The sequence below is a fragment of the Motacilla alba genome, chromosome 2, assembly GCF_015832195.1.
Source record: "Motacilla alba alba isolate MOTALB_02 chromosome 2, Motacilla_alba_V1.0_pri, whole genome shotgun sequence".
Classification (NCBI taxonomy): Eukaryota; Metazoa; Chordata; class Aves; order Passeriformes; family Motacillidae; genus Motacilla; species Motacilla alba.
Window position 1 is genome coordinate 39,531,486 of NC_052017.1, and position 140,913 is coordinate 39,672,398.

The following is a 140,913-nucleotide window of genomic DNA, read 5'->3' on the forward strand; positions in this document are numbered from 1 at the left end:
AGATTTTTCCTTTTTTGATCTCGATTCATGGTGGGACCCAGCCATCACCTCTGTGCATGCCCTGCTCTTCTGCCATGGGCAGTGGGACAGACCCTGCCTGACAAGGTCCTTGTTCTCCTGGCCTGCAGTGCCCTGGTCACTGCTGCACTCTGGTACCTGGAATGTGGTGTCAATAAAATTTTAAATCCATGATAAAGTTAATGAATAAGTAGTTAATAAGAACATTTAATTTCTGATTCAGTAGACCAGAGGCAGTATTTCTTGATAAATTCTAAGGAGGGAAAAAGAGCCAGTTCTGGGCTCTTCAATACAAGAAGGACATGGAGTTCCTGGAGTGGGTCTAGGAAAGGGTGACAAATTTGATTATGGGACTGGAGCACCTCTCTTAGGAGGAAAGGCTGAGGGAGCTGGGTCTGATCAGTCTCAAGAAGAGATGGCTGGGAGAGGACCTCATCAATATTTGCCAGTATCTAAAGGGGGAAGGTGCCAAGAGGATGGAGCCAGGCTCTTCTTGGTGGTGCCAAGCAATAGCACAAGAAGCGATGAGCAGAAACTGATGAATAAGAAGTTCCTTCTGATCATGAGGAAGAACATCTTTACTCTGCAGATAACCAAGCACTGGAAGAGATTGCCCTGAGAGGGTGTGGGTGTCCCTCACTAGGGATATTCACGAACCCTTTGGACACAATCCTGGGCCATGTGCTCTAGCATGGCCCTGGTCGAGCAGGGAGGTTGGAACAGATGATCCACTGTGGTCCTTTCCAACCTGACCTGTTCTGTGATCCTGTGAAAAGAGCAGCCACACACACACAAAAAAAGTTTTACTCAAGATGGCTTCTGTTCACACACTTTTAATTTGGAAAACAAAATTTGTCAATGAGGCAATTTATGAGCTACCACAAAGAGGTACTTTCTGCTGTAATATTAAAATACTCTTCTACACATTAGGCATTCAAAATTAATGACTTACATCCTTGCAAAAGATAGTAGGGTTCCTCATTCTAACTGGAGAGTGTACATTCTGCTATCAGTGGTGGAATTGTACCCAAGTCATATCCTTGTTTAGCATCCTTTCGTTTCAAAGATGATAATTAGCACACTTCTTATTGTTCCTAAAATCCCACCAATATGGTCTCTGAAAGACAATTAGACACAATCAGAAAGCAAATTTTCAAATCAGTGCATCATATGCATATTGAAATTAGCCATGTAAATAAAGGTCAAGCATGACTCAAACTTAGCAATAGATATTATATGGCCAGTGTATGGAATTGATTTTATAATTGAAGATTTTTATGGTTCTAAATGTGTATGTTTGATTCCAATATGAATACTGGAGTGACTGTCAGTCAAGAAAATACACTAAATGTATAGATCAGACTGATCCAAACAAACAGTCAGTAGCTTAGAATCATGAATGTTCATGAGTATCTTGGACTTATGCTATTGCTTGGACTAATTTACCCATTTATTCACTCTTCTACATTATGTAAAAAGAACACTTGGATGTAAGTTCAAATAGAAGACGCTACTTAAAAATTCTCTTCCATATCAACTGAGTTTTTTATATATCAGAAAGACTAATGAATATGGAAAGCTTAGTTTTGACAACCTGGAAAAAAACAAGGTTAAACGCAACCCCAAATATGGCTTAGCAGGGAAGTTTATGACAATTGTAAAAAATATGCTTTTAAAAGAAAAAATACTGAATATTTAATACTGCAAATACATAGTATGTAGAATTATGCCTGAGGGCTCTTTTGCTATGGTGAGTGGATTTAATTTAATTTTAGAAGGGCTGAAAAAATAGTATACAGTACACACTTTTCCAATCTGCCAAGTTTTTGTTATTGTTGTAGAAAAGCAGAGAGGAGATTGCACAACTAATGAGAAAAACCTCAAAAATAATTTCAATAGGAGAACCATAATACAATGTCCACTTTGCAAGCAGCACAGCAGAGAGAATTGCTGCACTGACAGTAGAAGGCATTTCATTCACACGATTATTTTTACTTACACAAGAGAGAAAATCATTATCATCAAGCCTGCTTTTACTGAGGTACCTGTGAAAAAAATATTAAACTAACTTTTCATTTAACACTATAAATAAATCTTAAATACTTTGCTATATTAGAAATGAAAAAAAAAACCAAAAACAACCCCCAAACCAAACATACAAGGAATCAACCAAAACAAAAACTCAAGACCCCTCAATGAAGAAGCTTTGCTGAAGTCATGTGTTTTGGTCAAAGTTTGTCATTTTTAGTGGTCTAGTAATTGAACTTGCACCAATGTTGTAATGTTATCTCCATGTGAGTTAAGTATTTTAAAAAACTTAATAGGCTATAGAAAGCTGGAAACAATTTAGTGAATACTTTCTGTAAACTTCAGCACTAAAAAAAAAAGTACCTTATTTATACTCTGTAGATTATTGCTTATACAATAATACCTTCTATTAATATAAAATATTATGCTTGTACAAACACAAGAGGTAGATCAATTGATTTGTTTGGAATATTAAAAAAGTGAAACTCTTCTCAGAGCTGTACCCTTTGCATTCTGTCATGAGTGTCTGCAGCCAATCTTAGTAGCTGAACTGCATTACCACTAATGCCTGGTTTTACTGAGACTTACTCTGTATAATTTATATGCTGCTAAATACATTCAATAAATACTGGCTGGCCACCCAGTTAACATGCATTTGCCTTACTCCTGCAACAGAACTGGAATGACTGGACATACCCCAAATGATATTGTGCAGTATAAAACCTACAGGAGTTTGGAAATACACAAATCTTTGTACTCCATAGAATACCAAGATTTACCAGTGCATTCAGTCAACCCTTTGGAATCTATGCAAATATTTACATATTATATTTGTTTCACCATGAAACCACATAAAGAAGGATATTGATTACCCTCTCTTTTTATCCTAGCACTCTCAACAAGGTAATAGCACCATTTCTCTTCAGCATGCTTCTAAAGTCCAATATTTTGACACTTTAGAATTTTAAAATTATCTGTTATGAAGGTATTCATTAGTTCACTGCTTCATCAAACATAACTAGCTATTTGTACAAGCCTAGATAAACATCTAATTCTGTATTCATAAATAAAAGGATTATATATATGTCAGTGAAGTGCTGTATGTAACCTGCTATTGTGTCATGTAACCCTTGGGGCATTTTCCTTTACGTTCACAGTCAGATTTTGATGCAGAAGTGAACTGCATATATGATTCAAATGGGCTCCAGGCAGATGCTCAGATTTTTTCTGAAAACATATAAAGGCTTCAGGGAAACATCTTCCTTTGGTGATCATAAAAGCACCACTTGCATATTTCCATATGGAATATCCTCAGAACCTTGTTCACAAACATAGGGAGAACTGAGAAGCAAACCTGAGTGGTTCTGGCACCCTAAGGATTTCGGAGATAATAACTGTGAGGAGAAGGTACTTTTATACATACCAATGTGCTACAAATAGTGGAAGATATCTTACTATTCTTAAATGTTTGGCAGTGCTCTGCTCTGGTATTTATAAAGCTAGATATTAATTTTGGACTTGATAGATATTTCCATAATTGACAATCATCTGTAATTAAAAGTTATAAATGCTTCGGTCTAAAGCATTTATTTAGAAACAAAATACTGCATATATATTTATAAAATAATAGTATTATTAGTAGTAAGGTAATGGATGGTAGCACTTATTAATTTGAAACTGTTGGTGGTTTCATAGCTGTTTTATGAGAAAATTGCTACCCTTTACAAAATTGTATTAGGAAGTCAATCTTATCATCACATCATAACCACTACTAAATAAAAACTGGTTATGTTCATCTAAATTTTCATTTAAGTAATAGTGGTGGTGGGCTAAGGGTGGGAAAAAGTCCCTTTTAAACCAGCATCCAAAACCATTGGTAAATGGAGCTGCAGATCTTTTTCCACCTAGATCCAGGGTCAGTATAAATGGAAGTGACACATTTCTTTGTTTGTATTGCTGAAATTCAATTTTTTTTCAGTTTTGCAGGGTCTCTCTCCTATATAATTTGGTTATATACAGTGTATATATCTTTTTCTGTGCATCCCCTGACTTATCACTTCCAAGGTGGTTTGCATTTCAGATTTTGTGATGGGATATTGCTTTGTTTTCTTTCTGTTTCCTTTTTCTCCCTCCCTGCTATTCTCTTCAGAGACAGAGAATCCATCATACATTCATGCACAGGTAAGGTATTTTACTTGTCAGTAAATTCTAGTTTAGAGGCCTAATTGAAGTCTTCATTGGACTTTCTATCATGTTGTATCCTATGTAGCAAAGCAATTTCAATGTCTGTAAATACATTCTATTACATGCATCCACCACATGATGCTTAGGACAGCTCTTCCCTTGGAACCTTACTACTTTTAAAAATTTACTTTCTTTGTCAAATCTTTTATGTGTGTTGTTGAATAATGACTTTTCTATGCCTCCTAATTGTACTGCAACACCAATTCTCTCTTCTGATTTTCTCGCTTAACCTTTTCTCTAGGTGCGCTACATATTTCAACCCTTAACATTATTTCCCCTTGTCTACCCATCTGCTTATTTTAGCTGCTTCTTCCTCTCTGCTGGATTCTGTACAGACTTCCCATCCCCCTTGTCCACTCCTTTAAACTCTCCCCCATAGCTCTGTCTATCCTCTCAGTTGGTGCATTTGTGACCCTTCTGTTCAGATGGAACCCGTCCCACCTATATAGGCTCCATCTGTTCGAAAATGTCCCACAAACCTAAAAGGGGACAGAGGAAGTTCTCCTCTACAGAATTGACGTCACTAGGTGGAATTCTCCTGGGGTTCTGGCCCCTGAGCATCGGTAGCATCTACGAACAATAAAAAGGCTTCTTGCTGAAAGGAATTCCTAGGAACAATGATACATTACCTACCTATTGCACATATACTTCTCAGGACCCGATCCAAAGTCTAAGTCACTGGGGATTTTCCACTGATCTCAGTGGATTTTGGATCAAGCCTTCGTTCCAAAAATACATGCGTTCAAAGGATAGGTTTAAAAAATAGCAACTTCTGCCAAGACAAGGGTGTTTAACAACTCCAAATCAATTCTCTTTACTCAAAAGACTATGGCAACTAAGAAAATAAAATATTACAGAGATACTTGTTTTGGAAACTATTTTACCAATATTTCTATGCATATTGAGACTTAGTGATTAATCTCATAGATACGATGCGACCTTTTGTTGGTGAAGTGATTCTTTTGGTCATTCTCCAAATGTTGCTCAATATCTGCAGTATGTAAAATATTAAAATCTCCTTGCGATCTGCTTCAAGGGACAAGAAAAGCTGGAAACAGATAAAAGCAAAAAACTCCCTAAAATGGAACCTGCTTTCAGCACTGATAAAATCTGTGATGATTTTTTTCTTTATAGCCTAAGGAGAAAAGTTGTATAAGTCTATTGTGTGACGCAAATATTTTGCTGTTCAAAACAAATAAGAACTGAAATCTGAAAATTTAAACGTGCCAATGAACAAAAGTTAAAATGTGGAGGGAAGATTAAAATTATTTCTTGGTAATTATTACTTTACTCAGTTGCTGAAGTGCATTTAAACATGGTTAAAAGACAAGAACAAGAACTGCTCTATATTTTTGAATAAGGTTCCTTGCAATGATGGTCTCTCCCAGCTTTTTGCAAGGTACAGTAGCTGCAGCTTTGTTTATCTGGCCCCTACACAATATTGTCAGGATGCATTTCCATTTTCCAAGTGACTGCTGCCACTGTGCCACAATCTGTGCTCATTTCTCGAGCAGCTAAACCCTTTGACACTGTGGTTTTTAATTAAAATTACATTAAACTTAATCAGCCAGAAAGAGGCTGCTGTAGAAGGCAGGTTTGATTGCAACCTGCAAAGGGCGCTGGGGCTGCCAACTCGCTAAAGATGTGCCGGCAGATGCCAAGCTGCTCGTGTGAGCCCCATGGTCACAAAAATGCTATGAGAGGTCAGTTCTGTCTTCACTTTTTTCTAGCACTGTCACCAAACTATAACGCGTGACAACTCTTGATAAAGCTCAAGGAAGAGAAAGAAATACATTGCTCATGCAGACAATGTACCCTATTCTTTTCTCAAAGAATTGAGGGTCACAGAAAACATATATTTGAAAAATGTTATTTGGTAAATCCTGCAAATGACAGCCCTGTAGGTCTACTTGCACTTTTAGGAATCACAATATATGCAAGGGGTTATGAGATTGGGCCTTGTGATACAAATAGTCCCTCATTCCCTCAAGATTTTTCCCAGAGTTTCTTTATTTTTTTGTTCTTGTTTGGCTTTGAAGGGAGTAATAAATGAATGAGCAGGCCTAAGAGTGCTAGATAACAATCAATTTCTTTGTAGAACTAAGACTGATATGATTGCACAAATTAATAGTTTTTACCTGAAAATAAATTAAAGGTTAAAGTAGAGTTTTGGAATATCATTCATAACATTTTTAGATGTTGTTCAGCAGCAGCCCAGAGCAACTATAGAATTTCTTGTGTTGATCACTGAATGAGAGTTGCATATAAGGATATTGTAATTTATATTATTTTAATACATACAAAACTTAAACCAGCTGTCTCTATTATCCCCTCCTCCTCTGCTTCTCCCTCCACTATGTCCATTGTTTAGATCTGAACAAATGCACAATGAACAGGAAAGGTCCCAATGACAGGATTAAGAAGTCTCTGAAACCTATTCCCATCTTCTTGAGTTCTGGATTTCATACTCATAATCTAGAGGGTCATGGTGGTTACAACAACCATGTTTCATGTTTGAAACTGTCCAATTTTCAAAAACTGCATTGCTTTGAAATTTTGTACAGGAAGAGTTTAAAAATGTCCAGGAGCCTTTTGGCTTCTATTACATGGTATTAGACCCACTAACAAGGCTTCTGAAAGCTTCTAGACAAGATTTTAGTGTTTAACTCTATTTTGTATTTCCTTATGCAGACTATTTCAGCTTTCTACCTACAACTAGCTATTCAGGAATCACTTGATTTTTGCTGAGAGAATTTGATTCATTTTATGTGTTCAAGGGAACACATAGCTACTGTGATCTCATGATTATACAAACTAACCAGAATGTGATGTTTCACACAGTTTTCACCTGTGTATGCCTGGAAGTGCGTTTACAGAAAACCTGGAAAATCAGGAACAAACTGGTGAAATTAATGAGAGAAACAGGGAACAGCCAGATGAGAAATGTGATGAAATCTGAGTCTAACATTTAAAATTAGCAGGGGGAGACATCTGAAAAGACAAAGAAAGAGCAGGAAGGAAGGTTTCCCAGTGAATTAAGTGGTAGGATAGCAAAGTTATTTTCTTACTTCATAATCAGACATATTAAATACAGTGAATGGCATTTACTGTGCTAAGATCTATTATAAACTACCAGAAAATAAATACATTAACATTCTTATAAGTTAGGAATAACACTAATTAAGACAATGAAATCAGACAGTTCTAGGAGATACAGGAATGCTTTTTTTTCAACTGTTCACTCAATGAGAAAAAAAGACCAAAGCACATCATCATGCTTGGTAATTACATTTGGTAGAGGAAGCAATAAAATATATCAGAAAAATTAAACTCATCTTGTGTGACACAAAAGCATAAAACAGAAATGATGGAAGAATCAATTTTTTAAGTCTGGACTTAATTTTTTGGGGGCAGTATAGGGATTTGTGGACAAGCAAAAAAATAAACTGTGATAGTTCCATCATATTATGTCTCAAGCGGCAGGGAAACATTTTTTTCCCCTTATTCTCGCAATCTCCACTGCAATTTCCTCAGGTTTTTTGCCATATCATGCATACAGTTCTTATAATTGTGTTTGTTTTGTTTTGTGCCTTGGGACTATTCCTGTAACTCCAGCTTTTCTAACCATTTGCTATGACTAAGCTTTAACCCTGAAATGAAAAGATGAAATGTAGAAAGAACTGTAACAGCAAATCCCTCTTAATTGTTTGGGTTAAATAGGCATTAGCAGCAAACATGAACCAGTTTTACACCTTACTAAATGGTGTTTATTTCATTGTATCAACTAGACTTGATAATGCATCAAGTGTGCCCAGTTTAGAGCAAGATGCATGGCAAGAAACACTGCTATTCTGCACGTGGAGCTTGGCCAGTTGCTTAAAAGGATTACACAGTGGGATCTCTACTGTTTGCAGGGACTGGACCCAGTAGTCAAACATTTCCTTCTACTATAATGTTCTTAGCAAGCAAGGATTAAAAAGCAGACAAAATACTCATTCACATTTTAAGTCATCTTTTAAGCTACTTTCTATGTAATGAAATCTGCCGTAAAGCTGGGGATAATACTCTTTACTGATCACCCACACAGCTTTATTTGGAATAGTAAAATATCTTATTTATAAAAAAAGAAAAAAAGGGTAGTTCCAGGAAAAGTAGAACTGATGACTCCTGGTTTGTCTTTGCACACTATCAGCAATTAAAGCTTCTTTTGTGATAGGTCTTACTAAATAACATCATATTTGTGGATTCTCTGGGATCTAATCTTAGCTGAATTTACACTGCAGTCTTTGTCTGGCTGATCATGGCCTATCACAACTCACAGATGCCTGGTTTCAGGCAACTTGCTGAATTTATAGGTTGTCTACCCTCTTCTTGATTTGAGTTTCTGTTAATGAATTGCAAAGTAGCGATGGACAAAGAGCTCTACAGTTAGTGCAAGGCATAGTACATGCACATAAATTCTGCAGGCCCATGGAATGGCACAAGCCACACTTCCCCCAGGAGAAACAGGGGAGTCCAGAATGATGTGTACTACGTGATGGGATAAAGATGGCATACTCGGCAATGGGCAATTTGATATGGGGAATTTCTACCTCTTGTATAATTGGGGAAACCATAGAGGTGTGATTGAATGAAGGCAAGGGTGATGGTTACAAAAAATGATGGCTTCTTAAACTAATGTGTAGAGAACCCTGCCAGGAATGGTTCATGTCTAGACCTCGTTAACCAGTTATCAGGCAGTAGGAGCAAATTAGAATTGAGCCCCTGGGCGTCAAGTGACTGCAATCTAATTAAATTTATTATAATTCAGAAACCAAACCCAATTAATACAAATATAAAAAGTATGACTTCTGACTGGCCTGCTCTGATGCTTCATGAAGAGGATCTTGGTAGTACTTGTACACTGGAGAAGGCAGCTCTTGTGCAGCTCTGGAGCTCAGGTTATGGAAGACAAATCTAGAACTGGTTCTGTCTAAAGCTTGACATTCCAAAAGGAGAATAATTTTTTTCCTCCTAGAAAATGACCTCCTACCAGTTGCACTAGTTACTTGAAGTGAGGATTCCTCCCTAATCAGAAAAAGTACACTAAAGACAGGATTAACATGAACATTATTAGCTCTCCAGACACAAGACACATCTTTTTAAGAGACTGCACTTTACAGGGACATCTCACATGGATATTAATGTTATTATATCATTCATTTGCATTATCAGCACATCTCCAACCACTGCAAACAGCTGTATGGCTGGGAAATACAAATCTCATGGACCTGCACTTGTTAGGCAGGGTCTTGTAAGCAAAACAGACAGTGAAACACAAGCACAATTATTCTGTTGAGGTGGGCTACCTAGTTTTTATTTGGTACCAGCACGGCATTTTGTAAGGGATGGGCACACATCTATATAATGTGGCAACTGACCTGCAGCTGGTGAGAACTCAAGTGGGGATTCCCAGCTGCCTCAGCTGTTACAGGAAGGATAAAACTTTTTACAAGCGTGTATATAAAATTTGTAATACACCAGAAAAGATCACAGACAGAAAACTGGGCAGTATAGCTCCCCCAAACACTCATGTCTAAACTTGTCCACTGTCCACACAGAAGAAAAATCCAGATTCATGCTGCCTTTTAGTTTGAGTCCAAGCACATATAAGCCTGACATATATGCAGGTAGCACATGCCAGAGGAACCTCTCCTAGAACATCCCCCACCAGACTGGCAACTAGTGTTTGTAGGAAGCCACAGCTCAGGTTATAGTTAGAGTGTGGATGCTGGAAGCAGTGTGGGTGCACAGACTCAGCTTGAAGAACAGCCTCTTCCAGCCAAAGTGAATGTAGTCCCACGTGATCAATAAAGGAATGATTGGTGCTTTGAAAGAAGGATTTCTAAAATGAAAACGTTAAAAAGGTTCCCATGCTATAGAACTGTGGATGTGCATTGCTGTGTAATGCACAGCATGAGTCTCTCTCCTCCCTACAATTTGCAATGTCCCTCTTTAAAAGGCAATGCCATATCCGTTAATGTACCAGCGCATGATCAAAAGCAACACTCAAAACCTACAATGTCTTGTAGTCATATCTCAGGAGGACTTTTGCCTTCTAGCACTGTTCTCTGGCCTGAAAAATCAGCACTTGGCTCTTTTAATTGTTCCAATGGGAAGTGTTACTTTTGATTAAGCCTGTGTAACACATTAACATCCAAGAGTCAACAATATAGCTTATGAGTTACTGATTTCTAAGTTTATCAGACTTGATGCTAAACCATGAAAAAAAAAAGGACACAAATTATGAAATGGCAAATGTAATTTTTCATCCATGAATGCAGCAATGTGAGGTGCCTCAAGGCAATGGAGATGGTTTCTGGTGGCCAAATATAAGTATTTTTTAAGATACCCACAATAAACGAAAGAATTAGTCACCACATTGAAAAATATGGATAAATACCTCTGTGCCAGTAAAGACAAAATCTTTGTTAAGTAACTACAGCTTCCACATGGCTGAGTCTGCCATTGATATATCTTCTGACTGTTACCATATTAAATGAGTAACCCCACTAATTTCAGTGAAATCAGGCAAGAGGTAAAGTCCTGCATAATGTAAGCACAAAGAAGATCCCAGTATCTACTAAACTAGAAGGGCATTAATAACTTCCCATAATGGACAATTTCACTTTAAACATCTTTGAAGACAACAGAAGTGAAGTCTGGACTGTCATTTTCTGTATACATAAATGGATACAGAACTTAACTCTTTTTACTACAGAGAAACATTCATTTAGAAGACACTATCTTAACAATAGAGATATTCTACCTGGAAATTAAATGAAAAATGCCACAGGGAAAAAAAAAAGTAAAGAAAACATATCTTGCAGAACTGGATATAGAACATATCTTATAGAAAGCCTTCTTTTATGAAGTGTAACTTACTGTTCATAAATTCACTTGTTATAATAGCTTTGATATTTTTCAATGAAATTTAGTAATGTTCATGACCTGAGAATAAGTGCAGGAAGGAACTAAGCTGAAGAAAACTAAGCACATTCATTCTTCAGAACTTATCTAGAGAAAAAACTAAAAATCCAATAAAACAAATTAAAAAAAAAATCAACAACTCAATTCCAAAGCAAAATTACTTAGATTATGTTTTTCATTTTATATTGTTCTATTCTCACTCCTGACTGCTCTTTTGCTTTACAATTTTAATGTGTTTTTAAGCCACTGTAGCTGTGAACTTTAAATTTTGTGTTTAACCTTTAGCAAGTCTAGAGACATCTTTCCATCCAACAAAGGGAGACGTGTAGGACTCATCTGGACCTATGACACTACTTGATACATCACCACTGATTAGGAGGGTAAGGGTCTATCATACCAGGAGTGTCCCTGGCAGCACTGGGTCATTGCACTCAAGGGGTTAACTGATGGCATTTAATATACTTATCTGGGGGCAGCGGTTCAAGGCTGGAAAATACTTCCCCTCGTATTACCATTTGGTCAATTAGCAACCTTTAGGCCAGAGCTATGTGTTCATATTCTCTCTTAATCCTGTCAGGACTCCTTACGCATTCACCAGTAATGGAGTCCTGTGATTAAAACCTTTCCTGGCCAGGGTAGCTGAAAGACCAGCCTCTGATTCCTCACAGAAACTCTCCTATAGGCAATAAAACAGCAGTTATATCACAACTGCTCAAATGGCAAATGTGAAGTGACTGCTCCAGTATAAGATGCTGCCTGAAAAAAAGGAGATGGGGGTAGCTCATTTGACAGAGCTGTTCACACTTTTTCTGCACAGCTGAGAGACATTAGCTTGATTTCCCAAGATCGGTGTGTTTTCCAGCGCGGCGAGTTAGAAAACCCAGCAGCCTCACAGATAAGCTGGGTCCGATCATACATGTTTCAAAGCTCAGGCACCAAAACCCATCTCAACAACAACAAAAAAAAAACAACAAAAAAAAACCAACTCACAGAAAGCTGAATATTTTCACAAGGTCAATAGTTCAAATGAAGTAAAAAGAAAAATAAAAAGAAAAAGAAAAAAGGCTTTAGTGACCTGTCTCTAGTCCTTCTTTCTCACAATGATACCCTATCCAGCTCACAATTCCATAGGGAGTTTTTTGGTAGATCTTTGGGCAAAATTCACTTGTTTTAGTCAAAAAGAATAAATTGTCTATGCTCACACAGACTGGAGATGACTGGTAGCACCTATCCAGTTTAGTGAATTTGGGAATTAAGCAAAGCAGGATATAGTTGGTGCTAAACAAGGAAACAAGAGAGGTTATTTTTTTAGTTTTGATTCCTCTCTGCAGCTAAACACCTGTATTTTATACTGAAAGACTTAGTCAGAAAGATTCATAATTAGCACTGCTGGTTACCCATTTACCTTGCCCAAAGTAATTATTACTTCTAAAATATCAAATAAGTTTTTGAATGCCTACGTATAGATTGAGATTTTTATTTTGGGTAGCTGCTTTTTCAAACTTGCAGAAAAAATATATTTTCCCAGCTTCGTTCTATCATAGTGACTAATAATCAACATTCCTGTAGAAAAAGATATATAAAACATTATATTTTTGGTAGTATCAGAACTATTTAAAAATGTGTGCTGTATTACAATACAGTTACTCTGTGTATTATATGGAATTATAATAGCTCCACCTCTGTCAAAGAGAGTAAAAACAGTGGAGACTATTTATCTAGAAAAGATGGAAATCTGTTGATTTCAACAGATTTTGGAATGTGAAAATATGGAAACCTATTCTTTTGACTCATGGTATGCAGTGAAGGGTCAATCTAAGCTAAGCTTCTGTTGCCACTGAAATAAATTATAGTGGGATACTATTATCATTAGAGCTTAATTATTATATGGGTAAAAATATAATAAATATAGTATTTTTACCTTCCCTAGCTAGCTTTGATATCAGTACATCCCAGTTACTGGATTTTTTTTTTTCAAAATTAATATAAATAATTTCAATTCTATTGATTACAGGGGATCTTAACATCTCACTCATCTCACAGCAGAAAAAGAATGGAGAAAACAGAAATGAAACAGAACAACTTGGCGGTACCTTCTAGTTGCGAACACTCCTCTTCATCTCCATCAATGCTTCTAGTTTTATGTTGCTTTAACTACAGTAACTACCATCCAATTTTCTAATATCTAAACTTCTAAACTATCTAAACAATAATATAAAGGTGCATTTGTTTTAAACTACTAGGCATACTTCTCATTTTAGTTATAATCACAAAACAGAAATTCTACAAGAAGAAAACAATCAAATTAATACATGAGAGAGGTAGATCACAGCTATACATATTTATGCTTCAGCATGCTCAATAAAATTAAAGAGACTGTGCAGGTAAAATGTTCCTCTTTACTATAAAATAAAAGACAAAGCAACCAGCAGAAAAGCTTTTCCCTGTCCCCTAAAGCTGCAGGCAAGATATTTTTCTGAAAAGCATTTCCCTTTTTTCTGCTGAGATACACTTGGTTACTCAGTATATTTATAAAGTGATACATTGCCTCCATCAAAATGCCAAGATCAGTCCATTCTAATTCAGGATGTCCCACTGTTTTACTCATATTTGTTTAAATCTCCATTAAACACAATTTATAGTAATTGATCCCTGCTTATTTCAATTCAGACTTTGAAAACCTGGCTTTTTACTTCAATTAAAATACATTACCATTATGTTCTACATTAGTTTACAAGTAAGATGCATTTTTGAGGCAGACTTTCCTCAAAAGTCCTCACCAACAAGTCTTCCAAACTTTTTCAAAGGAAAACAGAAGGTAATTAGATGCAAAACCTGGATATCTTACTGGGATGTTCTAAAAGATGGGTGTGCAAGATGGGCAACAAACCTCCACATGGAGTCAATATGAGACTCATACTTTGATACATTTCAGGTGCCTGTTTAAAATTAGCGTTTGTCACGGTGAGAAATTCTGTGGTGAATGTTGAGACAAAAATCAGAATAACAGCGGTGATCACAGCTGGGAGTAAGTTTGAAAAAGAAGCAAAGATGAACAATCCACTCTCTAAATCGATATCACTGATAATGTAGACCTATACTTTTTTCATATTGACTGAAAGCTGGGAGTATGTTGACCTAGGTCTGAACCCACTGCCATGCCATCTATATGTATCATGTGCTCTGAAAACTAATTGGTTGATGGACTTGCGCATGGAGGCGTGAAAAACTTTGTAATGCTCAGTCACAGCAGGATAAGACCAGAAGAAGACATTAACAGGGACTAAGGAGGGAGATGACATGGTAACAAGAGTGAAGAAATGCATGTCCTTGTAGACAAAAAAGACAAGAGAGTTTAAGTAAGCAAGAACCATTTTTCCTTTTTCACTGTTAAGAAACAATCCTCACAGACATTTTGTTAACTTTTGTCAAAACCAGGCTCTATTTTTAAAATTTATTACATGGAATAGAGAACACAGCAATAGTTTCATATGATAGAGATCAATGCAGTACAAATGCCTGAAGTGTAGTCGCTTTTCCTTTCCTATTGGTTTCAAATTTTCTTTTAGAACAGCGGAAGATGGAAGAGAGATTTTTGCTGCTGTTTTCATGAGCCCAAAGTCTCTCAAAAATATCTTTTTGTTAAGATTTCATAGCTATAGTACAGATTGCAGCTCTTAGTGCTACTTCTTCCACTACCAGAATTCCTCTTATTCAGTTGGGGCATTCAGTGGCCCACTGAACGAGAGGAATTCTAGTAATGGAAGAAGTAGCAATAAGATCTGCAAACCGTGCAATAGTTATGAAAGACAAAGTAGAACACTTCTGTAGTTAATCCATTAAAGAATGAGAAGCATTTTATAAACATTTCTATCATAAAGAAACCACTATCTGTACAACCACATAATTCATTACTTGGATTCTACAGCTGACAGGCTTGGTTTGTAGTTTAGCAAGCTAAAGCTAACTTTTTGCCTACCAATCCTTTGAACATTATCTTCAACCTGGTAGGTGACTTCTCCATCCTGTTGAACCATCATGAACTGCTACCCAAAATTGCAATAATCATGTGGTTGTTAGATTGCTCTAGCAATATTATAAAATCATGTATGATATCAGCAATACAAAATACTGCAACATTTCTTCCCAGCAACTGTATACCAGACACATAAAACCTTCACTATTCTTCACTTTTTGTTCTAGTTTGCCACTGAATATCAAAAGTGAGGGCATTCATTTGCTCACACAAAGATTATCAATATGAAAGCTGACCTAATGCCCATGCATGAAGATGACAATTGACAACAATTTTCTGCTTGGTTCAGTGGAGCTTTCAACTATCAGGATTATTTTATTTCCACAGAAAATGCAGATTATGAAGTGCTTCTTCATTTCACCACTTCTTAGGGAGCTACAGACCATCACAAACCTCATGTCTGCCTATTCAAGTTAGAGCAGACACTTCTGAGCTTCCAGCTGTCTCAAAATAAAGGCCCTTTACCAAACACACTGCTGCCTCTCTGGAGTACACGAGCAAACACAACATATATTAGTCAGCTTAACACACTGGTGGAAAGCACAGGGATAAAATGGTAAAACCTAAGGAGAAGAGAATACTTCAGTACATATACAGTTGACTGCAAGAGCATTAGCATAGCAAAATGTAAGAAGAGAAAAATCTCTGTTAACTGTGAAGTATTACCTGTCACGGAAATTAAAAGCACTCATAGCTTGAGTACAGCCTGTAGTCTGACTATTGAACCATGACTAATACCCCAGTACAATACACTCTACTTCTGCAAACCAAAAGTGAAGTACTTTGGAAACTATTCAAATGCTTAAAATTACTTAAAATTAATATAGATTAAAAAAAACAAATGAGAACTATGAGCTAGAAGATGCTATAAAATCTGGAAAATAGATCGCTAAGAATGACATTTATGGGTGTTTTCTGATGAATTCTGAGGTCTCCTATAAGAATAGTGGATATAAGGGGCTGAATATGGGCAGCACAAACCAGAGAACTCCAAACACGGGCAGCAGTGAAAAGAAAACACCAAGGCACACAGATGTTCTAGCCAATGTTTGCACATATTGTAAGAACTGCTATTCCCACCTTAAATTTTTTCTTGCTAAGATAAATGCCATTGCTCTTACATTTTGATAAATTGCAATGTTGAGTCCATTAGATAATCTTATGTAAAACTGATTTGAGATGGGCTGCAGGAATGCAAATCCTTAACTACAACATGCACCAGCACAGATGAGAATGTTTACCCAGGCTTTGGATGGATCATCTTGCACTGTGCAGCAGTGGATCCTAGGACTTTGAGAAATTCCTATCCAGATTCCCCTACAATGGACAATCAGGATACTATACCAGTATTAAAAAGGACATGTACTTTTTAAGTCCTTAAAAACCCAGGGGTGTTAGGAGAAAATCTTCCTCAGATGTTATTGGTAAATTGGCTGGTTAATACTCATGAACCTCACACTTGAGGAGACAGGCACCCAAGTGGGTAGGACAGGAGGAATGTCAAAAGATTTGTGACTGGTTCAACCATTCCCCATTTGTACGATATTTTTTGGTTGGTTTTGTTGGTTTTCTTTTAACGCCAGAATTTTGCTGGCAGCCATTTCAACAGCTTGTCTTTGGTTGTGAGAAAGACAGTTTCTCTTTCCATGTGCTCAAAAGATATAAAAATACAACCAAACATACAGTAAAAATACAGCTAATACCATATGTAACATCCAACATACTGTAAAATAGAGCATTATTAAATTAAAAAAAAAAACCCACAACTGGTCCCCAGAATGCTGGGAATCCTTCTCCTATGTGAATTTTTGTAGCTAAGATTACTACTAGAGAAAGATATCCTCCCAAAGAAGTGGAAAAACAAATAAAATATTTACACACATCATATGATCCTCAATAAGCTTTTCCCTTATTTTGTTGAATGAGAAGGAGGTTGCTAAGCTTTTTTTTTTTTTTTTGTGAGGGGAGTTGAAATGCATTTCAGTATTTCTATCATCATTTTATTAGCTCCAGAATAAGTTATAAAAAGATATTTTATTTATTGTTCCTCTTTGCAGTGTTGCCACAAATATAAATTACATTTCTTTTCACCCAACTACTTCAGTATCGTCATTTTAAAAGAATATGGTACCACCATCCAAACACAGTACCTTAATTTCACAACATCAAACATAGCTTCCCAAACTAGCAAATACATCTAGGCTACCAATACCTGTGCAATTTGATATGCTGACACATTTTTTTCTGTCTCATTTTAGTAACTCATTGCCATAGGCTACAAACAACTCTCACTCCCTGAAATGTCATACATAATTAATACGCAGTCAATTTTAAAAGAGGAAGTTCTTCAGACCCCTTGAACAGAGCATTCCTTTCACTTTCTGTCCTACCATAAGGGCTAATGTTAATGCAAATTCTACTTTCAAAGTAGCCATATTTTGATGGTCAGTGAAAAACTCTTACATCATGATATTCTCAACCTTTGGTTGAATATACATAAGCATTGAAGCTCAGCTAAATGTGTTAGCCTACCTAAGCAGTGATTCACTGACTGCAAGTGCAGCCTACATAATTTATAAATGTACATATGCTTTTGGCCTATAGGGCTTGTTTGGCTTGTGCATAAACAAAAAAACTACTCTATATATTCTGTATGCATTTTGAGTATCTGTAAACAAATACAGTACTACATACTTAAAAGATATTTTTTCATTATGAAGTGCTGTACCTAAGGCCTGTGACTCCTGGACTGTTCAAGCCAAATGCCATTCAGGAAGCAGTTTCTGTCCCCCTGGTTCCTGGTTTCAGTTACTACAAGAGCTGTGTAGTTATCCATGTGATACCACTGGTACAACAGCATGTGTACACAGTTTGCTTCCACAAATGATGTTTGCCCACATAACTATTTGAACATTTAGCTGCACAGTCAGTTAAAAAAAGTAAAGCAGCCCTAGGTCTCAATACCTCATCACAATCAACTTCTTTGAGATGCAAAGACTCAACTGCAATGGCAACTGAAGCTTTGCAGTACATGTGGAAAGCCTTTGTCTTTGTTTCATTTTGCCACCCAGACTTAGCCTTGTTCCTTCATTTTTGCTTTCCTGTTGCCATTTTAGCCATCAGTCTTAATGCAGGTAAGGCAGTATTTCTTGCAGTCCTTTAACAGCAAATAAAATGTGAAATTTACACTTAAAAATTCTGCTTACATTAGACTGGGCAATAAACCTGCAAGTGTCTTACCAGATAGGTGCTAATAATATTATATAGGCCATACAATTTAGATCCTCTTAGTAAGAAAAACTAGAATGCAGTAGACTCATTTTTAAATGCAACTTTATGATCATAACACACAATTTACTTAGATTTTCTTTATGCCTGGACACAAGGAACCTGTACCAGTATACTGTTGTAAATCTGTTGCACTACCAAGAAAGAGGTGGCTAATATTACATTTTTTGGAGCATTTTATGGGTGTGTCTATGTGCTCTTGGTTGCCAGGTTTAAGGTCCCAAAGACAGACAGCTAAAGCCATTTGTGTCCCCACTGTTATCCAACATTCACTCACAACTGATGCCCATTGCATTCAACTCACTTTAAGAGGTTTGTTGGGCTCATTTGCTTTTACACTCAGCAATGAGAGGCCTTCTCAATATTAAACGAGAAGTGATTCCTGTGCATTTCACACATCATCTCCCACCACGCTCTGTGAGAATCTCACTGGCTCAGGCAGGATTGAACTCCCTGCACAAGAAAACTGCATATGCATTTCTGAGCTGATAAAGTCTGAGATGTAAGTGGCTCCCTTGCCTTGAAGCCAACATCCCTGAAGTTACAGGACATGGAATTTCTTTGCTTTTTACTCTCATCTTGATAGGCCTAAGTACAGTCCCAGCCAGGAGAGTTCCATATTTCTAGATCTAGGCAGACTCCTGAGGCTTGCATGAGTCTTCAGAGTGCCTATGACAGATTTAGTGACCTGCCCTTTCAAGCCTTAAGAAAACCACAAAGGTCTGGGCAACTCCTCCATATGTTTTGCATTTCCAGTTGAAGCTTTCTTGTTGGGAACCAGTTGTTTTGCACAAAAGAGATTGAATGTGAGCCAACAGTGGGTACTTAGGGGCTCTGAAATCAAATATGTGAGCTTGTCATCTGAGTTACCATGAAAGCACAAAGTGCAGCACTAACCACAGTTTAGGTTCTTATTCTCAGAGAACTTCTGTTTGTTTCCACAACTATGTTCCATTAACCAGGCAGGCTACAGCTAAGAATCAAACCAGGCTTCTAGCAAGGCCACTTTTGCCACTCATTCATTCAACCTCATATGAGAATCACAGAACAGTCTGAGTTGGAAGGGACCCAGAAGAATCATAGAGTCCAACTCTTATGTGAGTTGCTCATACCATCATTTTTCCTTGTGAACAAATCGAAGAAATTTGCATTCTGATTTAAACAACAGCTTCAGTGTACATTTTAATATCATATGTCCTGCACATTTCCCACATATTTTTACAGAAGTGATATATTTTGGAAAATTATTCATTTTCTGTGATCAATTTTTTCTGCAGACACATACCTAACATGCTCTATTATGTTGCTAGAAGCTTGTTTCCAGTTACAGAACCCCTTCCTTGGCATTTTCATTAAAAAGCTATTTTTCTGCATTGAGCTAGCTAAACTTGCTCTGGTTTTGACCTGGGTAAGGATAACAATTTATAGTCCAGCTTGCTTATATGAAAGATTAATAAAAAGATAATTTTTCCCTTCCTATAATAAAATGTTTACTCTCTAATAATTTATCTTCTGTGAATTGTCTAAAAACAGCTGGCATTTTGATACAGGGGAGAAAGGAGGGCTCTATCACAAGTCTGAAATTTCTCAGTGTGGGAATACACTATTCACTGACACCAAGTTCCAGCAATGCATTTATTATTACATCTAGCCAGATTTCTATTTTTTCAAGATACTCCATGTATCAAAGACACTATTTTATATAATCTATGAAGTCTGCAGTTTGTGGGAATTGTGGTTATTTAGCTAATTGAACACAAGCATGTGAGAAAACTGCAAAATGTCAATAAGAGGGCATTTATAAAAATATTCTCTGCTGCAATCAGAATTATTTTTCTTAAAATGTGATAAAGAAAACTCAAGTGTCCTCTGAAGAGTTACAGCATTATTCAGAGACCAAACTCAGTCTTTAATGTGTGAAACAGAAGGATTATAATTTTGCTTTTCAAGCAAGTATCAATAGAATTTAATTATAGAATTATGTCTGATGCTTCACTGATACTGAGTGTGCCTTGTAAAAGACTGTCTCACAAGAAAACAACATTATTATCTCTCTAGCTTGAATCTAGCACAAAATAACCTCTTACCTATCTCGTCTGCAGCTGTAGCTGGTTTATTAATCTTTATGCAGAAGATATTATCATAATATCTAGACTATCAAAAACTCATAAAACATCAGTTTTATGAGTGATGGTTCAGAAAATCCCTGACCAAAAAGGAAAATCATTGATATAAAGAAAACCACCCAATATATTAGTTCAGCTTCACTACACAGTAAGTCAAATTGTGAACCATAATAAATAAAACTGGATAATTGCAGGACATCTACCAAACCAGTTGGAACTATCCTGCTATATTTGTTCATCATTCACACAGAATCTAGGACAGGCTGCAGCAAGTGACATAAAATGGCCAATGGCTACCAACCACACAGGTAACCTGCTGTGAAAAGTTAGTGCCAAAAAATTACTCTCCTGTGCATAGGACACCTGTGGGTGAATCCTCTATAACACCAAAAGCTGCTAGCTGGCAATCAAGTTCAAACACCTGATCACTAGATACATGTATATTTACTTGGTCCATCTGTAGCACAGAACATGTGCCAGAAGTGTGACTTAAAGTGAGTTAGAAAGGAGCAATATAGTGTACCACATGTTTAAGAAACAGTTAATAAATGTGCACTAAATATTTTATTACTTTTTAAATTCACAATCAAAATGCTCTAAAGAAAGTGTAAACATCAGATTTTTAGTCATGGGATTTACAAGTTGTATAATTATAATTATAATTATAATTATTATAATTATTATTATTATTATTATATTTTGGGGACTACTGCTGTTGTACTGAAACCTGTTTTTCAAAGCCCTTAAAATTTCATATTAAGAGACATTTCTGAAAAACCCCATAGCTAAATCAAATAATTTCCCAACTGATTTCATTCGTTTGTCAGAATATGCTCAAAATCAGATCACTGGTACTAAATGCAAACTTTCTGGTACACATGGGTGAAAGGAGATCTAATGCATGATGGGATAAAGAACTGCCAGTCTTGTTAAAAACCAAGATTAATCTAAACCTCACTGAAGCTAATGGGACTTTCCATTAACTTCTACAGTCTTTGGATCAGGTCCTATAGTTTATTTTTCTCTGTCCTTTTATCTTCTCTCCCTTTCAGATTTGTTTTTCTCCTTTATGTGTTACAAGAGCAGCAGTGAGAGCTGAAATGGACAATGCTTAGCTGGCAGTCATTCTCTGGTAATTAGACCGAGCCTCAAACACCTGACCTGCACATCTATGGATATCAAGCACGTCTGAGTGCCCAATTACCCAGGAGTATTAAGAAATAGGTTTGGAGGATGGGCAAATGATTTGATTCTTAAACTCTTCTGTAGTTGATGCTGTGCATGCTTCATCTTCAGCACAGACTGGAAGACCCAAAGAGAGACTGGAGGTCAAACCCTGTCTGAACCATGATATGCTGTGAACAATCTCTTCATAGCGTTTAGGATCTTTGACCTTTAGAAAATCTACAGCATTCATAATTATATCTAAAGCAGCTTCGATGGTGTCTTCCCCTATAATGGATTCACAGACGTGAATAATACTCCCTAATTTTCAAGTATATCTTTTTCAAATTAATATTTCAAAGAGAAAAACCCTTATCTTGTTAAGAAGAAGAGTTTTAGGGTAGTAGCTCTTGCATAGGATGATACAGTTTGGTGGCCTCTCTTGTTAAAAATGTTCTAGTACCCATCTAATGCCCACTTATTTATGGATTTTAGACTAAAAGCCCTTTTTTGCCAGTTTTCTTCACAAGCACTTATCTCAGCATCCTCATTAGATGGTTTTTCTCTTTTCTTTTTTTTCAAGGCCTATCCATGCCCTTGGTACTTTCTTTTGTTCCATTCTGCAAAAGGAATGGCTTTAAAGGATCTCTCTCTACCAGTTTCAACTTTTTTTCCTTTGTAATTAGCCTTATTTGAGGAGCAGAAAAGTAGAAGACCAGAGAGAAATAATAATAATAAAACCCCCTGGTGAACAAAGCAGATGATGTTCTTTACTTCAATCATATGCTGTATAGTCTGAGTCAAAGAACTTGCACATCTTCCTTTTTTTTAAAAATCTGACTCATACAGTACATGCAAGCTAGCTGAGAGACAGTTTTGAAGCTAAAGAACAGGAATGCTTTATTTAGCTGGTTATTGTTATTATCAAGAGCTTATTTAAAAGCTATAATTAAAGAAACCTTTTGCAGATTGTAATTTGAAAACGAATCATATGTTTGCCATCATCTGCTGAGAAGGAATATATTGATAGTGTTAATACATAAGTGTGTGAATAAGAAAGAATATAGTCTATTATATTAATTGGCAAGTGTATGAATCTTTGAAAAATAAGCAGTGAAATAAGATATGGGAACTAAAATGGAACCTGATAATGAATTAATGTAGAATAAAGTCTAGAACTGCTCTTATCATAGCTAAATCTAGTGTCAGCCTTTATTCAAATAATCAAGGAGGTAAATTTCTTTGCTAATTCTCTTTCAAACTTAAAAAATATCCAATACATATTGGCAGTTCTGACAAATCTTTAAACTCTAGAAAGCATTTCAGCATGCATAACACTGGTGGAAACACGGAAATATGAATTTATAGTGATTCTGAAATTCACTTGTGAATGGTTCAGAAGAGCCAAGGAAAAAAAAAGGGTCCCTTTACTAACAGAGGGAATTGATTTTTTTTCTTTTTCCAAACTTTAAAAAAAAAACCCAAAATCCAAAAAAAATATTTGTACCTTCAATATCAATTTCTGACTTCCTACAATTTGTTTGCATTTTTCTGTCTTTTTTCCTTCTTGGTATGTAGTTCTTGCTAGATTAGCTATCTAAATGAATGAACATTTACCACCTGGAACAAAAGCATATTTGAATTTTTAAAAAGCAGAACTCTCCCCTAAAAGTACTTCCAAGGACTTTCATTAACAAGATGTACAGAAGATATTTTACTACTGGAAACCTACAGCTGTGAAATCATGAGCCTTTTATGTTTTTTATGTTTTTTTAATCTGTGAATTACATAAGCATTTTTATTATTCATATCACTTTGAATAAGTACATAAAATTTATTTTGACTGCTACCAGTAAGTCAGTTAGCTTTTGGGTATTTGAAGATTACTACATTTGTGTCTTGTGTTGACCATCTTGATTTTATGCTGAGCCTATAATAAGTTCACCCAAGCCGACAGTAATTTCCACAGATGTTATAAGGTTACTGATATTTACCATAAAAGAAGCAACATGCATGCAAAGCTTTAATCTTTTAATTTTTGCTTATATGTCTAACTTTAAATAATTTTAGAATTATCCAAGTTAAACTAATTTTGATGGGTATCCAGTTCAGTTAAATATTTCTACTACTGTGCATTTTACTCACACTACAAGATCTTTTTGAATCTGCAAAACTGTCTGGAAAGAGTAATTCCAGTAAGATGATTGCCATTTGTTCCACTGCTTTTGTCAGAACAACCACCATTTTTGCCATTCATTCTTTTTAATTTTAGGCAGAAGTCTAGTGAAAATAAAGCAGTGTGTATCATTTCAGAATGAACACTGTATGCAATTGAACCTTAATAAATAAGATCTGAATTTTGGACAGAAAGTTCAGACATTTTTTATCTAGATAGGAACACTCTTCCTCATCTTGCATATCCTGAACCCAGTCAATCTACCAGCACTCTCTGTACCAAGATATGTAGGTTCACACTTGCAAAATGGGGGATAATACATCAGTTTGTTGATGCTAAAACCTGCAAGTCTGAGGTGGTTAAATCAGTATTTTATCTCTGTACCTACTCAGATATTTTCCTGTGGTCCCTGCTCATTTACAAAATTGTCTCAGATAATGCAAATACATTATGCAATCCATGCTTGCAACAGAACGATCAAATTTAGTTTGTGGCCTGCATTGTTTAAAGAATTACATCTGTTTCTGTTAGTATTTTTAAGATACTCAGATATACTACATTTTATCAGATAAAGGACTTTCTTTTTTTGGAAAGGGAAGTTTACCTCCTCCTTTAATTTCATATTTTGTGTACTTTCTTTTATATTTTAAGTTACAAGCTGACATTTTTAATTGATCCTCTATCTGAACGCAGCTATGGCCTCAATATGCACAGGAAAGGCAGACAAACATCATAGACTTTGCAAAACCTATGAATGTGTAAACACCTGTGCTGCTTCACCTGCATGAAGTTAGGCACAGAAAACATCGGTGGGAAAATTAGAAACTGACTCTTGCTGAGGCTAAGGGAAGGTGAAGAGATTTATAGAAGAGATTTCTATTTCCGTCTCTCCTTAATAATCCCAACCTAACACACTGAGAAGAATATAGAATGAATGAAATAATTTTAACTGCATCCTGCTAGAATAAGCATAATTGGATGCAACACATATTTTCAAAATCTTTTCAGTTACATTGTACAATTAAATTTCATTTAGCAGGATGTTGCATAGATTAATGATCTTGAATATTAAGTATTTTTTTCCTTTTCATTTGTAGGAACTTACCTACCTATTAGTGGTAATTCACTTTGTCTGGCAGTAGGTATTTTAAGTGACTATTTCATACAGGAAATTACTCCTCCCTATGTTTTAAAGAAATTAAACAGAAATGAAAAGCCTGAGAGTCAGTTTTCTCAATTTAAACTTGTACCTACACTCTCAATCTATTTTTTGGCCAGCCTGTGTTTATGCTCAGGGTTGCCCCGACCCAGGTGCAGGCCCTTGCTCCTGGCCTTGTTGACCTTCATGAGGTTAGCATGGGCCCACCTCTCAAGCCTATCAAAGTCCCTCTGGATGGCATTTCTTCTCTCCAGTGGGCTGACTGCACCAAACAGCCTGGTGTTGACAGCAAACTTCCTGAGAGTGCACTCAATGACACTGACAGGGTTGCAAAAAAAGATGTCAGTCTGTGCTGGTCCCAGTATAGGCCCCTGAGGAACACCATTCATCTCTGGGCTCCACTTCAAGCCATTGACCACAACACTTAAAATACGACCATCCCACTTATTCCTTATCCACAACATGGATATCCATGCATCAAACCCATCTCTCCAGTTTACTGACAAGGATGTCATGCAGGAAAGTGTCAAACACCGGTCAAACACATCCCACTTTGAGCAAGAGGCTGGAGTAGGTGACGTCCATAGGTTCCTTCCAAACAACTTTCCTATCATCCTCTGACTAAAGTGAATGAATAAATACTTTAATTAGGCACATTAAACTTTTCACTTTGTTACTCATTCACAAAAGAGCGATGTTACTGAAACCCCCTATTTTTCATAAAATCTTTCTTCAAATACTGGAAGCAGAAGCATCAGATGGTTCTGAATGCCTTTAATACAGAATGACTATCTGTGGTTCCATGGCCAAATACTCTTACAGATGAGCCTACCCCTTGATTATGGATTTTCATACTCAGCAGAGAAAGAAAGCTGCTCTGTGTTGACAGACGTGAGGACCATAGAATTGCTCTGATCCTGCTGTGCAGAACTTGTTCCTTTGTGAAAATGCATTTATATACAGATCACAAATGTTGTGAGTCTAGCATGTTGTCAGCTCAGTTAAAATGGTATCCCAAAGCAGAAGATTTGGAAGAAAACAGATGAGGCAGAATCAGAACTATAATGACTGGTAGCACACATCTCAAAAGTGTCTTTCTATGTTACTCATGACTGATGTCAGACTCCTGCTGCTAAAGGCAGCTGGGCACTCTAACCCTGTTCATGAACTGATGAAATGTCCTCTTTAAATCAACCCCGTTTGTTCTCTCCATTGCTATTTTAAAGAGGCTGTTCCAGGGCTCATTCTTAAAAACATTTTAATTTTCAATGACATGCATGACCAGATCAAATCTTCTTTCTTGCGCCAACTCAGATCTTTTTTCATAAAGAGATCTACCTGCTACCAAGGGTTGAGCACTGGTAAGAAAATTTGTTTCTTGATTGAAAATTAAAGCAAATTTACTTTTGTTTGCAAATAAACAAGAAGTGTTTTGCCATGAGTTCCAAAAGTCAAAACCACATTATTTGTGTTTTTTCCAGCACCTCTTTTTCTTTAGATTTAGTAAGTAAAACAAGACTCTAGGGAACCACAGAGCAGCAGGAAAGAAGGACAGAAACTTACTTCTGAGTTTTGGGTGGATCAGCCTCTACAGGACTTGGCCTCAGCCATGCATATGAGCTCCCATATCATCAACACTAATGCTGCAATGGCACTCTTAATGCCCCAAGTATTGCCAATAGCCTGAAACCATACACAGCAAACCTTTCTCAGTACAGTCTGAGCTGAAGGCATCCATGGCCAGTCTGTTCTCACCAGACTTTACAAATCTTGCAGGCACCTAAAAGGGTTATCTCAAGTCCTCCTCACAGTAAATAAAATATTCTTTAAAAGGCTTTTGGGGATCCTCAGGGCATTCCAGTATTGCCAGGAAGATGCTTTACCCTACCTAGTAGAGAAATACATAACAATGTGCTTTAAAAATTAAAAATTTAAAAGAATCTGAATAATGCTTCCTGTCAATTTTCTAGGTTGGCATCATGTAATTCAAGAGTGAACCATCTCAACAAACTCATTTGGAAATGCCTGTCTAGCCTGTGGAAAAGCTATGTAAAGCTGTGTACACAGCACAATACATAATGAGGTTTACACTTGCTTTGGGTTTGTCCTGAGGAATGTACAGCAATTCTGACACAGTTTCTGTCAGTGTTACCAGCTCAACATGCAGCTCAGTAGCACAGGAATCTATTTCCTGTTCAAAAGGGAAAAAAAGACTTTAATATTTACAGGTTAATTGTCTCAAAATATTATCAGTTGGTTTTCCTTAAAAATAATTAAGTGCCTCTTTAGCAGAATTAATGAAAAAGAATATTATTAAGTAGATGTTAAAACTACAGGGCCGGACAAAAAATTCATAAAGAAACCAGTGTTTTTCTATCTGCTTCCTTAGATTTGCACAGGTTATAGTCTCAGACCACTCCCTTTTGACCTGAACATAAGAATGAACCAAAATGAAACTGATCAGGGTCTTGTACTCTGATTTGCCAAAATAATTGCATTTTTTTTCCCGACATGAACCAAAGGGAGCTGTGTGCTCAATTGGGGGGATATATCCTACCAGCAGAAAAACTATGGTTTACTTACATATTTTTCTGAATCTTGAAAATAGAAAAAGTGAAATGATAAGACATATTTGGTTATAGCATACATACACAAACTAAAGGGCCATCAAACTCGAACAGATTTGTACACAGAAAAATCTCTGAAAATTGCAAAGAGCTGCTTGAAAACTCCAAAGCAACAGAATTTCTCAGGAAAGCAGTAGTCAAGCAAACAAACATACAGTGAAAAAACCAGTTTTTTCAGTAGGATTCTAGGGGAGGGTAGGTTTTTTTTCTGTTTGAGTTTCTGTTTGTTTGGGTTGACTGGGGTTTGTTGTTGTTATTTGTTTTGTAGTTATTTTTATTTTGGTTTTGTTTGTTTGTATGTTGGTGTTTCTGTTTGCTTGTTTATTTTTGTTTCTTTCCCCAGAAAACAGATTGATTTGCTTGTTTTGATTTGATTATTTGATTGTTTTGCTGCTTTTAGAAAAACCAGGTTAGACTCAAAGCAGACTCAGACCATGAAGAATTTCAAACTGTATGTCTTCCTGTGTCTCAAAGCTAAAGGCATTCACACTGTGACCAGATCAGTGCACACAGCACAATGAAACTTCTGCTATGACTGTAATATATATAACTTTTGCATTACATTGGATGCGTGTTAAAGACTAAAGAAAGAATATTGTTCTTAAATACAAGGCAGAAAAGTGTAAAAATACAGATTTGAGATAGGAGTAAAATCAGATATTCTCAAGAGTTAAGCCTTCTTACAGATTTGCTACTGCTTCAACTAGTCTTACCAAGGTGTCTTGATTTACCTGAGCAATGACTCTATTACAGCTATACACCTATTCCACTACTTTCATGTTTTTATATACATACTTCGAAGGAATCATTCTTACTACTGTGGCTGACTTACTGAGTAAAGAGACTACAGTTCAAAGAGAAGACTAAAGTTCCCAATTGAGCTACAGAACTACACAGCAAAGAAAAAACCCAACCAACCAACCAACCAACCAACCAACAAAACAACATCAAAAACCCAAAAAAACCAAAACCCAAAAAAAAAAACCAAAACAGAAACAAATCACAAAACCAGAACATTTTGGTTGGAAAAATAGCTGATACTGAATCTGTTATCTCACTTGTTAAAAATTGGACCATGCTGCTCATTTTCATTTGTTTTGCTTTCATTTCTAGGCTCAGAATTTCCCCACAGATATCCACACACAATCTGGCTGTATAAATGTATGCCTCACATCAAAACAAAACTTTTTAGACTACAGTAAGCTTCTTAACATGCTTTGACCTGAAAATTCAGAAACAACACTTGTGAATCAGTATGAGGATTACAAAGAGTTTAAAACATATTATAAAAATTCTTAAAAGGGTAAAAGGTTTAGAATAAGTTGCATTTTTAGAGCAATATTCAATTCTTAACTTTGGTATCTTGGATACCACTATTTACAAGATAAGGAGCAATTTCAGAAAATAAAAATTCAGATTAAAAGAAAGAAAACACAGAGGAAGAGAACTACTCTTCACTGACCGCACTGACTGGCAATAACCCTCTTAGTTATATCAAAAGCTGTGTGATACCCAGGTGAACTTAGAAGTAATTTATTGCTCTTCTTCATTACTTGAAGAAGAGCTTCCTGTTCTTCTCTTGTCCTCTAAACACCCACTGACCAAACAAATTTCTCTCAATCTGCAGGAAAAGGGTAGTGAAAGTTTGCCTTTAGGGGCCCACAGAGGCAAAACCTTGTTTTCACCTTTCCCCATTGCTCTCTCAGGGCATAGCACTCCTGACTTCAAGGCAACATCAGCAGTATTCATTCACAAGCCTAGCCAGAACACCCATTAGTTATACTCAAGACAGTATCATTGTGCCCTTTCTCTAAATTCTATGTACTAACTCAACATAAAATCACAGTTTTGGGTATTGATCAAATAAAACATTTCCACTCGAGCAGTCCTGACAGAAAGCCAGGAGATTTGCTGCACAGCAGCACAGTCCTTTCATACATGTAGCCCATATACTGAGGTTTCCTCTGAAGTTTTGTATCCTGACAGCTCCGCCCCTGGAGTGCTGTGGGATATGCCTGAAATACTTCTTTGCCCTCTCTCTGATCTTTATTGGCTCTTCACCCCAACAGGAGACACCAGCCTCACACTGATCCTGTTGTTTGCCAGAGAGCTCCCCAGCTGCAAGGTGCCATGAACAGGTCTTGAGATAATGGTCCACGTTTGCAGAAAATGCTTCAGAGAAATCACGGGGGACCTAAATTTATTATTTTCCCCTCATTACCTGAACCCCAACTTTAGCCAAGTTTAATGACAAAATTCCCCCCATCCCCAAATTAGTAAGCGAGTATTAAATTTAGACTGAGTTCAATAATGGAAATCCTGAACTCCCACTTATACCCCAAGCCTGGTTGCTCAATCAGTAAGACTCTAATTTTTATATCTGTAATCTCTATTTTTTTTTTGGCTATATTTTGCTGTTAGTTTTAGGACACAAAGGCAAATATCTGAAGTGCCCCAGCACAGTAAGAATAATTGTAAAAGTGGCAGTTACAATCATACTTATTTAGTGAAGCTCATGGAGTGCTTTTTAAACTGGAGACTACATCCACCAGCAGCAATGCCAAAACTTGATGAACTGAAATAAAGAAAGAGGTAAATTTATGCAAAATTTACTTTTGTGGAAAAACAAAATGAAGCACAGGCTTAAGCATCCTGTTTGAATCACCTGAGACCCACTTCTTTAACTTACTCCACATTTGGAATTGCACACAGAAAAGAAAGGGCATGAGGTGATTCTTCTTCCTAAGCTAACATAACATAAAGTTGTTAATGTCTAATTTTGAACTCTACCTTTGTGCTTTCGCAGACCAGAAGGCAGAGCTTGACAAACTGGAGTATTTATCCAGACAAAAATAGCCACTCAGCTGTGCTTTAGTGCCATTTTCTGTCACACCAGCATGACAGCACTAAGTGTTTAGTTCAAATAAGTGGTTCCACGTCCTCTGATAATACAACATGGTTCCAGCATTCTGTTCACTACAATTTCAGCTCCATCAGGGGTGGCACAAGACAGCTCAGTATTCCCAGAGATTTTCAAACTGTGGTGCATGTGTTCTATTATGCACTCAACCCGTCTGGTCCATTTGGACTGGATTCACCAGGGAATACAATTAGCTGGCCATTTTATTTACACAACCCAGCCTGCCAATTTGTCTGGAGCTTCAGTTATTTTTTATTTTTCTCTTTCTTGCAGTTTTGAATTATTTTGGATGTGGCAACTATCTGTAGCACAGATTCTTCTTCCACTGGGCAGTGTGTAGGACAACCAACTGTTGCGGGACTCACCTTGGGGCAGTCAAGATCTTCATATTTGAAACAGTAGTTATTTCCTCAACAAACTCAAGTACATTGTTCTTTTAAATGAACCACTAAATAAGACTTGTTCTTAAAGTGCTGCAAAACAAATAATGGAGAATACGAATGAACAGCAACAGACAACAGCACACAAACACAGAGCAATGAATTAACTCTGCTCCCTATTGCACAACTGATCACTGCTCCCAAAGCAGGGCACTATTGCTGCCCTGAAGACCAGAATTTGACATAGGCTATTTAGTGTTTTAGGAAAGCAGGCAAATATTCAAAGAAATGAGACATGAAGTGATCTTATCCAAAGGACAGAGAACTTAAATAATCTCATGAAGCCTCACAGAACCACCATTGTCACTGTATTTGAGATATACTTTCCAAAGTTCTGTTAGCACATACAACACAAATATTTGATGTCAAAAAATAAGACCAGACATAAAAAGAAACATAAAAAATGACACTCATTCAAATTCGCTCATTTGAAATGGTAAATATGTGAAAATATTGTGTGCTTTTTCAGACAAGAAGGTTCATATATTATTGATTTTATGATGCCAAATATTTTCTGCCAAAGTCTTCACTATTCTTTTCTTCCTCTGTCTCTGCCTCTCTCTGCCTGCATCAAAGAAAAATTTCTCAGCCTCAATTTTTATCTTGAGGCAACACAATCTCAAAATGTTGCATACAATTAAAAGGAAAACTTAGTAAAATGTAACCACATTTCATTAAAAAATGGATTTTTTTTTCTCTGCTGCTACTCAAAACAAATTTCCTGTCTTTCAATTTGCCTAATGACTTTAATTATCTTTTTTCCAAAAACATGCTACCCCTGGACAAGCCCATAAAATATGTCCTAAGGTATCCTCTTGCCAAAAGCTTTTCCCATAAGATTTTCCAGTCAGCTTCAAGAAACTTACTGGGTTTTTGTAACGATTTATAATTAAAATTTAATATTAAACTTCTGGCAACACACCTATAAAGAATTCAAATAATTAAAGAAGTTATAGTACACATTGCAACCACAAAATGACTGATGAGATTACATAACATCTCTCATAATTAAAAAGGTTTCTATTACTGTAAGTCTTTTTGTGAACAATAATGAGTCAAATTGAAACTATCACCAAAAAAAGGGTTAGATGATAAAACATTATCCATGCATTTATGGTGATAGAGTGCCACAAAGTAGCTGGAGTGCATGAAATGTTCACTCTGCTCACTAACACCACCAAGCACATTTCCATGTACATAAAGAGGCTTGAAAGTAAAACTCAGAACCTTTATGGGACCACTTATTCGAGCATCCCTTATTCCTCAGGCCAGTTCACTGTCTCCTGGAATGTTTTCCCAAAGCACTGTGCGTTACTAGCTCCCCTCTTAGGGAAGTAGAAAGTCCTAAAATCCCTCCTCTGTATTCTGTAACTTTATACTGCATATTTGTTTGGTGGACTAATATAGCAGCTAGAACAAATACTCCTGCTGGTTGAGAGCATCTATGAAGCTACAGCAGGAGAGGGGGCACATTGTCAGGGAAAATGAAGTGGTTGCGTGGTCACTGTGGCAGAGCACGGTGAGGTGCTGACCTGTGAAGGTCTTAAAAGCACTGATGACATACCATAATCAAGCAATGCATCACTTAACACCTGGTTTTTGCACCTTCATCACTATCATTGCAAAGACATGTTCTAGAGTTTTGATTAACTGCTGGTAAATTTTACATATTTAGGGAGACTAGATTTTGGGGTTCATAAGGGTTTTTTACAAAACACACTAAACATATCATTGGTTTCATAAATTAGGACACCTCAGCAATAAACAGGAAAACTTCCAGAATACATTTAACAGTGTATAAAAACATTGGAACACTAGTTCATTGATCAAGACAGTAATTGTCTTTGTTCTCCTCTCCAGTTGAGTAGAAGTCCTAATACATTGTATTGCTGGAGTAGGATTGGTGGAAGAATTTGTGCTCCCACACCAAAAACCAGAGCTGTCTGGCCACTGTAATCACTGCTGGGATATAGGGCTCATGTAGTTTCTTCAACAAGACTGGTTGTAGTTATCTTAAGAGCTGTGTGATATCTTGGTGAACTTGTAAGTCATTTAATGCTCTTTGTTCCTTGCTGAACCTGCCTCCTGTGTTTCTCTCATGTCTTCTACATACACAATATTAAGATCAGAGAACACATATTCATAGGGCCATTTTTATTTCCTGCTGATGAAGGACAATCCCTTGGCAAACATGAAACAGTTACATCAGGAAGACGACATTTAAAAAGCCAGTTATTGTTAAAAGGCAGTATAGTAAAAAAGCCAACAATGACAAAAAGTTCCCAGAATGTTCAAATTCGGATTTTCAGAAACCTCTGAAATAACTATATCTGCCCTTAAGCCATTTGCCTGAGTACAGCTGCACACAGTGAGTGTGTAGGGACACCTTTCAAAGCCTGTGACTGTGAAGAGCAGACCACTGGGTATGGTTGGTCACAGGCAGGAGGCAAAAAAAGTCTGTTTAAGAGGAAATGGATGAACATAAAGACAGCTGCTAAAGGTAGGCAGAGTTTACCCTGCTGTTGGACTTTCTAAAGCAATGATGCTGACACAGCTCCTTCCCAAACAGTCCAGAAAGGTGCCTTAACACAATGAAAGAATCAATGCAACCACATCAAGATGGCTTACAGAGTACCTGAATGGTAACTTGATTCCATTTCTACTGGAGAAAGTGAACTCCGGGCCAAGCTAAACTGATAAAGGACAAGTTTTCTCCTACAGTACAAAACAAGCCAAGTCAAAGTCAAGCTCAGAAAGTCAAAAAGAATGTGTCCATTTCTATCTCCATACCGGAATGAAATTGTTGAAGCAGTTTCTTTTCTGCGTGAACTTCAGACTAGAAGTTCAACACACTGTACCTCATGTTCAAACTTCATTCAACGTTGTCAGCTTGACCATTTCCTAGACAACTTACAAGGATTTCCTTTTAATTTATAAATAAAAGTTTACTTTTTGTTTTGGCAGTATACTACTTTATGCTCAGTAGAAATAGTACATGTCTATCCCACCAAAACCATGTGCACATTTTGAAACATTTGGGGTCACTTAAGGTCTTCTTAGTTTTGTATCTGTTTTCAAGAACAGCAGGTTGACTTAAAAACTTACTTGAAAGGCATCAATCTGGTCATGTGGTTTCTGCTGCAGTCTCCAGACAGGGTAAGTGAGAAGGGGAAATAAAAAACAACAGTTGTCATTAATAAACACACCAAATTTATTTTGTGGTTTGTATTTCTGTGTTCTAGGTTTGAGCATGTAAAAGTGATCTGAATATTCTGAGAATTTCTCCTCAAAGAGATTGCTGCTGGTCTCCACTTCTGGATGTTGCAAAATATTCAGTGCTGCTTGAAAGGGAAAAGATAGCTTTTCCAGCCAAAATAGAATTTAGTTTTATAAGCTGTATCAAGAAATTTTCCACGTAATATTAAAATAACAAATATATTAACATTTTAATATGAAAAATACAAGAACTTCCAAATGTGGGTCAAAATTACTTTTAACATTTACAATAAAAGCTGGAGAGAAAATTATAAATTTCTAGCTAAACATTTAGCAATATTCTTCAGTTTCCTGTATTTCTGACAGATTATACAAATCTTATACATCATTTAATTCCTACACAGCTTAATAGTTTTTCATATTTCCCATGGACACTTTTGTCATCATTCATCATCAATTACTCAATTACATCATAACTCACCCTCTCAATCTCAATCTCTTTTTTTTTCCTGTAAAACAGATAACACCCATATTAACATTCCAGGAACAAGCCTAGCTCCTATGAAATAGTAAGAGAATGAAAAAAAAGTCCTTCGTTAAGTTTTTTCTGGACATACAAAAGAAAAAAACCCCACCAGCATACAAAGAAATTATGCAAATCATCTTTCTAAATGTACTTGAACAATCTGGAGATTTGTTAGTTGAAAACAAGAGAGTATTTCTGGTCCTCTGATAATTTTAATGGTAAAATGACCTAGGTGTGCCCCCATAAAACCCAAATACTGAATTCTTCATCGTTATTGTCATCACAAGAGGAGACCTAAAACTTGACATTGACACATACAATATGTGGTAGTCCAGAAATCAATAAGAGCAGTGACCTGCTTTCAACTGAAAAGCAGGAAAAATCTCTCCCAAAGGTCTTAATGTCTATGTGTCCTTCCAGCTAACCACCAATACACAAGAAAAATGTAGAAGCTTCAAACATGGTGATAAAATGGACAGAAGTGAAAAAAAACCCACTTGTTTTAAACAAGTATGATTCAGACTTATTTACATTACTAGTTGGGTTTTTTTCATACTGCAGAAGTCAGAAGTGGTCTGAAGTAAATGACAGAAGAGAGAGAGACTGAATGAAAAGGTGTTAAGAAGAGGTTAAGACAAAACCACCTAGCCAGAACAGCACACTACTTACAGAATTACAGTAGTCTTCTGACTAGAAGTGTGTGAAAAGCTAGGAGGGTATTTCTGAAGTACATCAAACACAGTAAAAGCTGAAGTGAGACCTCAAAGCTCTTTTTTTTTTCCTGAAACAGGTTATGAATTTAATTATGCAGAAACAGAACTGATATGTGCACATCTTCTTCTGAAGGCCTTGCAGATCCTTCCTAAAAAAATGGCTCCTTTATGGCAGCAAAGCCTCCAACTCTGATGAGTTTTAAGTATGCTAGTACTTGCTGCTTTCCCTTCACTGCAGACTCCAGCTCCTCTCTGAGTCAGACTGAATGCACAAAAAACACAACCATTCTGAAAATATGCTCATCCTTTCCCAGGGTTATGCTCATCCTTTCCCAGGGTTTTCTGCCAATTTCAAATGCTTAATTGCTGTTGCAAACTGCAAGGATATCCAAACTCAGTGGAATGAAAAATTACCTTTTTCCCTCTTCTAGTCTCTCCCTAATCCAGTTGCAGATTTTCTCCCTTGCTAATGAAAATGCAAGTATCTTTTGTGGAGGATTTTTCCTTTACAATAAAACCAAAAGTATCTCTCGATTTCAACATGATTGTTCCAGATCAACACCAATTCTGACTTTGTTTTTGACATTAGCATTGCTCTTTAAAACAAATTTGGTAGTTTCTCAGCAGTAACACCACATTTCTTTAATGCTTATTGACAGGCAGGTCAGTAGCCAGTGACTTTTTTTTTTTAATGACTGGATTCTTTTGTTCTCTTTGCAGTACCCACAAGGACTTGAATGACAGAAAGTTCATTTTTCTCCGAGTGAACATCTGATTAGAGTAGCCCATGCTTTACCCCCCTTTGGGAGACATGCTGTCAGCCAGCAAAGCCATGGTGGTCATCGTAGCTGTCACTGCCTATCCAACAGCTGCTCTGTTACACATTCCCTAACCTGGCAAGAACCGTGCCGCGGAGATTCTGCCGCTTTTCCCCGCCCTGGCTCTGTGCTGCCCTGGCCCTGGCCCTCCAGCAGGCAGGCTGGCTGGCAACTCTCCCTGCAGCTGCTTCCCACCCTCCCAGCACTGGTTCACCAAAGCAGGAGCTCTCCCAAAGGTACTTTCTATGGCCTTGGCCCTGGAGAGTGAGCATCACCCCATTAAGGAACCAGAACTCCTCAGCTGTAAGCTTGCGGTGCCCTAACCTGCTTGGTACCCACATTGTGCAGATAGTGGCACACTGTGGGGGTCTTTGCTGCACCAATGGAAGGAAATTATGAGGGAAAAATTATGCTGAAGTGGACATTTTGAATTATTTACACTCAAGGCAGAGCATGGCTTGATGAATAGAAAGTTAATCAAATCATCTCTGTATGTTGCCCCAATATGAAAAGAATTACGTCAGCACAGTAGCCATGCTCTAGCCAAGCGCTAGCTCAGAACACGGGCTAGGTAAGAAAGAATTCAATGCAAATTGCATTCAATAGATGGATGTCCTAAGCATCACCTGCACAGTCATTTCAGTTTAATGCTAAAGAGTTCAAAATGTTATTTTAATTACACAAAACTGGGTATTGTAATATTGCCTTTGGAACAATCTTTTATATTTCCATCTTTGTTGAAGATGTAATTAGAACATGAATAGAGTTTAAACTGCCACCACAGCTGGTTACACCTTCCTGGAGGGACTTTGCACTAATGGCAGGTGTCCTGGTTAGGATTGTATTTTATGTCTCTCACATATGAGTAGCTCTGTGTTCCACAATGAAATCCAGAACTGAAATCAATGTGAGACGTTCTTAAACATCATACTGTTCTAGAAGCCTGAAGGTATAGCAAACTGCTTTAATTTTTTTAGAATTAACGTATATTCTTGCTTGGGTAAACCACACAGAGCTTAAAAAAATTAAATTAAAAATTTTCCCTAATTTTTTGGCTAAGTGACAGCCAAGTGAAAAAGAGTTAATCTGACATTCCAAATGCAGTGTTTCTTTAGAACTCAGGGGTCAAAATCTAGCTGTTACTCCTAATCTGCTGCTCTGCATCAGAAAATCATGAAATTCAAACTTCAACTTCCCTTTCCCTACAGCTTGCCCCGGCATGGGAATTGATTAATCACACACAGCAATCAACTTTTTGGTATATAAGTGAATACAAATTACAATACTGATGGAGATTTAACTGTTGGTGTCATAGAACACAGTGCTCGTGAAAAAAACAGTTGGTTTATCCACTGCAGGGATTCAGTTACATTTCCAAATACCCCTTCAAAATAAAGCACAGAAAGACTGAGAGGATGGGCATTTTAATTGTTTTCTCTGCCTTTCTATTTCTCTATGTTTGTTTATGTAATTGATAATTTTTAAAAGGATTGTCTTCCATTTATCTCAATCCTTTGACTTACCAGAGATAACAAATTTGCTCTCCCATAATTTTGTTGCAGAAGTTCTGGGAAATCTCAAAAATGTTATGAACCTTACTGAAAGTTTAGAGCACTGAATATTCTTTCCTCTAAAATGTGAATTAGTCACTGAAATTAAATAAAACGTGTTCTAAAAAGGGTGTGTGTGTGGGGGGAATCTCCAAGAAAGAATGAATTTGAAAATACTTGACCAAAAATCCCTGCTTTTCTGAGTTGATTAACACTTAGTCCCAGTTATGTAAAAACATGACAGAAAGCTAAACATTAAAGTTACACTTTCTTCTGACACATCCCCATTCAGTCATGTCTGATGTTATGCTCCTTTCTAATTCTGTACAATAAGTCAGAAAGAGAAATAATAACTCTATATATGAAACTTTTACTACATTTCACATACATTACCAATGTATAATGGTAACAGATATGCAGTAGATGTTTTCATGCTAAATATGACGTTTGTAATGTCTTCTTGCTTTCTTTGCCCTTATGCAATTCCGCTTGTTAGGCCATTTCAATTGTTTATACTGCGAGATTTTTGGAATAGATATGTTAACAATGCCTGAAAAAACATACTCAAATCCCTCATACTGATGTTAATAATGCACAATGATCAGACTAATGCTGAATAAACAGTAAATAATAAACATAGTATATCCATATCCAACATTGCATCTTATTATGAAAAGTTAAAAAATATAGGCTACACCTTAACTACCTATTTAACTGGAGAGCAAAGACAGAACTATGAAATCCTAAATCCTAGTACCTGTATTCAACTCCCAGTTTCAGTTTGCCCTAAATTAATATTGTTACCATTGTCACTGAAGTTTCAGAACTGTCCAGCATTTCCTAGATGTTAAAAGATTTGTTTTACTAATTTTGCCAAGGGTTTTTCTTGAGTATCCATTTCTGTCTCAAGCTTCAATTACATTACAATACATAAGAACATACATGTCCTCATATAATTTTCAGTTGTGAGTAAAGGTTGAACATTGGTAGTAAAGCAAAGGACATGGTTAATCAAATGCTTTGCAGCAAAGAATTTGAACGTGGAAGTTGTCAGGCTCTTATGGCCTCCTAAATGCAACTGGAATCAATGGGATAAATCCCTCGAGTTTTCACTTGGATTCTGTGTATTACAAGACGTCACATTAATCAGTCTCATATCTTATGTTTTGGACTGATTCATAATTAATGATCCTTTAGACAACACTATGGTTTGACACATCAGCAGTGACCAACGCTTGCTGGACCCCCACCATCTAGCCATCAGAACTGGAGTCACCCAAAGCCTGCATTACTTAGGGGTGCACATATCCCAGGCAGGGAATTAGGTACACACCAGAATCAGATTGCAGAGAAATACATGTTGAGAGCTGAGTTTTCAAATCAGATCTCCCCTGCATTCAGCACTCACTTAACACTGAAATGAATGTCAATAGGTGAATGTACAGCAGCTATAAAACCACACTCAGCAACACAAAAAGATGAGAAAGGGAGATGAGGGTAGAAATAATATTTGTTTGCAGGTACAACAAGAATTTATCCCTCAGCTTGAAAATATGGGACATTATAATTTCACTGCCTTCACCAATAAGTCTCCTATACTCACAAACAGGCAAATACTTAACTGCACAACACAGATAAGATACTGGGAACTAAGAAGTTGATTTTCAAAGCAATGGATGTCTTACAAAGAAGCGTGTAAGACTTTTTTTTCCTTACTGAATTTCAGGTTTTAGAGTTATATGACTGCCAATTCTTCCTCTTGACGACATCCATACCTCAGTAACTAAAACCTCAGAATCAGTGCTGGTCAGCTGAGGTTCCTTAGCAGAGTAGTGTTAAACTTAAAGTCACATTGAATTTTCCAGACTGGTGAATATAGAGAAGCTAAGTGTTCAGTGTTATTACTGTTACATCACTCTTATTCACCTAAAAACTAAAGAGGAGGGAAAAGATTTTACAAAAAACATGTTCTGACCATATTTGTTGGGGCAGAAAAGCATCTTCCTCTAATCACATTCTGTTTATTAGACTTTAATTGACAAGTTTGAATTAGAAACAAATGCAGGATAGATATTCAAATGTAAGTGTTAAGGTAGAATCTCCATATCTTAGATTGAATTTTTTTGTTTAATGGAGAAAAAGACAACCAGCCGAAGGCTTCTCAACAATATAAGCTAAGTAGATATGCAAATATAACATCATAGGCAATTATGTAATACTGTGAATCTGGTTGGATAGGTGTGAGGACTTACTGTATGTTAAATACTGAGAGCTAGGTGCATGCAGAAAGAAGCCATCTGCTGACAGAAGGATTTTTGAGATAGCACCAGGATCACATTTGGCAATGACATTTTTTCTCTTTCATTTCAGCATTCGTTTCTACATACATTAATAAGTAGCTTTTGTTTCATCACCTTTTTCTTCTGCCCTGATGACTCGGATCTTATAATTTCCAATGATGACAATCCAAATGTAGAAGTATGGATTGCACTTAGGCTTAATTTCCTGAATTATGAGTAGTGTTACAATCTCAAGTAATCTGAATGGACTATAAATTGAGGAGCTTGATCTTCAGATCTCTAGTCAATCACTAGCATTCCTCCACAGTGCCAGGCAAACTGCTTAAGCTCGTTGTGATGCTTTTTTCCTATCTCTAAGGTTCTTTGTGGTTTAGAGTTGAAAGAAGCAACTCTGCAGTTGTACCTCAAGGCAGAATGGTGATCCTACATTACAGGGTGGTGTGCCCTATGAGAAGCAAACATTTCTAGAACTAAAGAAACAGACAATGATTCTTAAGAGGCTCAACCAGCAGTTAAGAGGATTTGTATCTCTAAGCAGGGATTTACTAAACAAAATGAGTATGTACAAACAAGACTAGCACTTGAACAGGACTATGTAGTGCATTTCAGTTATTAAAGGCCTACTCTTTCTTTTTCTACAACTCCTGACACCAAGGGTGGAGCTGTAACCTCTGTCTGCATTAAAGAATGGATTGGAAAGTACCTTCGAATTTCAGAGCTTGACTCCATAGAGAGGTTCTCTGCTGTGGCACAAAAAACCCAAACAAATTAAAACCATACCAAGGAGTTATTAGGAAATATCCAGGCTAGTACTGATGTAGGCAGCAAGAGGGCTCTTGTGCCAGCTCATATACCTAGAGGACTGCACCACACAGTAGTTACTGCGGCCTAGAAGCCACACTGAACACTGACCCATTTCTTTTTTAACATTTATCTTCCGGGATTAGCCCTTCTCTGTGTGGCACATAAAAAAATTGGGAAAAGGTAAAGAAAGAGAATGGCTAAGTAGCTTTTCAAAGAACATCACAAACAGATATAAAACTTATGACTGGATGCCGAGCTGCAAGGAGGAAAAACGAAAATCCTAAGCTCTAGTAATGACTCAAATAAATTTCTAAACAAAACTTGCAATACAAGTGAGAGTGACCTTATAGTTGTTGTGAATGTATTCAGACAGAAAAGCATTCTGACCACAGCCAGAAAAGTAACTGTTCTTGTAAGCAAGGTAAATCAAACAATGAAAGCTTACAGTCTGCTTTGTTTTGGTGGCGGACCTTCCCTTCCTTTTACACTACTGAACTAATAATACCTAAAAATCTTAATGACAGCCAAGTGATCTACACCTGCTACAGAGTTTAAAACTTTGGGATACATCTGAATCTGTTGATATAAAAGAGGAATTTTTTAGCAAACAAAAGCCAGTGAAAGAGTGTGCTCTTGTGTGCAGACTTCAGAAAATAAACGGAACTGTTTTTCACTTTGCCAATCAGGTCTAGTAGTGACTGGCAAAAAGAATTATTATTTGATGCAATTTTTCTACTTGAGCAGATGGCCAGCTCCCTATATACAACTTCAGTGACATCTTGCTAGAGACAGTAAGTTTTGGTAGTCACCCTGATTAGATGGTCCCAACTGCCCTGAAACTTGAGTGGAAAGGTCAGGCCCATGAAGGGAAAGATTTCATTCTTGGTGAAGTGGTAAGAAACAGTCCACAGGATTTGAGACAGGCACTACCACCACAGAGCTTGCCACCAAGCAACATGCCAGTTGTTCTTTGAGAACAAGAGAGAGGCCAAGGCAATGCAGTGCCAGTGCGTGCACTGTGAAAATACTGCAGAACTTTCACACCTCTTAAGTGAGGCTTGACGGGCTGCAGGTTCAGAGATATGCAACACACTGGCAACCACTAATATCCAGAACCAGCAGAATTAGAGACTCATAAGACTGGGCAGAAATAGTTCAATATGCTTAATGCTTCTTCTACGGTAACAGATTCCGCTGTAAAGATGTCCTATCCTTAAATGGACATATGGATGGGTTTAATTCTGTGGGGGAATAAATACTAAATGCTGCAACTTGTACAACAGAAAGACATTAAAACTCCCTTGTGTTTTTCCCTCTTCTGGAAGATGTCTCAAGCCAGTGAAAATCTCAGATGGCAATTGCAAATAAGACCCTCAACAACTTTGCAGCGACTTAGTAAGAGTACCTTCCCTCCAGAAAAGAAGGAAACACTTCTTTGATTCTAAATATTGTCATTTAAAGGTCCTCCACATCTCACACCTATGAATGAATTTCACATGGGTAAGCTTAGCAAAGAATCACAACCCTCAAATGGAAGCTGTATTTCATAAAACAAGATCAAAAACAGTGAACAAACATGTCTAAGAGGTGCCACTTGAAAATAAGCCTTTGAACTCATTTGACCAAGGCTATTGTTTAAAAAAAAAATCACACCTGTGTGCAGAGAGATAGGCTCTCTTTATCTGGTAAAAACAAGGTGTGGAGACTCATGGGACAGATAATTAATCTCTATTGCTATCTATAGTTTCTTTGTTAACACTGTCTTGGTTTAAGTGTGAAAATATGTTCACACTTTGGGAAATGGGTGATTAGCTAATCAAATGACAATATGAATCTTAGAAACACAGAAATTACTGTAACCCAACACAAGTACTTCTGACTATATAGGGATTTATTTTATAAGAAAAACATTCTCTCAAGCATCCTTCAAGACTATAAGGGAAGTTATCATATCTTCCTCACTGTAACAATCAGTGCAGAAATTGTGACCACCATCATCAGTCTTTCCAGTACTTCACCCAGTATTTTACCCTCAGGGAATTAATTGCAGGGAGTATTTTCTTTGTATAGACAAATTCCAAGAAACTGTGACAGAGAGATGACAAAAGCAGCGCCGAATAACCAGGGGCACTAAGCAGTAGCCACTGTTCTGTTAGGGCCCTGCTAAGCAGCAGTTGTGTGTATTAAGTAGTACTGGTCTTACACCAGTGCCCCAGGAGATGTCCCAATTAAGCAAGTTTACCAGATAAGTGTCTCAGTTAAATGAAGCATACGGTATGAACTTGTATCAAAGTGCTACATGGCAAATGCCCCGCACATTCCAGCACAACTTCCCAGGGCTGCCCAAGTTGTGCAAGATTCATATTAAAAAAGATCTGACTAAACACAAATTGCATATTCCAGATGTCATCTCAAAACTCTCTCCTGGGACAAGATACAAATTAGACCTCATGCTTAAGGAAGACCCACTTTGAACTTTTTTTTTTTTTTTTTTTTTATTAAACTATCCCTTTACACCCTTGGATGCTCCTACAGGATTGAGCTCATTTTCACCGGGACTTCCACATTAATGAAGGAAGCAATTCTTTTCTCTTTTTCAGTTGAAGATCTTTTTAACATCAAGACTGCATATAAAAGCATGAAGTACACGTATTTACGAAGTTTTGCTTTTTTATCTGTGCTACTAAAATTCTTGATATGTCACTTAACACTTCATGTCTTTCACACAGTAACTTTCTCTTTCCTGGTGGCAAAAACTGTTCTGCTTCTGTTCATTCAAGCTGCTGTAAGAACATAATTATCCTGTGTCATTGAGTCAGCCATTGCGTCACTTCCTGGGATCACTGCACTGGCTCCCAAGTCAGACACAAGATATTACTGCTAATTTAAAGCCCTTTGTGGACAGTTGCTACCTTACTGTCTTATGCCATTCCTGCTCTGCATGTCAGCCTCATTTGCTTATCCGTCAAGATAACACTTTCTCTGATACTTTCTCATTTCTACTAGCCCCAGATAGCACGAGACTGTTATCAGACTCACAGCTGCATATGCTCTCCCTCAAAAACTATTTCTGACCCTCAAATCTCCAGAACTATGCTGTTCTATCAACTTCTTTTCCTTTGTTCTTATTTCCTCAAGGTGTGTCTGAGTCCCTTTTGCACTTCTCAGCGTTCATCGTTCTTGTCTGTCAGACTTGGAAATAAAACTCCCAGAAAGTCCTGTTTCTGTTTTCCAGACCTGCTACTGGAAGAAGCAGCAGAAGCAGAGGACAACTTTTCCAAGCTACAAATCTATTGGACATTTATTTTTGCAGGTACTGTTTCCATGAAAGAAGCAGCAAAGCTGCTGAAACTGATCAAATTAACACAACACACAGAGATGACATGTAAGTTCAAAGATCTTCATCAGTAAAAAAAATCTTTGGGGTACTAATTTTGCAGGGTATTATATAAAATATTAGTTGCCAAGAGCTTAAGAGCAGCAAAAATTACTAACTTAAATAATGCCTTTTTAAAGGCAAAACTCAACTTACTTTGAAAGCATACATCCCCCTTTTTTGGCTCTCATGCTGAAAGCTCCTCTTTGTATCATGTGGTTTCTTGTATTTTCTCTTTGTAGATTTTATAAGAACTCTGTGCAGATTGGCTGGTAGCTTTTTTTTAACACTCTCTTATATTCATTGCAGAAGTGGCATAGCCAAAATCCCTTAATAAAACAAATACAAATAAATTGACATGTTGCATTTGCATTGCTTTGTTCAATTAAAATTCTCAAAACAGTTTATAAACATTAACTGAAGTGGTATAGCTTAAAGTTACAGGAAAACAATTGTAATATTCATATTTTACTCCAAGGAATGAGATCAAACTTGTGGTTAAAAAAAGAAAAGCATAAAGGCACTTAATGGTAAAAAGCAGAAATGCTCTAGATCAGTAAGGCCAAAAGCACTCATGTGGAAGATTTTGCCTACATCACGCTCTACTAATTTCTGTGAATGTATCAACACGAAGAACTTGGCTCTTAGTGTGGCCTCAAGTTGAAACAATGTATTTCCTAATAAAGAGACTAAATTTTCAAAGGGGGAAAATAATGTCAATCTGGGGAAAAACTGCACTTGAAACTTTGATGGAAAATCATTTTAATAATAAATAACATGGCATTATCTAAGTTCCTCCTACTGAATTTTCTAGACTGCTTATTGTCTTCCAGAGGCATACAACCTGGAAGTTTGGGAAAGGCTCCTGGGTTTCTCATTTCCCTGAGAATGTAGCGTTTAAAACTCACCTTTCCACTGAACAGAAAGTAACAATGCCAGGTGACAGAGGAAATGCTACATTTGGAAGAATTTTTGCAGCCTCCTGTAAGAGGCTACAGCGTGAAATGACTGGTTTTTCATATCACTTGTCTAAAAGATAGGAAAAGAGGGTAGGCTTTCTGAAAATTCTGGCTTGTATTTGTTAAAATAAGACCCGAGTTTCAGATATGTCTCCTTACTCCTCATTTCTCTTAATTTCTTGGGAATCATGTTCTTGGGTTTTTAAGTGTATGACAATTTCTGGCAATTTATCACTTTTTAAATCAATTTTTTTGCTCTGTGTTTTGTGTCCTAAAGTGGTTATTCTTGCCTCATGCAAGTAATAACTAAAGGTTGGTCAATTAAATATACTGCAGACTCCTAACTAAGAGTTGCAGGTGGGACATTAGATTTCCTGGTTCCTCTGTCAACTGCACTGCTGTCACAGGAACCTGGTCCCAGCGACACTAAGGCATGAGAAGGGACCTCATGTCCATTGACTGGGAAGCCCCTTTTTATGGTCAGAAACCAACTCATCGATAAAAACAGCCGCCAATGAAATTCTCATTTACCACTTCAAGTCCTTGCTGTGGAAGTCTCGGGCACCCCAAGGGCAGGAGGATGTGACACCAGTCCCTGTCAGAGGCTGCACACAGGCAGACACACACACAGGCTTCCCTGAGGTTCCCCAGGAACCTAGTGTTCAGCACCCAGGCCTGTCGGGAGCCCAGTTCTGGGCTCAGCACAGGAGAGACACCTGGAGCTCCTGGAGTGGATCCAGGAGAGGGCAATGAGGATGAGTGGGGGACTGGAGCATCTCTCATCTCTCTTACGAGGAAAAGATAAAGGAGTTGGGCCTGTTCAGTCTCGAGAAGAAACATCTGACAGGGGACCTCATCAATGTAGATAAATGTCTAAAGGGGGGAGTGCCAAGAGGATGGAGCCGGGCTCTGCTCGGTGGTGCCAAAGAATAGGACTAGAGACAACAAGCAGAATCTGGTGCGCAGGGAGCTCCACCTGAACATGAGAAAGAATTTCTTTACTGTGCGGGTGACCACGCACTGGAACGGCTTGCCCAGCGACGGTGTGGAGTGTCCCTCACCAGAGATACTCCAGAACGACGCGGACGCAATCCTCCAGGATGAGCCTGTTTGCGCAGGTAGGTTGGACCAGATGACCCGCTGCGGCCCCGTTTCCACTCAGTGATTTTGCGATCCCTCGGTGACTCACAGAGTATGAGCCACCCACGGTCAGGAAATCACCGCGGTGGCGGCCCAGTCGCGGCGCCTCAGGGCCGCCGCAGTGCCGCCCACACGCCCGGCACCCTCCGCCCTCAGCGCTGCCGCCCCCGGGCTCCGCCCGACGCGGGGAGGAGCGCGAGGAGCGGCCGGGCTGTGCCGCGCCTGCGCCGCGGGGCCGGGGAAGCGCGCGCGCGGTGTGCGCAGCTGCCGCCGCTGCGTGGGGCCGCAGATGGAGCCTGCCCCCGGCGCCGCAGGTAGGGGCGGCCGACGGGCGGGCGGGAGAGAGGGAGGGAGGAAGGAAGGGAGGGAGGACGGCGGGGCGGCGGAGCGCCCCCCAGACATACTCACTTCACCCCCGCCCTCCTCTCCCCCGCCGCCGCTCGCCTCGGCTTCCTGTGGGAAACCCCCGTCGCTTTCCGCTGGCCCTTCACACCCACCGGAGAGGGCGGCGGCCTGGGCTGCGGCGCACCGCCGGTGGGTGCTGGGAAGGGCCACCCCGGGGGGCTCCCGCCCGGCCTCCGCGAGGTTCCCGGCGGACTGGGACGTTCCCGGTGCCCTCAGCGGGCTCCCGGCGCCACCTTCCTGCTTCCCTCCTTGCCGCTCTGCTGCCGCCGCCGTGACCTCCAGCGGCGGGACGCGGGGCGAAGGCAGCTCCGGGGCGTCCGGGCGCCCGCGGGTGCCTGCTGTAGCCGCTCTGGCTGTGTAACAAACGTAGAGGCAAAGCACCAAGATTATGTTGTCCTCGGCTTCGTGCTACCGAGGTCGTGTTCGAATGGCTGTAGACACGTGTCCACAGGAGTGAATGTAAGCCCGTGGCCTTTATACCCGTGTAGTGCTCACTCACTGTGCCCGGAGTTCCCGAGTCAGGTGCCTTCGGCTTGGTGTCTTAAGAGGCCATTCCCTTAAGCTGTTGCAAGGTGTTCAGTCTGCCATAGGTGATGGTGACCTGCAGTGGTCGTGGCTGTGCACCTCGGTCCCTGCCGCCTGTGGCTGCTCCTGCAGAAGCTGAAGGATGCTGCCCAAGGCCAGGCTCTCAGTTTCTGATAGAAGCCTGTCTCGGACCTGGGTCTCCAGGCCTTGCAAACAAGGCGTTCATAGAGTAGTTCTGGGTTTATTGATTGAATCCTCTAAGCATTGATCTGTTACTCAGTTAAGAAAACGTTATAAAACTTACCATGGCATTTGAAGAGGTGGATGTTTGTCTACAGCATAATTTCACTTCCCTGTTGTCCTTTGGGAAAAGCCTAGTTATTACATTAGTTAATTCGCAGATTCACAGAATAGGCTGAGTTGTAAGGCACCCACAAGGATCATCGAGTTTGACTCTTAAGTAAACGGTCCATAATGGGATCAAACCCACAACCTTGGTGTCGCTAGCAGCATGCTGTAAACAGCTGAGCTAATCCTAGCGATTCAACCTGTTGTGATTTCAGTGCAGAACAAAAGGCATGGCACCAAACACTGAAGTCATCAGCATTCTGCTTCCATATTTATGAATATAATGACATTATCTGTCCTTCCCAAACTATGCTGTGGTTGTATGTTAGCTGTGGTAGGACTGCTAAGGGTGTATTTTGGGTATGTGCTGTGTGGTAGCAATACTGAGATTCATCTCCTGAGCAGTGACATTGCTTACTGACACCTTTCTAAATCTGCTACCTTGTTATCCACTATCTTTTGCTTCCCTCCCCCCCACTCCCCATCAGTTTCTGACTTATATTGCTCTGTTGAAAACCTCAGAATGAACTAAACGTGGAGATATCTAAGTGAGGTAGTAGAGAAACTGGAACGATAGCTGCAAGAGGTGTGAGCTGCCCTGTTTGTATTAGCAAGGTGTTAACCCAAATACCCTGGTGCAGTAGGTTTTAATGTCATCGTTGTTAACTGCTTCTTGGCTCATAGATGAGAAAAAAAGAGGGAGTATCACAGTTCTGTAAATTGTTACCATGACTGATACTTCATTTTATGGTCACAAAAGACACAAGTATTCTTATGGCTTTGAAAGGCAGTAGGGAGTGAATATCAAGGAGTCCTCTGAAACTCAGATTGTAGAACCTGTGAATTTTGTGATTTGTATGGGAGGAGTTTTTTGATAGCCATATTTTTGGGAAGAAACTGTAGTTGTGTCATTAGGTGATTATATGCAATAAATAAATTGGTAGTAAACATGTTCACAAGATTTTATGTTCATAAAATCACAGATTATCCTGAGTTAGAGTAGACCCACAAGGATCCTCAAGTCCAATTCCTGGCCCTGACTTCCCCAAGATTTCTCCAAGAATCAGACCATGTGCTTGAGTGTGTTGTCCAAGTGCTTCTTGAACTCTGTCATGCTTGGTGTCCTGAGAACTTCCTTGGAGAGCCTGTTCTAGTGCCCAGCCACCATCGGGGTGAAAAATCTTTTCCTAATATCCGGCTTAAAAAACCTCCCCTAACTCAAAGGTTCTGCTTTTCCCCTTGTGAGAAAGCTATAGACTGCAACGAGGTCTCTCTTCAGTGCCCAGGCTGAACAAACAAGTGACCTCAGTTGCTCCTTGAGTGGTTCTAGGCCCATCCTTTTCTCTAGGCCCCTCACCAACTTCCTTTTGGTAGCTGTCCTTTTGGTGCTCTCATAAAGTTTTATATCCTTCTTGTATTGTGCCCAAAACACACAGCCCTCGAGGTGAGGCCGCCGCAGCTCAGAGCAGAGGGGGACAATCCCCTCCCTTGCCTGGCTGGTGATTCTGTCCCTGATGCCTCCCAGGACGGGGTTGTCCCTCCTGGCTGCCAAGGCACTGCTGACTCTCATTCTACGCACCAGGACCCCCAGGTCCCTTTCTGCAGTGCTGCTCTCCAGATGCTTTTCCCCAGTCTGTCTGTACATCCAGAATTGCTCCACCCCAGTTGTTAAACTGTGTTAAATTTCACATGGTGATTGTTCACCCCTTAATTTGTCTAGGTCTTCCTGGAGGGTCTCTCTGCCTTTGAGGGAGTCAACAGCTTCTCTCAGTTTAGGAAAATGTTACACTATTTTGTTTAATCCTTCTCCAAAATCAATGTGCTGCAGCCCAGCATTGAATTTGATTTTTGTATGCAGCTCTTCCAAAGCTATGTAGGGTGCAGTTTTTAGTAATAGAGGCCATGGGTTATGAGAAAGCTCATTTTATTTTTAATGTGCACTTGGGTTATAGCTGTCATTTTCAGGTGGTGATGTTTGAACCCCTAGTTGAACATTCACAGATGCATAAAGTGGAGTCGTGGACGATAGCTGAGATACACAATACAGATTTTGGTACCTATCCTTGACATAGGGCTTAAAAACAGAGGGTCTGAAGACTGTTTTGATATTTTTCCTAAGCTACTTAACATGTCTATTTCTTCATGTCAGGTGGAAGTGTAGGTTGTTAAATACAACAGCAGTTTTATCAGTGGATGGAGAAAATTTGTCTTGCAGAATGGATATGACTTGTTTCAAAGTGGCAGGGGCAGTAAGACTAGAGCTAGAAGAATACACTGAAAAGAATGAAATTATAGCTTCAAAAGATAGAAAGGATAAAATAATGGGGGATAAAGCAATGTAGAATTCAAAGGAACAAAACATAGAAGTAAAAGGAAAAGCTGTTTTTCAGCTGTTCTTTTTCAACTTTCAATTAAACTTCTTTTAGATAAGTTTTGTGACTAATAACATAAGTTACCAGAATAACATCTGCAATCCTTGTGTTGATGTAACTGACAGGCTTTTAGCCTTGTCACCTCATGCTCTGAAACTTGAGAACACTGGTGTGTTTTAATCATATCCCTGATGTTAGTTTCCAAGATGTTCATTCATTTACATTGTGTGTACTGATTGTTCATTTACTACAGAGGTACAGAAGTCAAAGGTAGGCATTGTTTTTTATTTGTCTCTTAATCCTTACTTCCAGTTAAAGAATTTTTAAAAAAAATGCAGGAAGAATGGTATTCAGTCCTGTTTTTCATAAGCCTTGCTCTTCATTTGTGTGTCATGTTCTTTATTTGGAATGAAAAGCGTAAATTTTATCTTGAAAGGAGTGGCTAAAGAGCTAAATATTCAAGCTCTCAAGGAGTTTGGGCAGATTTGTTTCTGCAATGAAACTTTTATTTGCGATTTACGTTGTTTTTCATTACACCTTGTCACACACACTTCTGAAAATTATGTAGTGCTGGAGCAGCTGATTAATCATAAAGATTAACCATCTTAGATGGTTAACATCTCCTCTTGTAATAACTGGGGGATTTGTTGGTTGTTAGATTTTCCTGCATCCCTTCCTCATCCATATTGGGTACTTTGCTCTTTCTGTGTCGGATTTACTTCTTACTCGTCTCTTGTTTCTGGTGCAAGTTATTGTACAGTTTCTTATGTCACTGCTTAGCTCTATTTTATATGATCTGTTTGGTTTATACAATTCAGATAGTTTGTGTTTTTTCAGGACCTTTCTCTGTTTCTTACTCCAAGTGGAAGTAAGCAATAAATATTGGACCCCATTCACTGTTAGTTAGAGAGGGCGTAGAAGAAACAGGGATTATACACTTGGGACTGATTTCAGACAAGAGGTGCTCAAAAGTGTGGGCTTGACTTTTTAAAAAGTGTGCCACCCTATCCTATATATAGGATTTGAATTGTGCCTGTGTTGTTAGTATATTTTGGCATCTCAGAAAAACCCCTGGAATGTGTATTTGGTTGCTGAAATCCTGCTGCATGGTGTTTTGTTTAAGTGACAGAAAGTTAGTGTTGAGGATTTTGCGTCAGTTACCAAGTGAAGTGCTCAGAAGCTTTACAATGTACTAGCAAACTGGCTCTCCTAGTTTAATCCTTGGTCAGCCCACAGCCCTAGTTGTGTTACTTCATTTTGCTGGAATTCCCACCTGTTTTCAGATGGGTTTTGAGGTGGGCTGAGGTGTTCCCTTTATAGGTAGCTCACCACCTAAGTTTTCCTAACTGGCAAGTCTGTCATACTTGAACAATGGTACAGGCTTCTTGTTAATGAAGCTGCATTATTTCCAGTAGTAAATATTAAGTCCTAATCTGTAATTAATTTTCAGGCTCTGTAACTGGATTTGCTGTGTGATCAGCAGTGTAAAAATATCTCCTTGTGTCGGCTTGGCTTTAGTTATTACTCACTAGATGTATGAGCATTTGCAATCTGCATGTAATTAACAAGAAAGTGTGCTTTGTCAGGTCTGCTTTTCCTTTTCTTTCTAGGCATTACAGACTTGCTGTAATACAGCCATTGTTCACTTTTAGCAAACAGCATTCTCGTAATCCAGTACTGCCATATTGCAGGAGCACGAGCCTGAAAGCAAAATGTAAGATAACAAATTCAGCCAGTGAAAAAGGTGAAAATTGACTTTGAGGTGATGATAGAATGGTGAGAAGTTAAAGCTTTGGAAATTTTGCCTGGTGTTGTCATCCCTGTACTCCATCTTAATTTAAAATGTTGTCAGTATTAGAAAGATCTCAAAATCTGGAACTTTTTAAATACAAATAAATTTATTCATATACATTTAAAGAAAAAGAAGAAAAGGATACTGCATAGAAAAGCTGCCTTGATAGGTTTCTTTTGCTTTTAAATTAGGGTTTCAGAGTATCACAGATCTAGTTTCACTTGGATTATAACACTTCTGTCATTCCATATTGTCCTTCTATACTTTAAAACCTCAGTAGAAGCTCACTACTTAAGGCTCTAGTTTGTATGCAAACACTGATGTGCAAATGAAATTACCAAACTCTATAGCATTTCACATATGTATAAAAGTGTTTGTTTGGTCCTAGTCCATCACCCGTCAGTTCACACTGGATGTCTTTGACTGATAAAATTCTTTGCCTTTAACAGGATTCTGCAGGGTTTTTTTAGGACTGAGGTTTACAAAGCAGGATGCTGAAATTATTCTGTAGCTTTGACCCCATTAATTCCTTGTCAGTAAAGGCACAGAAGCTCTCCCGAAGGCTACAGGATTGGATACTTAAAGTATTAATTGATACATCAAATAAAATTGTAGGAAAAGACCCTAGGATTTTAGAAAGATCTGTTGTTTTTTTTTTCCTCCCGTGACTTTAATGGGTAAATCTCTAAATGAATTTGTTCCCATGTGTGACTTAGTGTTTTCAAACAGAGGTTTTGAGTAGTTGATACAGTCTGATTCAATGATACACACTTATTGGAGAAGTTTTTATGATGCACATATGCATAGATGATTCGCATGAAATAACCTAAGAATGGTAATTTTTATTTAATACAAGGGGAATAAGCTAGGCAGAATAATGGAGATGAAAATTTTGAGTTGAATGCATTCTTTTCCTGGAGGAGTACTGAGCTCTAATCATATTTGCTTACGCGAAACACTGTTACAGGTGCACTAAAATAGATCTGATTATTTTTTTGTAAAAAAACTTTAATGTCTAGAACCACTAGTCTGATTGATGAAAGGAATGTTTGCCAATAAGCAGGCAGTGGACCCTGTGCTGCTCTTTCTGTTATTAAGAAGAGTTTACTTTTCCAGTGTATTTTTATCTCATAGGCAAGTGTTCTAAAGCAAAACTTTGTAATGGAATGGAGTATTTACCTCACAGAAACAATTTTACCAAGTGACATGAAGTGACTGAATCCTCTGAATTAATGCAATTTTGCAACTTAGTTATAAACTTGTTATTCATTCTCCAAACCATCTCAAGGATTGTGTAAACTATAGCTCTGCATATGGAAGAAATGACAGAATTGCTGTTAAATTCAAGTTTTAGTAGACTTGTCATAGATTAAACAAGACCTTCTCTTCCAGGAAACCAGCTTCTTTGCAGTGGAGATTTTTTTAAAATGTGGTGTAGGTTAAAGAATGGTAATTCTGCATGCATCTCCTTGGTTTTCTTCCCTTTTCACTTTAGTAATTGCTATTTCTAGTGCTGAAGATCTTATTGATACTTTTTCAAGTTTTATTTTTTAGCTTAAAAAAGACGAGTATCTTAGAAATCTGTCTACTCACATCTGCTTAGCTTTGATGGGAACTGGTAGGAAAAAAAACATTAAGGTGTAATAAAAAAGAGGGTTCCCCTTTATGGCTCCACATTTCTCAGTCAATCTCCCAAAATAATGAAAGTGATTGCTTTTATATTTATAATTTACATTGTGTTGTATTTTAACTTGGATTCATGAACCTTGACTGAACTTTCTACAGCATTTTTTCTAGTAAGGAGCATAACTGATGTTTAAAAGTTAATATAACTGGAATTTCGAGAAAAGCATGAGGTAGTAAAATTGCTAATTAAAATAATGTAAAGTTACGAAAGGTTTCTCTGTTCTTCATACATACTGCGATTCTTAATGAAAAAGCAATGGTGTTTAAAGTACTATTTTGAACATTTTTTGAACGTGGCTAAATAACAAATCTAGAAAATCCAAATTACAGGTTGTATAACTAGAAAAGCACATTTTCAAAGACTATTACTGGAATTGCTTGACTCAGTTCCCCTTGGATGGAGAAAGTGTGAGGTTCTTTAAGTAGCTGGGTAGAGCAGATTTCAACTTTCCTGAGTAATCTGTGCATGAAAGAGATGAGAGCAGAGCCGTTAACTACCAGCAGGATCAGTAAAGGGTGAGCAAGTCACTTACTAGCTGTGTTGAATGAAGTGGGGAGATTACATGACTTCTCTCAGGACAGTCTTCTAGGAGAGCTTTTATCTTGGTATCCTCTTCTTGTAACAGTGTCCTAATTAATATGAGAAGCTGCTAGAGTCCCTTTTGTTGTTAGGACTGTAAAGCGGCTTTGTATTTCATTCTCCTTTCCCCTTTAAAGGTCTGTTGCCTGCAGCACAACTCTACATGGTGCTCGTGTTGTTCTCAAGGCCGTCCTGGGTCCTTTGGTCAGAGGCTAGAAAGTCAGCAAAGTATTTGTCATCTGTTTTGCCAGCTTCCATACAGAGTGAGTTTGATGTATTCTAGTGGTTGGGATGTTCTTGTTCCTCTTAATGTATATTAGTTTCTTGGGGTTTGATCATTTTTAGAAAAATAACAAAACTATTAAACTGGCCAGCTGTGGTCCTTGGCCTTCCATGGCAATAAAGAGCTTTTGCAGCTGAGGGTTTTGATCAACCACAGAAGGCTATTATTACAACTGTAGTCTTGTGCCCTGTAGTCTTAAGTAATCTCTCTCTTTAATTCTTTACTCTGGGCTGAGGTTTTATGAAAAACAATTTCTCTTTCACAAAGGTATTCCCTTTTCTGCACCTTTCTCCCTTTTTTTTTTTTTTCCCCTGCAAACTTGTAATTTCTTTAACTGTTCTTTATCTTCTCACCTGTTCCTTGTCCCCAGGAGGAGCATTCTGGAATTTGCTGATCAGTCTTTAGGAAGCATTCGGTAGTCTATCACACAGATTCCTTGTCTGTAGAATTACATTTTCAAGGAGCTAGTGACTTAGCTGTAGCCCCTGGAAGCCTGCATTTGGTTTTAATTCTGACTAACTTTTGTGTATGTTTTTACAAAATACTTGTTTTTTAGTATTTGTAGTATTTAGTCTTTGTTTTGTAACCTTTAGTTGATTAGCTGTGTTTGTCCCTTGTAATGTTTGATGGTACTTAGAAATTTCACCAGAATACCAGGTAAGGGTAAGCTATCAGAGTATTAAATTGATCTAACAAAAGTGCCCAAGTTTCGACTGGCAGAGGGAGAAGAAAAAGCTGCTGCTAGCATTTCTCTGGCCCTCTGGAATCTGAGGGGTGATGTGGCAAAAGACCATGATCGCTTCAAACAGCCTACCCAGAAGACCAGGAAAAGTGTGTGGAGGATGTGGATGATACCAAAGGTATCAACTTTCAAGTGCAGAAGGCAAACTGTACAAAAATATATTTCTTACTTGTCTGGGAATAATATTTTCATGATGAAGTAAAACAGGAGTAAGACTGTTGAAATGCAGGTTCTTCTGTAGGGACTAGTCCACAGGTATCTGGTATTAGAGCAAGAAGTACCTTTCTTAGAGCAGAATAGTGAACTTTCAAAAGGGGGAAAAGTTCTTATTCTGGAAACTATAATATAGTTGAAAAAAGGCAGAAGGAGTTGATGGTTTTACATCATGGTTGTGTCCTATTTTTTGATGAAGTCTTGCTTCTGAGGTGTTCTTTGAAAGTTGTTGCCATATATGTTACTGCAGAGGTGAATAGCTTGAATTGATGGTGATCTTGCAAGTGCTTGTACATCAGTATCAGAAGTGCAGGTACTTTGCTTGTGAACACATTTGCTTTAGCTGGTATCTGCTATTTTTAACATTTGAACCTTATTTTTCTTAAATATTTTATGTAAATCCTAGGGATACTGACTTCAGTAAAGTGTTTTAAGATTGTTGAAGGAAAATCTCTGTAATTGTAATTCAATGGATAGTTCAGAATCAAGGAAGAATATTTAAGATGTTCAGTAGAAACTTACAAGTAAATACAGTACTGCTTAAACTGAACATCTGCATTTGAGCTATTTGGAGAGGTAGTTGTACCCAGAGCCTGAAACTTAGACAGTGTAAAATAATTAAAATTATTGGGCTTTTTATACAGTCACTTAGGCTAGGTTTAACACCATCAAGTCCAACCATTATTAAGTACTAAATATTTTCTAATTAAAAATACAAAAGCAAAATCCTGTAAATACAAACATTTTTTAAAAACAGAGTTTATTTATAACAGAGTTTATAAATAGTCTTTACTGTAGTTTCCTTTATACTATTGTATAATTATTTTTGAATTACTGTTGTAGCCCTCTTCTCATTCTTCTTACTGGATGCTGCTCGGTGTCCTGATGTGCCCTCTCCTTCCTGCATTTTCAGCATTTGTAGACTTGACAGCATGGGACTAAAAAGAAGGAATTTGCCTGGAGCACAGTTCTGTCATGGTTCTGGTTGTGCTGGTGTTAACACCAGTAGGGCTACTCCTTGCTATCAGTCTTACGCCTCTTTCTTTTGAATAATCAGACAGAAGATTGGGTGTTTAACCTAAGGGAAAACCCGACAATCTTTTTTGACTGTTCTGGGCTATCAGGGAGGTCTTCTCTTTTTGGGTTTCTTTTCCTTTGCTTGCTTGATTGTTTTTTCCCAGATGGCCCTGTGTCCTGTTTGCTTTTGAACCTGTAGTTGCATTCCTACCCACTTCTCTTTGTCAGTAGAGGGATACCATCCTTGCACTGGCGGCCTGTGCTTTGTCATTGTGAAAATCATGGATGCCTCTGGCCAGCTTTGCCAGCAGGGGAAACCCAGCTTCTCTTCCCAGGCCCTGATGACTTCTCCTCTCTGCTCCATTTCCATGTATGCTGTGGTATCAAAGTTGAACCTGTGCAGAGTTGGACTTGGTGATTCTTGTGGGTCCCTTCCAACTCAGGATATTCCATGATGCTAATTATGGGAAGTATATAAGTAGATCTAATTACTCCAAAGTGTAAATCAGCTGAGAAGCCCTTTTTTACATGTATTTGGGTTAGTTCTCTGTTTTTACCTGCTCACTCACTGCAAGGTTAGGTGCAGAAGAATGATGATGTGATGGGGGTGAGTGAGGGCAATGTAGCACTGGTAAAACTGCCCTTTTGGTGACAGGTGGCAGGCAACCCACTTGATGGCATTTGTATCTGCATTTGTATCTGTGTACTCCAAGCACCAGTATAGCCAAGTTGAGTTTAGAAAAAGAAAGTGTGGAGCGCAGAAATTTAGGCTGTAATTTGAACCAGTGGTACTCATGATACTTCAGTCTTTCTTCTTGTCCTCACCTCACTGAATTCCCTCATTTGGGCAGCTTAGGAGTTATACAGTGAACAGGATCAGGGAATTTACCTAGTTGAAAAATTGCCTAACAGGAAATTTATATACCTTTAAAGGAAATTACCTTCCCCTTTCATTCACCGCAGCGCTGCTGAGCCTGTCTGTGTGGGCAGAGGGAAAAGAGCATCATAGGGATGGGGAGAGGGCAGGAAGGCTGCAGTGCCAGCTTGCTTTGACTTTTTGACTTGCTTTGACTGGAGTGAGTGGAGCTGAGGCGTGTAGTGTGGTGGTGCAGTTCCTGCCGTGTCATTCCACTGAACTGATTTGTCCTGTTTGCAAAACATGCTTGGAAGTTTTCTGACAGCTTTGTCTTGTCTCTAGCTGTGTGCTGTACCAAGTGTTTGGTACAGTAATTGCACTGATACTCTGCAGAAAGTTAAAATTAAGGATATTTGTAATATTTTATCTCTAAAATAATATATTTGTAGAAATCTGATATTTGTAGTATTTTAATATGAAAATCAGAGCATAGAAGCAAATCAAAGTAGTGAGCTATCTGTTTTTAATGTTCCTGTTGTATGTACAGAATAGAGGTTTTTTTCCTGCTGTAGAAATGCTAAGAAGGATATTTTTGAGGAGAAATGTCTTCAGATTAGGTATATTGCTCATTTTAATCCTCTGTTGTTGCCAGATTCCAGTAGTAATATTACATATGCAATTCTGTGTAATCTCAATGTAATCTCTTAGCATTAGTGAACTTTAAAAGGTGATGACTTAAGAATGACAAATGTTGGTTTCAGTTGTCTTTTATGGAGATGTAACAAAAAATGCTCTGAAAAATAGTGTTTGGAAGCTGTTGGTAACCTAAAACCAGCTTCTTTACTTAGTTTCAATGCCCTGCACTTTTAATTTTTCTTCATTTGATCTCCTTTTCTTTTTAATGAGTGATTTCAAATTGAAATGGTTGACACTCAAAATAATTATCTGACAGTAGAATTTCCATACCAACAGTAGAATTTCCATTGTGTGAGCATCCCAACTGATGCTATTCTGAAATGTGATGTCAACTTCAGAAGATGAATAAATAGTGTGTTTGAAGATGAAAACCAGCTATTTTGTAAACAGCATTGGACTGCACAGTGTTCTGAGCAAATGTCCTCTAAAGGGTTTTAAATTCAGAAACTGAGAAGTAAAAAACTATTCTTGATGAATTCTTATCCCTTTGTTTTGAAGAAAGTGGATTTGGAAAAGCAGTATTGTTTTGATAATGGTCTGTGTTGTTTATTCTAAATCACTAGCTGTACTCAAGAGATTTCTGGAGACAGTTGAAAGCAAACTACAACTTTACTTTTACGTATAGAAATCAGGCAGCAGCACTTCTTTTTAAGTTGGATTTCTGAATGAAAAAGTTCCTAGATCTTCCACTGAAGAGATTTTGTTTTCTTCTGAAGAACTGAAGTTTTCCACATAGCCATACAAATTCTAGGTTGTGCTCCAGTGTGTGCTGTTTTTCTCACCTTTGTGTCAGTGAATGAAAAAGTACATACAGATCATGGGCATAGAAAAATATTAGTATCCAGAAATAAAAGTGTTTAACTGCTGTGCTGTCTGTATGTAGGTTTTTTTATTCAATAAGGCAGAAATTCAAATGTACTGCCAGAATTTGCTCCTTTATGTTTGGTTCACAGTACATATTAAACAGAGTAGAAATACTCAAGATAATGCTCATATTTGTATCTGAGCAAAGTTTGGACTTTCCATCCTTTTGATCTGTGTGGTCTTTTCATGGTACTTTCTGCTGCTGTTTGTGACAGTTTTAGTATGCTCCTGTATGTTATATAAACAATGCTGTGTTATTTCTTTAGATTGACTTTTTCTGATGTATAGCTAACAAATTTTTTTCAAAACTTTTTTTTCGGTCTTGCAGAGAATTCTAAGCTGAGACATGTAGAAAAAGATGTTTTGATTCCACAAATAATGAGGGATCGAGCCAAGGAGCTGTGTTCAGATAAGGTGCAAGGTAAGAGTCAAATATTCATTAGGAGATCAGATGTACTCACTTTTGTGCCCTGAATATAATCCTTGTTTTTGAAATCATATAGTCAGAGAATTAATATGTGTGATCTCCGTCTTATCAGCTCACTGTGAAACCAGTATTGAAGCATATAAATCTGCTGTGTTGGCTTTGGCTGCTAGGTGATGTGGACTATTTTCCAAAATGAAAACTCTCAAGGACTATAGAATTTAATCTGATTAATACAATTTTTTTCACATCTCAATCTGGTGGTGACAGAGCAGCACAATAGTTACTGTGTTTCTGTATGAAGTATTTAATACTTAAATAAATTCAACTGCCTCATACAAACTTTCAGTTAAGGCTTCTCTCATTATAACAAATTTGTTTAAATATTCCCAACTTACTGCGTCCTTTCCTTGCCCCAGCATTGAAATGATCCATGCACATAAACACACACATGTTACTAGACAGATGTTGAAATAGGGTGATGCAGTGCACTTCTGCTTTCATTTTCTTGTGAAGAGTACTGGACTCTTTAAATTAATAACTCCTTAATAACTCTTTAAAGTGGTGTCATCCCCTCTGCTGAGAGCTGCTTACACACAGGTTAGCCAAGAATGCTGCTATAAGAGGGATGTAAGAATGGATGAAAAGCCACTGAATTATTCTGTACAAGTGTCGGCTTTCAGTAGAGGGCATTTGCATCTGGTCATCCAGATCTGAGCTCTTTAAACTTCTTTTGTTCATGCACCCCATCAGTAAAAATTTTCTGACTGCACAATCCCACCTGGTATATTCATTCCTTCAATCCCAAGGTATATTCATTTATAAATTATGTAAATGGCTCACTGTACTGTATGTTATGTACATTATAAAACATAAAAATAGAAGTTAAAAAAGGATGAGATAAAGGTGAAATAAACAGTACTTTAAAATATTTTAAATATTTATCAATCTAAAAAGATTACTGTTTAAAACATTACTTTTTATTGAGATCTATATGACTGAACATTCATCATAGTTTTTAAAATTTTTTTTTTTTTTAAACACTGTGATACTGGAATTTGAATACCTGGTTCTAAATTCAGTGTATTTTTACACTTGATATTAATAGGTTAATAGGATATGAATTAATAGGATATAAAATACACCTGATATTAATCAGGTATATTTTACACTTGATATTAATAGCCTGGAAAAGATACCTTACAGAGGTGCATAGATCCCCATGGAAGAAGTACATAGTTGCTTGCACTTACAAAATTTTACTTAACTGCACTAATTTTTCAGTCCTGTCCACAAGGTTTGCAAATGGTTTGCTTGAAATTGGGCTAATAAATTATCTTCTCCCCTGATGTCAATCAATTTTTCTTCCAAGCTAACAAGAAGGTGTTGCATGTCAGTGTTTTCAAGAAACTCCCTAAAACTCTCCTTGGGAAGATTTTTATCAGGTTAGAAAGTTCTGTTGATATCCTTTTAAAGTGTACAGATATAGGATGTTTTTGTAGGTGACACACATTTTGTTCACCAACAGAACCAAACCAAAAATTGCATAATTAGGTGAACATATCCAAATACCTGTTTTCAAAATGCCTTCTCCAAAATGCAAGTTTTCTTTTGCAAAGGAGTTACTTTCTTAGTCATTATTAAAATGACACCTTCACCTTAAAGGGACACATTGAGTGTTTATTTTTTGGAAATTCCTGCTAGGTAGCAAACTACTCACAGCCACTTGTCATCACTGAAAAGGTCAGTGGATTTGGACCTCTTGTCAAACCTGACACATTTTTTTAAGAAAAGACAACTCTTTGAAGCACTTTGCCGCAAGTTATCCAGACAGCAAACCTCTCTGTTCTGCCAGGGATTTTCGTGGCCCCTCCCCATCTCATTACAAAATATGGTAACGATGCCACCGTTTGAAGGCTTGTTTTTGTCAAGTTATAATATTGATGCCATCCTGTAGCACACTGTGCACTGCTGGCTCCAACTACTTTACTGCAATGACTCACCCCTGAGTGAGACAGTGTAGTAGTTTCATGTGCACTGCCCTCTCAGTAGCCTTAGTCTGGAATTCCTTTTTATTCCAGTCAAGCAGCCACTCCATAAGTAGTTACATTTGCACAGTTTTTCCATAATACCTTGGCTTTTATTCAAGAAGCTACTTCCTGTTGAGAATAGATCTTCTCCAGTACATCTTTCCTTTAGTGGCTCACCAAAAAAACCATATATTTTTGTGCATTTGTGCATTGGTGAAATGCAAATACCACAAGGTGTGAGAAGTTAAAAACTTCTGTACTTTCACTCAACTGTATAGCAAACCTCCCACACTATGTAACTTGTTTTAACACTTGTTTCTTCAAATCTTCATCAGGGTCTTCTGTGCATCTTCCAACAGTATTTACTGACAAGGGAGTGCATTTTAGTTTGTTGCCATATTGTTTTCCCTGAATTATTTCAGCGACTTTTACCATGGCAAGAAGAACAATTGTTTCCTCAATGGCATGTGGCTTTTTGTGTTTTGCTATTATTTAAGAAACTTCAAAGGAAGTTTCTGGAGTTTTATCACTAGGGCACTCTATGACTAGAGTCAAGTCTAGGTAAAGTGGACCAGTGTATTTTTAAGCGGCTGCTTTTAGAGGTTCCCCAAAAATTTTAAAAAAGTAGTGTTACAGTAATATCTGCCAAAGGAAAGTGGCATCATGTAATAGGTGCCTTCCAGCACTGCCAGAAGGACTTAACAGACCTTTTTTTTTTTCATTTGAACAATAGTTGAATCATTTTTACTTTGAATTCTATACCTGATGGGGAAAAAAAATGAAGATGAAAAGCAATTGCAGTAGTGTGGGTCATTTGAAAGATGCCAGTTAAATGTATTTTGAGAGCTTGCTATTTGTATGATATTGTTTGAGGTTAACCAAAGGCACAGTGTGAATGTGTTTTTCTCCTCTGAACTTTGTGTGACATGAGGACTTTGGTTTTAGCATCTTCATTTTCTGTGGCAGCTGCCAATATTGGAGGTTCTTGAGCTGTGAGCTGTGGACCATTACCTTGCAGCTTCTCCATCTTTTTCCCTCCATAAATTTTAAAGCCAAGTGTTATGGTTTTTCTTTTTCTGTGATGTTAAGCAAAAGCATAATTTCTTCCTTCTTTCTCCTGTGTAGAGTTTAGTTTTGTATCTTCAGGAAAATAAAGTTTGTGGATACATCCATCTCCCTATCATTCTTCTGTCACCTGTAAGCCAGCTTTGATCAAATTGTGTGAAAGTTAGAAGTGGAAACTGAGTATTTCTGAAATAATTTTTTTATCAAATAGGCAAGCAAAACCCCATATTAATACCTCTATTAAAATAAAAAGGTGGCAGCAGAGCTTCAGTTATTTTGTTGTACACCTTTTCATCTGGGTGGAGGGGAGAGACCAAACCATGGGAAATGAAGCTTAAGCAGTTTTGTGATCAGTAGATTTACCATCTCATAAATCCATTGTGAGATTATTCCTGGAATAAATTTGTCTTGTTAGTACACAGGGATAGGTGTTAATCAGAGTAAAGAGGCTATGCTTTTTATGCTGTAAACAATTATAAGCTATGAACATAAGCTGTGTAATTAAGTAATCAAAGCTCTTGTGACTTGGTTTGTGTGCATGAAATGGAGTTGTTTACACTGAGAGCAGAGTTACTCATTTAACTTGCTCTCAATGTAGGATTTTTCTGCTTTATATTAAGTTCATGTTTCAGAAACTCCTGTTAGTAGACCTCTGTTTCTTTTTGTCTTTAGGAAATTGTGATGAATGCATCGGTACTGTAAGAAATAAAGCTGTTCCACAAGTATGGGCCCTTACAATTGGCTTGATCAGGCTGGGTTCACATGTGTCCCTATGGGGAGCCCCTAGACATTCAATAGTGCTCTGCATGAGCACAGGGTCCATCTGTACCCAGCCCAGTGCCTTAGCCTGCAGCTATACCACCTAGAGCTGTGTGCTTATCAGAGCTAATAATGCACGTAATGACAGCCTGTCCAGCACGTGTTCCAGAGCCGTCCAGGGAAAAGAAACCCCAAGGGTTACAAAAATAAATAAAAAAAAAAAAAAAAAAAGGTCTTGTTAACTTAAGAAGTGATCCTGCTTCCTAGCACACAGTTAAATGGCTGACTCATTGCTGTGCTTGGTTGTCAGCCTACCAAAACGGCTTAGGGAAGAAATAACCATGGAAAGTATGTCTACTCTGGTCATATTTCATTTTACTTAGATTATTTGAATTTGCTTACAACTTTTTTTTTTTCAGATTGTTCCAGTATAAGTTCTTGTGTGTTCTGCATGTTTCTTAAGAATTTTGTAGCTGTCAGTTTCAGAATGATTTTTGTGTGATTTAAGATTTTCAAGCACTTTTTTCAGTGAAAATGGATATATTAGTAATTTTGTCAACTTGGGTAGTAATTCTGTTAACATGCTTTCTGGGAAACACTAGTCAATTTTTTGTGACCATTATGTAAATATGCTTTATTGTGTTCATATCCATGTATGTGTGTATGTTCATATCCATGTATGTGTGTATGTGAAATTGTGAGCAAAGGTGTCAAAAAACAAGCAAACAAAAAACCCCAAAACCATTGTCATACAGGAATGTTTCACTCTATTTTTAGAAACTATAGCATGAGTTTGCCTGAAACAATATTAAATTATATATTTCTGTATCAGCATGTCCTTGCATTTCAAACCTAAGTAATTAAAAGGATCATTTGTTAGCCATTGCCTCACTTACTGCTTTTATGAAATAATTTCTTAAGCAAGCTGTTTTCCTGTTTTGCTTTCATTTCCAGTTATAAAATTTAAATAAGAATAAGCTTCCTCAAAGCAAATTTGTAGCAAATTTCAGGAACCTGGAGTTAGCGTTTTTCATCAGAATGGTGACCTTTAGCACATCAGAAGTTCTGTAGTTTGACCAAGCTGTGCTTTGTTTTCCATGAGTCCATGCCCTAAAACTGGGGACAGCTCCATACTCTAAAACTAGGGACAGTCATGGAAAAAGTTGCAAGAGCTGTGGTTGTTTCTTGATCATTTCTACAGAGGAGTTTGTCTAATTTCTTGAGAGCACTTAGTCAGCTGTCAAAAGTTACAGATTCTGAAACTGAGCTTGATGGTTTTTTTTAGTAACAGAAATACACAAACTTGGGCTGTCAGCTTAATTTGATTTAATTTTGGGTTACTTGGCTTGTAAAATAGAAATGACTGACTGACTGACTGACTTTGAGACGTTGTTGAGTTTAAACTCTGAAGAAGTTGTATTGAATTGAGATCCCAAAAAGAAATTACTGGATCACAGAGTCAGTCATTAAATTAATTCTATATTAAGTTTATTGTAGATGTTTCGTGTATTTGTTGTATTGTAAAGCATTTCTGCTCACCTGCCAACCTTCCAAAACCTCACAACCTTTTTTTTCTTTTTTTTCTGGGAAAAGAGCAACTTGCTCCATCAACAAGGGGTTTAAGTTCTGAACTTCTTTCCTCTGAATTTTGTTGTCTGTTACTGTCACATCATCTGGATTTGGGCCCTTAAGGTCATGAAGAGGACCTGCAAACATCTTCTGTAACTGAGATTCCTTTGTAAGGTTGAAGGATTCAATAGGAAACAGGCCTACATTATTTTCAGGGTCACTGTAGGGACAGATAGTTCAGCCTGGTTCTGCCATTAGAAAGATGGTGAAGTAAAGGTAGCCATTTTTTATTTTAAGCATATTGTGGCAGACATCCATTTGATCAAGATGACAGGTTGTTCTGTCCTTTTAAAAAATATTAATCTATTTAAAAATTTTTATGAGGGAGACACAAGGAAGATATTTCTCCTTGTACCGAGTTGAGGACCTTCACTGGGGAGCACTGTTGTGTTGGTTCTGTTGTCTGGAGGAGCTGTGTAATTAAAGCAACTGGACTTACATTGCTGAAAAAATCTCATAATACTTGGCAGGGCTTTAAAATTGGTTTGGAAAGTGTGGCTGGAAAAGGACATTTCCAAGCAACCATCCTCCTCCCATTCTCCAGATTTCCCATTAGCCCTCTCCTCCTCAGGGCTTGTGTTGATACTTAGTGAAGATGATGGGATGCAACACTACTGCAGGCTTCTCTACAGTTGAGCATGACCAGTGTCATCAGGAGTTTTGATAATGTGCAGTTACTCAACAGTCCTGTCACTGACATTATCTCTGTCCCCCTAGGGGCCACCTGCTCTAGACCATGACCCTTACACCTGACATAGCAAGGTCCATAAATCCAAAGAAATTTCTGATTGAACTACATGTGGTGCTGTACATTTAAATGCCCAAGCACACTTTTAGATATTCCTTCTTAAAAAACTCATTCTTTTTATATATACTTTCCTATCAGAAATGCAGATAATGAAACATGTGAAATCCTTAGCAAATTTTGCTTGATGTTTCTTCATTTCCCTGGTATTGCAGACTGAGTTCTGTCAATTGTTGCCAACCCTTGTTGAATTCTGAGGGAGGATTTACCTGTTGGTACCTACAGTTCTGACATCAGAAGATGCTAAGACTGATAGTAGAGGGAAATTACATGACAGCTCTACTTAAAATTTTTGGTGAGTGTTCTTGTCTTATAGCAAATTAAAGCTAAAATCAGCATTTACAGCTGAACTTTGCTAATCCACTTTGCATCATTCTGAAAATATGGTCCTTACAATTTTTTTTTTCAAGTTCACATCTCCTAGGAGTATCTGGGAATACAGTGATCTTCTAAAGCAAAAAGATCAAGTGACTGATAAAAATCAATGAGTTAACATGACAGCTGTTGGTAAGTTTTTTTTAAATTGAGCTTCTGTGATCAGAAATGGCTTACATGCTTATATCTATATTATTCAGAGTTTGGTGGAAAGCCTGAGAGGTTACAGTGGAAGAATCACAGATGTTTTTTATGACCACCAGAGCCTTCTCCTAGGAGGACAAAAAAAATAAAGCTGCATTATTATCTGCAACTCCATTTTTGTGAGAGGAAGTTTAGTATAATATGAGAACATAATTTCAATTCAGCAAGAAAACTGCAGGCGGAGAATGGAGGAAAACTGTTGTCCTCTGTTGCTGTGTTTATTATCTGAAGTATATTATAGTCATATTGTGTGACCACATGACCTTATATGAAAAGATTAATATTGCATTATGTTTTATGTGTTGTGCAGTAGTCAGTTATTTAAATTGTTTTAGATGTTTTGATAGTGTACAGTTATATTTAGTACTAATAGTAAATTGCTATGAGCTTTTTTTTGGCTTGCATTCCTTGAGCGTAAGATGCTGAATTTTTATATGATGCTCTTATTTGCACACAATAGCTTTTATTTTGGAAAAAAATTATTCAGTGCTATACATTTCCAATGAAAATTTACTCTCATCGCATTTAACTATGTGAATTAGTACGATCTCTAGAGGGATTATGGTATATTGAGCTTTGCTCCAAGAAACTGGGCAGAGAGAACAGCTATATGTAAATTAGAATTTGAAGAATGAGATTTTAGATTTGTGTGTGTTTGTTTGTTTGTTTGAGTGAATGATAATAGCATTGACTACCCTAAGCTAATTTATAGAAAAGAAATATGAAGGCATATTTTCTTGCTAGATGACCTAAATTTCAGTGTTCTAACTAGTTTTGAGCACTTCGAAGAAAATGTTCAGGGAGGGAACTTGCCTCATTTGATTATTTTTGTTCTTCCCCTTGTCCATGTCATTTCAACCCAGCTGATGACAAGAAATGGGTCAGACTGCTGCTAGCTTTACCACTGCAACTTAGTTGTGTGGGGTTTTTTATTTTTTATTTTTTTATTTATTAGGGAAAGGAACAGCTTTTACAGGGACAAAGAGAAATGAAATCACTTTCAGTGAAAGAAAGAGGCCTCATTATAGCTACCAACAGCAGTTATTGACAGCTACACTTCCTATTAACAAGGAGCATTTAAGAGTTTGGCTGTTGGATCTTTGGACTTGATCTAATTTGCTAGCATTAATTAGTTTCTTTTGAGCACAGACACTTGGTGCTCACAGCTATAGATTTAGAGGACTAATTAGGACAGAAAATTGAACAGAATGGGGTAAGGCATTAACCTTCAACCATTACCAGCTGGGGCTCTGATAAAGACCACAGAGTCCAAATGCTCCTATTCATGCAAAGAGTACTTTAATGAATATCAATTTCAGCCAGGTTGCCATATCTTACAAGCCCTGTTTTGATTTTGATTCTTTTACCTGGTAGAGATTTTATGTATAGATATTAAAGTGATATTGGTAATTCAGAACTCATAGATGAGAACCTCAAGGGGTTACCTGTGTTTTGTGCAGTCTTTCAACGTGCTTTTCTCAAGTTACAGGTTTTATTGGTTTCCAGCTAAGATCCTGAATTTCAAATTGATTTCCCTGTCCAGCATAAATATATTAATATAGCCCAGATTAATTACATGTTCTTAACAAATGCTGGTGTAAAAAGAAGATGCCTGTGTGGTTTTGGATTATTGTAGTACATGGTAGTAATATCCATGACAAGAGCACTCTCCAAGCTAACTGCTGAAAGTTTAACAGTAAGTTTGCTTCTTCTGCAGCTCTTACAGTAAGTTACAATAATTGTATTATGGTGTTCAGTTGGTAATCCAGTTTTAGGAGGAAAACGATTCTTCCAAAATGTTGTGACATCTGCAGAATGGGAATACTTTAATTGTATATAAAGAAAGAAAAAAACTAATTGCCTTTGTCCTGTTGTATAATTTCTTAGAGTGTTAGAAGAGTTGAACTTGAAATTAAGCATCCAAATCATCAGTTGTTCCTACCCTTTAGTCATATTACTACTCCCTGAAAAATTCCCCATTAAAGCTGAATCATTGTTGCTGTCTTCATTTGACTTCTGTACCTGGAAATTCTTTGCCCACGGATGAGAAAAATTTAAAAGACTCTTCTCTATCATAATTTCTCCAAACTTCTTTTTTCAGGAATTATGCTAGTATTGATGTATATGCCTTTTATGTGCTCTAATTATTTCCAGTTCTCCACTAGTGCACTCTACAATGTTAGGTTGAATAGCTGGTTTCGTGTCTTAGGGTCCTGGTGAGGTAAGATTGGTACAAACTGTAAAAATAGAGAAATGCAACCTTACCTGTATCTAATGATCTTGGGGTATTTAATGGTATTTAGATCAGTCTTTAGGGAACGGTGTGAGGGGAGTGTCCATAGTGGAGGAGACATGGTCAAGTTCTCCCAACAAAAGGGCGAGGGTTCTGTTCCAGCTGCTGACTAATGCCTTTTCCCAGGTGTTATATACAGTGTTTGCTGATCTCATAGTTTTCCTTTCCACTTAACACATTTTGATTCTTCTGTGTCAGTCATTCTTATTACCAGCAAACGAGCACAAACTTGGGGTTCTGTGAGGGGCTTTTTGCATCCATTCTGATGGTGCAAGAACCTATGGGTGCAGTGTTAGAGTGTTACAGTGAGGTGTTACTGTGGCGTGGGTGGACAGAACAGTGGCAGTTCATGTGACTCACAGTAGCTGTTGTTTTAGCTGCTTGTCCTTAAAAATGTATGAAGTAGTTGCTCTGAAATTTTGCATTATAAACCCCTCGTAGTTACTACATTCAACAGTTACACAGTTAGCAGTTAGTGTAAATGAATCTTAATACTTTTAAGAGGTCATGCTATATTCTCATTGCCTGTGTATAAATATTTATGTTGTATATGAATTATTATTACCCTTGGGTTAGTTTCACACAGAAAATAGATATTTTTCAACTGTTGGAGTCAGAATGTGTTGTATAGGTACCATTAGGTTCAGCAGTGGAAAATAAAACTTAGTTTGATCAAAATGTTGCTTCTGTAAATTCAGAAGTACAATAAATAGTGAGCATTCAGGCAGCCTAAAAGCAATATATTGACCTTGTATTGAGCGTAAGGTGATGGGGAAAACTTCTGTCCATTCTTTAGAAAACACATGAAGTTGACAAGTGTATTTGCCAAAAAAAAATTGCTTCTCCAAATCTCAGAAATTGACATGAAGTTCAACAGGAATTAATACTAAATGGAAATCAGAATAGGAGTTGTGATTTTACTTAATATGCTTTGATTTAATGAGACAATGGATTATGAGAGTTGTAGTTTTGATCTCCTGTATGTTGGAGACCTATACCTGTTGTGCATATCTTTGTGTAGAATGTTACAACTCAGCAGAAGCAGTCAAAAAAAAAAAAAAAAGGCAGGAATGACAGGTCTTACCAGGCAATAAGGGAACACAACGTTGAAACATAGTTTGGCAACTACACACACTTTCAACAAGATGTGGTGTTCTAAGTGTTCTTCATGCTTTTTGGTCTAAGTGTTCTTCATTGTTTTCTGAAAATAATGAAATCTCATATTTTTATCCTGTTTTGGGATGGAAACATTTTAAGCTTCTTCTTACATGTAGAGCAGTAGTTCTAAAGATTGCTTAGCTCCAACTGAGGCAGTTGTCCCTCTAGCACATATTCTCTGATGGGTAGTAGTTAATGGGTCCTATGGTAACAACACTGACAATGCACAAGTGGTTTTTGTGATGCTAGAGACAGTGTTGTCTGTTGCTGAATAAAACTACATTCTTGTACATTGTTTTTCAGGTCCTTTTAATAACAAGAACAAAAAATAATCCCCCCTTTTTTCCCACCACCAAGTTTAGTTTTGTTGCCATTGTAAATGCTTTCCAGTAGTTGTCTCTGTGGTGCTGCGTAGAAAAAGAGTGGGGAGATTTGTGCTCTGGAGAGTGTTTTACTTAAAGGTCTGATGCCTAAGAAGGGAGTAAAGGCTACAGAATTGAAAGGTCATAAAGCACTGTGCTATATTGTCATCCCTTTGATTTTTATTTGTAACAGTCCTGCAGGAAAGAGTACCTGGAACATTTGCTGGCCCAAGTCAGGATAGATACCTCTACAGGAAGTGTAGTCATGTAACAGAAGGCGAGAGGTGTTTTGGATGAGGAATCAAGAGCTGCAGAGCTGGTCAGAGGATAGGAAAAGGGATGATCAAGGACTGCTAGAGCTGCACAGAGCTTTGGAGGTATGGATTAGACTTTAAATTTATGATCAGGGAACAAGAAAAGCAGTTCAACTGTTCTCTTTGAGTGGAATACTAGTAAAGGATTTGAAAGGAATCAAGGAATGGAGGGAAGGTAGTCATGCTGATGGGATAGTGAGTAGCAAAGGAGCTTACATGAGGAATTTTGAAGAAGAACATGTAGAAGACCTGTGTGTGAAAAATTCCCTTGGATGGAGTGAGCAGATTCTTCTCTTAGTATTTATTCATGGTATTGGGAAGGAGTTGAAATGGTTGTAGGGAATTTGGGACTTCAATTATGGTTTTAAGAGATCTGCCTTCTTACCTTTTTCTTAAAATTAGTATAAAGAAAGGTTTCTTTAAGTCACTAATGTCTTTTTTGTGGGGCTTCTGATATTCAAGAAGTTCTGGATTTCCTTGTTTTACTTTTATCACCCATAATGCTGTACACTTTTTAGTTTTCTTTCTTTCTGGCTGTGATCTGGAATCTCCCAAGGAGATTCTAGTTATTCTTCTTTTCCCTTTTCTTCAATATACACTAATTAATGCCCTTCAAGCTTTCAGATCAACAGCATATTTCAGGGATGTTTAAATAGCCCTTTTTGAAGCACAAAATCAAAAAATTATTGTTACATTTGCATGCCAGGCTTGATATAGGTCCTGCTTTGTTTCCTGGTGACAGAAATGTCACGTGCTCTTTGCTGTAATGGGATGCTCGTGAAGTTGGTGAGAATAAAGCACTGCAGAGTTGTGGCTTGAGATGTGATCTCACCTATGGCTGCAGACTGTCAGACTTTTAAAAGTTATTTTAGGGAGACGCAGCCAATGTTTGCAAGAAGAACTTCTGAATGCTATGGTTTAATATGTGGCAAATGTACAGAAAGTGTATAGTGTAGAAAGACATGGAGAGTTGAAAGTAAGACTTCTTGATGCAATCTAGACTGGTCTAACAATGCTTCAAAAGCATGAAATTCAGTTCTGTGAAATGCTTATCAAACCTGAGTGCCCTTGGATGGCACATTTATCAAGCATGAAAGGGTTGCAGGTCTGCAAAGGACTTTGGGGAGACATTTTGGACCATCACCTTCTCGTCAGGCCATACCTAGTATGCTTGTGTTTGTCCTGTAATTTGGGTAATGTTTAAGCTACTATGGCCTGTTTCAGTGCTTAGTTCTATTTTACCATTCAAAGAATGCTTTTTGCTTTCTACTGTTTTTTTTTTTTTGATTTAATGCCTGAATTAATTTTTCTTTGTATATCAAGCAATTTGGATTCTCATGCATTGGACAGATTCCTGGCAGTAATCTGAATAATAGCAGGACTTCATATGGAAGAAAGAGGATGATCTGATTTATGTTAAACAGGCAAAAGGGAAAATGAAAAATAAAATACTTACTCAGTAATCATCCTGGAAAACTATTTCTGTCAGAGTCCCCAAAATGGCTTAGAGAAGGTGTTGAACCCCGAGATTCCAGAGTTGTTTTCAGGAGCATGAAGTATTTTAAACACAGACACCCAGAATCTTTAATGCTGTGATGTTAAAAACGGCATTTAAATTCAGAGGGAGAACTTGTGCTTTCAGCTTGAAGAAAATTATATCCAGTGAACAAGAGTGACCACAGTCTACAACTTCAAACTTTGTTGCTCGTTACTTTTTTTCTTGCCTTTGGGGTGATAATTTTCTACAGTGACTCTGACAGTCCAATCAGAATGATTCATAAGACCAATGGTGAAAAGAACTTCTTATTTTTCTCTGGTGTAAATAATCTTTGTCATTTCTGACCTCTCCTGATTTCCTCCTTGTGCTTCTTTGCATGTCTTTTCTGAGTGGTTTGGGGCTTTTTTACATTAAATGTAGGCTTCAGCATAGTTAATGAACAGAAACTTAACTTTGCTTTCCATATAATATGGAAAAGAGGAATACAAAAGAATGGTATAGTGTTTGGGGTTATATAACTTAAGATTTAATTAGTAATTAACTAATCTTTAATGGGGTGCTAGAAGAGCTCACAGCTTCTCAGGTGTCTTCAATGACTTACATCAAAAGTCCTATGTTTAAAATATGTTATATTAGCAAAGTGTAACAATGCCTCACGACAGTTGAGTAGTAGTATTAATGGTTCTTCAGCTTTTTCTTTGTAATAGAGGTGTCCCCATGCTTTTGAAAACTATTCCGAATTTAAGGAAATTAAAAAACATATTTGTGTATGTATGTGTGATGATTTTTATATTTTATTTTATACATTCCAAACAGCTTGAGGAAGTTTTGAGTTCTTTGTGGAGAGTGAGAATGGTGTGGAAAAGATGCTTTTGCTTCAGCAAGACTGGTGTAAGTTCATTTTGATGTGCTCCATCTGTTGAGTAACTATAAAACTTCAGCAGTTTTAAACCAAAATACTGTTGGGGGAATCTCTCCTCTTCACTCTGCTGTCAAATTCATGCAAATACTACTTACTGACTGTGCACAAACCATTTAGCAACATTCATTGTTGGGCAGAGAATACTTAGTAAATTACAACCCCAAAAAATAGTATTTGCCCTTCTGTAGAAGGAAGATATTTAACAAAATTGCGTACTTTTAGTGCTTTGGCTACCTTCTCCCACCGGATGAACAGTTCTGGTCTCATGATTTTCTTTTCTGCAGTGGTTTCAGTGCAGTGCTGTTTGTTCCAGACCTCTGTGGCCCTAATGTTTGAGTTGCAATGAGTTGACTTGCCTGAAACTAATTCAGCCACTCTAATAAAGAGGAGAAATAATTGCCTCTGGGAAATGTGTTAAAAGTACTTAAAGGTAACAATGTTTGGGTTGTGGTATCAGGTTCAGCCAGATCCCTTTTATGTAAGCAGTAAATTGTAGCAGTGACTATAATTCTTTTGTGTGAAGCAGGTAGAATCTCCTTGTTTCTAATGTAATACAATCACCATCTTAAATTTGATTGTTAGGTTGATACACTGATGTCACAGTTCTACTGTGTTATAAAGAGTTCTGGTACTTACAGTCTTTTGTGTGTCCAGACCTGAGCTGATTGTACAATAATATTTTACTCGGGCGTTTTTGTACTAATAGTTGTCAAGTCCTCAGGTCTCTAAGCCTTGACTGAACTTGTGACAACAAATTCAGAATGAATACCTAAAGCTTGTTGTATTTCAGGCAATCAGAGGGGATGAATCTGAGTAAGAAACGAGTCTAGCCTTCCTCTTCTCCCTTCTGCAGTCTTTCAAAGCTTACGGGGGATAGAAGTTACTTCATCCTGTTCTGAAGTGTTCAGAGAGGAGACCCTTACAAGTGGAACACCCTTGGAGACTTAACGCCAGCTCCTCAAGCTCCTCCTTTGATTTTTGGTTGAGTCATGTAGGATGGGAGACATCTCATCCCAGTTGTAGTCCTCTCTATCTCTTCCCCTTCCCCTTCCCCCTTCCTTGTCAAGGCTTAGAGCAACAAGGACAGTAATGTACTTTCAGAATCAGCTTTGGGTGGGACATGGAAATTTTGGGTGGCTAAAGTGAGGTAAAATGTATTCTGCTCGTAGTTATTCTTAGTTTCTGTTCAGCATATGGGACATTGCATTGGTATGCATAAAGCGAGGATATCAGTGCTATCAATTTTTGTTTGGGTATTTGATCTTCTGCAAAAGCCTTGTAGAAACTCTTGGACTTTGCAAGCATTTCCTAAGAATGTCTTTGAACTGTTTTTTTTTTTTAGTGTCTGTCTCTGGTTGCTTCCATATCTTGGGAATCCCACTGGTTTGTTAGTGCCTTCTCTAACATTAAGCATCAGTGTGTCTGCGAGTTCTGTGCAGGTGTGGACTGGCAGGATAGTGTCTTTCAGCTCCCAACAAGATCTGATCAGAGTAGGGGAAAGGCAGTTGCTGCCTGCTGGTTCATGTCAAACAAGGCTCAGCTGGACACTGGTTACCAATTTAAAATTTGGGAAGGGCCCTTGTAATTGAATATAGGTTTTTTACTTTTGTGGCTCCAATTACTTTCCTTTTTTTTTACTTTCACCACTGGCAGCAGTCCTGGACTCTAGCTAAAGACCAAAATCTAAATGAAGCCATTTTTTATAACTAATTTGACATCTTGTTTCCTATTTCATCACTTTTTTTTTTGGTCACCAAATATATAAGGCTGAAATCTTGGTATGTAGGGGAAAACAGGCAAATAATCTCAACAGTGTAAACTTCAATTTATAAATTTGAGACTTGCAACCAGACTGCTGTACAAGAAAACAGATGCCATGCAATAAATTAATTCTAAGCTGAATAATAAACAAGACGTATTGTTAAAGGTCTTTAATGCAAAGAAAGTGATTTCAGACTTTCATATGCTTGTTTTCTGTCTTTGTTTAAATGAAGCCTTTGCATGTGTTTTCTTTATTGTTCTCTTTTGCGCACGTTTGAGCTTTGTTGGGTTGAGGACTCAGTCTCTGGTTGGGCAGTGGTGATTAACTTACACTAAATAGGCAGCAATAATGTGATTTGAGAATGAAAAGGATTCATTTCTTTTAAACGAGGGAAAAAAAAACAAGGTTGAAGGAAATAGTTTACATAATCTGTAAACTAGTTAAGGAGCTGAATATTTATGCAGGTTGAAATTGAAGCTTAGTTGCCCTCTAGGGGTTTTACATTAATACAGCATATGCTAGCTTTTGGGTGTTTTTTTCTTCTTTCAGAATAAAGGTGAGACAAGTCTTTGGAAAAAACTTACATGCTGACAAATCTGTGGTGATAGAGGCATGTGTACATCTGCATTCAGTGAGTAAAACTCATTTAGTTCAAAACCCAGAAAATGGAGGAAAGATTTTTAGCCAGATTAGGTTCTTTTTAATCTCATTGTACCGGTGGAGAATGCACTCACAGTCAACCAGTCATAGCACTGAAGTCCCAACCAGGAAAGGTCCTTACTTTCAGTCCTACATGAACAGAAGACAGAAAGTCACAGGGGGTTGTAGAGGCAGCACCAGGACCCTCAGTCAGTTTCTGCTCATTTCCCAGCTGCTGAATGCTGCTTCAGATTCTTGTGTCCTCAGCTGCCACTGAGTAATGCACAGGGGTCTTCTGTCACTTCTGGTCTTACAGCAGGTTGAGCCCTGGATATTGGTCTGTGATTGAAGGTGTTAGGAATAAACTTAGTCTCCTCCTTTAGAAAGCAATTGACAAAACTGTAGTTCTTGATTGCTTGGATAGGCATGTGATATTTCATTAGAAGTACCCTCATGCCATAGGAAGAAGTGACAAATGGCTTCTAAACTGGAGCTACAGATACACATCCCCTTGTCTTAACTTTCAGTACCTCCTTTGCCAATGATTTTGTAGCAGATGCGCTGTTGGCATACTTACTTTAACAATTGCTAAATAAATTCATAAGAGTTTGGTTGTTTTTCTAAAAATGGAAACCGCATCTATGTGATTGTTTTTGCTGTTTCTTTCATAACACTGTTTATGCTGTATTTATTTGTGTGTTGATGCCCTAAGACGTTTTTGCATCAGAAACAAGATAATTGGAGCAGGCAGAGTAGATACACTTAAACAACTCCCTCCTGCTAAACTTGAATTCCTCTGCATACAGCTTGAGGAGTACAGTGTAATCAACTTTCAGAAGGTAGAGCTGTGTCCATGAGGCTTCAGTGTACCAAACTACACCTGGATTTGTGCTAGTAAATTCAATGTTTTTACACAGATTTTTATGCCATTTGCCTATTAAGCTTTACACTGCAAAACAGTTTCTCTCTTTTGAGGGGTTTTCATACCTAGTTTCTGGTGCATTTTGTTTTGCTGTGTAGATTTATCAAAGACTTGTTTGTAAATTCCCTGTCTATTTTATTGTCTTCAAAATTACAACTTTTATTCTGAAGAACTGTACCTGGTTATTGCAGTCCTTTATTTAAAACATTTTACAGAAGATAAAAGATGAATGTTACACAGTTACTACCAAATTTCCAGATATTGCTAAGTTTTGATAGTGTGCTTTCCTGCCTAATGGTTTAAAGTCATTTCTTCAAAATCACGAAATGAGTAGGGTAGTCTGAAATTCTAAATGCCTCCATAGTCAATGATGCAGTTTTATTTAAAAAAGTAAGTTTATGTACTTTATCACACGATGGCCACAATTGCGAGGATTGAGTTACTCTTCACTGTTCACTTCAGAATATGGACGCAGCAGAATTTTTTTTTCCTGGAAAATTTGCACTTTGGTTTTGTCATCCTTACTAGCACTGAGTAGTACCTCAGTCAGCAGGAATTCTTCAGCAGGAATTCTTCCATGGTGAAGAATTCCTGCCTCCACACCAGCCTATAGCTAGTCGCTTTTGAAAAAAAAGACATTTACTGGAAAGTAGGGTAAGTACATGATAACTGTTTTGGAGATGTTGGAACAGTGGTTGAGGATGAATTGTGACCTGTGAGGGAAAGTAACTTCCTCTTTTAATGACTGTATAAATATTTTATATTCTATATATTGGGAGTATTCTATATTCTCAAAAGACCCGATGTTTTGACCCTATTCTGTGTGCTCCATCTCACCCTCCAGCTGGAGCCCTGGAGGCAGTTTCACTTTTGCTTAGAGGATATTTTGTTTCATTCAAAGGAGTGAGAACTATTCTTACTGCTACCCCCAACCTTCGGTATTGGAGCTCTGCGTTAAACAGGTAGTTTTGGAAATCCATTAAATTGAGCTGGGACAGGGGGAAAGGAAGAGTCCCAGACACAGCACGGTGTAACTGAGAGCTGGTGTCATGGTGGAATAGCTGGGCAAATGCCTCCTCAGGAGTTATATAAATGCCCTGCTCTACCCCCACCGTGTGGTAGAAGGACATTACTGTTACTTCTTCCATTCCGTGGAGCTCTGTTTTTGACAAATAGATATATCTTGCCTTTAGAGTTCGGCTGAAGAGTCAGTCGCTGTGGGACAGAGGGAGGGGTGTTGTTTCTTTAAATCATCTGTTATCCGAACTTCTCAGCTGTCCCCGAGTGGCTCGGCAGCTCCCGAAGGAGGCGGGAGGAGAGGCAGAGGCGAGGCTGCTCTGCGCAGCTCAAGTTGGATGCACTTGTTTATATAAAAGCAGGCAGTGACAGACAGTAGCCATGGGGGAACTTGCATTTGTTCCAGTTCTGCCTCTTCCAGCGCCTGGTATGGTAACGCTTGATGTCAGGGATACTTACTGCAGGGTGGGAGGAAAATTAGATCAAGTCAGTCTTAAAGGAAGCAGTTGTTTAAAACCAGTGCAGTTTAACCAGGTGGCTGTGCTTGCTGGGCGTGCTTTACCTGAAGCCTTATAGAGACGGTGATGCTTGTACTTGACAAGAACATTCCTCAAGCGGGTTTCTTTAGTGGACAAATCATGATTTACCCAAATAAAATGCTTCACAGCAATGTGCTCACTTTGCTTAAAAGGGTAGATTTTTGTAATTTCACTAGGAAGAAAAGGAGATGTGCTTCTCTGGAAAAATCTGCCTGCATAGCCCAGCAGATTGTCATATTTGAGCACTTAAATCTGCCTTGACTGAAAAAGTAGTCACTGTAAAGCCTTATACATAATAGTTATGCCCTTGCTATTTCTCCTATGTCTCCTGAGGACATAACCCTCTTGTGTACTGCTGTGCTCTGCCTGTCTTGCTTAGTCAGAAGCAGGAGGACTTGTCTTGTAGCTCTTATAGAGCTGGGTTGCTGGAATTTACTTAAAAATATGACAGTGTACTAGATTCCTGTGTGTTTGGTGCAAAATGTGTGCACACACATATGTAGGTAGGTGTGTATACTCATGCATACAGAGAATGCTGACAACTCTGTACATCCAGGATGGACAATCAGATCAGGTCAGGATCAGATCAGGTCTATGGCACCAAAACTAACAAGTAGACATTTCTCTTTATCATCTCTGCCAAAGCTGCTTTTGCTGTTACAGTCCAAGTTCTGTTGAAATTCTAGTGACTAAACATATATTGCTAATAAATTCTGTCTTCCACAGTATTTCATCATTTAGCAATAGTCAGGAAAACACTGCCTGACATTTTAAGGTATATGTTCTTTTCTGACTCTGCGACTCTTAGGAAAACACTTTTCCTAGTCAAGTTTCATGTGTGCATTCAGTATTCATATGAAACTGAAAACCAACTGTAGTCTTTCCAACTCCTGTCCCCAAGAAGACGTTTTGGTCAGATCTCATATGTGCAGGACATAGAATGAGCAGAGCTGACCTGCCCTTGTCCTAATGGCAGAACTAAATGCTCCTGAAAGTATCCTGAGATTGCACATATATGTTATTTTCAGAACTCTTTTTTTAAAAAACCTCTTAATTACTTTAATCTGGCATATTTTTGTTAATTCTTTTAAGTATTTGTCTGGGCTTTGTTAGTTGAACTGATTGGGTTGGCTTGAATTGCTGTGTTTGGCTGTGTTCCTCACCTTGTTTAATGTGCTTTTCTTAAACAAAACAATTACTCTCTTTCTTAAACTTTGCTTTTCAGTTCCATTTTCTTGGTGCTTATTATAAAACTGGAAAGAGAAGGTCCAACGATCCGTTGTGGATAAGTGTGGGTCTTTTGGGACAGACAGAAGGGCTTCTCTGCTGTTGCTTGAGGTTTCTGGTTATGCCTCTTAGAAACATGCACATTCTCAGTCTGAATTTAGGTAGCAAATTTTGAACTGCAGGACTCATGCAGTGAGTCTGGTGAGAGGAGTTCCCCCAGCACAAGCCTCTGCGTTGCATGGGAATGGGACTGTATCTTCATGGTTCATGGCTTCTGTGAATGTGCTTGTCATTCCTTGATGGTAGTTTCTTAAGATCCTCTTTTTTTTCCCCCAGAAATTCTGTCTTTAATGGTTGTTGGCTTTGAAAACAAGAGAAACCCTGCTAATATTTCTGTAATAAAATGATGGGCAGCTGAGCAACGACTTTTGATTTGAATTAACTGATGTTGGAGGATCCCTATGTGCCTTACATCAATTTTCAGAACTGCTGTGGTATTGTGATTTTAAAAAAACCCTATATTTTTAAAAATAATTTTTGAAACAGAATGTTTAAATAGGCCATTGATTTCCTATATTAATTTTAAAAGCCCATTGCAAGCAGTTGACCAAACCTAGATCCTTGTAATATCAATGTATGTAGGACATGAAAACTTTGGAGACTCTTGTTCCTAAGTAGGTAGGTGGCACTTGCAGAGCGAGTAACTGGATGTTCTGAAAAAAACCCAACCAGCTCTCAAACATTTTTGATCTGGGTAGAGTGCGTTTGCTCCCTACTGCTCTGGCCTGTTTCTGTATCCAGCTGAGAGATACTTTGAGGCCAATTAATTTTTGCAGCAGGATTTTGAAAACCTGCTAATGAAAAAAGCACGCATGGTATGAAACAAAGAACTACAATTGCAATAGTTGGGAGTTTAGCAGGACTTGGGTGGGCCAGGGCAGATAGATTTTGAAGGAATCCAGGCTAGCATATACCTTTCTGGTTTCAGGAGGTTTTTTTCCCTCTTTCATCCTCTTGGTTTGGATGCTTGTCCATTTAGACCCCCCCATGTAAGACATCCTAAGGGTTCCTAAGGGTTTTGAAGGGCATGTGAGAACTTTGTGCTTCAAGGTATAAGCCAGGCTTACAGTTGATAAGGATTAAGAAGAAACTTCATTTGAAAAGATGTTTTTCTATAATTTAGACTTTCTGACACATTTTTTTAAAGTAGCTATTACTGCCTTCTGAGAAAGATGGTGTACAGGACAAATAGGCCCTTTGATCCAGTATGTTATTTTCTTATCTCTAAATGTTCCCTAAAGCAAAGTCTTCAGTTTTATTTCTAGGATATTGGTAAGATGCTTTCTTTATCCCAAGGCATTGTGTTTAGATAAACAATTTCTAGATTTTTTTGGGAAATACTCTTCCTCTGCAGATCACAGTTGTGCTGTTTGCCTTCCTGATGTTTCTCTTCTGCTGTATGTTCACCTCAGTCATGAGATGAGGGAGGTTTCTACGTTTTATTTTGGAGTGCCAGAGATGCTGTGGTCTACTGGGGGATCCTCTGTTTGCACTCTGTACTTTAAGATAAAGCTGCTTTTCTATGCTGAGAGTGCCCTGGAAAAGATTGGCCAGGAGGATGAATATCCTTTCCTTAATATTCCTGCATTCCTGGGATTCTCTGCTCCCCAGTCCTGTATTGTGTGCTAGTATGTATTGATCACCTCACCTAGGACAGATGCCTGCAGCTAAAAAAGCTGAAATGGAGCAGATTTTGGGGGGTTGGTGATGAGCAGGATAATGGAAAGTATATGATTTTTATGTTGTAGCAAATGAATATTTGCAGAGACAAAGTATTTGATCTGATAACAGAGGTTCACTTGAAAGAATCAAGGTTATTTTATGTCAATTTTCTCTTTGCCCTATATAAGATGCATTTAATTATTTCATGCTATCTCCTTCTATTCAAATTAATCTGCCTTATATATATTGTTGCTCAAATTAGAATAATTCTTTAATCAGCTGTGTTATGCATGCTATAGAAGGCTAGAATAGGAAAGCTACTCCTAGCATACTGACGATGCATGTATTTTATTTGTTGTTGTAATTTAAAAGTAAAATCAGAAATATTGATTTCTACTTGACTGGAGAGATGATTTAGTTTGAATATCAGACTGATCTTAATCAGGTGAGAATTAATTGAGTTGGAGGTATTAGATATTCAGTGATGTTAACTGAACCATGAGCAATCTACGGAGAAGCTTTCTTTTGTACTGTGTTGGAAATATCAAATAGCTCATACTCTACAACGTAAAACAATCTCTTCATGTTCATGCTACTACTTCCTCTGGCTCATTAAATGCACCAGTAATCTGTCTGTGCATACTGAGTCATCTTCAAAGTAACAAGCTAATGAATCATCATTTAATACAAAATTAAAAGCATAATAACTACCCTTAAAAATGTTGCTGGTAATGTTTTGGCTCATTTAATATTTTTGTACACATTTTGCAAATGTAGGTTTTAAAATTTTGCCCTTATTTAGATTCTAAAGGGAGCTGTTTCCTCCTCCTTCTGCTATCACCCCCCAAATCCCCTTTGTTATTTGGGCATTTTTTCTCCACTTAGTGGTACAGCCCAAGTAATGACCCAAACACTGGATAAAACTAGTATTTTTTTTTTTTTGTGTAGAGGGGAAAAAACCTACCCCAGAATAAGTCTGGTCTGGATCATGATGGTTTGGTTTTTTTTTTTTTTTTTCTTATTTTAAGAGTGTGATAGCAGTATCATAAGTGTTGAGAAAATATAAATGGTGAGATAACACCTCTGTAGGACTTTCTCTTAAGTAGTAAAATTGTAAAGTCTTTAAATAAACGAGAGCCAGACCTGAGAGGATCAATTTATCTTGATAATGGGGAATATTTCATTTATTTTGTGTACAAGCACATCTGCAAAATAGATGCACAATTATAACTGAGAAAACTACGGTTCCAACATGATGTGAAATGTACAACACTTCGCAATATGAGGCAATATGAAAGTGCCAAGTATTTTTATAATCTGAATCTGCAAAAAATGAACTTTCAGAAACAGCCTTCATGCTACAAACAGTTCATACATTGAAAATAATGAGGAGGATTCCTTGGTGTTATATCAACACAGTTTCCATGCAGCTGCTTGTCTGGAGATAAGTCCCACTTTTTATTCTTCTCTTACTTTGCACATAGGAAGACTTTGATGTCTGGAGGAAGAAATAATTAACTATCTTAATATTTAAAAATATTTTAAGTAAAAAGTAAAAATCCTTTAGAAATCTGCTACAAATACAATCTGATGCTGGTTGTTCCTCTTTATTAAATTACAAAAAAAACCCACAACTTTCAGTTTGTTTTTTAGCTTGTGGCAGGACATAACATGTTTTTTTTTTATTAAGTCTTCCCTTTATATACAGATAACTGAAACTTCAGCAGTCCAACACACCTATTCCAACATTTCATTCTGAATGCAGCACAGTGAAGAAACCTGTTTGGGTGTGGGATGGTATTGTAGGGTACATAAAGAACACTTGCATAATGAATATGTTGCCTTGTTTATGTTGTCTACTGTTTGTAGTCCTGTAGACATTGAGATTAACAGTGTTAAATTTAACCTTGTCTGGTTTAATGGTGTGGAAGAAAATCATCGTCTTTATTCTGCAGAGCTGTGCCTGTGTCTTATGCCCGATGTTGGTTTGTACCTTTGACTCAAAATATTACAAATTTTATATTTTTGTCATAGGGAGCAAATATTTCTTGAACCTATGAATATGTTCTAAAGTTAAAATGGACAGGACTTTTTATCTCCTTTTTTAAAATTAGGACTTGTAAGTCACAGGACATCTGTTCATGGACCCCCACCAACTTTGTTGTAGCTTTCTGGTAATGTATCTGATCTTTTCAAATTAATACTTTACTGTGCATTGTATGTGCCTGTCTGGCTGCTTGAACAGACAGGGAAATAATTTGTCCAGTCTTTGCTCTGTGATGAGTGAACTGTTAGCCAGTTTCACGTCAGTTTCCATCTGCTTCTCATATTATCTTGTGGTAAAGTCATAAAACAGAGTTGGGGGAAAAGCAATTAGAAATACTAAAGAAAAACATTCTTCTTAGATACTGTTTCTTTCAGCAGAGATTAGTGTGGACTGTAAAGATCTTTGTAAACAATGTTCTTTACTGTGCCAACCTAGCTAATTATCAGAGAAACCGTAATAAAAAGAGTGCTCTGTAACTTAAAGAAGTTTTTAATCAACCATCAAATATACTAAGTCAGGCACTCAAAATTAATTCTTCATGCCTCCAACATAATTTGTATAATTCTGTATCTGAAGGGAATTACAGAAAGACAATGCATGTCTGTCTAGCTTTATAGATAAATTAAGAAGGCTTTGAAAAGTTACTTTTTTCTGTTCTGTGACTTTACATATGTCAGGATCAAATTTCTCCTAGTTTTTTGTGTTGTGCTTTCTCAGGTGCGTAAGTTGGGATGGGAAGACCCAGTGAAACCTGGCTCTTGGATCCAGGGCAGTGCCACAGGGAGGTGCCAGGGACCAAACTCAGCAGCTCTCTGAGCTGCTCAGAGCCGGAGATGTTCCCTGCTGAAGAGTCAGTCCTTGGAAGGACTCACTCATCTCTGGCCTCAGCCAAAAAGCCCTCCTGTCTCTCCCTGAAAATGGGGTCTTCCCATCATAGGCAGATCCCTTGCACATGCCAGCATGCCATAGTGGGCAGGTGAGAATTGGCAGAACTGAATTGCTCTGTATTCAGACATGACTGTTCAGCTTTTGTTCACTTAACAGCAGACCTCTGTCTTGGCAAAGATACATTTTGGCCTTATATACTGGTTGATTTAGAAAAGGTACTAAATTGCAGGCTTGCTTTAGCAGTTAAAATCTCTCTATGTGGCCATAATGGCCAGAATGTAATGAGACTTAAAATTCTCTTTGAACTGCGACCTCTTATTTTGGATTTACCTTGCAACAGAAATGCAAAGCTTTCTTCATCAGAGATAAAGAAGAAATCCAGCCTCAAATCAGTGTTGGGCTGTTCAGTGAAGTCTCTCTGAGATGTAGCCTCGAGAAGAGATCTTTGCTCTGTGTGCATCCTTTTAGACAGAGCCTGTGGCATGGAGAGGAGCCTGTGGGGTATCCTATGTCAGATATGATGTCATGAACCATGACTGCTGCAGGTGAAAGGAGGGTCTGTAGCCAGTTTCCGTGGTAACTGGTAGGCACCTGCAGCTTGCTGACGCAGTAGTGGATCTGTCCTTGCCTGTGCTCAGAGCATTCAGTGATGGACATATGTAGCTGTCCTAGAAAAGCCTTGGCAAAGGGTTGATTTGATGGAGGACAAGCCTTTTTCCTCTTTCTTACAAGGCATTTTCACTTCTGTGGTGTTGAGCTCTGTTCCTCAGTTTATTTGGCTTGTATCTGGAAATATTGGGAATAACTTTTATTGTTTGAAAAATGACTTTCCTTTGTGTTAACGTTTGCAATGAATTTAGAGACTTGCTCAAATTTATCTCTTGTTTTACTGCTGCTTGAGGTTTTGTTTTGGTAGCTTGCTTCTTGCAGGAAGAAAGAAAACTTATCAGCCCATGAACTTCTGAAGTCATGGAAAGCCATTTCCTGAAGTCATAAAGATAGTACCATACACAAGATTATGAAAAGATCAATTCTATTCTTTCTGTAATGTGCAGTGTATCAGGAAGAGGCTTTGTTTGGATTCTTTAGTGTTCTGATTACCCCTCATGGCTGCTAAAATGTTAAATTGAAATAGGTTTGTAACTAGATGCTGTGTATCTTCTCCTTTTGTGGTGTCTTCCTGTGCATTCTGAAACTTTGGTCAACAATGCAGATATTGCCTGAGTGAGGAATGACTAAGGCTTGTCAGACATGGAGATTAATTCTTGGTTTGAGATATCTGCAACTGTTGAGCACTATTTCTGACATTATTCTCCAAACGAGTGGATTAAACACTGTTTGTGCTGCTCAGCATTGACACATTTCATTTCATGGAAAAGTCATAGGATCATGGAATAAGCTGAGTTGGAAGGGACCCATCAGGATCATCAAGTCCAACTGCTGGCCCTTTGCAGAACACCCCTATCACACCATGTGCCTGAGACCATTGTTGAAATGCTTCCTGAGCTCTGGCACATTTGGTGCTTTCCTGCATTTCCCTGGAGAGCCTGTTCCAGTGCCCAGCACCCTCTGGGTGGATATCTTTTCCTGATAGCCAACCTAAACTAGCCCTGACCCAGCTTCATGCCGTTTCCTTGAGTCCTGTCACTGGTTAGGAGAATGAAGAGGTTGGTACTTGCCCCTCTGTGAGCAAGACAAAAGCACAATTGAAAATTAAAAAAAAATATTCTCCAGACTCCTGGAAGGTTTCTAGTAAGTGTCTATAACTAAACCTGTCTTGCACTCCTTACATGACTGCCAAACAGAAGAGATGGATAATCAAGTTTTGTGTGTTCATATAAGGATGCCTAATATGCTTTAACCTTCTTCCTCTCTGTTGTTAAGCTTCAGTAATGTTAAAGCTAAACAGCTGGAAGCAGTTTTATCACTTTGCAACAGTGCCTGGCCATGTACCACAGGCAGGGCCTTCTGAAGCCAGGGAATGCTGGCAATTGCAGTTCAGGCTTTTTTTGTTCACTGGGACATCACGCCTTTAACCAATCAAGACTGGTGAGTTAACAAGTGAGAGGGACCTCCTGTTGTCTTCAGTGGTTTTTTACTTCACAGCTTCCAGAAGAAATGATTACTACTGAAAAAAAAAAATACCCAATCCAAAACCTCAGCACAGCACTTAAAGTAGTGCCTGTAGAGAGTACAAATCAAACTAAACAAACCAAAAGCTTTCAAAAGCTTTGTATGTTTTTCCTACAAAAAAACCAAAGGTCATTTTTGGAAATATACTAAGAGGTATGATTTTTCTGAGATGCTGATGTAGGAACAGTCAATATAAATAGTCCAGGAAAGAATGGAAGAAATGTCAGATTCACCCTTGAAAACTAAAGAAATATTCTGATAACCTGATAACACATTTGTCTTGTTCTGAGCTTAAACTGCTTAGTAAACTTGAACTGTCCAGGTGTTTCCTCAAAGCTGTGCTTGTGCATTTGGGTTACTTTAAGTCTAAAACACATAGATCTTAGAAACTGGGTATGGTTGTTAATAGATACCTTTGAGCACAGGTTACAATGTCTTCCCAGCTGGTAAGTAACTGGTTAACTTAATCCTATTTTCTGCACACTTTAATCTGGTTTCCATGTAGGATGTGGTGGAGTTGCCAGTGTGTAATGCTGGGTGCGGTGTTGGAGAAGGTTTTTATGTGTTCACCAATAAATAATATGTTTGAAGTTGGTAAGAAGTCAGTTCTTTGCAGAGTTTCACAGTATAAGGACACTGAAATCTGTCATCACCACTTTCAGCAAACACTACCTTGTCTTGTAAATTATTTAGTGAAAGCCTAATTAATAATAGCGTGGACAAGCAGATTAATCTCACCTAGGGATTGCTTGCAGCTGTTGGATCACTTTCTCAAAATCTTAACAGTAGTGTCGAGGATTCTAAAAGGTGGATTTTGTTCCACTGAGGTCCACAATTGCTTAATGCCCATTTCAGTGGGCATCTGCTATGAGTAAAGGACAGGAGTGCTGGCTTTATAGGCACAAATCTCTTCTTTCTTGTTTATTTAAGTCTTGATGTACCTATACACTGAGCATAGGTAACATGATTTAGCTGTTGTGTAATGTAGTACCTTAAAGTTTTGATGTTACTAGAATAGCTGTAAATTTTGCTAAGTATGTGCAAGAAAATAATTTTTGTATGCCCTAAATTTGCTGCCTATTAAATCGCTACCAGGAAGACCTGAGAGGAGTAGAAATGGATGGAATTCTGGAAGGGGTGGTAGGAGTGAATGTTGTTCTTGATCTGGCTCCTGGTTGATTGTGGACACATGGCTTTCTTTTTCTCTCTCTCTTTCTCTCTCTTTTCCATCTGCTAAATGTAGCTGATTACCTCTTAGAACAGTTTGAAATCTCCTGATAGAAATAACAGCCAATTCTTATCTAGGGTTATTATTCTGTGGAACATCTGTACAGGGTGCTGGTAACAATGAGACATAATTTTAGTTACTCACAGATTAATCCCATGTCCTTAGCCATGACTTTGCTGTTCTGTTTTAGTGTCTCACTGACTTGTTTTTAAGTCTTAAGGTCCTTAAAACAGACCAGGTACTTTCACTTGACTGAGCAACTTCATTGTTCTTAAGTGCCAGAGATGTAGGTGGTAGCCCTGAGTAGAGCATGTGAAAAGCAGGCACAAGCATCTTGGATTTGCTGCAAGAATAACTTCAGAAATGGTATTAGCAACAGCAATATGTGTGTGAATGTGCTACATGATGAGGGGAGAATCCCAGTTAAAGTGTTGTTGCTAAACAAGTGACAAAGACCGTGCAAACAGTATGAGAATCTGGGCCAACTATGGTTATATTAATAATAAATCAGATCTGGTCTGCTACTTCCTACATAAAGGGTTTTTCCACCTATTGTCATTTCTCTAACTTTAATGTCATTTGTGTTGTTTTTTTTTCCCTAGCATTTACTAAATGCTGTCAAGAAACTGGTGTTCTGATGGTGGTGAAGTGTCGGCAGGAGAACGCAGCACTGAAGGACTGTCTGGTTGGCTAGTAAGTCCCTCATGAGCTTTTGCTGGGGTTTTGTGCATGGCCTGTACTAATCTAGAAATGTTAACTATTCTGAAAAGGGCCGTGCAGGGTTAGGGACTTGGATGTATTTTCTGAAAATGGTGTCTTTGCTTTATTAAAACCGTGCTGGTCAGGGCCCTAACTGATAAGATTTTATTTACCTTATGAATCTCTGGCTACAGAGGCTCTATTCTTGATTCACCTGGGTACAGATTTCAGCCCAGAGGACCTGCAGCCCTTTATTTGCTCTGGTACATCACAGATGTGGGGATAGGGGCACACAGTGAAGCTTCTTCGTAGTCTGTTAGTAAGGCAGTAAAAGTTGTTTTTCATTTTGCTTCTGTTTTTTAAGATTTAGTCTGTCTTGAAAGTGTCCTGCTGTTGTGAACGGCAGTAGCAGGAGCAATGGGAAATTGTTATATATATGAGAGAGTCAACTCAATGCCATGGTGGATTGAAACATCTTTTTTGGAAGTCCTAATTTACCCCCAGTGCCATTAGGCTGAAGTGTTAGATTCTTGAATTTCCCAGGGTGAGGGCTGCGAAGTTTTTGAGTTTGACTGAGGGGAAAAAAGGTTGGCTTGATTTTGGGTGTGTCCTGCTCTCTTAAACCAGCAATTGAGATTAAAAATAAATGCCTTTGTACTAAGACAGTTATCCTCAAGTATTTAGAAACTGATGAAAAAAAACATCTGCAGCCAGGCTAGAATTTAGGCCTAACTGCAGTCAGAACTTGCTGGAGTTACTCAGTTTTGTCTGTTCCTTCACCTTTTGAAAAAAATAAAATTAAACAAAATTCTTCTGACAAAAAAAAAAAGTTTATAGTGTTGAATAATTATAGCTCAAAAAAAATTACGAGAGAAAGGAATTTAATGTAATGATCGAGGATCATTAAATCTACTGTTAAAAGACATACATTTGAACCTATTCCCAGTAGTTATGTGGATGCATTTAAAAAATAAGTCACCTCCAGCAGGTTCCCATGGTGAAGAGGATAACGGCAAGTGAATTCTTCAGCTGAACTTAAATACCAAACATGTTTCCATTTTTCTGCCTTTCCTCTTGGTGGCTTCACTACAGAGGCATGAAAAGGAAAGGTATTTTACTGTTAAGGGCAGACAAGTTTTCTTTGGGTGTGGAAGGAAGATCAGTTATGAGTGGTACTCGTGCAATATCTGTTCAATATTCCAAGATGAAAAACAATATGTGTTTTTCTGTCTTGTAGCTATTCTGATCCATCATTCTATGAAGAATGCAAAGCAGAATATTTGAAGCAAAGAGAAGAATACAGAGCAACTGGAATTAAGAAAAAAAGACAGAAGTTTACTCCAAATGTGTGATTAAAACTTAAAATGAACTTTTTTTTTATATGCAATTTGGATTTCACTTGATTTAAACAGACTTAAATTGTCTGTACCACTCTGTGTGGAGTTTAACTGAAATACACAAAATGAGATGAATGGAGAATAAAATAATGTCTGAAATTAAGAGTCAACTTTAAAACTTTTAATAATTAAAGATCTAGAGTATGCTGTCACAGTTGCATGAGAGGTTGCAAAGGTGTGTTCCTCTATCTGGACCTGAGATTTTGTTATCAGTGTACAATTTGGAGTTTACAATTCCAGCATGTCCATTTGGAGTTTAAAGCCTATATCTAGCTGCATGAGCCAGGCTACATAAAAACTTAAGGGTGAATAATTTAAGTTGTATTAACTGGTCACAGATTGGGTATACACTGACGTTGGTCTGTTAGTCATCTCCTGAAGCTGACTGTATGCAGATGCACTTACTAGAAGAGAAGGATGGTAAATGTTGAAGAGCTACCCAGACCAATGTGAATTACCCTTTTCATCAAAATGTTGTCAGATGAGAGCCTGGCAGTACTTGTGCCTGCACTGTAACTCATTTTTAAGTCTACACTGTGACGCGCTTTGAAGCCTACACTGTCAGAAGGGATGGATGCCTTGCGCTTGTGCGCGGCCCAGACTGACCATTGCAACTCTAGGGGAGAAAGTAATCTCATCCAGACCTTCCCTGAGAACAGGGAATAAGCTGCCATGCTTCAGGAGTGAGTGAGTGACCACACGTGGAAAATTATCCCAGGCTGAGGTGAGTAAACAACTAAACCAGCCGTAGAAGATGCAGATCACATTGCAGCAACTGAGCAGGTCCCTAATTTAAAAAGAGCACACAAATGATCTTTTGTGTACTGATACTTGAAGCTGCTTAATTTTAGTTAATTAATTAAATTATTAAAAAATTAATTGTAATTGCTTAAATGGATTCACTTATGGCTTCACTTAGAGATACTAATAGAAAGTTTTAGAAACTATCTTGGAGTATCATCCAGACATTCTGAAATATAACTAAATTCTTTAAAAGGCAGGAAAGGCTGCACTTAAACTTGGTAAATTTAATGCCCTGATTAAAGAAGAAAAAAAAAGTAATTTTCTGAGTATGGAGTAGGATTTGATACTGCTCCATTGGAAGAGGCAACATTTTACTTGTTTATTTTAATACTACACCGCAAACAGTATTCCTCTATTCAAGGAGGAAAGTCTGACACATGTATATGAAGGACTTAATGCTGCAGGTTAGTCATTGCCCTTTATTCTGTGCCTGTTACTGGAATAATCATTAATAATGTTGCTTCAGTAGACTGGGTGGAGGACTGGACTTGTGAGTGACAAACTAAAAAGATGTGTAGCATTCTGCCTTGTTAGGCAAACTTAAGTGGCACTCAGCTCTAAAAGTAACCACCTTGAAATAGTTTATGTGGAACAGTGTCCTGCACATGTTCTCAGCTTCTTATCTCAAGGGTTTTGGAAAACAAAAATATTCCTAATTAGTTGCTTTGTTGTATGTATTTTAAAAAGGAGGAAATTTAAAATAGACGGTGACATGTTTTTAATGACAGTGGCTGTTCATCTGTCCCATTATGAAAATATGTGAACCTCTGAAAAGCCAGCCTGGGTGACTGAAAATGTTGGCAGAAGCCCTTCCCCAGAGCATTGGGGTGGGAGTGAGCATTGTCTTAAAGGCAATGCTGGGTGCTGCCAGCGGTGTGTGCCTGCACTGAGGGCTCCCCTGGGTCATACTCAGCTGTGGCTCAGGCCTGAGTCAGACAACAGCACCAGCAATTCAGGCAGGTCTCCTTCTGTGGCTCAGCAGAAATTGTGAGCAGCAGGTGCGGGGCAGCCCCAGTGCAGTGACCAGGACAGCAGGAGAGAAAGGGATGTGTGGAATGGAACAAAGCTCAGGTGAAACTGCATTCCCCACCCTTCAATACAGGCTGTATGTGAACCTGCCCACATGTCACACCTGAAATTCCATGCACTGAATGGTACTGTTGGCCATTTATTTATCTTTTTTCTACATCTGGATTACTGGAGCTCCTCTGTTTACTCTGCTATGCACTTAGAGCAGGGATTGGCCCTCGGATCATGCATCAGCTTCCTCTGAAATACACCTCTGGCCTTAATGTGATGTTCCCTAGCTTTGAATTCTTGGTTTCACACCTTTCATTTTCTTAGTATCTTGTGCATATCCTGTACGTGAATTGCATTTACATCTTTTATTTAAAGTTTAAATGAAAGAATGAGTACCATGACATGACAAACTCATACCACTGAATTATTTTCGGTTTTGGTTTTGTCTCAGCCGTACACTCTCCTTCCTACTCAGGTTAACTGGAGGCAGCCCTGGATTCTAATCAGTGTAAGAAAACACAGCACAGGGGCCTATCTGTCCTCTTCAGAGCACTTGGCAGGCACCCCAGACACCCCCATTTTTCACTGGAGGCTGCACTCTCTGGCTGTATTAAAGGTCTCTTCAAGCTCCTGAGGGGCACCCCCTATGAATGGAAGATATGAGAGGAAAGAAGGAGAAGGTGTCATATACTTATTTAAAAGTTTGCCTTCAGAGAGTAAAACCCAAACTCGGAGGGAATATGAGGGGCAGTTTGTAATGCACAGGGTTTTCAAAGGGCAGTGCAACAGCTACTGCAGTCTGAGACAGCACCCAGAAATTAACATGCAAGCCAGAAACCCATTCTGCTCCACATTTACTACAGCCATACTCCTCCTCAGGTAATTCCTGCAAATAATTCCTCCCTCCCGTTTACTCTGCTGATCAAAAAAATGTCAAACACACTTGGAATGGAAGTGTTCCACTGAGTTAAAAATTGATCAGGAGACAATACAGATGTCAGATACCAGGGCTCTTTACTCTTCCTTGACCAGCCCACAGCATCATTAAAGCTGCAGCTGTCGTGGCACAGGAGTGGCAAAGTCTGCTGCAAGTTGGTTTTGGAAGAAAATTCAATCTGCTTTATCCCACAAGTATAGTTCATGTGATCCTTACATGGGCCTGTGTTTCATTACTTGGAATGGGTATTGTTTTACTGCAACTCCACCATATGTCTGCTCTTGTCTTTTTCCAGCTGTAAAAACTGGACAATGGATCACAGCTAATTTGGGGGTTTGCTTTCTTCAATATGGCTAGTTCACATGAGAGGAAAACTGATCAGCTGTATGCCACTAAACTGGCAGGGAAACTTAAAACAATCAGATTTTTAAAATACTTAAAATTAACCAAACAGTGCAAGTTTACATGTAAGTTATTAGAAGGTTCATCCAACTCACCAAATACCCAAGTACAAAATCATGAGGTTGCCATTTGATCATTTAAATGTGCAAAGCAACAACCTTCTCCTGCCCCAAAAGCTGGCTTTCATTTCTGTTAAATGGAGTTAGTGCTTTCTTAAATTTAAAATTGTCAAATTGGTGGAGGCTTTAAGATGTTCAAAGTTTGGATTCAAGTTAAAAGTTTCTTGGGGTCATTTAACATAATCATTTGAGAACCTTGGTCCTTACTGTATGCAATTTTACAGTTTTATGTAACACGTGCACACTAACACCAGAACCCCTTTATTACAGCTATTTCTCCATATCATGTGCTGTCACTGATGAAAAGGTTTCACTTCTGAAAATGGAAAAAGCGCTGTAAGCCACTAGTGGCGTGGATTTAAATGACTTTTCCATCTTCAGTCAAAATCTGATTGTAAGCTTTAGACCCAACAGATGTTTCACAAGCCAGTGAGCTCCCAAGTGACTCCAAATCTGGGGACTTCCTTTTCAAATGTTACAGCTTGGACCTGGCAGTGAGTGATTGGATTGGAAATGCTGCCTGCAGCAAACTCTCTGGCATCACTCCCTCTTCTCCCTAGTTAGCAGCAGCACTCCTGAAGCCCCTCTCATCAAACATTGCTGCTCCCTTCTCCACCCTGGGAAGGAGCACAGAATGTAAACCAAATGCAAAACCTGGAAATTCTCAGGCTCTGCACAGAAAATCTTGATTTTAATTTCATACAGGGCAGGACAGGCTGGGAACCTTTTGACACAAGCAGTCAAAGGTAAAAATCCTTCAGACTTCAACATCCAGGAGGATACTTCTCCCAGAAGATGCTGAAGCAGGCTATAGCAGATGGCTGACTTTCTCCTTGAGTCAAAGCAATGAACCTCAAATCTAATTGTTTGTATTTGGAATAACATTTATACACAATAAAGGAATTAAAACTTCAGCAAAAAATTTTGTGCCAAATACGGAAAGGAGATTTGTTAGTGGAACCAATTTCAAACAAAAATAAATTTATTTAATATCTTACACAGTAGAATTCCTTCATTGCACAAATCATATTAATGCCTGTTGAATATTACATTCCTTAATAAAAAACCTCTGTAATATTGAGGCGGGGGACCCCAAAAGTAAACCACATTAGAACTAGGTACCATATAGCTTATGCAGCCACATGAGAAATGTTTTCTTTGTTATTACATAGGTAGTTGGTTCTATCAGCTAAAGCCTAGTGACTTGGATTTGTTTTATGCATATTGGATTTTGTTCTATTACTTTCCAAGAGATTGTACTCCCCTGAGTCAGCTGTGTTCATTGGTCAGAATAAATTCCAGCATCTGACACCATTTCCATTAATCACAGACAAGCCAGTATACGTGAGCAAGATAATAGAAAGATAAAAACAATATCTGGTGAATGGGAAACATTGTTTATGTATGCTGTTTGTACTACAGGAGAAGGTGTCTGGAAGGCATTTTTTTTGCCTTTTATGGACAAAGTGAAAGATGGGCTCTGTCTGAAGTACTTACTGTGCAGGGGAGAGTGTCTGGAACCACACAGGTCACGTAGCACCCTCCTAACACTTCTACAGCCCGTCATTACTGTGGCTGTGCTACAGCCACAGCTTCCCCATGTATTTGCAAGCCATCTTAAGATAATTAGCTACTAAACAGCTGTGAAATTAATTTTTATTACTTTGATGTTAAGCTGGATCTGTGAAGCTGAATACTTCACCCACCCACACATTTGTAAATAGCGTATTCAGTATTAAATGTCTTCCTGCCCATTACAAGTTAGGCATCATGGATCTAAAATACAATGCATTTTTTTTCAACTTTTTGAGCAGTCAAGACATTTCACTTAACCCTGTTGTATTAAGCCAGATATGAAGCAGAGAAGTTCACAAAAAAAAAAAAAGCATAAATTATATTTGTCTAGAAACAGTTCACAGCTTTAAGATGAAAAAAATAATGAAAAAGTAGTGCCTAGACACCCATAATCTATAAAGCAGGTAGTTGGAATTCCAGTAGCTCTGGTTCTCAGTGGCATACTAAAGACACCACAAAAATACTTATTATTGTATATCAACAATGCAACAACACCAAATCTGATTAAATTAAGGCTTTGTTTCTTTAACAAAGAAAAACTAGTAGCCTTCACCACCACAGGAATGAAGAGTCAGAGTTGTGGTGCTGTGCAAAGGAGGCACAATATGGAAAATTGCACTGTGAGCATGCTGGGTCTGTGGCAGCACCGCTGCAGTTACAGCAGCTTCCTTCAGCAGGAACTGAGGGAAACAAGCTGAACCTCCAGGATTCACAGTGCTCAGCAGCAGCATTACTTACGGTCCTTCACCATTCACAATCAAGCCCTAAATGAGGCAGTTGAAACAGGATAGTCTAAGGGTGGTTTTTCTCCTGCCACTCTCATATAAATCAAGGTTGGAAAAAAAATACCAAACTCACCTTTTAGTTAAATATTACAGAAAAGTGCGTTTACAAACCAGAGGAATCAAAGCTAATTGAAAGGAGGAAGGAAGAGAGAATCCAATTCTTCATATTATCTCTTATTCTGAAAAAACACTGTCAAAATATATGCTCAGAGCTGGTACAAGTTCTAACACTGGATACCAAGTATTTTCTTGATAACATACAAGTAGCAAACAAATACAGAACTGGATTATTTTGTTTTATTCCACAAACTCACTTTTCATTGTAACCTTTAGCAAATGTACGTCATTTGCAGTACAAGACTATCTAGGCCCCATGCTAGATTTCTTTGTATTTACATTATACCAGCACAGCTTTAACATCAAGGAACTCACTCCTGATTTACAGCAGAGGAAGACTAGGCTTTCTGATTTGGAACTAGAATTAAAAATAAAGAAAGAACATTTCAAGCAATTTGTTTTCTCTCCTTAAAAGTTCGAGCATTAAGGTGCCTATTCAGAATCACTCCAAAAATGCCTCTGTCCATTCTAAAAATTGTTTAACTCTTGTGCAGACAGTTTTGATTACACTGATCCAGGTAATCTGCTGGACAGTTTAACAAAGTTGGATTATTTTTCATTTCCCAAAACATATTCTCATTGGGCTTTGGAGGACTTGGGAATACCCAGGAATTATCTTCCAGAGAGCTCTTTCCATAGGAATGGTGTTCCTGAAACATTTTGCCATCAGCTGGAATTGGTCTCTCATCTGTCCAAGCTTGTAGGGTCACCCTTTCTGATGGGACACGGGCATCTCTCAGCAGAGGGGGAGACACAGCATTGCCGAGGGCTTTATTGTTTTGTGACAGGTTTTTATAGACTACCCCAGATGTCAAATTCACCTTTGAAATGTTCAAGTCAACACATTGCACTGGTGCAGTACAGGCAGCTGAAGGAAGAAGATAAAAAAAGATTTTAAAATTACATTATCTAATGCATTTTTCATGTACCCCAAATGTACTACAGTCTAGCAGGGATGTTAAACACAGTTTCTTCAAGCCACAAGTTTTTGGACCATATTCAGTAACTACTTGAAATCTAAAAACAACATACTACCCTCACCAGTCTTAAGATGAACCCAAAATTTTGAAATCACAATGTCTAAAACACACCCAACTCCAAGGATATCTCAACTCCCATTTCAACACAGATAAACTGATGGATCTTTCTGACCAGACTGAAATGAATGCTGAAACAGAGACCATTTTCACATGCTTGGAGAAATCATCCAGGTGCAGAAGACTGAATGTTGCTCCCTATTCTACTGATTCTTTAACAACTTGTATTCTCGTGCCATGCAGAACCCGAATTCTCACTGCCCATGAAGCAGTACGGGGAAACACGTGGTGCTCACAGGTTCTCTTGTCTGACTTTCAAAAGTAAAGTGACAGACTGCAATGTTCAGCCATGTGGCATTCCAGAGGAGTTTTAAACTGTTAGGTGGGGGGGGTCTGAAACAGAACAGGATCTACCTGAAATGGAAGAGCTGTACCTTCAACACACATCTGAACATATGGCCAAATACAAGCAGGTCATTTTGTTTTGTAGTGATAATGTACATAAACACATAACCAGAGTAGATTAATGCTTCCTGAGTTAAAACTCACATCTTACATAGAGTTTTCTAGAGAAGCTGTTAATCTTGAGCATGAATTGTAATTTTAAACTTTTGTTCTTAAGGGACAGAAAAAGAAGTTGGTATCTTGGTCAAAGAATACAACTTCTGTTTGTCACAATAAATTAAAATTTGTGGATGCCAGCCCAAACCACTCTCCAATAGCATGGGCATCATGTCTGAAAGACATGCTAAAGCACTGGATTTGGCATTTTTGAGCTGGCAGGTGTAAAGCAATTTGAGGCCTACAGACCTTTGGAAGTTCAAGAAAAATTGAATCCTCTGAAAATAGATTGAAAATGTACAAAAAAAACCAAAAAACCAAACCCAAAAAACCAACTAAGAACACACAAAAAAAAAATCAACCAAAAAAACCAAGAAAAAAAATAAACTAAAAACCCCACAAGCACACCCATTTGTTGAAAATTCCTCCATACATTACATAAAATGCCTTTCTACATTCTAAGTAGAATCCACATGTTAACTGATACTGTTCATGTCCCACACAAAGTACGAACACGAGTTCTTTAGAATTAATGCACCTCCAACAATGGCAGCTGGTTTGTAGATGCCAAAAGTAATAGAGGTACAGGAAGTGGAGGGCTTCAGTCAATTGTACCCATATTTTGCATAAGCCAAGATTTGCCTATAAATATAAGCAAAGATATATCTGTATTGCATTCATAAGTGTGGCTGATGACCAAGATCAGACCTGTCCACTCACATTCTTCTGAAAAATCACTGAAAAAAGTCTACAGATGAAAAGGAAAAAGGCATCAAGATCAATCTTGATCAATCAAGATCAAGGCATCTTATCAATCAAGAATGCCTTCTATGGCTGTGGATGAACAACTGCATAAGAACTGCAGAAAATGAGTCTCCTCACCAAGGAGAAGAGAAAAATAAGTAGTTGGGTAGTGGCAAAACAGGTAACTCCAAACTAAAAATAAGGACATAAAGACTGTATATGATCACATCAAACCTTGACAGATCTAAGATGATTTAGACTCATTCAGTTCCCAGTTTCTCTGCTGCAGTTATTTGACAAACATGTTTTAGAATTGTAGGAACACAGACTCACCTGGTAACAATATGGCCAAGTCTACAAAATGGGTTGACAGTTTGTATCAGCCAAGTACCAGAGACAAAGTGATCATTAGTCACTGCTGACCACAAAGGCAGGGACTGCTCGAGAGGTGAATCCTGTCATTACCTCACTGAGCTGTTTAGAAACAAAATGTCTTGATCTGGTAATGGACAGGGACATCAGAGACTGTCACCAGTACACTGTAACCAAGTTCACTGTCTTCCCGAGTATTCTGAGCACAGTAAAGACCACAATTGAAGTGAGCAGAAAACAAAGGAAATTAACTCTTTACCACAGTTTGTTTGCCTGTTGGTCTAGCATTTGGCTTGAGAGAAACATATGTATGGAACAGAAGAACTGTCTGATGAAGTGCTCATGGAAAATTTAAATGCCTTATGTGAAAAATATTTAACCCTTAAAATTATTTAAGGCAGTTTTGTTTCCCCAGTATTCTGACATTCAGAAAATGTCACACTGTGTAGCATTTTGTAAGAAAAGACAACTTTTCTGAACACCATATAAGGAAATAGGGAACCATAAGGAAATTCAGTCTTTTAAAGTCTGATTTTAAAATGTTGCAAATTTAATACTTCATATATTCCGTACTGGGAAAATAAGACTGCATTTGCAAAAAGATTTTTCCCCCCTAATATGAAGTAGTTGTGGTAAAAGGTCAAATACGAGTAAACTTAACACCTCAGCCTTGTGCACATAAGCAACACTTGACTGAGAAAAAAGCCACAAGGGGAACAGAATACAGTACTGAAGAAAAAACACATCAGCAACACCTTTATGTGTGAAGTTGACCAGTATGAGACAGAAGCAAAAGCAGAAAATGGGGAAGCTGGAACCATAATACAGTCTAGCTTATCTACTTCAATTGATGAGATTCTGATAAGATATGATAGCTGGTTTATTTTTAAAATGTTACAGCTTGAATCAGTGGTTTGTGTTTGCCAACACTGACTTGCCTTTCTTGGCTCCTGGTGGGTTCCTTTTCAGTTTTCGTAGGACCTCAGCTTGCTTGTCAGTCACTACACGCAAATTGGACATTTCTCTCTTCAGGTCCCAATATGTTTGTTGCAAACTTTCAAAACAAAAATTTATTACAAGTTAAATATTGCTGCCTGTAAAGCAGCCTATTAACATGCCTATCAAGTGTTGACTGTAAATAAATTGTTCTGCAAATTTTGTTGGAGTACCATAACTGTAACTGGACTGAACACTACTGAGAATTCCCTTAAATGGATGGACCTTTGTATATAATTTGATTCTTGCTACTGCAATAAACAATGCATTATATATTGACATACTAGGTAATAATAACTTCAACTCTCCAAAGGAAAGAAATTTGAAGCTTACTTTTCATTTCAGTACCTGAAACTAACCATCTTCCAATAAAATTAGTCATCTCAAAGGAATACTGTATTTAAAGTGACACCAGATTATAAAAAAGGCAGAGTGTTAACCCTGAGTACCTTTCAATAAATGACCACATACCCCCACACATATTATGAGCCTAGTAATATTGATTGATTTTAATTTCAAATAAACAAAACCCAGTATTTGGGTCTTATACCATGCACATTGCTACACTGAATTCAGACTAAATACCTGAGACCCAAACCGAGCATACACACAGAGTCCAATCTAAAATATAAACCATACTCTTCCACATTCAAGGCCTCTGATTTATGTTATACACTGCCTTATCAGACATTGTAAACAATAGTGTTCCAATTCATTCTCTAAGACAACATAATACAAGAAACATATTTAGCAACAGCAGCACTGTTCCAACTCTGATGTTTCAGGTTAGTAACTGGTAAGAAAATTAAGAAGGAAAAAAAAAGTCAGCATTACCATATGTTTCTTGGTAAAATTTCTAGCAAAGGCTCACTGAATATCACATTTATGTTGATTAATAATTAACTTAGTGTTCCAAGACATAAGGATGTAGTTACTTCAACTTAAACATGAATGCAGTGATTTAATGCTTTTTTCATGATGAACATTCTACCAAAACACATTTATTGAAGACAAATATAATGGATGAGAGTCTCCAGAATTTTTTCTTCCTCACTACATTCACTAAAAGGCATTTATTTGAAAACAGCTCAATATCTCCAGCTATTGAGATGAGTAAGAATTAATAAGCTTTATAACTGTATGTAATGCTATCCTTCAAAAACAGCAATATAGGATCACTCCTACACGAAATATCAAGCACAAATGTGCTCAAAATCACTCTAAGAAGTGGCTACTATGCAAGTCAACACTAAGAGAGTTCCCTTAACACAAAGAAATAGAACTTCTATCCACAGAAACACTTCCCCAGAATACAAACATTCAAATTCATAAAGTTCTGTTAAAGAACAAAAGAAGGTGTTATTTTAATAAATAATGTGTTAAGTGTCAGCAATTCTGACAGATAGAAAGTTAAAATTTTCAGAATTGATATTTCAAGAAGTTCAGCTAAACCAGTGGCCTTTCAACTGCAGACTCCTTTTGGCTCTTTCAACTCTTAAGGGACGAAAACTTAATTTTACAGCTGATGTGGCAACCACACTTCCTTAATTCTCATGCTCTGGTCTAAAAAATAAGATCAAAAACTTTAGTTATGTCAAACCCGAACTGTCCAATATTTAACACAGAAGTGGTAAATGTAGGGACAGCTCAAGTGTCTGCCACCAACCAGAAGGAAAGTGCTTGGATGAATTTTTTAAATGCATTTAGCACTTTTACAAGCATCTTGCAAAGGGCTGCAGGTATCAGAATTCCACTTAAATCACATGCAACTGATTTTAATTGTTTTTGTGGATACTGGCCTAGAATCCCATTGCAAAGCCTAATTTTCAAGGAATTTGTATTTGAAAAGCAAGGATTCCCTGTGCCTGGAGGTTTATCCTATACTGCCTTCTAACATGTAATATGAACCTTCCCTATGACAGCCTGTTTAAATCTACAGCAAATTAGATTTGCACACTGAGAATTTAAAGTCAGATTTGCAGGCTGCTCACAAATATGAAGTTTCCAGAAATATGAGGTTTCCAGAAAGTTAACTAGGTGCAAATGCCTCCATTTCCTATAAAAAACAGGACTGCTTGCTACAACAAATGTTTCTCATAGGAGGTTTTTCAAGTGTCTTCTCCATAGATTTTTGGATGGGCTTACATATTTATTACACATTTAGTATTTATATTACAATAAACACTATATTGTCCATATGCTATTTTACATGGCTGCCACCTGAGCACCACTTGGTGGAATAAATCTGCTCTGATCAGTAATCATTTGATCAAATGATCAGTTTGATCAGAGCAGTGATCAAAGGGATAACTGCTGTGTCTTGAGAGAACATCTTTTATCAGGTGTGTGAGGCTGACAGCAAAGCTCCAGCAGGAACCACAGGAATAAGTATCCGGTCAAGGTGAAAGGACAAAGTGTGATTTGTGTGCAGTGTGTGCATTGTTAGCATCACAGCACCAGAGAACAGATGATGGGAAGTGTCTGTATGTTCTCTTTCAGTGGCTGAAAAGTCTCTTCAACACCCAAGGAGCACCGAGGCCCACTGCACTAAAGCCTGGCGTTGTGAAGGGCCGCTCTTCCCTCTGGTGGAAAATGCTGTAAGTGCACCAACAGGCATAACTATATAAATATTCATCATCATCATCCTGAACTACAAACACAACAAAGAAAAAAAAATGTACAGTGATCTTGCTAAATAACTATACCTAGACTTTTAACGAAATTATGTAACTTGAAATAACACACCTAAAGAGTCTGCAAGAATAATTTACTTGTTCAACTAGCTGTCTCTCAGTAAACTGAAAATAATGTATTTTGTACCTCTGGATGTCTTGCCTTTGAAGGTGGTCTCCATATAATGGATTTTCCTCTTGAGCCTGGTCCTGCATAACAGAGTGAAGGGAAGAGAGAGAATGAATGAACATGATTTCAGATCTTCTCTCTCAAACAACGGCGGTGACACTCCAATTTGCCTAGTACTGAAATTCGCAAGTAGTCTTCATTTGTGTTGGCAGTGGGTTTCAAAAGTGGGTTTCAATTCTACTAAGATTTTCCACTAAAAAATGCTTAAACTACCTACTTATATGAAGGCATTGCTCAGCCACCTCCATACTCTTCTTTCTTAAAACAGCAGAACTCTCAGAATTAGAGATTGATTACTTTCTTAAATGGACATGAAAAGTCTTTCTCAATTTTTGCTTTTTAAACAGTTGTTTTTTTGTTCTTTCTCTGTCACAGTATATAAAGATCCTTAACTTAAAGGAAGCTGTTTCAGTATAGATTTACTTCCACAAGTTACTTTTATGACAGAACATAATTTATCCCTTCAGTCTGAAAGACTACTTTAAAATTGCACATATAGGCAGCCACACTGAATTTACCAGGACTGTTTAACAAATCAAACATTGGGCTCACTTTGTTAGCTGTGTTTCTATTAGACCCTCACTTGTGATGAGTTCATTCCCTTTCATATCCCTTCTTTCCATGTTCCCTTCCTATCATTCCCTCTAGCCAAAGCTGTTATGGATTTGATCCCTTTACAGTGGCTTTAAGACAGGCTGTGCATATTTCAAGCAACTTGTCAATACAGTGTACACTGCATCAGCTATAATGTAAAACTTGATTAAGAATATCTTAAAGTACAGAAAAATAGAAAATACACTTGCCTAAGGTAGAAAACATTTGAAAACATGTTTTCCTGTTTTCATTTTCATTATTACTTACTTTCATTATATGTTAGCTAAACTAACTAATGTAATGAAAATAAGTAATAGTGAAAATACCAGCTGAGTTGAAATAATGCTGATTTGTCATTGCCCATTATCACACTTGACTGTATTTCACCTGACAGATTTTCCCCTCCTGACCTCTCACCATCTCCCACATTCATAGTGTAAAAAAGTTGCACTGTATTACTCCTATTGGAAAACATGCACTTTATTTCCTGTATTAAGCAGTTACCAGGATCAAGAAGAAATTATATTAAAGACAAACAAAAAAACCAACAACCCCCCCCTTCCCCCCAAAAAACCAATGTTACAAAACCTCCCAAAACAAAACAAAAAGCTGTTCCCCCTGTATTTGTTCTGTGCAACAAAAGCTGCTGGTATAAACATTATTTAAACAATGTCACATGCAGTATTCCTTACAAATACTATTATAGTCTGTTCTCTTTGACATCATTGACATCATTCACTCTCACAATACAATCTGCAATTATTTATGCAGCTGTTAATCTGTTCTAGAGTTACACGAAGACACTAGAACTTCACAAAGGTTACAGCAAGCCTTCAGATTTAAAAGTTATTGAAAGCACCTGAAACAGCTCCAGGCCCAAGTGAAACAACCAACAGTAAGGGAAGTTAACAAAACACCTCACATGCTTTATCCCCACCTAGTGGAAAAAATGCATACTCACTCAAATGCTGTGTGATTCCAGATTACATAATCATCATTATCAATGACCATAAGGAATCTATAACAGTCTGCCTCCTCAGACAGTCACATTTAAATGTTTTACATTCACTGTGTCACCTCAGTGTGACTGCAGAGTCCTAGAGACTGGCACCGTACCTTTCATCAAAGGTAAGATGGAAAGCAGAAAGAATGCACTAGACAATAACTTACTGCTTTTTGTTACTGTTATCTTAATTTTCTTTTTGAGATATTAACAATGCCTAGGTTACAAAATGTGTCCCTCAGAAGAGGTATTTGCCCCAGAAATGGCAGGCAAGATGCCAAAAAGGTACTTTCCTGACAAGCTTCATGCAACTACCTTATGGAAAAGTGCCAGACCTCCTTAAACAAAGTCCATGGCATCTTTAAACATTAGCATCCTGTTGCTGTTTTAAAAAAAATACAATAATAGAGGCCAGCTTTTGCCCAAACTTTCTTAGTAGCCCAGGTTACATAGAACTTCAGTGGCTACTTATAAAAAATCATAAATCTTTATTTTCTGTTATTATATGGGCAATGGCTGGAAAATCTCACCTGTATAGAATCACAGAATATCTGGAGTTAGACATGACCTGTAAGGATTAAGTTCAACTCTCTGCTCACTGCAGGACTACCTAAAGCCTTTCTAATTAAGAGCGTTATCCAAACACTTCTTAAATTTGGAGAGGCTTGGTGCCATGAACACTTCCCTGAGGAGCCTGTCCCTATTTCCAAGAAAAATGACAGTCTATTAAAATATTTAAGGTTAATTTTACCAAGATATTAATCTTTCCCTCAATTGTATACTTCACATTTTTCTTAACCCTTGATTTTGATTGACCTTGGGATTTAAAACTAGCCATTAATACAAAAATTCCTTAAAAATTAAGGTACCTTCTGCTTGGAATTTTGCAACTCCTTCCTGAGACTGTAGCACTCCTCCTTGAGTTTTTCTAGATCCTGTTCCAGACTATGAACTTTCAGGTCACTGTTCAGCTTCTCTAATTCCCAGCTAGCCTGAGTACAGTTCAGACTTTTTATCACTGTAAAGAAGACAAGCAAGACAATTAGATTCCATTCTCTGTCCAAAGAATATAATTCAATATGCAAGATGCTTCAATCAGTCCATGCCCTAGAAAAACATTGTATTCTGAAGAAATGGAGTCTATGGCAACAGAGAAATATAGCACTGGTAATGCTGTTGGGAGAGGTGGTCTATTTTCTGCGTTTAAGCATGGAGCCCTACTTTCTGGGAATGCACTGGACATTTGACAGAGAGAAAAAGGAAGTACTAGCATAAAAAGGCACTGGAAATAAAAAAATGAATTTATGGCAAATACACGTTATATATGCCAACTTGCATACTTCTTACATGCTTTGAAAACATGAGTCTTTTTGCCCTCAGATTTGTATTATTACATCACTTACCATTAAGTTTTCCCCAAGTTTAACATCAAGAAGTTGCACACAGAACAACAAAAGATACAATCCAAACAAAAGGGCAAAGCATAAAAGTTACACAAATCTTGTTAGACTGAAGCAATTCACATGGTAAGAAGCAACCTAAGCTGATGCTACCATCAGATCAGTAGCAGGGCATTAGTGAAACAGCAAGAAAAGAAGGAACATGACAGGAAGAAAACCCACAAGTCTTCAACTACATGATACACTTATTTCCAGATTTAACACTTTAAACAGCCTTAAATTACACAGATTCTTATTTTTTCTTTTTAAACAAGGTACTCAGAATCCACTTACGAGTAAAACTGAGTTACAAATAAGGAAATCATCTCATTTTCAGAACTCTCCTTACAAACTCTGCAATTCTTACCTCCTGAAATGATGATGTCCTCAACAGTGATACTAGCACTACCTGCCATTTGTTTTTCTAGGTTTAAACATTTGTGCAATTGAAGTAGTGCACTGCATGCTTAAGGTCCTCTTGGAGAGTAATAAAATCCAAGCACAGCTATACTCAAAAGTGCCTTTCAAACGACTGCATTTGTACAGACTCTGAAGTCAGTCCATACTCTAACTTTATACAGATGGCATTTTCTTGTAACTAAATTAATCAAGGGGTTTTTTTTCCTTCCATGGTGTTTTGTTTTACACATCTATCACATACAGAGCACTCTTTACAACTGCAGTAAGATGCTGGATTTGGACTTTTGGAATTGCCAGGATATACTGTTAGTTTCTCCTTCCTCTTTTCACCAGGCTCTCTAGAACCAACATCTTTCTATTTTCCACATTTCCCAGCCAGCTAAGTAACTGTTGGCAGCAGCAGCTATTGCTACAGAACATCCTCTTGTATTTGTCGTATCCAACAGCAAGACAAAGCAATATACTGGACCCTCTGCAGGTGCCAGAGGAAGTGGGATTGACTGAATGATCTTTATACTTGAACAGGCCTCTGCCCTGCTCTGAGGAAAAGGTGGCGGGGTCCAGAGATGTACATGGCACAGCCTATAAACTGTTAGGTGGTGCCTGTTTCTCAAATTTGTAAATCACTTAGGGTGGAAGAACATAACAGCCTCAGAATATATGCATCACCATCCAAGAGAATGAAGACAAGTTCAAAGCACCTCACTGCTGTTCATGCCTCTCTTACCTTGCCCTTACATAGGGTTAATCTCTTCATGCCCCGAGATCACAATATAACCACTACGGCTACTCAACAAAACTAAAGATGAAGTAACCAAATGCATACCTTGCTGAGTTTCCACTTCAGTTCTTAGTTGTAACAGCTCTACTTCTTTAGACTGTAACTGTTCGTTCAAGTTTTTCAAGGATTCTGCACTTTCTTTTGCCTATTGTCAGAGAGGAGAAAAACCCCAGCCCAAAATAATTAGTGAAGCATTTTTCTATCATGTCTGACAATTCAATATTTTAGAACAAATACAACAACAAAAAATATTGCTTTGATTTTTTTTAAGCATTGTTCTAGCCCAGTAATAAAACTGTGGTACTTTAAATTGTTATTTCTACAGAAAGTATTGTCATGTACTTTAAAAGATTGATAAAACCAACACCACAGATCTTAAGAATACAAAGTTCTACAGTAAACATGTACTAACTATGCAGTACTGAAAAAGCAAGCATTGAAGCCATTACTTAAAAAGGCACACCATTTTTTCCAGTTTGCTTTTCAAATGGTCGCGGTCGATGCAGGCCTCTCGATAGGCTTGGTAGGCCTTATTGACTTGTTCCCGCCCAACTGAGCTGCATTCCTCTTCCACCCGGGAGCCAAGCACCTGAACGTTCAACACACAGGAGAAGTGAGAAGTTTTGTATCTAATGTTGGGAACTGCAAAATTTTAAAAAGGCAATGGTACAGCCTGCCATATTAATCTAACAGCTTTTCCTTTTTTTTTTTTCAGTTTAGATAACAAATGAATCAAATACACTGATACGGGCCAAAGTTTTTTACGAAAGTGTAACAAAGGCTGTCTACTGATTCTGAAATCTCTAAAAATACTTAATGCTCACTAATTTATAGAATCATAGAGCAGTTTGAGTTGGAAGAGGACATTTAAAAGCTCATCTAGTCCAACCCCCCTGCCATGGAGAGTAGACTGCTATGAGTTCACTCCTATGAGTACTTAAAAACCATTCATAAGTTATGATTACTGCCACTGACAACCCCTTAATCATACTTTTTCCAGGCTCTAAAAAAATGTAAACTGCTTTTTGAGAAGGGAGTTTTAAGCATAAAAATGCACAACACACAGAAAGTTCAAAGGAAGCCCAACATAATTTTTAAATACCTCATAATGTAAATAAAGATTTTTTTCAGCGTATTTATGTACAAAAAGCCAAAGCAGAATAATTCTGCTATGGCAAAAGACAAGCAAGGCAGAATAACCACTACCCACTGTATTGCTAGAAAAAGAGGAACAGAGTTAAAATATATTCAGTGTTTTTAATAAGGCAGAAAGAAAAGAAGTCTTACATCAAATTATATCCATTCATATAAAAGTTCTTGCTTCAATTAAGTATTGCATTCTCCTTTCCATTCTTTTTATTCTGCACACTTCCTTTACATGTACCTCTTGCAGATATTCACAACAGATTTGCATATTTTCTTAAAAATTAGGAGTCACACAAAAAAAATACTAAAACAAAAGCATTGACACTCACGTATCTACCTTAAATATCTCCTCTTTAATATGTTTGCTTCAAAGAAAGTATGCGAAAACAGGCCACAAAGATAGGAAGCTCCTGCCCTTTGCTTTTTTTTTGTATGTGTACGACTCCTTTTAAGTTTTGTCCTTTATATTTTCTCCCCCTAATAAAGCCACTCAAATAGAACACAAGCCTTAATAAGTTTTCTGGAAGTTTCCATGCAGGTTGAAATGACACACTCCAAAGGGGTAACTCCCCATATATATTTTTAAGCATACAGGTACATTAGCTATTGACAAAGACTGAAAGTCACTAACAGCCTTGGCAGTTTTCTCTAGTGAAAACAAAGTAGCATCGTCAAGAGAATTAAGCTAAACCAGGCCAAACCAAAACACACAAGACAAAAGGAATTGTCAAGGTCAAATCCTGTTTATTGTGATTCTGAGTAACAATATAAAAGATGTTACACTTAGCATGGTTCAGGTCTAAAGCTATGTTCCTATTCCCAACATCCCCCCAAACCTTATATAAAGACAGTCTTGAGATTGTTTTCCTTTCTGAGAAAAAGTCAATCCTCTCTTCACCAAGAATTCCCAAATAAGTGTCTCAAAGCTGTGCCAAGTGTGACTCAATTCTTCATTCCAATGCCAGAAAATAATGCACACTTAAGAAAACTTAAGAGTCAGAAGCACACTAAGGAGAAAGTCCTAAAAAATGTCTCAGCTCTAACACTAGGATCTATTTTTGCATCTTATATAAGAAAGCAATCTATCAAAGTCAAGAACTTCTGCAGTACAAAGACACTCGGTGCTCTGAACAATGGATATACATTTTATCATGGCATTCCTTACTTGGAGAGAAAAACCTGTGCCCTGGTCAATTTTTAGCTTTAATGATCTTTACTAGTTTATGGCCATGAGAAACTGCCTATAAAACAAATTCCAATATTCATTTACATTTTAGAATTACTGCATCAAAAGCCATCCAGCCAACGTTAGGCATTGCAACTTTGCATTTCACACTTGAGGCTGTGATTAGCTAGACCTAGGTGGATATTCTTAGCAACCAATTTTTCTTTACCATTTTGGTATGCCCAAGGGTCTTCTGATAGACAGTTCCTGGATTCTGATAATTTACAAGCTTTGCACCTCACTGTTCAACAATACTGTGTCACGTGTGCCCAAGCTAATAAAGACCATGAAGAGGCACCCAAACTACAGTGACAAATTCTACACAACTACACATCTGTCTGAATCAGCCACTGTCTTTGCATAGCATCATATATGTGCCCAGTGAGAATCAAAAATGCCAGTATGACACAACTACACTACCAGAGGAACAAACTGCATTTCACTTAAATAAATAAAACAATTTATAAAAACTTTTTAACATGGAAATTATTTCAAGTGTGTACTTCAAATCCTTAACCTTCTTCTCTTCCATCCAGCCAGGAGCAAAAAAAAGAAGCTGCTATCAGAAACTGGTATATCAACTATTTTCTTACCTTCTCTTCTAAAATTCTCACTTTTTTTTTTAAGAAAGAGTTCTCCTTCTCTGTCTCCTTCAGTCGTTTTTTGATATCTTCATATGCAGTGACAAGTGCAAAGTGTGAGGCAACAGACTCATCTCCACTATAGGATGGAACAGGAATATCGCTGTCTCTCTTGTGAGCATTGTCTGCTTTTTCATGGTTCAAAATACAGATGTCATCCTCTACCAACTCCTCCATGACAGCTGTTAAAAAGACAGATATAAGTGCTAAGTTTTCACAAAGACAAATTCATCAAGAGTTTGAAAACCTTCCAAAATAATACTGCAGGGTGTTTCTGTCTAAGAATGACAAGATAAGACTGAATAATCAGGAAGTATCTTAATATCACAGAAAAATCTTGAAATTCATGTCACCTTGAAAACACACTGTTTAGAAAAGATACATTTTACTGTTACTTGATATAAATATTTTGAGTATCTATCATATGTATGAACCCTCAAATTCATTTTTATTAAGTCTTAACACCAATGTAGAATTTGGCTGGTACCAACTATCTGAACTCCAAAGGAATATTATATCAGAGCTTTTGCAAGCCAGCACTGAGCAGTAAAAGAGTACAGTTCCAACAAATCAACTAGCTCCCGTGATTCCTGAGCACAAGTGCCAAAGCCTCTTTATTTTTGAATGTGAATACTTATATTTTTCCAAAACTTTAAAACAGAATCTTAAATTATACTTGTATTTGTCCTTAAAGAGGCTGCATGAGTAGCTATTCTTTCCCTGGTCACAGTAGAAAATCGCCTTCTGAACAATTACAGTAATTTTTGACTGAAAATATGATGAGAATGAAAACATGCACAGTAGCATGACCTGCCTCAATATGTGTGGAGAAAACTGACAATAATGTGATCATTAGTAAAGTGTCACTCTAAAATACTAGGCAGATCCACGTAAATGACAAATGCAAAGTAGATGTTACACTGAGTTTTTGTTACAACCTATGTCATTCAGGCACAGCAAAACATTCAATCAGAAAATATAATCTTAAAGAAATTCTATATATTTTCTTGAGCAACAGGTCTCAATGGAAAACCCTCAAATGCATTTTCCTTAAGAGTTACAAGTTATCTGGAGCAAGTTTTTGCATTTATTTAAAAACAAGCCAACCTCCAAAATGCAAAAACAACCAATGAAAAAAAGACACATCTCTTTTAGTTATGAACATCAAGATTACTTGTATTCCTATGCAGTACTAAGAAATTGTGACAAAGTGCCTGATAATACCACCCCCCTTTAAACAAACTAGTGATGTGACTTCTACAAAAAGCAGACTTTTATTTTTCCCCCTTCAACAAATCCTTAGGTTCCTGATGATTAGCTAATGAACCAACAGAAATGCTGGAATGAAAGAACTGAGCATAATGAAGACAGCTTTTTGTACTGCAGGAAAAACTTACTTCAACAGAAAATTGACTTGATCAGCAGAACTTTGCAGAAAAGGCAGGCATTAGTGAAAAAAAACCCCAAGTCACAATTGCTGCTTCTACTGTGTATTTGCTATTTGAATTCAAACTAGACTTCCATTTGTTTATAGGTTACAAGAAGTAAAGGCCTGGAGCTTGTCGGTGTGGTCAAATTTCTCTCACCATGCTGGAAAGCTTTCGGAGTGCAGCATTATGAAGAGCTGTAGTACAGCTACTGCTGAACAATAGTGCTGTTATCACATTTGTCTCAATTTGCTCCAAGCCAGTTAGACAACATGATAAAAAACTGTGACAGCTCATTTCTACTAAATAAGACAGCAGCGGAGTTTTTCAACAGTGAAGAAAAGACAAGAACACTACAAACCAAAGCTGAACTCCTTTTAATGGTTATTTTCAGGAGGTGAATAGATGCCTTGTATGTTTGATGTATTCTGACAAAAAAAGTAGCCTAAGCTTCCCTTGCTTGTTGTTCTGCCTTGAATATTCTGTGATATTTAAGTAGGAAGAACCCTGCAAGAAAGGTTTGCTTCCTTTTAATTGTAAGAACAGTATCATGCCATGCACAAGGTGACCTTGACCAGAAGCACCACATCATTCAAACTGCATTAACTGACTGAAGGAATTGCTCATTTTGTCTTCCAAGATGAGCATAACATACCAGCTTATCCTCCCCCATTTCACCAAAGGCTCTGCAAGTCTTGTCACCCATCTCATCAAATTCCCAAGAGCTTGTCCTCTCAAGGCAACACATCTCCTTTTCTCGGAACACTTGACTCAAATGTCATTAAAGAGGTGTCACAGCTTATCATTATCTCTCAAAGAAAGCAGCAGATTTGTGACCTTGTACATAACACAGATCTTTGTCCCCATGCTTTCCTCTAGCTCCTAAACCTGAGCATCATACATTCCCTATTTCTTGCACACATCAGTGCTACCAGGAGATGGCAATATGGGAAAACAGGACCATATTTATTCTGCATTTTGTTAACTAAAAGTGCCTTTATGAGCCTCCAAGAGAGAAACATCTTCCAAATAAGACTCAGCATAAGCAAATACTATTTTATAAATACAAGTACACACCTAACCTGCACCCACTAGGAAGACCAGTTACTCTAACATTTCTTTACTTGAAAGATCTCATTTAGTTTATAGGATTATTCAACTCTGGTTTTCTGATGCTGCTGTCTAAGCCAGAACTGGAGATTGTTTAGAAGAGAAGCATATAATTCCATGTAATTCAAAGGGACTTTGTTTGCATGCTTTTCTAAATTTCTACACCGAAGATAACAGTTCCAAAAAATCCAATATACACATTTTTGACTAACTGTATTGCATACTAAGTGATGACAAGCTGCCATTACACAGTTCAAGATCAGCAGTACTATAAAAAGCCATGGTGAAATGCACAGCTCACCCAGCTTTTTTTGCTGTCAGGATAGACAAAAACACTCAGTATAGAAAAAGGGGCTAAGTCTGTAAGAAATCCCCAACTCCAGCTGTAGTCTTTAATTTCATTCAAGGACCGGAATCAAAATTTAGATTTTCCACTACTATATTTCTCATTTTAAAAATACGAACTGGCAGCAACAATCAAATAAATGTTTTGATTATTCCACAGGTTACAGCTCCTCAAATCTGGAAGAAGGATGCCAGAAGGTCTTTCAGGACGGTTCACCAAGTCCTGCCACAGACTTCTGCCCTGTTTTAATCACTGTTTGACTTCTCCTAATTCAAAGTCACACTCATATGAACTGCTGAAAATGTCCCAGAGCTGACACTCTGAAACACCTGAGTGAATACTGACCTCTCCGGGGCTGCAATTCATGAGATAATCTGTCCTACAGTAACCAGTTCAAGTGAAAGATCTCCCACTAAAATATTTGAAGTAATATACTGACAAGTTAATGTCTCTGAATACAATTGATGTCCATTTCGGCCTCCTTAAGGCAAACTTCACAATCCCACTTAACACACATCCCATCCCAAGAAAGGTCTTCCTAATACTTTTTACTCCCTTGACTTCAGCACAGTAGCTAAGTATTTTGCCTGTGATAAATACATTTCATTTATATTTCATTCTTTTAGAATGATCTGCACACGAAACAGCATACTTAAAAGGACTTTATGTCCAAAACTAAATACATTAAATGAGTACCAGTACTACTGTTTGTATTAACTAACTAATGTTTAAAAGCCAACAAACAAAAAACCCAACCTGAATACACTGTTGACAGGAAATAGCATTAAGTTCTAGCAGGACTAATTATGCTTCCTGTTTATAAGCAAATGAGTTTGAAGAGGTGGCACCACTTAAGTTTTCTTTCAAATAATGTGAAGAACAGAAGAACCAACAGCAACCACTTCTATTGCTCAACATAGGTTATAAAACAGCTTTGATTCAATACACTGAACATTTTGAGCAAAATAATGTTTTCCCATATCTTACTAATGCTTGGCAGAAACATCGCTTTTCTCTTTAAAGAGCTTTAAGAACACCAGTCATTAACACCATGGGAGGCAGTTAAATATAAAACACATTCTACATATGAGGAACATGGGATGCAGAGGCTCTAATAGCAAACAGACCACAGCACAAACAGAGCTCTGTAGTTTGAAATGCTAATCTTATTCTCAGATCAGAAGGAGAGATAGTAAAAGCAGGATTACATTAAATTTTCCCCAGTATGAAGCAGATTCTCATTCTGGCCTAACGGTTGATTTCAAAGAGAATAAAACAGTTTTCAAAATATTTCCAAATATCAAATGCAAATAATTTCAAGATGGTTGTTTTCCTGTTTGCCTTCCAGACTTGAAGGGTTTGACTTCCTAATGGTAGCATGAGCAGTTTCCAGCTGTTGATAACAACAGCATAATATTTGTACGGATTTATCTCGCCTTACAGAGAAGGGTATACATAAATGCATGTAAACATAAAAAAAACCCCTTTAAATTCAAGAAATGCCTTTGAACCAAAGGAATCCTGAGTGAGCATGTTACAACCTTCACCTTAATTTCAGAAAAGCTATACTGTTTTTTTTTTCTTTTTTTAAAAGATACTTCAGCACAGCAAGGAATAGTACAGAATTCCTGCAGCCAGCATCAAAAACTCCACACAGTACTTGGAGCATGACACAAGATGTTAAAACAAGCAAGACTTCCAGTCTCTTTAAGCATCCATCACTTTGCACCTCTCCTTCAGAAATCTTAGGTTCTCTTTGATTCCAGTTGTGAGCAGACTGTTCTACAGAGAAAGGCATCACTTTTTACACATACTTGCTCCATTTTTAAAGAGCAATAAAAATTCTCACATGCACAGAGACACATCTGAGCAGCTGCTACTTTGGCCGCTGTTCATCCTTCCGTATGGCCAAAGTCCACAGGCCCAGCGCCCTCCTGGCGAGTCCCTGAGCACAGGGACACAGCCCGGCCGTCCCAGTGTAATCAGTGCTCCTTCAGAAACATGTCAGCAGTGAGCTACGTCACACCTCCAGAGCACTTTCGTTTTATTGCCTTCAGGAAATGGAAACTCACTGTCTCTGAGCTCACACACCAGATCACTGTGGCGCATCTATCCCGAACATCTGGGTAAGCTACAAAAGCCAAGTAAAATCTCCTTAGGTACAACAGGCAATTTTTTTCAATCTCATTTTACAATAAATAATCTACTCTCACAAGGACCAGAAAAGCAATAAAAAGCCCATTTTATGACAACAGTGTTTGATAAATTTTACTTCTCCAAAGAGTGTCAGACTCCAGTACCTTCACTGTTAATTTGCAAACCTTATGCATCCTCAATGTAATGTATTCAATCTGCCTTTCTGTGGATGCTGTCACAATAATCACTCTCCCTGACAACTACCTGAAAAGGCGGAAAATAAAAACCTATAAGTAGGAATCAAAAAAATATTATCCTTACAGCATCATATAATCCTGTTTATTAAACTATTACATTTAATGTTGAAAGTAATTAAAAGCAGTACTGTCAAACAAACCTAAGTAGGAGCAAAATGGCTTTTGGCTGTTAAACATTTCTAGCACCAAATATAAGTATCTTAAAAGGTTACTGAAACCCTTTTTTTGCTGTTCATTCTTTCCCATTTCACAAGGTTTATAAGAAATAACTATTTCCAAAAGTTTAGAGAATTTGGTTTGGATTTATTTTTCCCATCTTCCTTTTTAAACCAAACAGCAGATCCTACCTCCCAATCACAAGTCTCCTTCTATTAAATTAAATAGATTAATTACCATTCAGTAAGTTCACAAGTTCCTTGATAAGCATTTTGTAATTGCATTAACTTTTAATTCAAGTGGAAATGTGCTTCATCTGTTACAGCTACTGGAAGGCAAGCGAGTCTCACCAACGGCCCTTGGTAATCCTGCAACTCACTAACACAACATCTGTAGGTTTCCAGGACACAACTGGACAGGATGCCAGCAAATACGACCCAGGCTCCCTTTTACAGCGGGACCAGATGATCTTCCTTTTCAACTTGGGCTGTCTTCTAAAATTCTATATTCAGATTTATATAGCAATATTTCAGACAAACCTGGTAATTTGAACCTAAGTTCCACTTAGCAGCTTCTAAGTGGATGACTTCGAATATTCAAATCATTTATGCTTCACCTACCCTCTCAAACTTTGTTTCTTCTCCCCAAAGGCCCTGTCAAATTTTAGTTGCATCTACAATTTCATCCACTAAGAACTCCATATAAAAACACTGTATAATCATGTAAATTAGTTAATTAATGCAATTATAGTATAAACATTTAGCAAAAACATAAGACTGAGTCCAAAGGGAACCATGGATAATGGACACAGGTATGGACTTCAGCAGAACTCCCCACTCACTCCTACCATGCTGATCCCTATCCTGACCCCTTTGTTAATCCTAGCATTGTCATCTTGGCAAACTGGATCCATTATCACTGTTTTATTCAATATGGACTGTCAGACTTCCCGTCTGTGAAAGAATAAAAACACGTATCAAAAGGTAAACCACATTGCATTTTATCCTGTTTCCTTCTACATGTTCTCTTCTTTTCTCCAAATTCTGTTCTAAATATGATATGGATATGATATGGATAGCATGGGGAGTTTCCACTTTCGTAAGTGGGCAACCCACATTTAACATTTTATAGTGCACAATCTCCAATTCAATGCATCTATTGAAATAATAGAAAGAAATGTTACTGCATTTGCAACTCTATGATTTTCCTATGCTGAGAGATAAAATGATTCTATTTCTCTGCCTTGAGTACACTAAGTACAGTTTGTTCATATATTTAACCAATCATTTTCACACTTTCCCCACCTTTTGAGTGTCACATAGAAAACAGATATACTGAAAACCAAAGTAGAATACTTGCTGAAATTTAGGCAATCTTAAAACTATCTCTCATTTATTACCCATTTTTGCTGCACAAAGATGTCACTTCACCCTCTCTGCTCTTTTGAAAAACTTTTTACTATTTATTTTCATTGTAAAACATAACCTAGGGCATTGCGTTACTTGGGCAATGGTCACCTCACGCTTTTCTAAACTATGAATGCAGCAAACAAGGTTCTGAATAATTATAAATTTTAGCAAAAAAAACCCAAAAAACAGGTGTTGGGAGTGAGAAGGTGGCTAAGCCCTTCATATAGTCTAATCTAGAGTTCAGTCAACCAGTGTTTTCTGCCTTCTGACTTCACTGAGAGTTTAGATTAAAAAATTCTGCTTAAAATTTGAGCAATAATCATCTACTTATGCTATAGAGCAATTATCTGATAAACACTTCTAACAAAAGTCCTGTTATTAAACAGCAATTATTCAAAGAACAAAAAGTAGTCATAACCTTAGATTTCTTTTGGCTTCTACAGTGACTCCAGTAGAATTACTAAAACTCTAAAACAGATGTTGGAACAGATAACTTGGATTATTAGCAGCAGAAGCATGTGATCATATACCACTATCCAGGAAATGACAAGTTTCCCACAGCCCATAACAACATCTCCCAGAAAACTGTCTCAGAAGAGAAACTGACCTTTGGAGTCCAGAGCAAACTTTACTGTCCTGGCAAAAATTCTCCCCTAACATTTTCCAGAGTCTGTTTCCAGCATACTGATTTTACTGCATACATACAGTGAAAGGCAGTGGGAAAATGAAAGGATTCCTTAAGAAACAAAAAACTCCTAAAAGCACTCACTGAAACAGTTGACAATCACTTCTAAGTTGCTAGGGGACCAATTTATTTGACGAGATAAGGGTATTTTCCCTACCAGGTGAAACACCAGGATTTCAAGAGGCAATTTCTAAAAAGTTTAAAGTACCACTAGCATACACAACTACCCCAATGCTCATCTGCACTTCCTTCTTCCAAACTAACAGGGCCTGCAGCACCTGTATTCCTGTCAAATATTCTGTTCATGTTTCTGTTTTTACACCCGTAGTTTGCCCATTTCCTTTGCCAAACTCCCCTATACCAAGGCACAAACTGCAGCTCCGAGAACCCACGCAGTTTTTCATCTTGACCAGAGGCAGCTTTACAACCAGCCTAACAGCGTGCCCGAGGCCCAACCCCAGCTTGCTCTTGCTGGCGGTCCCTGGAAGCCTTCCTTGCTCACCCTCCCGCCACGGGACGACCCCTCATTCCGGCCAAGTGTGACTGGGCAGGGACACGGCCCAAGACCGAGAGGCTGCTCCTTCTGAAACTCAGGAAGTTCCACTTCACCATGAGGACGAACTTTATATGAAGGAGGCAGAGCACTGGAACAGGCTGACCAGGGAGGGCGTGGAGTCTCCCTCTCCGGAGTCACTCACAACCCACCGGCACGCGTTCCTGTGTCACCTGTAACCTGCTCGAGGTGACCCTGCCTCGGCAGGCGGGTTGAACCAGATGATCTCCCTTCCAACCCTCACAATTCTGGGCTTCTACGAGGACGACTCTACTATAAGGGGAGAAACGACAGACCACCCTCTTTTCCCAAGGGGAGTCGCTCCTCTTCCACGGGGCAGAAGCTCCCCAGTACCCGGGGGAGCCCCAGCCGGGGGAGCCCCAGCCGGGGGAGCCCCAGCCGGGGCCGCCCCGCGTTCCCCCCCCCCGCGCCGGGAACCAACCTGTCCGGGCCCGGCTCGGCCGGGCGGGTCAGCGGCGGGCGCTCAGCTCGGCGGGGAGGCAGCGCCGCCCCTCGCGGTCTCCGCTCGGGCCCCCTCGGGCGCCCATCGCTCCCACCCCGCCGGCCCGGCCGCGGTTTCGGCCTCCGCCACCACGGGGAATTCCCGGGGCTCGGCGCCGCCCCCGCCGCCTTCGAGGAAGTCAACAAACGCCGCTCCCGGTCCCCGCCAACGGGCGCGCGCCGCTCCCGGAAGGAGAGAGGCGGCCCCGCCGCCTGACCGGGCAGGGAGGAGGGAGGGCGGACTGCAAATCCCGGCGTGCAAGCGGGCCGCCGCCCCGCCCAGCCGAGCGCCTCGGCCTGCGCGGCCGAGGGCTGGCTCCGCCCGACCGTGGGTGGGGCTGCCACGGGCCCCGAGCGGCCTGGAGCTGGAGCGGGCGGGCCTTACCGCCTGGAGCGGTCTCGCAGAATCACGGAATTGTTGGAGATGGAAGGGACCTCTAGACATCATCCAGGCCCAGCCCCCTGCCAAGGCAGGGTGACCACGAGCAGTGCGACATTAACGCGTCCGGGGGTTTGGAATTCCTTCAGAGAGAGAGAGACTCCCCGACCTCCCTGGTCAGCCAGTTCCAGTGCTCTGCCTCCTCAGTGTAGAGAAGTTCTTCCCCGTGTTGAGGTGAAACGTCCTGTGTTTTAGTTTATGGCCATTGATGTCTGTCCTGTCTCTGGCACCATCCTCTTGGCATCCACATTTGAGATGCTTATATGCACTAATGAGATCCTCTCTCAGTTGTCTCTTCTCTAGACTGAACAGGCCCAGCTCCCACAGTCTCTCCTTAAAGGAGACCCCTGAGGGGCCTCTACTGACCCTTTCCAGTAGCTCCTTGTTTTTCTTGTACTGAGGAACCCAGAACCGAGCACAACACTCCACTCTTGTCTGCCGAGGGTACAGACGTGCTCCCTGCCAGTGCCCACTCTTCCAGCACCACTGGGCATCTCCACAAGCAGGCAACCACCAAAACCCCACTTTTCCCCTTTTTTGAGGCTCACTGCACTCCCTGCCATCATTCAAAATAAGGCTGTAGCAAAGCAATAAAGATCAGTGACTTTTAGCAGAAGCTGCCCTCAGCTTGCTCCCAATATTCCTCAGCAGAGGAGCCCATCCATTTCACATTCTTCAAACTCTTTCCAGCTTCTTGAGAAGTTGCACCTGCACACAGCTGAAGAGCTAGTGAGACATGGTGTAACATTTTACATTCATACTCTTTTAATTTTTTTTTCTCCCCACAAGCTAGAGGTGGAGATGAAAGGCAATGGATGTTCTGTTGCTACAGCAGGGTGAAAGATCATCGCATGCAACCTCATCTGCCAAAACCACAGCTTTTGTTCCTCCACCAAGGTCGAAATGAAGCAAGAATAAATCTAAATTGCAGATCAGGACCTCTGTTAGAGGGAATGAAAGCAAGCTGATTCAACAAGTCTAATGTAGATCTACAGGGGAGAGCAGCTGTGCTCTTCAAGACTAATTTAAAACTAACAGGAGTTTCCTTTGCGGCTAAAAAAACAAGCAGTTTGCTTTTATGTTGTGAGAGTTCTTTAGCCAAGTCCCAAAGGACTTTTGGCAACTGTGCCACAAAGTCATCTGGAGCAAGGGAAGTGTACTAACCTGCAAAATTGATCTATATATGGAAAAATGTTGCAATATTGAGTACTCCTTAAATGCTTAAAGACCAAATGGAAACAGGACCCCTGCTGTGGGTAGGGAATTGTTATTTGGACAAGAATCTAATTTAAAAACCAAAACCGCAAGTTCTCCATTAATCATGCTCACAGACCTCAAAACAAATTTTTAAAATTTTGTAGCATACTACCATTACTAAGATTTTCACTAAAAGTTTATGTTACATGTAAACTGCTTTTGATTTTATGAACCAAAGTAGTACAATGCTATTTTCCACTATGTTTCTTACAGAGGGCAGCAGCCTTCGGTTGAAGGACAAAAAATACTATTTCCAAGTTAACCCCTCTTTGTAACAATTCATATGACATGGATACAAATGTGTTTGAATGTCATTAAGATACAGAACAGAGGTCTTACTACACAGATTAACATTGATTTGAAATAGTGCCATTATGAAATCCAGAAGAAAAGCACATAAGGATTTGGACTATCAAATATGCCCACTATTTCTGTGGATAGCATTCACAGACTAATTATCACATTTATTTTTAATCATGTATTTAATTTGTAATCTTTTTCCCTATAAAATACACAGTTGGCATCCTATCTACAGAACAGTTAAACAAAAAATAGCCCCAAACAATGGCTGATATTGTAAAACCTGGTGCTACACATTTAAAACCAGCTTAAAGACAGTTATTAAAAACTAATGTCAGAATTTTCCAATAGTAGAGCGTCTGGTTTTGTTTGTATTTTTTCTTTGAAATGCTGAATCTTCAGGTGGACAGTGGTTCATCATGTCATGTATATTTTCTGAAAGAAACATGCTTTGATTTCTGAACAAAGAAAAATGAATTTATTATCACCCCTTTGCACAGAAAGTACCAGAACAGGGTATGAATTAAAAAGCTAATTAGAAAGTGTAAAAACATACATAGTTCAGCTGCATATGGGCATGCATTGTTTTGTTTAACAACTGTGGAATTAAAAAAACCCAAAACATAATGAAACATACCATTAGATTGACAGATTTTTCCTGTGACACCATCATGTGTCTACACAGCTGTTTGTAAACTGCCCAGCCTAGAGTTTGGAAGCTACCAAGAATTATCTTCTAATTAGCAGGACATTTCTCTGTACTTCAGTCTGACATCCTAATCCCAGCGCATGTTAAGCACATACAAAGGAGATACATTGCCAGGCACAAGCATTAGGCCTGCAGAACCAGAATACTGGACTTTTAAAACACAAGAAGAAAACCCCACCAAAACCAAATCCCAGCTGTTTTCAGACTTTAGCAAATAATTCACCATAACAGATGGCCACAAGGGTGTGTGCCAGAGCATCCGGTGTCAAAAGGTGTGTCTTTAACTGAGACTAGTAACTTTCCAGTACTACATACATTCCAGTTTCATGACCCATCAGAAAGGTGTGTTAACTGATTCCATTGTTTGTTTTTCAGATTTATAGGAAGACGATGTTTTGCTGCAAGAGAGAAAAGTTAAAAATTCCATCATGAAAAAAGCCCACCAATCAGCAATCAAATATAGTTGTTTGGTATAAATAATATTAAATGAAACCACATCAGATTTTCACCTAGAAAATGGTAAATAGAAGATAAAATATTCAGAAATGTTGAGGCCCCTGATGGCAGTGTGAACCCTGGTAGTGTTCAAAGACGGGCTGGATAAAGCCTTGAGCAACCTGGTCTAGTAGGAGTTGTCCCTGCACATGGCATGGAGGGGTTGGGACTAGAGGATCTTTAAGGTCCATTCCAGCCCCTTTGCATACCACGATGATTCTGTGACAGTTAAATAACTTTGATGCATTAGAAGCGTGTGCTTAGAACAGCTTACTCCCTGTGCTCTGTTGAATTCTCTTGACTACTTCTATTATGTGTGATTTAAATAAGTACAATTAGAATGATACAAAAGTCTTATTACATATAATTAGAACAGAACAAACTTGATATAAAAATCAGCATTCTGTGAACCACATTACATTAGATTTCACTTTGACAGATGCAAAGGCTGTGTTAAACACATCTATTTATGCAGTGCAAGTCCTTGCTAATACAAAAATAAGTCACAGTTGCTTTCTTCTGATCCCTTTCTGTGCTTGACATTGTACAGAAGCAACAGAAAGATCACAAAACCTGTCCTGCTCAAAGATAATGGCTCGGCACTCTTTATACTTTTGCAATCCTGCACCAGTCAAAGTAGGACACAAAGGTGCATTACAGTAAAAATTTGGAAATACCAAATAATAATGCATGCAATTAAAATCCCAATTGTGCGTTTCTCTAGATTACTGATAAAGCATAGGTAACATTTAAAATAAGTCTGCTCCAGCACAAAGCCGTCTGTTTAAGGTCAGTAGTGAGCTGTAGAGGTAGAAAAAAGGTGAAAAGAACCCACAAACAAACCAATCCCAAAACACTACACGGTGTGATTTCTTAAGTGCATTGTTTATGGATTTATACCAAAAGAAGCCCTTTATTAGACATGAAAAGAAAAAAAAGTCCATGCAGTAACATGTGCTATGCAAGGTCATTGGAACAATGCTAGCCTTTTCAAAATTACTAAACTTTGTAAGATGACTAGACTGGTATTTTTTTAGCTGTCTATCTTGACAGATGCAGGCCATACTGGAAGGTAAATCTTCATGGTTTTGGGTGACTCTGGCATGCAGCTGGAGCTTCTTCTGTCCTAGCTATTGTTGCAGGGCCTCTTTAGGAAGGCTATAAAAGGAAGGACTTTGTCAGGAAAATCCACAAACGCCGGAGGTTTATGTCCAAAAAGGAGATGGAGAAGTCCTTCAACTTATTCAAATAAAGAGAGAGAGTCAACTGGGACATGCACACGCTGGGTTTTCTCTCTCGAGGTTTCAGAGGGCACAGCCTCCTTTTATCCTGAACTCCTGGCCACAAGTTGCCCTCTTCCTTTCCCCATTGCTGAGGCACTAGGAAGGTACAGCCTTTCCCAAACTGCCTGCCATATATTCCCCCCTTGAACCTACTATTTTACCCCAAAGTTCAGAAGTTCAGGCTTGTGCAGACCTAGTTGTTTGTTCCAGGAGCCAAGCCATCTGGGCTCTGCAGCAAACCCCCTGTCCAAAGTCAGTAGAGACTTAAGACCTATTTCAAACACGTTAACACTTATACCTTCACCCAGCAAATTGCTTGTAAAGACATTAGGTTTCCTCTCAATTTGATAACACAAAAAGAAAAAAAAAAGATAGGTCTGTCTGAGTGGAATTGTTTAGGATATGTTTATACTTTGTTACTTGATTAGGATTTTTGTTAGTCATTAAAATGCAGAAGCATAACTGGATAATTTATGACTAGCAAAGAGCAAGCAAAGACTAAGAACAGAAGAAAAGCAAAACCCACCTTTATTTTCTTAACAAAAGCGGTACATTTTCTGTGATTAATTCTGAGGTATTTACAGTCCCCTAAGAAAACTATGACTAAAAATCCCCACATAGTCTTGTATGAGGGACAGGTGTTGGTGACACTTCCAGTGAACCAACTTCTTTATGGACACTGCAGTGGAAGAACTTTTTTTTTGTTTTTTGTTTTTTTTTTTTTTTTTTTTTTTTAACCTTACAGCATATAAATTATCCCTATTGCAATAGCAAATGGCCTTGCAGAATAATTTCTAAAGGTTTAGTGAAAAAGATTTGAGAAAGACCTGTAAAGCTGATTTTCACCAGGCAGGGCTTGCTGACTTGGGTGCAACTGGGTCCTGTGCAGCAAAAGGTTATGAAGACAAGTTTCTGACTAAGAACTGCCTTACCCAGCTGCCAGCAAAGAAGATGAAGCTCCAAATTAAAAAGCTGTCAAGCTCCGAGATTGCTTCTCGGGTCCGGTCCCCTCACACCCGGTGTTCCCGCAGCGTTTTCCCTCACATCGCTCTGTGCCTCCACCGCCGGACGGGCGCTGCCTGACGGGCTCAGCGAGCCCGTGCACAGCTGCGGAGATGCCCGCAGGGCGCGGGGCAGCGGCTGAGGCGCCGGCTCGGGGCGGAGGGGCACAGCCGCCCTGCCCAGCCCCGCTGTCCCGGCCGCGGCTCCTGGCGGGAAGCGCCGTCGGGCGGGCGTGGGGCGCCGCTGCTGAGCCCCTTCCCCTCAGCGCGGGCTGCGCCCAGCGGCGGCGGGCGCGGCTCGGCCGCGGGCTCCCTGTCCTGCGGCGCGGGGAGCCGGGCAGTGATGCCGCTCAGTGGCGCCCGGTTCGCCCCTCAGCAGGGCGGCCCGAGGGCTCCGGCCGCGGACAGGGCGGTTCCGCGTCCTCCGCTCGCTTCAGATGCCCGCGGATGCTCGGGTGCGGCTTTCCGTGAGGCGACGAGCGCTGCAGGAACACCGCAGGTACCGCGCCCGCTCCGGTTCGCTCCGGGAGCAGAGCAGCCCCGGGCGGGGAGGCAGAAAGGGGCCGTCCCTGGAGCCCTCCCCGCCCTGAGGGCTCCTCGCAAAAACCTCCCCTCATTCCCCTCATCCAGAGCCGTAACAGGTTAAGGAAGAAGTGGTTGATCATAGGAGTTTAGTGGCTGGAGGGTTTTTTTTTGTTGTTGTTGGTTTGGGTTTTTTTGTTTTTGTTTTTGCTAATCGTTAGCAGGCTTCTCAGTAAATCTGAAGAATTTTTCTTTATTTTCTTTTTTTAAATCACAGTAGGTCTACGTATATTTATATTCCTTGAGCCTAATGGTGCTGCCTTGGTGAATTAGCTGAAATGGTGAATCCTTGCAAAGACCAGATGCTTTGGCTGATGAAAAATATTAAGTTCCTTTTAAGGAAGGTAGTACTCTAAAGAGGCTAAAAATATAAAATACTGAAGATTCAGCTTTCATCATCATCTATAGCTTAAGGAGTAGGGATGGTTTTTGATTGACAAAATCAGTGTCAAACCTTTTACTAAATTCAGCTGAGCTAAATTTCTCTTTTGTCTCCTTAATAATGTCCCCAAAATCCCCTAGATTTTGAAGTACTAAATTGTTTTGTGCATTAAAATTGAACATCTCTTGTTTGTGATTAAGCAAATATTATTTTCAGTTATTCTTACTTTGTCCCTTCTCTACTTTGAAGTTTAAAACAAAATATTAGGTCCTTATTGCATTCAGTAAACTTGACTAACTTTTCTTTCTTTGTAGCTAAGGCACATCTACCGGGTTTGTTCTGTTCATCAAATGAAAGAACTGTCTGTTTGAAGCTTTGTACGATTTTACAAATGTCTGGAAAACTCTTGGAAGTTCTATTTTGACTATTGTGTGGTGTTGCCAGAAGGTTTATTTGTGTGTGAATGAAAAGAGAAAGGAAACAGAAAGAGGTCTGTCCAGAACTAATTTGGTGGTAAACATCATGCTTTGGAGGGGTCACTTCACTCATTTTTTTTTTATAGGGAACTCTGTTCTGAAAGAAAATCTTGGCTACAAAATGCATAAACTCTGAGGCACTGCCATTGCCATTCCAAATATGGCTATTTATTGCCATAAACTTTTTTCTTACAATTTTTACTGAAAAAGGTTTTGGATTGCAAAGGAATCAGGGATGAGGGGAGGAAATTTAGAGTATGACCAGAGTTTTGCTACTGGCTCAGTATGATATTAAGCTTATTAAACATTTATTTTTTTAGTTGACATTTTTTCTTATCTATTTTATGTGTGCATTTAGTTTTATTCTGCAGTGCAAGTAGGATGTGGCACAAATGGGCCAAGATGAAGCACACTGAGATAATTTCAGTATGATAAAGAAAACATAAAACTATCAGTAGTATGCAATTCATAAGCTGAACAAACAATACTTTTATTATCAAACTAGTTAGCTCTGGGTTAATTTGAATGTCTCTAAATTAAAGCTGTGTCTGTCTATTTTTTCTTTCATGGATTACAGCAGAAGAAAGTGGTAAGAGCTAACAGTACCCTCAGAACATTCTAGTGTCCTGAGACAGCTTCCTGTAGCAAATTGGTTTTTGTCTGATTCCACAATCAGAATTCCAATGGATGTTTTCTTTCCTCGTGAAATGCTTTTACTGTTTTCTATAACCCTTGGTTTTAATTACTGTTTAGGTTGATAATTTAGGGTTGTTAGCATCTTCTGTCACCTTATTCATAACCTTTCTTATAGTAAACCTTGACGTTGTATGAGTGCTGTTGTCATTTCCAGTAACAGACTGTTAAAATGTCAAAATACAAGGTGGAGAAATGGTCAGGACTGGCAGCTCTCTGAAGACATTAAATTATCTGCATTCAAAAACTACTATGTCCCGACCCATGGGCACTGCCTTGCCTTGTGGAAGGCACTGAAGTAGCTGGCACCTAATGTGTTGTCACTGTCTAGCAGCTGGAATCAGGGTACCTGAGCCAGAGACCTCTGTTGACTGTCAGGGCAGTGTGTTCTGGAAGAATTTCAGCTGAGCAGAGGGAGCTGGTCTTCATCACACTGAACTTGGTCTTGTTATTTACAACGAGTTTGAACTTCTATATACCCATATGATAAAACCAGTTAAAATTCCATTACCCTTTCCTAACTAAGCTTTTGAATTTTATTTCAGTGTTAATCCCAAACTGCTCATCTCTCTGTTATGAGTATTTAGAATTGGAAATGTAGCTACTTTTTTCAGCTAAATGTCTTCAGAACTTGCTCAAATGCAGGCTTCCCTGCTGTTTGGCTGTTTCTTTATGGATTTCTTGTACAAATCTTAGTGAAACACATTAAGTGAGCGAAGGGAAAGGAGAAGAATTTGTGGGGTTCATTTTGTGGTTTTGTTTATTTGAATTCTTTTTTTTATTTTCTTTTTTTGGGGGGAGGGGAGGAAGAGCTGTTTTGTGGGAAGTAGGCTATAGGAAGGAAATGTTTGTATTCCTTATTCATGGAAGTTATTAAGGGGTACTGTGATAAATAGATGATTTGGTACTATAAAAAGAATGAGTGAGTAATTTTCTGCTGAGATAGTTACATTAATTAGAGACTGGCTTAATAAGCCTCCAGTTCAGTGATACACACTGTAAATGCTTTGTATTCTCTAGTCTTCCCTAACCAATGGAGCTCTTTTCCAACAGGTTCAGTATTTTAAATATCTTAGTTGAGTTCAAGAAAACTGTCACTTTTCAGCTCAGGAAAACAGAATGACTCTTTTTGGGCCATTTAGATGATAACAAAAACATGTCCTACTACAGAGGTATGGGTCTCTTTCATGAACAGGAGGGTCCTTTGGCATAATTTTTCGTCTCTGTTTTCTACCACTTAAATACTGATAAGCCAGTTGAATTCCAAGATTGCAGTTTCAAAGCTGGTATGCGTGATGTGAAAAGAAATGCAGAGAGATGGTCCAGTCCAGTCTGCTCCTTGATGTGTCTGCAGCATTTTCTAGAAGGCCAAGAAAGATAATGAATTTCATTAATTTTGGAGGAATAATCACAATTCAGGATAGACTAATGTGCTTCTCAGAAAAGCATTTTCCTGAGGTTTTTCCATTTTTTTTTGAACCATGAGAAGAAGGAGAGTTGTAGATAGGCATGCTCTACTGAAGGTAGGCTCCATGTTCTTGGGCCTATGCTCTTCCTATTTTTTTTTCTACTGGGTTCTTGTTTGAGAATGCATTTATGAATGTCTTTCCCGATCATCTGGAATGTACATGACAGAAAAAGAAAAGAGTATGGACCAGCCATCCAGGCATGTTGTCCACATATCAAAATGTATTGCTAATGTTTAAAATTTTTTTTATTACTTTTTCGTGCATACATGTACCAGCAATGTCATATTCTGCAGTTAAACCACTTAAAACCAGTCTTGGGTTCAAGTTGTGCCTGCTGTGCTTCCTGATCACTGTACTGACCTTGTAATGTAGGCAAGGGTTGTTGCTGTCATACTTCATTTCATTACCAAAGCAATTAATTTTTTAACAAGACTCTCTTCCTTGTGCAATATTCTGATTTGACAAAACTAAAATTAAAAAATCTTTTAATATAGTCATTCTTCTGGGATAAAAGAAAACAAACCTGGTTTTGTAAACTAGAAAATGAGTGACAATGGGAGGCAATGTAATGATTTTGTTGTTGAAATGCCATTAATGTTAATATAATTAATTATGCATTTTAAATATATGATATTCATTTGGATGTCAGAACTATAGGGAAATGGTGATCTCAAAGAACTGTATTGACATATATATTTTACAAAGTCCTACTTTTTCTCTGCAACACTTTCTTGCAGTTTTTTCCTTTTACCTTCTTCCCAAGGTGATAGGGAAGTCAGAAAGTAATCAGATGTCAGAAGCTGGAGTAATCCATTGCATATGCACTGACTGACAGTTTCCTGGTATCCTCATGGTGTGTAAAGATAAAATGCTTTTGTTGCAAGATGTTATTTTTAGATCATAAAAAGAACTAAAAATAACTTTACTGGTAAGTAAACGTTCCTTGAAAAAAAAAATCTGTTGCATTAGTTATTATAACGCAAAGATTTTTGAAAAATTTAGAATAAATGCAGTTTGACACTTTGTAATTAAGGATTTGCAAAGTCTTTACTTTCCTATGGCTGAAAAAAAAAAGAAAAATGTATCTGTATAAAGTGTGGGTTCATAATGAAAATGGAAAGTATTTAAAGCAGGGACTGATGATGTGAGTTTCTACAACTCAGCCATGGTATTGCTATATGGATACTCATCCATATTTTAATTTTTGGATTTCTGACAAGGATCTTCCTGAAGAGACTGAGCCCCATAATAGTGGAAGTAATCATATCTGTCTGGAGTTTCCTCTAGGAAGCAGTTCTGGGAAAAAAGTGCAGATAGCCAAAGGAAGATTACAAGGGCTATAATCCTAATTTTTTGGTCATCTTTTTTGTCAACACATGGACATACTTTGTATTATATGCACAAATATTTTAGATGTGTTCTTTTTCTCAAGAGTTTGAAAAATAAAAATTAGTTGTAGAAAACCACTTAATATTACTTCAATCACTGCTGAATCTGTGCTCCATTACTGGGGCAGGATGATTTGTATCAAATTTTCAGCACCAGTGTATTTTTTAATTAGATTGTTCTTCATGTTGTCTCTATTGATACCTATTTAACTTTAGTGACTAATGTTTTTAAGAAGTCTCTGTTGTGATTTCCACCTTCTAATACCAGTTGCCTTTGAGCAAAGCTGACTTTTCTGATGATCTAAGGCTTGGGTTAAGGTGTACAGAAACAAGAGAAACATGGAAACCGATCTCATCTTTTCAACAGAGCAAAATCTGACCTGACCTCCCCACCCTACCTCTGCATTTTTCAAAGCTTTTTATTCCTCAGGGCTTTCTATTAGTTTTACTTTCTTGGAAACCATGCCATAATCTTGTCCACAAATGAATATGCTGAACTCTTGCAAACCTCTGTCTGATGCTCTCTAGAAGACAACTGTTGTCTGCCCATTTCTCTGGAGAACCTCACCCCCAGCACTCACCCCTTTCCCACATTGCCCACAGCACAGCTTTGTATAGAGCTCCCAGACACGCCTATGCCCTGGCCTGTGGTTCCCAAGCCTGTTGGCATTGATTCCAAACAGCTGCGGCTCTTCTGGAGCAAAGGTTACCTCTTCTTGCCAGCTGCAGCATTGACAGAATGCCTGGCCCTCTGCTGTGGAACAGGAAAGCTTTCCAAGTCCTTCTGTGAATTTTGCTTTTATAACAAAGTTAAGAATATAGAAAATGCAAAACATGCATCTTGCATTTACTCCAGTAGAAGTTCTTAAGAAGATCGAAAATACAAAACATGCATTTTGCATGTTACTCCAGTAGAAGTTCTTTCAATTGAAGTTTTACAATCATTATTTATTTTGGGGCAGGATGATTCCCAATTGAGAAAAATTGCACAACTGTGATGTTTGTGTCATAGTACTTTTGGATTTTAGCATCATTGAAAGGACTTCTGAATGTCTACAAAGACAATCACAATTGCAAAATTAGTCAATAAAGGAAGGACCTTTGAAGCTTTTTATCTTTACTTTCTGTGCTTTTAAATTATAATAAGCATAAAGTAAAAAATGAACAGCTAGTGTGTCCTGCTACTGCAGGAATAGCAATGAAATGGAAAAACTAAATTTTTTAAATTTATCAGATTGGACTTGCTCTCTGTTGGTACAGAGGTTTATCACAAAATTCAGATGAAGTCAATGTGGAATATAATTGTTCACCTGTGAGAGCTTTCAAAGTAAGATAAGGATTTTATTTCTTCCTCCTAATGCATTCCATGCAGTAATTGATGGCAGCAGAGATATGGATACATCTCCCAAATAGACTTCCTGTGAAGTCTATTTTTTTCTTTCAGTTACTTTTTAGGGTGCTCTGACAAACTTTGTTCCAATCCAGGTAACAGACAGTGCATGATGTACAATTTAGATGCCTTTGTTATAGCTATCATGCTGAATTCCTGGTTACTCTTTGTTCCAGAGCTTGGGTTGCACCAAAACACATTAACAGTTATTCCAAACTCCTTTAAGGTTGGGAAAATAACACATTATGCACACATGACTGATAGAATATTTTCATACATGAGTTACTATGTAGCTAAGCTCAAAGGTAGTTGGAAACTGATTTTTCATATTATATAGGTATTAACAGACATAATAATACACTAATTATTCTAGGAATTTTGAGATTTTTTGACTGTCAAAAGTTGAAAAATAAAACCATGTCTTAGAAGTGGCTTAAAAAATTCCATTCAAAAGAAAATTAAAGTTAAAAGGAGATTAAAAATTGAAAGTTACACTTACACTGTATCTGAAAGTACACATGCATACAGTAGTGTAACCAAAGCGGTAGATTCAATTTGGCAAAAAAAGAAGGTACAGAAATAGGACTGAAGTTCCTATGATCGAGAAGGAAGTGGATAAAAGAAATGTGGAACTGTTGCTTGCCAAATCTCACAGTAGTAAAACTAGATGGCATTCAATTAAGGTAGTTGGAGGTGAATTTAAGAGACAAGTGAATTGCTGCTTTATGCAGTAGGCATTGAACTCTTGGAAATTACTGGAAATTGTGTAGTCAGGTAGTACAAGTGTGTTAAAAAAGGAATTGTTGTCATAACCAAAGTAATTACTTAGTAAGAACAAAAGTAGGCAAGTGTATGTTTCTGACATTCCTGACCCAACACCTGTAGGTGCTGTGGGAGTGTGCTGGGAGAAGCTGGCTGGATGTGTGTTCTCCCTACACAGCATTTCCTTTTGTTACTCGAAGAGCTGTGCTATGTGGATCTTTTGCCTGATTAAGCAGTACTTATATATAAAACCTTCAATTTTCCTCACCAAAATATTTTTTTACTCGTGCTTACTGGCAATCTTATAGGAGCTTAAAACTGATATGAAATAGAAAGTAATTTCTAAATTACTTGCCATTTTTTGGGGGTGTGAACTAATTTTTCCTTTTTATAGGCATTTGGAACAACAATAAGCATTTTTTGCCAGTATATACTAATGAAAATGTCAGATATTTACCATAAAATAAAACTATCTCATGACTATTGCTTTGACTGCTTTTGAGTGCTTGCCAGAGATTAGACTGTGGATATAATTTTGTTTTAATAACTTTATGTTGAGTAGCCCTGCACTCTAGTTTACCCAGATTTGTGCCAGAAAAAATCAAATATGAAATCTCTGTCTTATTTATTTTGGAATTCTAAATGTAATATAGCTTATGGATATTTTAAGACAGTATGTTCTGTGTGCTGTCATCAACTATAATCTATTCTTCCTTCTGTTCAGTGTATCAGCACTTGTTCCTCGGTGACAAGCATGTTTTTTCTGGAAGATGTTATTCCTTACATCCCATTTAGAGGAATACAAAACAGAGAGCTCAAAAGTGCAATCTTTTTTTTTTGTTTAATATTATTTGAACCATTTTTCAGATGATCTTAATTTTCAATAAATCAATAATGCCTTGCAAGATAGTTGCTATGTTACCCACAGCCAATGCTTGCTTGGTTTATACTGATAGAAACAGCAGAATGCCAATGTATTCATACAGGAAGTCTCAATATTCACTTATTTGGGCTAGAAACTGTTGAAGTGCTGTCATTTTTGAATGTTCAGGCACAGCACAGCTTTCTATCTGTGAATATATACCTGTGCATACATGCATAGTAATAAATTGGAATGTTGAAACTAAAAAGAAATTGGTTTTAAATAAATAAAAATAGTCCTGCCAGATGTAATATTTTGTGCAGAAGGGAGTCCTGGTTAATTTAAAAAATATTCTGTAATATTACCATAAACTTTTCTTATTTATGTATAAGTTTACTAGCCCAAGAATGAATGTCCTTTTTATCGTTTTTATTGTTTTTGGACTTCCATTATAGGAGGAAAAATCTGAAAAGGTACATTGAGTTTATGTATCAGGGTCTTGGTAATGGAGAGGCTATAGGGCTGCCTTCTGTGAGAAGCTGCTGAAAGCTTCCCTCAATTCCAAAAGTGCCAGTGCTAGCCTGGCTCCAGGAAGGACCTGCCATTGCCCAAGGCTGAACCTATCAATGATGGTGGTAGTGCCTCTAGGATTACAGATTTAGAAAGGAAAAAAAAAAAAAAAAAAAAAGGTATAACAGATTTAAGAAGGGGGAAAAACTGCTGTGAAAAGGTAGGGGAGAGTAATGAGAATACATGAGGGAAGCAACCACAGACAGCAGGGTCATGGGAGAAGGAGGGGGAGGAGGTGTTCCAGGCACCATCACAAATTCCCCTGCAGCCCATGGTGCAGCCCATGGTGGTGCCCCTGCAGTCCAGGTTCACGTTGGAGCGGGGATCCATCTGCAGTCTGTGGAGGACCCCATGGCAGAGCAGGTGGATACCCGAAGGAGGCTGTGACCCTGTGGAAGCCTGTATTGGAGCAGGCTCCTGGTAGGACCCATGGACCCATGGAGAGAGGAGTCCATGCTGGAGAAGGTTTGTTGGCAGGACTAGTTACTCTAGCATGGCGGGGACTCATGCTAGAGCAGCCTGTGCCTGAAGGATTGCACCCCATGGAAGAGACTCATGATGGAGCAGTTTGTGAAGGACTGCAACCTGTGTGAAGGACTCATGTTGGAAAGGTTTTTGGAGGACTGTCTCTTATGGAATGGACCCCATACTGGAACAGGGAAAGAGTATGAGGAGTCCTCTTCCTGAGGAAGAAGGAGTGGCATAAATAGTGCGTGATGAAGTGATCATAACCCCCACTCTGTGTCCCCCTACTCCTCTGGGAGAGGATAAGGAAAAACAGTATTTAAGCCTGGAAAGAAAAGAGGAGTAGGGGGAAGGTGTTTTAAGGTTTTATTTCTCATTACTTTGATCTAATTTGTAATGAATTAAACTAAATTCCCTAAGTCCACTCTATTTTGCCTGTGACAGTAATTGCTGAGTGACCTCCCTTGTCCTTATCTTGACCACAAGCCTTTTGTCATGTTTTTCTCCCCCTGTCCAGCTGAGGAGGGGAGTGACAGAGCAGCTTGATGGGCGCCTGGAAGTCAGCCAGGGTCAACCCACCACAAAAGGCCATCTGTCTTTTTATTTCTCTGATAAGTGTTGGAGTGGTTTCTTAAGGAAAGATAGCATGGTGTCACTGATCTTTAGAGCCTCCAACAATTATTAAATGTACAGGTGTAGAGTGTAGACAGATAGGCCCCCAAGAAGAGTTGACAATTTAAATAGTTTCCAGTTTGTCTTAGATTGGCTGAAATTAAATTTTTAATCTGTTTGGAGACAAACTGAATTTTTGGCCTTTATGAAGGACTAGAAGTATTTGTCATGTGCCTGATACAATTTACGCTTAATTCACCCAGCTCATCATGTATTTCTTAATATAATAATTCTGGTTTTTTTCGGACATTTCAATTCTTTTTCTCAATAAAGATGTGTTCATTCTTGTAGAGAGGAAAAAATTCTTAAAGGAATTACTGTGTTCTTGCCTTTGGCTGAAGCATATCTCACAGCTAAGATTGGGAGGAAGCTTGCCATGCCACTCTGCTAGACAAGCAAGATTACTCCTGAGATTAGTAGTCCTCTTGACTTCTTTCATTGAATTTTTACTAATGCCTGTCTGAAAAGGTGATTACCTAGAGCACTGAATGGTAGCAAAATTAACTCCAAATGGGTACTATACATGAGGTCTATGGAGCATTCCTCCAAAAGTCCTCAGAACCATCTGCTTGTGAGAACTCCAAGATAACATGCTTCAGGACTTTATTTCAATTTTCACATCCATCTGTTCTGATCATTAGACACATCTGATCTCCCTGTGGGAGAGGCCGTCCCTGACCAAGAGGGGCGGGGTATGAGAAGCAGCTTTATGTAAGTGTTCCAGAACTCTGACCCCTCTCCTTCTGTCCTCCCCTCAAACCTGAGCAAGAGGTGCATCTTTCAGCAGCAGGCGCAAATAAGAGAGCTGTGTTTTAATGAACATCAGGGAGTATATATATTTTCATTCTGGTAGCACTTTGGGACTAATGTTTACCTTCTCAAGTACATCTGATGCCAGCTTTGTCTAAAGCGTGTAGAACCCCACCAGCAGGTCTCAACTACAAGTTTCAAGATTTCACAAGTGCTGCTCAGACATTACACTAAGCTTGCTGTTCAGGAGGGGCCTTGATCTACCTGTAGAAAAAATATAACCTAATGGATAGGAAGTATTCACTGTCAAATAGAAGTGGATGGAAACTTGGTCATGAATGGTTTTGTGCTGGATTTATTTTTGTGAATTTCTGTCAATTGCAGAGTTAATCAGACAGATGCACAGTGAATCACAATGTATCACGATGATTTCTTCTGTACGGATCTGACAGCAGCAGCACTGACATTTTCCCACCTTTCAGCAGTGTCTCCTTTCCATATGGAGAAAAGGCTGCCTGATTCTTATCATTACATCCTGGCTTAGTTCATGCTAGACTGAGTATAAATGACTTTGTAAGTCAAGATGCTCTCTTGGAAATGTGTGTGTTGTACAACTTTATGTGTGGGACAAAACAGTCATAGCAGAGCAATGTAGTCCCCCTCCTTCTGTATGTATACAGTCACATTATTTATTGTGTGGATATCTTTAGTTTCTCTGGCCTCTTGTTCGGGTACTTCTGTCTTCCAGCTGAACTTACTTATGCCTTGACTAAGAGTTTTATGAAAGGTCATAGTACTGCAATCCTTTTCACAGCAGTAACTCTGTTTGCATGACTTCATCCTGCTGCTGAGAACTAGATTTTTCCTTCTGAAATGTTTGGAATGCACTTGGTTTATGTTGCTGAAGACTGCATTTTTATTACTTAAAAAAATAGAAATGGGAGACTTTAATCCTCACTTTGTTGTATTCCACATGAATGTATTTAATTCTAGTCTAGGAAAAGCATACTTGCAATTTAATAACAAGGGAGCAGTACTTATGCTCATTTTATGTTGTTAATATTATATTCTTGCCAAGATTGTAATTTGCTTATAAAGTTTATTAATATGATTTGCAACACAACTGAGCTCTTGTCATATATAAGCTTATTCTAGGCTGTTAAACCAAATACTAATTGAGATTTCAGGGGCAAAAAACCCTTAAAGAAGGTTGTATGGGACTTTCTGAAGAAGTGAACTCTTTTGTGGTTATTGTAAGCAGATAAAATAGGGGAAATTAAAAAAATCTAAATGACTGTGAGTAGATAGAATAGTGTGGATTTTAAAAAACACTTTCTGTTACTTTATTCATATTTTATTCAAGAAATATTGTTTTTATGATTAAAAAGTCTGATAAGTTGAGTAATTTAATTTTTTTATATTAGAAATTTTCACTTGAATAGGTACCTTAGTGACCATGTTATCCAATATATTTTATGCAATGACATTCAACATGAACTTTAATAGGGTTGGGCACTGGTTCAGACCCAGGGAAGTGTTCACAGCACCAGACTGACAGTTCAAGAAATGTTTGGACAATGCTCTCAGGCACATGGTGTGACTCTTGGGGATGGTTCTGTGCAAGGCCAGGAGTTGTAATCAATGATCCTTGTGTGTCTCTTCCAACTCAGCATATTCTGCGATTCTGTAATTATTATTTGCCTTTAAAATTAAATATTCAATCTCTTCACAAACCTAAAAGTAGATGAGTGAAAGTACTTGTAAGACTTAAAATCTTGTACTATAGGTGTGAGAAATTCAACATACCTCTTTCTTGTGAGGATCTCAAAATAAAATTTCAGTATTGCTTTAGCCATGATGAGCTGAATTGCTCTTCAAAGATGCACGGAGCCAAAACAAAGGTTAGGAGAAAGTTGCATTCCAGTAGGGTTTTCAGGTAAAGAGGTATCTTTTGTTTCTGAGGCATGGGTCTTTAAGACTTCATGTCCTTGTGTCTGCTAGAACCATACAGTTTGCGTGTCGTGAAACCGAAATCCAATTCCATTCACAGCTGAGGAAGCGTTATTCAGGTGGTCTGTGATTTTTTTGATTCAGATTAGGCTTAAAATTTAGTCTGTTTTCCTCAATAATTGAAGTCACATTTAACAGCATTAATGAAAGTATGTCTGTTTTAATGATAGAACAGCATTTGAGTCAACTTTCTCTTTCATATATCACTAATAACCTCACTTCCTCAATTTTAGAAGAATGGCCATTTCTATATAGAGAGCCTATACGTAGTGTACTCTTCTGATTTTATTCCGCTTGCCCCACACCACTGATCACGTCTTCAGGGTCTCTGCTTTTAATATCGAAGGCAAAAGAAATGGTGCTCTGCAGCGCGGTGTCCTGGACTGCACTTAGACCGTGTGACCACGAGATGTCACAGCCCAGCTGCGGGTGCGGAGCTCGGCTTCACCCCACCGACTGCCTTCCCTGCCCCTGTTCGCGAGGAGCGTCACACACCACCCCCTCCCAATATTGTCCTCGGAAAAGTATTCATTTCCTAATGGCAAGTATTTCTGTCTTCAACTGCCTTTATAATTTGCTCTCCATTTGCTAACTCGGTAGTCAAAATACTTTGTCTGTTCTGTGGCAAACATTCATTGGTCTTCCTTCACAGCTGTACTGTTATGCTTTTCTCCTTTAAGCAACTGCTTCCCCTATTGTTGTCTGTATTTTTGTAAGAACATAGCGAAATAGGAAATAATAAAAAAATCTCTTCACTTTCTCTATGCCAGTCAAGACTTAGTATATTTCCATTTTATGATCTTGTCAGCCATCCCTTTCTGAGGTAAAGAATTCTACCTTATGTTGCAATACTTGAAAGGTGTTCTCTACCTTGATTCCTTGTTACCACTCTCTTTTTTGTTCTGTCTTGTTCTCGTGGAACCAAAAAGCATGCAGCCTGTAAGATTTAGGAGCTTTGTGAAATAATGTGGTGGCATGGTGATGTGCTCCTCTGTTCCATCTTAGTAATTCCAAATATTTGATTTCCTCTTTTGATTGTTCCTGAATATTGCACCAATGTTTTCATAGAGTTGTCATAACTTCGAGGTCATGTTTAACTGCCAATTTTTCAGCTTGTTATTTTTATAAAGGTAAATATTTTTCCCATATTCATCACTTTTAAATTTTAAGTTACCCTGTATTTCATCTGCCATTTTATTGCCCAGACAGGTCTAGAAAAGTGTGTAAGGTCTTTTGCTATTTTTTGGTTGGTTTGTTGGTGTTGTTTTTCAGCTCCTTATCCCCATGTCTTTCCTCTTTCTGGAACAAGTTAGTATCAATATTAGAGCATACTTAGAGAATCCCCTTGATGTTTACTCAGTTTTCTAGATAATTTATGCACATGTTGCACAAAAAAAGGCCAATTTTTGGACTTCATTAGTGAAAAGTTATCACTGAGAAAACAATCCAGATATGCTTTTACCCCTTTTTTTCCCTTTTTTTGTCATTGGCTTAGTCGTCTGAGGATCCATAAACCATGACATTCTTATTTGTCTTAAGAGTCTATAGTGCTAGAGTGAGGAGCTAAGTGCCTTTCAGAAATCCAAGGTTGTATTAACCTGATTTCTTTGTCAAGGTACTTGCAGATGACTTCAGGGAATTTGAGAGGAAGTAATAATCTTTACATCTATATTCATTCTCTATGATAAGATGTGATTCAGTATTCCCATCACCTGAAGAATCTTTGAAGAATAGTGTTTTTTCAAAGCAGTGATTCAGCAGCATTACATAGATCCATTTTCTCCATACTAGTACCATCATCCCAGCACTGTATCCTAAAACTCATCTGGTACAGCCTTTACACTCTCATTGTGGATGTTTCCTCAGCCATGACATTATCTATCCCAGTTACATAACTTCAATGTTCAGAAAAAGAAATAAAATAAGAAGATTATTTTTTGGTGCAAGTTAATTTGGAAGGAAACATGGCAGTACTTTTCTGCATGTATTTGTTGCATCTGTTGGGTGTCTGGTTTGGTTTTTCTTTGGAATTGTGTTTGATCCCTGTGCTCTGAAAGTGAAGGTTTTTTTTCCCTGAGTTTTGAGTGAATAGTTCAACTTCTGAAATCCTGAAGGCTTATTTAGCATCAACCTGTGTGTATAATTTCATTTTTCCAATGCTTTAAAAATATCAAACTTCAAAAAAAAATTCATTACTACTGATATTTTTCTGTCTGGATGGGGTGCTTATAGAATTGTAGTATCAGTTTGACTTTCCTTAGGGGGACATGTTGGGCTCTCATAAAGCATCATTCTATCCTATTTTCCTGAAAAACTTGGTGAGTTATCCAAATATTAGGTACATACCTATCTGCTGCATCTTCACTGGTAAGTCTGAATGAAGTTCCTGTCCTGGATTAGAATTATTCTACATACTATTGCTTTAACTGCAGAAGCACAAATCAAAATATTCAGAGTAGCCATGGGAGAGTTAATGTCTCTTCTTCAGTAGTCAGCACCTTAATCAGAAATTCTGCTTAAGTACTATGCTTTCTCTTTTGTTTAAAACATTTTACCTGTGCTTAACTGAAGAAGAACTTATACCTCCTTATGTTCTGTGCAGCTTTCTGACTGTCACCATAACATCTACTGTGGTCTTTGAAGGAATGTAGTTTCCTTGTTAACAATGGTGGTCCCTAAGAGTTATCACCACAAATTTTCTGCCACTTCATCTTCTGCATCAAAGTTTACTTTGCTCAGGGTAACATCACAGTCAAAGAGGTTTAACTCAGTGTGTGGTCACTTCACACTCAGATGTTTCCAAGTTATTTTTTTATGAATGTTTTCAAGAACAATGCCACTGAAGGAGGAATTCCCATCCTTCCTTTTGAGTTCTTGCTGTAAAATAAAAGGAAGATTGAAATTAAACTGGCAAAAAGCAAATTTCCAGTTGATTATGCCAGTTTACAATATAATCATACTTGGAAATAGGAATTAAGACAAACATTTGACTTTCAAATGTTCATTTCAGTGACCCTGAGATTTGTTAAAGATTTTGTAAGCTTATAATCAGAGGATGCTAATTCCACGAACAACAATATACAGAAGTAACCCTTAATGGTAAATTTCCTTCAATAAGATATGCTCAGGAATTTAATTCTCCCATTGACAGAGTCTCTCCAGTTTCAAAACTCTCTTAAGGTGCTGATTTATTTCTCACTATTCGCTGGCAAGCTGCAGTTCATGAGGAGCTCCACCATAAAGGGTGGTATGGAGCAAAAGACAGATTTTTTTCAGAATTATGAGGGGAAAGATCTTGGACAACAGCAAACCATCATGATAATGCTACTCTCAAAAGGCTTTAATGGAACATGCATTAGTCTGGTCCAGCGTGACTGAACCATGTCCCAGTCAAGGTGAATACCATGTTGAATGAGAACCATCAAGTTATAATGAGGTCCAAAAAATACAAAGTACAAGGGTTCATATTTTTGTAGTTGTCTTTCCACTTCATGTTAGGAGTGCTGGGTATCTTCAGCTGCAAGTCCTGGTACCTGGGTAGGGCAAAATCCAAGAGTGCTATGAATATGTTGAAGATAATCTCTGTTTTCAGATGTGAACATCTGCTTAAGCTTAGAAGCCAAAAACTCACAGACATTCACTTTTTTTTCTTGTCAAAGAAGTGAAAAGCATGATCCCAAAAATATCTGATCCTTCATGGTAGATTTTTTGATCAAGTTACTAAGTTTCAGTTCAGTGCTCTTTTACCAATACAGAGGATTTCAGATAGGCTTCTTTAAAGCTGTGAAACCAGAAATCTCAAAAGGACATGAGATTTGAACAGAAGCCTTAAAGTAGATATTGAATATAGAAGCCTTTTATTTTTGTATACCAGTTACAAGTATAGATTTTATTATTGTTTTATTAAAGTAATGTCTAATATTGAAGACTTTAGTCCTAATACATGTTAGTATTGGGACTTGTATCACATTTAGAAACAGTTGCTAAAAAGGTTAATTTTTAAATTATATTCTCTTTTATGCTTAATTTTTTTCAGATTCAGAATCACTAGTTTTTATAAGGAACACCTTATTATTTTAGAAACTATAGGAAAATAATCCACATTTTAGTTTGGGTAATGCCATAGCAGACAAGTCACTACCTGATGAAACCTTATCCCTTATCATTAGTCAGAGGCCTGGTGCTCCCTGAATGACATATTATGAGAGTTGAACAATATTCTTAGTGAAAAAGAGAGATCTATGCTGGATTTCCTACAGATGCCCAGGGAGTTTTCATGTCTCAGTAAATATATAGAAAATTACTGCAATGTTCAATTTGTTTTGATGCTGCTTTCAAGCAACAGCTCTAAACATGCTTAATAGTTGTGAAAGTTCCATTTTTTTATTCGTACTGTCAATTTCCACACAATATCAAACAACTGTAGGTAGGTGCAAGACAACTGGGCTCAGTGATCACTGTTAGACCAGAATCAAGGTAGAAAAAAGTTAAGGTGAGCCAAAAAAACAGATATCAGGAGTAGCACAGAGCATATTAAAAAAAAAAAAAAGAAAAAAGAAAAAAAGCAAAAAAATGAAAGCATACTCAGGGATCCGACTTGGAATGAAAATGCCACAGAATCAAAATATATACTAAATAGAAGGGAAAGGTGAGAGTTCATTTCAAGAAGCAGGCAGGCAGACTGGTCAGGATTGGGAAGCAGAATGAAGGAGGTATTAAGCGAGTCAGAGAAGGAAGCCACAAAATGAAGTTGCAACTGATCACAAATAACTGAAAGCTCACCTGGATGGCATCTCAGAGTTTGATGGAGCCAACAGTCAGACACACAACCCAGTACCCACGCAATCACACAACTGTTCAAATTATTCAGATTTACTAGGTCTTCCTGGGAGAGTTCTTCTCTCTTCAGTAGAAATTCAGATTAACAGACACCACCTGATATCTTTATTGCTGTTGTTTATTCTCCATCTGGTCATATTGCTCATACTTACACACAGCTCCTCCAACGAGTCTGTCTTTAAAAAAAGGAAAAAACCCAAAACAAAACTGTGGCTCTCATTTGGTCAGATGGTCACCTCCAGTATGGCACATGAGGTATCCTGGGGGAGCACTGGGTGCTCCACAATGCAGAGGGGTTGACAGTGCTGCCGTCACTTACTTGTTTTCAGTCTATTGTCTAAATTCCCTTTTCTGTGTGCCTGCTTAACTGGATTTACAGATTGCATTAACTGGTTTTGATTACATTAACCCTCACAAAATGGACAAGTGTCTTAAAAAGAGTCCTGCAAAGAAACTGTCATTGAAGATGATTCTAAACACAAGCAGGGAACAAGAAAATGGTAGAGCTGACACTTCTGTTCCAAGTGTGACTTCTTTGTCAGCCACACAACATCAAAACCAATGGTGACCTGATTGGATCTGACAATAAGTTGATCAAACACATTAAAAATTATCAAGACTGAAATATCCTGTGAGGAAAGGCTCAGCGATTTTGGTTTGTTCAGCCTGGAAAAGAGAGGGTTTCAGAACAACCTAATTGTGTCCTTCCAGTACTTGAAGGGAACCTACAAGAAAAAAGGAGAGGGGATTTTTACTAAGGGGGCAAAGGGGACAAAGGGGAATGGCTTAAACTTGAATGAAGGTGGGTTTAGATTAGATATTAAGAAGAAGTTTTTCGCTGTGAGGATGGCAAAGCACTGGAGCAAGTTGCCCAGAGAACTGGTGGTGGATATGTCATCCCTGAGAAGAGTTCAAGGCCAGGTTG

At 38.2% G+C, this 140,913-nt stretch overlaps 2 protein-coding genes and 1 long non-coding RNA gene across 4 annotated transcripts; 2 read left to right on the plus strand and 1 right to left on the minus strand.

The window, feature by feature from the left end:
• Window positions 1-3,296: 3,296 nt before the first annotated feature.
• On the plus strand, window positions 3,297-38,616 carry LOC119695364. Its single transcript, XR_005255190.1, has 3 exons — window positions 3,297-3,453; window positions 4,196-4,227; window positions 36,371-38,616. It is a non-coding gene; the product is annotated as an uncharacterized LOC119695364 (long non-coding RNA).
• Window positions 38,617-46,768: 8,152 nt separating this feature from the next.
• Window positions 46,769-89,928, plus strand: CMC1 (C-X9-C motif containing 1). Of its 2 annotated transcripts, none has more exons than XM_038123676.1 (4): window positions 46,769-46,911; window positions 59,305-59,397; window positions 87,541-87,631; window positions 88,875-89,928. In XM_038123676.1, the coding sequence occupies exons 1-4, from the start codon at window positions 46,887-46,889 to the stop codon at window positions 88,987-88,989; spliced, it is 324 nt and encodes a 107-aa protein (XP_037979604.1). In that variant the 5' UTR covers window positions 46,769-46,886; the 3' UTR covers window positions 88,990-89,928. The 2 variants fall into 2 exon arrangements, with proteins under 2 accessions (XP_037979604.1, XP_037979595.1); XM_038123667.1 differs by lacking the exon at window positions 46,769-46,911 and adding an exon at window positions 54,427-54,568.
• Window positions 89,929-93,280: 3,352 nt separating this feature from the next.
• Window positions 93,281-117,412, minus strand: AZI2 (5-azacytidine induced 2). The gene is made up of 8 exons (XM_038123656.1): window positions 117,136-117,412; window positions 108,567-108,796; window positions 106,066-106,191; window positions 105,648-105,747; window positions 103,832-103,980; window positions 101,324-101,385; window positions 98,446-98,561; window positions 93,281-95,661 (listed from the first exon to the last, which is right to left on the minus strand). Exons 2-8 carry the CDS (start codon window positions 108,789-108,791, stop codon window positions 95,273-95,275), a joined length of 1,167 nt encoding a protein of 388 aa, XP_037979584.1. The 5' UTR covers window positions 108,792-108,796; window positions 117,136-117,412; the 3' UTR covers window positions 93,281-95,272.
• Window positions 117,413-140,913: the final 23,501 nt, after the last annotated feature.

Bases quoted from the DNA above. Each gene is read 5' to 3' on its own strand.
- CMC1 (XM_038123667.1), top strand. From the start codon at position 54,469: ATGGTGCTCGTGTTGTTCTCAAGGCCGTCCTGGGTCCTTTGGTCAGAG. The intron at 54,569-59,304 runs GTGAGTTTGATG...TCGGTCTTGCAG, and splicing joins TTTGCCAGCTTCCATACAGA to AGAATTCTAAGCTGAGACAT. The intron at 87,632-88,874 runs GTAAGTCCCTCA...TCTGTCTTGTAG, and splicing joins AAGGACTGTCTGGTTGGCTA to CTATTCTGATCCATCATTCT.
- AZI2 (XM_038123656.1), bottom strand. From the start codon at position 108,791: ATGGAGGAGTTGGTAGAGGATGACATCTGTATTTTGAACCATGAAAAA. The intron at 106,192-108,566 runs GTAAGAAAATAG...TTGAACGTTCAG, and splicing joins TGAGAATTTTAGAAGAGAAG to GTGCTTGGCTCCCGGGTGGA. The intron at 105,748-106,065 runs GTGTGCCTTTTT...CTCTGACAATAG, and splicing joins AAAGCAAACTGGAAAAAATG to GCAAAAGAAAGTGCAGAATC.